The 144,179-nt window shown below is 36.3% G+C and overlaps 1 non-coding gene across 1 annotated transcript; it reads left to right on the top strand.

The window, feature by feature from the left end:
* Window positions 1-56,237: 56,237 nt before the first annotated feature.
* LOC111753961 (5S ribosomal RNA) lies at window positions 56,238-56,356 on the top strand. The gene has a single exon (XR_002788727.1). It is a non-coding gene; the product is annotated as a 5S ribosomal RNA (ribosomal RNA).
* The last annotated feature ends 87,823 nt before the right edge of the window (window positions 56,357-144,179 follow it).

Here is a 144,179-nt window from a genome sequence, read left to right as displayed (position 1 = left end):
GTCCTATTGTGGTATTTCAGACTTCCCAAACATTGTGAACAAAAGGCATTAATCAGCATTGCTGACTTTGTTGGTAATTTCTTTACTGTTTTAACATTTAATAGGATATTTGTTGTCAGTTTTTGATGGAAGCTCTTCAAGTTAAAAAGTTCCCTTCTACATATTTCCAGATTTCTTAGACATTTTTCACAATACTTTTAGAAAATTTATTAATTTTTTGACAATTTTTAAGAATAGTATATGAGGTGAGATCAAAATATACAGTGAACGCTTATTTTTTAAAAAATTCGCTAAAGGGCACGTGGCCATTAATCAACCCTCGAAATACTCTCCCTCTCACTTATCCCTTCGTTCCTTCCACTTTATGAAGCAGTTTGAAAATCGTCCTTTTGTAAGTTGTTTTTTTACAAGGTATGATAAAAAATACTATGAGTGCTGCTGCAGAACACCATCCAGTCTAAAAGTAGGTTCGTAAAAACATTATCATGTGTTGTTATCCTGGTACCCTGTGACTTCTGGTGCTTCTCTAAAGTAAAAATGATAATAAAAGAAAAATTTTTTTCTTGTCTTTTTTGAGAGGGAGTCTCGCTATGCAGCTCAGGCTGGCCTTGAGCTCACTTTGTAGCCTAGGCTGGTCTCCCACTCACAAGGATCCTCCAGCCTCAGCCTCCTGAGTGCTGGGATTATAGGCGAGAGCCACCACGGCCGGCTCAAGTAAAATGTTTTGAATCCATTCAGGACATCAACACAGCACAAACAAACAAAACAATAGAAGAGGGCTCCCAGAACTTCTTCAAAAAGTGGCAAGAACGATGTGATAAGCATGTTAAAAATCAGGGGGTGTGTTTTTTTTTTTTTTTTTTTTTTTTTTTTTTTTTTAATTTTTATTTAAGGAGAAAAGAAAAGAAAAAAAAAAACAGTGAAGGGTACAAGTTATACAGATTTACAGAAGAAAAAAATGCGCAGTAGGAAATCACTAGTTAATAGATTACATATTGCCATCTTAGAAATAATTGTTCAAGTCACAGAATTAAAGTTTGTAGAGTGGACATTCCAGCAATGATACTGCAAACAGTTCTGTTCAATGATCCATTAGAACTCTGTGATATCATTTTCTGTCTTATACATTTAAACATACATGCAGTTATATAGTTTAGAGCATTTTCTTTTCCTCTCTTTTGTACAGTGACTATTACACATTTTGGGTTTCATTGCTCCCACTGTTCTTATTGCTTTTTGTTTCGCTGTTATGCCCTCTTTTTCTTTTTCTCAATCTCCACTCCATTATATACTTTTTTATTGTTATCCATTTAATTAAAGGGAAAAATATAGCAGGATATAATATAGTAACCCACTTTGACTTTCTATTTTCTCGATTTGAAGCCCTGTATTACTCTCACCATCTTGTTTTTGACTGAGGTTCCTCTATTCTGTTTTGCTGAATAGTATCAGGTTCGAAAGTTTAGGCATCAGCTGAGAAGATAATGAGATTCATTATAACGCCCATTCTCGTTGACTTCTATCTACTTTTGAAGACCTACAATATCTCCAATGTTTTGGTTTTGTCGGTTTTATCCTTTACGGTTTTGTTCAATAGTATTACAACTAATGATATAGGCAATTCTATTAGAAATAGCGGGAGGCATTAGGGTAACCATTGTTGATCACCTTATATTATGTTTTTATATTATCTATTATATCCACCCTTTTGACTTGACCGATTCTGTTCTGTTATGTCACATTTGGTTTTACTCTCTTCCAAAAAAGCAATAAGAACAGAGCTCAACAGAAATGAGACAGAGAAGATTGGATGATAGGAACAGCTATTTTTGAGAAAATGACATCTTAATAGGTAATGCTGATTCAGTACCATCTTGTTTTGAAGTCTCATCTAGCTTTTGTTCTTCTGTCTCCAATGGTCTAACCAGGTTGTATCTTATTGGACTTTGTTATGTACGTTAGTATAAGCAAAAACCTTTTAAAGACAAGGGGGTGTGTTTTGAGAGGAATTAATTGCAGTTTCTTTTTTAACATAATAAATTTTTAAAGAGTTAAATATTCACCATATAAATTGATCAAATTTTGAATGAGATTTTAAAGTAGTAGTTTTGTTACATACATATAGAATAGATTGTCATACCATAGAATATTTCAAATACAAAAATTTACCCATTAAAATATAAAACATAGTTCTTTTTCTATATTCCCGGAGTTCAGAGCTAGGGTAATTAATCATCATTACTACCTAACCCTAAAACACCAGTTACCACAAAAGATATCTAATGTCTATCAGCATTTGAGCCCATTATCCTCTCCTTCTAGTCCTGGACAGCCAGCAATCTGTTTTGTATCTGTATAGATCTGCCTATTATGGACATATCATAGAAATAGAACCATGGGTTTCTAATTGTGACAGCTTCTTTCACTTAACATATTTGTAAGTTATATTCATCTGTTGCCCACATCAGTATTTAATTCTTTTCCACTGCCGAAGATATATTATATGGATACATCACAGTTTTTAATCTAATCATCAGTTGGTGAATATCTTTGTTTTTCCACTTCTTGCTCAGTATGAGTAAAATGCTGCTATGAACACTCATATGCAGGTTTTTGTGTGGAAATATACTTTAAAAAGTTTTTATCTTAAAGAGAAAAAATAAAATTTCATAACATGATAATAGAGTAACAATGGTTATTAAATCGCATATTGTTACTTTTAAAGGAGTTACTCAGAGTACAACATATAGGCATGAAAAGATTGTCCAAACAATATTAGCACAAACCTTTGTTTTCAATGAACTAAGAAAAATTAGTAGTACAAATATATTAACTATCATACATATATACAGTTTGTTGCCTTTCCCACTTTTTTTCCGTTTCCCCATCACAGATTCTCTTCCCTATTGAACAGTTTCTATTTCACAATATGATCATGTATTTTGGATCTTATTTACTCTTTCATCTTCTCAAAATAGGGAGACAATATGGTGTTTACATATGTGAGTCTGGTTTATTTCACTTATGAGTATGGTCTTGAGTTGCTAGGAAATATGCTTTAAATTCTTTTGGTGTATATCTAGTAGAATTACTATACACTGTGTTTATCTAGTAGGCCATGTATTAAGACTGTGATTAGTATTTTTAAGAAATGCCAAACTATTTTCCAAACTGTGTTGCTGTTTTTAGTTATAAGCAGCAATTTATTAGGAGATTTATTACTCCACATCCCTGCTAACACTATTGTTTGTCATTTTATATTAGACATTGTTTTTATTTGCTTTGTGTTCAACTATAATAAACATATTTTATGTGGTTATTGGCCAATATATATGTTTTTTGGAAGAACAAATATTCAGATCATTTGTCCATCTTATAATTGGGATTTTGTGTTTTTATTGAATTTGCAACAATATATATTCTGGATATATTATGAGATACATGATTTGCTAATATTTTCTCTTGTCTTGTATGTTGTCTTTCATTTTCTTGATGGTGACTTAGAAGCACAAACTATTTTAATTTGGATGAAGTTAGATTTTTCTTTTTTCTTTGTTCTTGGTTGTGTTTAACTGCTGCTTTTAGTATCATAATGAAGAAACAATTGCCTTATCCAATGGAATGAGGATCTACTCATATATGTTCTCATAGGCTTTGTAGTTTCAGTTGATTCATTTAGGAATTTGATTCATTTTGAGCTAATATTTGCATGTGACATTTGTTAGGAAAGTAATTATATTCCATTTCTTTGAATGTGGCTGTCTAGTGGTGCCAGCATTGGTTTTTGAAAAAAAAAACCTCCTAATTTTCCCCTAGTGAATTGTCTTAGCACCATTGGTAAAAATGACTTCACTACAATGTATGATTTTTTTTTCCTTAAAATTTCAGTTACGTTACGTTGATGTATAATTATCGTTTTTCAGTACCATATTATCTAGATTACTGTAGCTTTATAATAAAATGTGAAACCAGGATGTGTGAATCATTCAACTTTGTTCTATTTATCAGTATTGTTTTGGGTATACAAATTGTTTTGTATTTTCATATTAATTTTATGATCAGTTTGTGAATTACATAAAAACCAAGTGCAATAAAGGCAAATGCTTATGCCACTGAGCTAAATCCCCAGCTCAAACTGGGATATATTAAAGATCATGTTGAGTCTGTTGATCAGTTTGAGAATAATTGTAATTTTAATAATATTAAGTTTTTAAATCTATGAACATAGGATATCTTTTCATTAACTTAGCTCTTTAATTTCTTTCAATGGTATTTTGTTGTTTTTAGTATACAAATTTTTTACTTCTTTTGCCAAGTTTATTCCAAAGTATTTTGATACTATAAATGAAACTGTGTTCTTAAGTTTATTTTGTATATTTAGGGCCATGGATTTAGCTCAGCTGTGTAAGCACCTGCCTGGCAAACATGAGGTTGTGAGTGAGATCTCCAATAACAGAAAGAAAGAAAGAAAGAAAGAAAGAAAGAAAGAAAGAAAGAAAAGAAGAAAGAAAGAAATTAAGAAGAAAGAAAAAAGAAAAAAAATGTTTGTAATTTTATTGCCAGTGTATAGTAAGATGGTTTTTTTTTTTTTTTTTTTTTTTTTTGGTATGGTATACAGATCTTGTACACTAGTTTGATGAAATCATTTATAAGTTGTAATATTATTTTTACTGGATTCCTCAAGTGTTACAAGTAAAAAGTACACTTATACTTTATATGTGTCTTATTGATAGTCTTTTATTTCTTTCTGTAAATTTGAGTTACTGTTTATTATGTTTGTATTTCAGCCTGAAGGACACATTATAGTGTTTCTTTCAGTTTGACTAAAGATGACTTATTTGCTTTGATTATTCTGGAACTGTCTTAATTTCTCCTGTGTTTTGAAAGATATATTTTTAAATATGCTTCTCATTGGCACATACTATTTTACTAAATATTTTGTTTAAATGTGATATCTTCATACATACATATAACATTTTTGGTCAATATTGTTACAAACAACTGAATTAGATAAAAATGTTATAGACAATCAGATGGTGCTAGGCCCTCAAAAGAGTCAGTGTATAAGGCCAAATACTTGCAACCTTGGAGGAGAAAACACCTCCTGCTGTGAGCTGGACCTCAAGACAATATCAAGCACATACACCCTCATCCTAAGTACTGATATTCTAAATAGGTCTCTATTACCCTGAGGAAGACAGGAGGCACCATTCCAACCCTCTACAGGAAGAGCCACTGCTTTGTATGCATGCCTGCTTGCTATGTGACTCACTTCCCCTTTTGGCCCCAATTTAGTAAATTTTACCAGAGCAATTAATCTTACTGGTTGACCATTTTTATGTCCCACCTCAAGTCTGCCTGCTTTATGAGTTCCATGTTTTCACCACCTTAGACCTACCTTACTTTGTGGTTTTTGTTGTGTAAAAGTCCCTAGAAAACAGTTTTTGACAGTTCATACAGGACCCCCTTTAGTCTCTCTTGGACAGAAGCTTTCTTTCTCTCAAATATATTATGCTCTTTGAGTGTATCTCAGTGGCACAAGGACTTCTTGGCAAGTGCAAAGTCCTGAGTTTTAGAGAACACAAACTAGTACTGGCTATTCACCTATATCAATATATTGTTTATTTGATATAGTATATAATTATTTTTATAGTTAATGCAATATACAGGAACAGAAGCCAAGTAGACAATACAAAATCTAAACAAACAGAACAATGTTTACATTCATGTTTATTTTTCAAATTTATAGTATTACATGTTTGCAATGCATAATTACACTGATTGTGGGAAATTGGTGTATAACACACCGCAAATCTTTTTCACCTTCCCATTCACTTTCATGATTTTAACATCAGATTCATTTATTTATAAACTCTTATAAAATTAAGTATCATACATACAGATTAACAACAAGATTAAAGGGCCAAAACATATAAAATAAGTCAATTATACTAAACCAAGGTACATTTTTAGATATATTGTCCATGCTAGATTAGAATAAACTTTTCTCTCTTTTTTCCTATTATTTATTTTTTATAATGCACTTTATTTGCTGAATTTCTCACATAAGAGAAATCATGTGATATTTAAGCTTGTGTGTTTGATTTACTTCATTTACTATTATGATCCCAAAGTACATCTATTTTCCTACAAATGAGTCAAGCTTACCTTCCTTTATGGCAGAGTAGTACTCCATTGTATGTAAATACTACAATTTCTTTATCTATTCATCTGTTAATAAATATATAGTGTGCTTTCAAGATTCAGCTATTATGAGGTGTGCTGCTGTATGGGTACATCACTGTGGTGTGATGTCCTTAGCTCTTTTGGGAGGGTACCTAGAGAGGGAATACCTGGGTCAAATGGAATTTCTATTTTTAGCTCTCTGAGGAATTTCCATGGAATTTCCATAGTGGTTGTACCAGTTTACTCTCCCCTCAGCAAACAAGACTTTTGCCTTTCCCCCTGCAGACATCTTTTCATTTGTTATTTTTTAAATTGATGATAACCGTTTTTTCTGGAGTGAGATGGAATCTCACTGTTTTAGTTTGCATTTCTCGAAATTACAATGATGTTGAACATCTTTTAAAGTATTCATTGGCCATTTGTACTTCATCTGAGAAGTGTCTATTTGTTTTAGATGCCCATTTTTAGATTGGTCTTTATATTTAGAAATTCTAATTTTAGAGTATTTTATATATTCTAGATATCAACCCTTTGTGGAGTAACTGGCAAAATTTTTTCCCATTCTGTAGGTTGTCTCTTCTGTCTGTTGGTGGTTTCCTTTTTATATAAAAGGTTTTTAATTTGATATGATCCCATTTTTCCCACATATTTTTGTGTACTCAGTGTTCTGTTCAGAAAGTCATTGCTTACCCCTATGTCTTCAAGTGTTTTACCTATTTTGTCCACCAGAAAATTAAGTGCTTTTGATATAAGTTTAGGTTCTTGATTCATTTTGTTTTTAGTTTAGTGCATGGTAAGTGATATGCTTCTGGGTTCAATCTCCAGCATGTCAATAGCCGGTTTTCCCTGTACCATTTGTCAAAGATGCTATCTTTCTTTTAGCAAAAGGATTTAGCCCCTTTGTCTAAAATAAGGTAGTTGAGTGTGCTTGGAGTTACTTCTGCATTTTCTATTCTGTTTCACTGATCCAAAAGTCTGTTTTACTTTTTTCCAATACCATACTGTTCTTATTATTGTAGCTTTGTGGTATAACTTGAAGTCTGGGATTGCAAAGTCTCCAACCTTGCTGTTATTGCCTAGAACTGTGTTTGCTATTTTAGGTCTCTTCCATGTGAAACTTAGGATTGACTTTTTTTTCATTCTTTAAAAATGCCATTGCTGTTTTGACTGGAATTGCATTACATCTGTATAACAGTTTTGGATGTACAACTATTTTGGCAGGATTTGTTCTGCCTATGTTGGAAGAAATAATATCTTTATATTTTCTGATATCCTCTTTGATTTCCTTTCTCACAGTACAGTACTATATTTTTTTATTATAGAGTTCTTTCACTTTCTTGGTTAGATTAATTTCTAAATGCTTCATTTTGTTGCTATTGTGGAAGGTATTATTTCCCTAATTTCTCTCTCAGTGAGTTTGTTATTGGTTTATGGGAGTGCTTTTTATTTCTGAATGTTGACTTTGTATCCTGCTAAGCTACTGAATTTGGTTATCAGTTCTAGGAGATTCTGGTAAGTTTTTGGTGTCTTCTATATGCTTCTAACTTATTTGGATCACACCCATCCCCTGTGTTATCCACTTTTATAAACCTCTCCATTATCCCCCTATTGCCTTCCTTTTGTCTAATAATAGTCAGAAGGAAGGATTTTCTGGATACAGAATTTTGGCTGTCATTCTTCAGTCCACAGCTTTTAATGTTTTACCATTCTCTTGTTCACCATGATTTTTGAGGAGAAATTTTCTGTTAATTGTTTTTAGAATTCCTTGTGTGAGATATGTTCCTTCTCAGTTGCTGTGTTTTATATAAGATATCCTCACTTAATAACCTACCTGTTTAATAACTCCTTAGCCTTTTTTGTACAGTTCCTTACCTTGTTTATGGAGTTGCAATGTCTGTTTTTGTATAGTATACCATATTTATAGACTACTGGAATATTTGCTGATTTTACTGTAAAGTCAGTATTATAATTTTATTTTGTTATATGTTATAATACTGTATTACATATGAGTTATGCAAATAAAAGAAAAATCATCAATTAGTAGTTACTTTTGACCAGTTCTTTGTTCTGAATATTGTAATGTGCATACTATATAAAATTTCTTATTTAGTTACCAAGTTATTTAATAACCTAGTAACAGAACTGGAACTTGGTTGTTAAGTGGGAATGTCTGTACTTTGTTGTAGTTGGAGTTCTTTCTGTATCTGTGTGTTCTGAATCTACATATTCAACCAGCCAAGAACTAAAATATTTAAAAAATTGCAAGTTTTGAACACTTGCTGATTTTTTTCTTGTTATTATACCCTAAATGTAGTGCTACAATTATTTATGTAGTATTTGCATTTTCTTAGATATTGTGAGTAATCTAGTAATCAATAGTGTACGTGACGGTGTGCTTTGGTTCTGTGAAATATTGTGCCACTTACTTAAGGGATTTGAACACCTATATATATTGGTATTTCATCCTAGAAACAATCTCTTGAGGATACTAAGGGGTGACTGTATTTGAACTATGTTCTCAAATGTCTGAATGTGCATCTATAATTTTCAGTATGAATAATTCTGAATGTATCTATATTAAGGTAATATTCTTACCTATGAATCAATATAATCAAGTAGATAAAATTCTGTAATGAAAATTATAGAACTCTGAAAAAAGAGACTGAAGACAAAAATATTCCTTGTACCTGGATAAGTAGAATTAATATTAAAATGGCCATAATAGGGGCTGGGGGTTTAGCTCAGCGGCATAAGCACCTGCCTTGCAAGCAGGCGGTCGTGAGTTCGATCCCCGGTACCGATAAAAATGAAAAAGACAAAAAAATAAAAAAAATAAAAATAAAAAAATAAAAAAATAAAATGGCCATAATACCCAAAGCATGTTATTCCTACTAAATAGAAATAAAACTTCGCACAGACCTAGACAAAAGTATCCTCGAATTTATATGGTGCAGTAAGAGACCCAGAATAACCAAAGCAATCCTGAGCAAAAAGAGCAAAGTGGAGATATCGCATTTTATGAACACAAATGATACTACAAAGCAATAGCAACCAGGTTTAGCTCAGCGGCATAAGCACCTGCCTTGAAAGCAGGCAGTTGTGAGTTCGATCCCCGGTACCGATAAAAACGAAAAAGACAAAAAAAAAAAAAAAAAAAAAAAAAAAAAAAAAAAAAAACCCTAACAAAGCAATAGCAACCAATATAGCATGATTGTAGCACAGAAATAGATATGTAGAACAATGGAAAATAATCAGAGACACATAAACAACCCCAAGCACCATCATCTGGTTTTTGATATAGGGGCCAAAACACATGCTGGAGAAAAACAGCCTCTTGAGGAAATGGTGCTGGAGAAACTGGTCAACTATGTTTACAAGAATGAAAGAGGCCAATATCTCTCACCCTATACTAAAATCAAATCAAAATAGATCAAATACTTAGATATAAACACAAAAACTTTGAAACTGATAGAAGACAAAATAAAAGAAACACCTGAAATCATAGGCACAAACAAGCACTTCCTAAATAGAATTCCAGTAGCCTGTGAAATAATTCCAATAATCAATACCTGGAATTGTATCAGATTTGAAAGGGTCTACACAGCAACGGAAACCATCAACAGAGTGAAGAGAAAACATTCAGAATAGAAAAACATTTTGGACCAGCTAGTCTTCTGATAGAGCAGTAATATCTAGATTATAAAAACCCCAAATGAATGACTCAGTCAAAAATTAGGCAAATGAACTGGACAGACATTTCTCAAAAAAAGTATGAATGGCCAATAAGTACATAAAAAAAACTGTTCAGCATCTTTAGTCATTAGGGAAATGCAAATCAAAACAAATCTAAGATTTTATCTTACTCAGAATGGCTATATTGTACTTTCTATCTAGATGTCCCCTCAAAGCCTCATGTGGTCATAGGTTGCGCTTTTCAGAGGTGGATAGATCTACTGTGTGTGCTGCTGAGATCAAGGATTTAGGGTTGGGATAGATTTACTGTGTGATGGTAGGATTAATGGCATGAGTGCTACGCACCCTAAGGATGAGCAACCTGGATAAAATATAAAAGACGGAAGAGGGCTGATGCTTGCAGCTTGCTGCTTCTTGTTCACGTCCTTGCTGTGTTCTGCCTTTCCTACGGTTTCTGTTCTGTGATGCCTCGTTTCCATGTTACACTGCCCAGTACCCAGTCAACTATGAATTTAAACTTCTACAAACTGTGAGCCAACTACACTTTTCCTCCTTCAAATTTGGGTGTTGAGTATTTTGTCTCAGCAATGAGAAAATTAACTAAGATAGTTATCATGAAGAAACACAGACATACACACACACACCAGTAAATGCTAAGTAGGATCTAGGAAAAAGAAACCCTTCTACATTGTTGGTAGAAATGTAAAATAATATACTAGCTGTGGAAATCAGTACGGAGATTCCTCAAATCTATAAACAGAAATTCCATTTGGCTTAACTGCAACCTTTCTAGATATCTTAATGAAAGAGTTACAGACATTGTATTACAGTAATACATGCATACCCATGTTTATAGCAGCACGATTCATAATTGGATAAATGTTGGAAATGGTCTATATGTCCATCCACATATGAGTGCATCAAGAAAACGCAGTAATTTTACATAATGGAGAACTGTGGTGCCATAAGAAGATACTTGAATCATTTGTAGAAAACTGGATGCACCTTGAAATCATAATGTGAAATGAAATAAATCAAACATAAAATGTAAAATGTCATATGACTTCTCTTGTATGTGAAACCCAAATGTAAATAATTTAAAAAGCAAAATGAAAGTGGTGATAGGAATCAGAGAGATAGAAAGAGGTGATAAAAGAAATTATTCTGTGTAATGTACACGTACCTATCCCACACAAGGAATGTAAGCATATGTACCAAAAACATATACTAATAAAAAGAAAAACATCATATCTGAATATCAGTTTAAGACATTGTCCTATAAATAAATTAAATGAGATTAGAAGATAGACATTTTTACATCCAGTTTTGTTTCTTGGGAACTTGCTTTTTTGCGTGTCATCTTATTTAGCTTTAATTTTGTGCACTTACTGCTATTAGGTGAGCTCTATGGAAAAATGGCATCAGCTTGAATGAAACATGAGATATTACTATATCTCTATATTCTTAATTTATGTAATAATTTGCTTGGCATGTATTTAAAAGTCTATCAAAATTCTCAGAAGTTTTATACTTTTGCTAGAATCATTTGCTCTGTTTGTTCCCCAGCTATAGTTTTATATTGAAACATATTAATTTATTTTTGAAATTGGATTTATTATTATTCTAGGTAAATTTGCAGGCTTTATATGTATAGCATGGAGTGGGCTTTGGAAAATTTGTTTTAGGAAATGATTCTGTCTAGGTCCTTTATTTTAGAAAGCATTCTGATGGAAGAGTGGGGATTGAAATGTCAAACATGTCAGAATATCTAGACAATCTGGGCCTCCAGCTGAGGGGAAAGATGTCATGAGTTGGATCGCAGTGAGGGGTATGAGAAACAAATATTCAGGATGAGCATTATCAAGCCAGTGATTTTTGAATGTTAGAGTGAATCAGAGTCTCCTGGAGAGCTGACTGAAACACAGACGGCTAGGCCCTAGCCCCGGAGTTTCTGATTTAGTAGGTCTTGAATAAGCTCCAAAATTTTCAGGTGATTTGTATGCTCCTGGTTGTTGACCTCTCTGTGAGGGCACTATACTAGATTACAATGTTCCTGGCTTGTTGTAGCCAAAAATTAGCTATAAGAACTTTGTACCTCTTCCTTTATGAACTCACTCAACTACACTAAACCATATTTATATCTCCATATATATTGGTGTGTAAGCACACATTGGTAATGCCACTAATTTTACTGTTTGTGCCTTAAGTCACTGATTGTCTTGCTCATGTTTTTGAATTCCAGGCTCTTAAGCCAAATTTGATAAATTATGCTATTATTTTTTATTTTCCACAAAATGATTCACCCAAATAATTGTAGAATTTAGGTAGGCAAAAGTTAGTTTATATGATTCTCCTTGTTATCATATACAGTGGTACGTCTGCTTATGAACTCAATTCTCTCTACCATTCTGACAACAAACTTAATTGGACAAGAACTGAATCACATTTTCTCCATAAAAGTCAACATAACCACTGAATTTGATTCAGTTCTTGTCCAACTCAATTTTTCAACCAGAAACAGAAAAATTGAAGTTTGTGAACTGAAATACTACTTAATAAGTGTTGCACATTTCACTCTATATTACTCTTGCATTGGCTACTGGGAAACTCAAAACTGTTTTGTGAAAATTGCTGTAACTACTACTGATCTACATTTCCTTCTGCAAATTTTTCTAACCTCTGTTTACTACACAATAATAGCCTATTCTGATTTTAATAATTCATGTTTTACCTATATATGTATCATCTTTAATTATAGTATGTCCCAAATTTTACCAAATGTAAAAACAAATAAGTGAGGACAAATAACTCTCAAGTACCTATAAGAAGGGGAAGAGCAGGAGATATTAATATTTTGGCTAAGTGGCCTTCTGTACATTTGTACACAGACACTGAGCCCAGACTTTCTCTCACACCTTCACTGGGGAAGAATAAATGTCATCGTGGCATGCTCTATTTACTCGAGTGAATTTAATGTGTCTGTTTGTATAGTAAATTGTACTTATTATATATGACTTCTCCAGTCTTTTGCCTAGGGAAGAAAATGGGCATGAAATAGCTCTCTTGGTTGTGAATATTTAAAAATACATACATTATACCTGGGCCTGATTATTCCAGATATATGTTATTCCTTCTACATACTGACCTGAAGTGTAGGAGACAAGAGTTAAGGGAGTGTAAGAAGAGCACATTTGAGAAAATATAATACTCTTATTTTTCATGGAAGTGTTGCACATAATCAGAGACAATGAAAAAATGCATTATTCAAAGAGGGCTTTCCATAATACCCTGTAAAACATTGGATGCTCTTTAAAATTGACTTATTGATGTCGAGGGAATGAGCATAATGAACACAGCACAGAGATGATCAAGAAATGTAGCCTATGTAAAAAAAATCTAATTGCTACTTGCTGAACCTTTCACACAAGATATGTTGTCCCAGTAGGCAGGCTTATGGAAAGAGCATCGCAATAAGCTACCTAATGCCACTTATACCAGAAGCTAAATGAGACTCGCAGGATGTAGCATAAGACATACAGCTATATATTCACTCCAGACTTCTAGAACTTCATCATCATTATTTTTGGACACAGAAATTTGATGTTCAGAGTATGGCCATTCAAGATTCTTGAAAACAAAAGTTCATTAAGGATAGATTCTCCATGTCTAGTGTCAGTAGCCCTGAAACTGCTTCGCCAGCTGTACTTGGCAAAGTACCCTGGTTGTGCCATACTACTACAGTTCAATGAATATGTATTAAGTAAGCACCTATTGTGTTGAAAGTTCCATGTTAGTGCCTCAGGGGACATAATGTTTCACAAGTGCAATTGGTCTGGTTCAATTATAAGTACAATTGATGTCAAAATATGATATTAAAAAGTACAAGAATAAACAATATTATGGGATTCTAAAGGAAAACCTGATGATAATGGCATGGGAGACTCAAAAGGTATTAAAAGAGAGGGAAAAACATGGAGTTATTAAGCAGAAAATAGGGGTTGGTAGAGTAAGGTGGGGGTAGTGATAGGGGCCTTCTAAATAAAAGAGTAACAAGTTATGTAGAAGTCTAGATCGTTCCTCAAAAGAATGTTTTGATCTCCATGATGAATGTATTAATTGTGAATTATGAATGTATACTAATAGTTTTTTAAAAGTTAAAAAAAATGTTTTGAAATTTTGATTTTGTTGATTACATAATTTTCCCCTTAAATTCTCAAAACCTCACTTTGTTGAATGCAGTGTTTCAAAAATACAGTATGTGTACTATTACCAAATTATATAACATTTGTATAGAGTACATGGGCCAATATTTATATTTTTAATAGTCATATGTTTAGCTTAATATGTAGTTGAACATACTGCAACTCATATATCAACCCCATAATTTAATGGATATTGTGGTTTACTGGGTGTGTAAAGTAAATGAGTGACTTTATTTGAAGAAAGTTATTGACCAAAAAATACAGTGTTTGGAAATTATTTGTCCTGATTATGAGCACATGTTAAATTGAAAATATTGAAGAAACTATAAAATTTATGAGTGTGAAAATTAATGAAAAATTGAGCTCCAAATAAAAGGTGTTACATATTTCTGGCCATGAAAATAACTAATTTTTAGAGAGGCTTATGGTATTGGAAATAGAGTGATGAAGAAAAGTGCAATTTGCCGTCATACTGTCCCTTAACTCTCCTGATGCCAGACTCATTACTGAGAAGGAACGATGCTACCTGATAATGAACTATTCTCTATTCAAGGCAGCAAGTCAAATATTCGTTTCTCATTAATAATTCAATGTGACAAATTTATTACCTTGAAGGTGCCGCAAGTCAATTAGACAATGGGAAATTGTGTCCTCCTTAAGCCCACTTAATTGGCTTCCCAGGGTGATATTCATCAAAATCTCGACTTTTAATGTAAACTTTATTACATGAGTTGCGCTTCAGGGTTGACACTGAGCACACTTCACCAACCTTCAGAGTTTGGGGCCTCTAAACCTTGCAAGAGGTTGGACAATCATTGCTGACATTTTGCTGTAGAATATCAGGGCTTAGCAAAGTAGTAGTTTCAGGACTAGTGATGCTAGACATGGAGAATCTATCCTTACGATTTCTTTTAAATGTGTACAATTTTTTTTTAATTTTTTTATTTTTTATTTTTTATTTTTATTTATTTAAAGAAAAGGAAACGAAAAAAAATACATGGAGATTAAAAAAAAGGGTAGAAATAATACTAAATTACAGACAAACAAAAGGTAAGAAATTGCCAGTTGATGAGTTACAAATTGTCCTCTTCGAAATGGCTGTTCAGGTTATAGAATTAAAGTATTTAGAATGACATTCAAAAAAGTGACCCTACGTTTTAAACCATTCTGCTTTATGGCCGAACAAAAGCTCCGTAATATGATTATCAGTCCCACCTATTTGTTTTACATCTCTAAGAGGATAAGGTTAACCATATCAAAACAGAACAGAACATTTAAAAAAAATAAAAAACAATTTAAAGAAATACAGATTTCAAAGCAAGTCCACTGGAGATCTACCTTATCTAACTGTCTCTAGCTTCTTACAAATAGTTGTCCCTAACTTCACCCACTTTCTATACTTATTGCATATTATAGAACAAATCAAATCATTACAGGATGATGGAGTCTTTTTAGGTTCTCAAGTTCCAGATTAGGGAAGACATTTCCAACTACCATCGCATCTCTCATTCTCTCTGTGATAGCCGTCCCCACCTCTGCATATGCTGAAGTTGAGCTGAAGAAACCAGTCCAGAGTCATTTTAATCAGCAAGCAATAGATTGCTAGAATTTATATTATAATGCTACAAAATAAGCCTCGGGTTTTTCAGGTCTCTTCCTCAGAGTATTTGTTCCTATCCTCTCTGTATTATAGGGAAAACCAAGTCATAACAAGACAGCGAAACAATTTCCTAGATAAGCATGCAATGGATAAGACTTATAAAACTATAATATAAATGATCTTCCGTAGCTACTATGTTTTCTCTTGTTATTTTCAATAGATTTGTCGACAACACTGGCTTATTATAGTTAAACATACTATCACCTATTTTTATAAAAACTTATCTTTGACTGCATTGTAGTATTTGAGAGCTGTTACTGATTCATACCAGTATGGATATCCTTTACATCCTGTCATGCTCAGAGTAGTTTCCTCTACTTTTAGGGTTGATTCTAACACACATACCGATTTCAAATAGGATCAGTCAAGGCCAACCAATAGTCTTATGATTCAGATACAATTAAGATCAGTCATAGTAACACAATGTAAGTAATACAGGATTTCAGCTAAAGTCAATAGGAAAATAAGGATAGTTACCATGGTATAACCTGCTATTTTTGGTTTTAGAGGTCTGTGTCCTCAAATCTGATATGAGTGGACAGACCAGAACAAATTTAATTCAATCTAAATATGGCACTAGGACTACTGTGTCTTTTAAATCGTTATACACCATTAGCAATGACCTCTGCTTTTTTTTTTTAATATAGTTTCAGAGCTGTCTCTACCAAAGACTAGCTTACCGTCTCTGCCTCATGTCTGCTACTCCACTTTTCTGCTATAATTTGTCCACCTTATTCCCTCATTCCATGGTCTGCCCCGTACACTGAGGCCTCTCTGCCACTGTAGCTGTAATCCTGATATCTCTTCCTCTCTTTCTCTGTAATGTCCTTCAGCGCTCTCTGTAGGGTTGGATTGGTGGCCACGAACTCCCACAGTTCCTCCTTGTCTTGAAAGTATCTTATTTCTTCATTAATTTTTAGAGAGAGTTTTGACGGATATATGAACTTAGGTTGCATATTTTTTTCCTTCAGGACTTGGAATATTTCTCCCCACTCCCTTCTAGACTTAAGAGTTTGTGTTGATAAGTCTGCTGTTATTTTGATAGATTTCCCGTTATAGGTAACCTGCATCTTTTCTCTGGCTGCTTTTAATATTCTGTTTTTTTGGTGGATTTCTGGGATCTCGATTATTATATGTCTAGGCGTAGATCTGTTTTGGTTGTAGGTAGCTGGCGTTCTGTATGCTTCTTTTATCTGGATATCATTTCTTTTTGCTATACGTGGGAAATTTTGCTTTAATATCTCTGTGAATATTTTTTGTATTTCATTTTTGGATGTTCCTGCTTCCTCACTCACATTCTTTATTCTTAGGTTATGCATCTTTTTATCATCTTCCAGTTTTAGAATTGCTTCTTTCTGGTTCCTTGTTATTTTTAAGAGGCTTTTTCTTTCACGTTCATAAGCCCTAAATCTCTCTTCAAGTTTCAGAAGGTTGTCTTTAGTTTCTGTCAAGGCATTTTGCCAATATTCAATGGAGTTTTTAGTTTCCTGATATTCTCTTTGGATCTGTTTCATGTATTCTAAGTTATGCTTAAATTCTTCTTCAGATGCTTCTCTTTCTTTTCTGATTTCCTCAGTTCTTCCATCTGTGTTCTCTTGGGCGGGGCTTGTCATTTCTTTAATTAATCTCTTTATATCTTGCCTCACTTGGATCAGGAGTACATCTTTAAATTCCTCTATGAGATCATGTAAATACTTTTTAATTTCGGCTGATGCTGTGTCGAGCAATGGATGGTTACTGTGTTTGTTCTCTTCAGTGTTTAGTTCTCTTGGGTTTAATTTCTCCTGTTGAACAGCTGGAGATTTTTTTTTTATTTTTATCTCTTTTCATGTTTCTGGTTTCTTTCAGACTGTCCTGGAGTTCTCTGGCCCTCTCCGAATTGCTTAGGGCCTTTCAGAAGCGTGCTGGCTTGAGTTTTTGCTGTCCTCCCCAATTTGCTGTTATCTGGGGTAGGCTGGGATGCAGGGGCGGTACAGTCTAGTCTCTAGCCTCTGTGTCAGTTAGTTTATAAATTAGGCTGTACTTTCTGGTTGTCACTGAGTTGTGACCATTCTGCATCCGCCCATTGGGCCCCAAGCAGAGGCCTGGTCTAGCCCCAGTAGCTCCTGCCAGTTCTCCCTGAATCAGAAGCAGCTGGGTAATGGCACAGGATTCTGCCCAGGTCCCAGCCGTTCTCTTCCAAACCTCTCTGTGATAGGAGCTCTAGAAAAGCAGATCTGCCCAAAACCAAGATGGCTCCCACTAAGTTCTCCGTGCGGAGCTGAAGCCACCAAGCAATCAGACTCTGCCAGGACTCAAGATGTCTTCCACCAGCCCTCCCTACAGGGGGACCTGGTGATGTTACCAAGCTGCGGTTTCTGCCGCCAGGCTAATATGTCTGCACCAGATTCTGTGTTATTGATTTCCCCGTGGTGGTGGGCCAGCTGTTCTCTGGTCAAACCCAGCAGCCGCGGGGTTTTCTGTACTCACCAGAGTCCGGTGCAAGTCCCCACTCCGGGACCACCGCACACCAAGCCGTCCACTTTTCCCCACCTCGCGGCTCAGCGCTGACTGGTCAGATTTCTGTGCACCATTTAGATTCGAAACGCCAGAGCTCTGTACATCTGCTCTGGTGCAGCGGTGCAGAACTGGCTGCCGCCTGGAGTCTCGATCTGGGTCTCAGTTTCCGCAGTCCCCAAAAGCAACTCAGCTTTTCGTGCTGGGTCCACGAGTCTGTTCGTTGATTTAAGGGCGCGGGATTTGCAGCCTCCGGTCTCAGCACGACTTTAAATCCTCCAGCTGTACTGTCTTGGTTAATAAGAATCGCTATCGATTTGTCTGGTCCTCTCCATGCTGTCTTTTTTTTTAGCTTTGAGTTTGAATTCTCTGGAGAGATTCTTCGCTCGATCCCCTAGCTCGCCGCCATTTTCAGACTCCCTCACTGCAGAATTCTGGCACAGACCCCAGCTCAGGCCCCGACGAGGCCTGGGCCACTGAAGAAAGAGAGCACTAGTCTTCAGACAGCATCTCTAGTGGCAAAATCTGTGTACAATTTTGGCTTTTGCATGTCTTGATTTTTAAAATTTTGATAAGGAAAGATAATTCTTTGCATATATTTAACTTTGTTGACTCTCACAATCTTCAAAATCTTGAGGTTAAGCTAGTTTAATGTTTTCCAAACTCTGGTATATGTGACACTAATATATTCAATTATTTTTTGTAATACATAGATGAACGTTTTTATCTCAACATTTACGGATTGATTTTATATAGATTATAAAACTACAACTAGCACAAACACCTATGATTTTATACATATTATGGCATGAAATGGGACTAAAGTATTTATTTGGATAACAGTTAAAGAAAATAATGAATAACAGTACAGTTGTCATATAACACATGGAAACTCAGTACTGTCAATTTGTGAGTATAGAAAAAACTGTGGAGGTGGGTATTGATGGCTCATTTGGAAAGGCTGCAATCCTTAAGCCAGATTTCCGTTACACATCAGATAGAATTAATTGATATGAAGAACACCAGAATTCTTAGTGGAACGGACTCTCCCTCATTATCCTGCCTGAGGTTACTATCTCATCCTAAGATCCTTGCAAGGAAAATGCATTCAAACTGAAGAATATTAGATTGCATAATAATCTACCAACAGATACCTAAGTGCTAGTTTAATCTTATCAAACCAATGTTCCCTAAGATCTCGAGTAAGAGGGAACATAGGATAATCAAGTCTTGGTATTGAGATGGGGAAGGAAAAGTCTGGTGAATAAATTTCTGCCACTATTCTACCTGTATGTTTGGATAGAGTGTCTCAAAAACTATACTTTGTTTCAGGAATGCATTCTATTGCATAGGGATTGTAATACACATACACACACACACACACACACACACACACACACTGTACTAACTCAACTTGAGGTAACATACAAATTAGGGACAGATTATTTCTGTGGCAAAATGATCCAGTTTACTAAATAAGCAAATGCTGGCTATTTTAAATTTAGAGCTTCCTTAGCACATTTAAGCATTTTTGTTAGATAATAAATCCTTGAGAAAGAGACCAAAAGGCAGAGTCCAACTTTAGAACAAAAGTGTCAGGATCAGATGTCCATAAGAGACCTGGTTTCAATGGTGGCTTTTGTATGCTCTGATAAACTATAGGGAGAAGGGAACTGTTTTGATTTGATAAAGACTATCTCTGCAAAACTCAGAGGATGCTTTACCTCAAAGGTCAGAATTAAGACAATGTTGTCCATCTTTGTAACTTCTATTTAACATTGTAAAGGCCACTCTAGCCAGGACAATGAGGCACAAAAAAGAAAGAAATGTTATCCAGATTGGAAAGGAAGAATTAAGTGTTCTCTATTGAATGATAATATGATTTGGGGGTGAAATAAAAATGTTCTAAAATTAAGTAGTAGTAACGCATGCCCAATCACATGAATATATTTCAAATCTCTGAAATGTACAGTTTAAAATGGTGAATTTTAGCTGTGTGTGGTGAGGCACAGAGTACTCTTGGGGACTGGGGCAACAGGATCACTGATTTGAGCCCAGCCTGGGCAACTCAGTGACTTGGCAAGTCTCTGATTCAAAAACAAAAAGGGCTGGAGATGTAGTGCGACGAAGAGGTGATGTCTTATTATTCAATGAGTGAGGAATAAATACTTAAGATAAAAACAAAATGATGTAGTTTATAGTAATGTATTATATCTCAAAGCTGTTTTAAAGTTTATATGTACAAGCATATAAATGTAGCCTCTCTGTGAGATATTGCAGGCAAATCACTCAAATTTTCTTCATTATAGTTTCTTGTCACAAAAGGAGAAGATGATACATGTCATTCCCAGTCAATATGGGTAGGAGGAAGATCAATGGTGATAAAAGATGTAAAGCATAGTGAATCCATGAGCTTGTCATATGCTTGTGATTTCTCTCCCTCACTTATGCATGAGTGCCTCTAGCACCTACAACTCCTGAATCTGGAAGGCTTGCCTGTGGTTAGGGCTGAGATCATGAGGTCAGAAAAGCCAACCATTGTCAAAATTTCCTTGTCTTCTTATCACCTGAACAACACCACCCTCACATGCACATGCGTGCTTCTGTCTCGGCATCATTTTCTCTGTTACCATAGCGGAAAGCCCTGCTTCTTCCTTCACAAAGGAGAAATGTCAGCAACTGCACTAAAATGCATGACAAGGTTTTAAGAAACATGATTTTAGGATAACGAATGTTTTCAGTTGAAAGCACAATAATGAGGCCAGCAATGTGGCTACATGACTAATCTCCCTTTTCTTCTCAGAGCATCACTGGTTCACAGTGTTGTTTTAAGACAAATAATGGGCACCAAACACACACCCTCCAAATTGTGTGTTGTTGATTCTGCCTTTCTGATTGAAGTCAAGAAGACTGGGTTGTGGGTGAAACTTGGCACTCCTAACAGAAGCATAGTGAAATGCAGTTGAAGCGTGTGTCTATAAATACATACACACATGCAAACTTGTGCTCATGTGTCTTCCGTTACTTTATTTGATTGTGTCACTTGTGTATAACCCTGTAGGGTATAAATCAGTTTAACATTAATTAAAATGTATGAAGCCTCATAAAATGCCATTAAAATGCCAGGCTTCAGTTGCCATCCCTTTAGAGAAGGTATATAAAAATATAAATGTTTCCCTTGCTCATCTTTGTTATTCATTCATACACACACAAAAACCTCACATATTCCTTTCCACCAGTCTTGACTTGAATCTCTACAATTGCTCCTTGTTGCTCTTTGGAACAACTGCAAATGCCTTAGGCTGGTTTTAATAGCCTGTTCTAAACTAGCTAGACCTTATATCCTAAATCTGCCTCCTTTTTCTCCCTAAAAAGATCCATTGCTTCAGATGTGCATCCTCATTGCTTCCTATTCACTTCATGTATATTCTTCCTTCACTACTCCTTGTTGGTTACCTTCCTTCCTGTTTTATGCATCTTTCTTTTCTTCCATGGTGCCCTTGCAACTATGTCTGCCCATATTAATATGTTTCAATGAGCTCCTGGTAGGACTTATATTCTCTGACAAGTATTTATCTCTGTCTTTGTCTTTGTCTGTCTCTCTCTTTCTGTCTCTTTCTCTGTCTCTCTCTCTCTGTCTCTCTCTCTCTCTGTCTCTCTCTCTCTCTCTCTCTCTCTCTCTCTCTCTCTCTCTCTCTCTCTCTCTCTCTCTCTCTCTCCCCCCCCTCTCCCTCTCCCCTCTCCATCCCCCTTTTGGTACCAGGAATCAAACTCAAATCTCACACTTTCCAGGAAAGCACTGTGGTGTTGAACTGTATCTCTGGCTCCTGACAAGTACTCCCAATCATGCTGTTGCAAATCAACTATGAAATGTCTTTTAAATTCATAAAAATAAGAAAAGTATTTCTGGGAAATATATTATCTCTCTATATATGCATATAGTTAGGTATTCAATATAAGTGGGTTAATACTACATTAGCCATTCAGATGTATGTGATTTCTTGGGTGGAAGACAAAAGTTTGAATTATTATGCTCCTTTACACTATTGTCTGATTATTTTAAGCATGTAGAAAGTCATGCATACATTTATTCAAAAAGTATTTAATGAACACTTACTTTGTTCCAAGAGTAAGGAACATTATTTATTTTGTTTTGCAGGGGGAATAAGGATGAGAACTGCATGATAGGTTTACATGACAAAATTTAGCTCCTGATTATGTATTGTTAGATTTCTGTCTTAAGTATTTCTTGGATTATATTTTGTTTCCGTAATCCCAACTGAATCTTCATAAAGATAGTGATGTCCATTTTAATTCTTTGCAGTATTAACACAGAAATGGGGCCACTGTAGGTCCTTTAAAAGTACCAAAGATCAATTAACACAAAATTCATGAGAGACAAAATACTGGGAAAATTAAAGGGTGTATGGGAATCCAAAGAAGCTAACATTCACATTTGTCCATGGAAAATTATAAACTGCTTAATTATTACCACTCCAAGTTTTGTTTATTTCATATCTTAGTGTCTAATGTTACATTAATCAATGAAAAGGTTGTTAGTATAAGTGTATAAGGATGCTTAATTACTTATCACTTATGTATTTAAAACTTGATAGATTAAGAAGATGAGCTACATTTAGAAAATACAATAGTTGTAGGCAGGAAAGGACTTTAAAATAAAGTACATAGTTTTATAGTAATTTGAATTAGGGTACAAGATAAAATCAGATAATTTTAGAGGCTGAAGGAACTTTAAAAAATATCTGATCCTTTAGGACACTTTTTTCCCCCTCTCTTTATTACAACAAATTTATACATTTTGGGTCTTATTACTCCCATAGTTCTTATTACTTTTTATTTGAAGAGAATAAAATCAAACATGACAAAATAAAGCTGTTAGTCAAAACCAAGGATAGACATAGCACATGATGTAAAAACAGAGTACAAGGTTATCAACAATGGTTACTATAGTGCCTTTTGCTTCCTTAAGAAGAATTGTCTACCTCATTAGGTATTATAAAGTTGAGTAAAACAGTAGAGAACAAGACCAATAAAATCAAAACATTGTAAACATTACAGGACTTCAAAAGAGGATAATAGTCAAACCAGAATGGGCATCATGGTGAATCTTATTGCCTTCAAAGTAGTTGCCTATACCCTGAAACTTGATACTATCATACAGAATGGAAAAGAGTCTGATCAGTCAAAACAAGATAGTGGGAATATTACAGGACTTCAGATCAAATTAATAGGAAATCAAAAAAGTTACTATAATATACCCTGCTAATTTTTTTTGATTTTTTCCCCTTAGGTAAAAAAGTAATAAAAAAATTAAATAAATTTTTAATGAGTAAGGGAGAGATTGAGATAAAAGAGGGCATAACAACATAACAATACAGGACAAAGCATGACAGTTTCAGCAACCTACTGCTTCACCACCAAATAACCCGACTTAATAGTAGTTACCATAGTGTCTTTTTCCTTGAAATAGTTGAATATAACTTTGTATACTATAGCACCAAACATATCAAGACAGTGTAAAACCATTCAAGAGGATGAAAGCATTGTAGGGTATTTAGAACCAGCTAACAGAAAACGAACAATGGTTTCTATATTATCTCTTTGCCTATAACAATTTTTGTTTATACTCTCACATATAATAAAATCCAGCAAGATACATGATAAAACCAATGGAGAGAGAAGAGCCATAGTTTGGTGGGGCTTTAAAACAAGATGGTATTAAATCAGCACTAGCTATTATGATGTCTTGTTTTCTTCAAAATAGCTGTTCATTTCATCACAGGCAATAATATCAAGCAACCCAGAATAAAGCCATTCCAATTAATGAGTGAAAATTTTATAAGGCTTCAAGGCCACATAACGGGGAATCATGATTACCACATACTTTTATATATTTGAATCATTTCCTACACTAGGGTAACTATTCGGTATTCACACATGCGAGTTTGATTTATTTCACTTACGAGTATGGTTTTTTTTTTTTTATTTAAAGAAAAGGAAACGAAAAAAAAATACATGGAGATTAAAGAATAAAAGGGTAGAAAAATAATACTAAATTACAGACAAACAAAAGGTAAGAAATTGCCAGTTGATAAGTTACAAATTGTCTTCTTCGAAATGGCTGTTTAGGTTATAGAATTAAAGTATTTAGAATGACATTCAAAAAAGTGACCCTACAAACCATTCTGCTCTATGGCCGAACAAAAGCTCCGTAATATGATTATCAGTCCCACCTATTTGTTTTACATCTCTAAGAGGATAAGGTTAACCATATCAAAACAGAACAGAACATTTTAAAAAAAAATAAAAAACAATTTAAAGAAATACAGATTTCAAAGCAAGTCCACTGGAGATCTACCTTATCTAACTGTCTCTAGCTTCTTACAGATAGTTGTCCCTAACTTCACCCACTTTCTATACTTATTGCATATTATAGAACTAATCAAATCATTACAGGATGATGGAGTCTTTTTAGGTCCTCAAGTTCCAAATTAGGGAAGACATTTCCAACTACCATCGCGTCTCTCATTCTCTTTGTGATAGCCGTCCCCACCTCTGCATATGCTGAAGTTGAGCTGAAGAAACCAGTCCAGAGTCATTTTAATCAGCAAGCAATAGATTGCTAGAATTTATATTATAATGCTACAAAATAAGCCTCGGGTTTTTCAGGTCTCTTCCTCAGAGTATTTTGTTCCTATCCTCTCTGTATTATAGGGAAAACCAATTCATAACAAGACAGCAAAACAATTTCCTAGATAAACATGCAATGGATAAGACTTACAAAACTATAATATAAATGATCTTCCGTAGCTACTATGTTTTCTCTTGTTATTTTCAATAGATTTGTCGACAACACTGGCTTATTATAGTTAAATATACTATCACCTATTTTTATAAAAACTTATCTTTGACTGCATTGTAGTATTTGAGAGCTGTTACTGATTCATACCAGTATGGATATCCTTTACATCCTGTCATGCTCAGAGTAGTTTCCTCTACTTTTAGGGTTGATTATAACACGCATACGGATTTCAAATAGGATCAGTCAAGGCCAACCAATAGTCTTATGATTCAGATACAATTAAGATCAGTCATAGTAAGACAATGTAAGTAATACAGGATTTCAGCTTAAGTCAATAGGAAAGTAAGGATGGTTACCATGGTATAACCTGCTATTTTTGGTTCTAGAGGTCTGTGTCCTCAAATCTGATATGAGTGGACAGACCAGAACAAATTTAATTCAATCTAAATATGGCACTAGGACTACTGTGTCTTTTAAATCATTATACACCATTAGCAATGACCTCTGCTTTTTTTTTTTTTTTAAATATAGTTTCAGAGCTGTCTCTACCAAAGACTAGCTTACCGTCTCTGCCTCATGTCTGCTACTCCACTTTTCTGCTATAATTTGTCCACCTTATTCCCTCATTCCATGGTCTGCCCCATACACTGAGGCCTCTCTGCCACTGTAGCTGTAATCCTGATATTTCTTCCTCTCTTTCTCTGTAATGTCCTTCAGCGCTCTCTGTAGGGTTGGATTGGTGGCCACGAACTCCCACAGTTCCTCCTTGTCTTGAAAGTATCTTATTTCTTCATTAATTTTTAGGGAGAGTTTTGATGGATATATGAACTTAGGTTGCATATTTTTTTCCTTCAGGACTCGGAATATTTCTCCCCACTCCCTTCTTGACTTAAGAGTTTGTGTTGATAAGTCTGCCGTTATTTTGATAGATTTCCCGTTATAGGTAACCTGCATCTTTTCTCTGGCTGCTTTTAATATTCTGTTTTTTTGGTGGATTTCTGGGATCTCGATTATTATATGCCTAGGCGTAGATCTGTTTTGGTTGTAGGTAGCTGGCGTTCTGTATGCTTCTTTTATCTGGATATCATTTCTTTTTGCTATACATGGGAAATTTTGCTTTAATATCTCTGTGAATATTTTTTGTATTTCATTTTTGGATGTTCCTGCTTCCTCACTCACATTCTTTATTCTTAGGTTATGCATCTTTTTATCATCTTCCAGTTTTAGAATTGCTTCTTTCTGGTTCCTTGTTATTTTTAAGAGGCTTTTTCTTTCACGTTCATAAGCCCTAAATCTCTCTTCAAGTTTCAGAAGGTTGTCTTTAGTTTCTGTCAAGGCATTTTGCCAATATTCAATGGAGTTTTTAGTTTCCTGATTTTCTCTTTGGATCTGTTTCATGTATTCTAAGTTATGCTTAAATTCTTCAGATGCTTCTCTTTCTTTTCTGATTTCCTCAGTTCTTCCATCTGTGTTCTCTTGGGCAGGGCTTGTCATTTCTTTAATTAATCTCTTTATATCTTGCCTCACTTGGATCAGGAGTACATCTTTAAATTCCTCTATGAGATCATGTAAATACTTTTTAATTTCGGCTGATGCTGAGTCGAGCAATGGATGGTTACTGTGCTTGTTCTCTTCAGTGTTTAGTTCTCTTGGGTTTAATTTCTCCTGTTGAACAGCTGGAGATTTTTTTTTTTTATTTTTATCCCTTGTCATGTTTCTGGTTTCTTTCAGACTTTCCTGGAGTTCTCTGGCCCTCTCCGAATTGCTTAGGGCCTTTCAGAAGCATGCTGGCTTGAGTTTTTGCTGTCCTCCCCAATTTGCTGTTATCTGGGGTAGGCTGGGATGCAGGGGCGGTACAGTCTAGTCTCTAGCCTCTGAGTCAGTTAGTTCATAAATTAGGCTGTACTTTCTGGTTGTCACTGAGTTGTGACCATTCTGCATCCGCCCATTGGGCCCCAAGCAGAGGCCTGATCTAGCCCCAGTAGCTCCTGCCAGTTCTCCCTGAATCAGAAGCAGCTGGGTAATGGCACAGGATTCTGCCCAGGTCCCAGCCGTTCTCTTCCAAACCTCTCTGTGATAGGAGCTCTAGAAAAGCAGATCTGCCCAAAACCAAGATGGCTCCCACTAAGTTCTCCGTGCGGAGCTGAAGCCAGCAAGCAATCAGACTCTGCCAGGACTCAAGATGTCTTCCACCAGCCCTCCCTACAGGGGGTCCTGGTGATGTCACCAAGCTGAGATTTCTGCCGCCAGGCTAATATGTCTGCACCAGATTCTGTGTTATTGATTTCCCCGTGGTGGCGGGCCAGCTGTTCTCTGGCCAAACCCAGCCGCCGCGTGGTTTTCTATACTCACCAGAGTCCGGTGCAAGTCCCCGCTCTGGGACCGCCACACACCAAGCCGTCCACTTTTCCCCACCTCGCGGCTCAGCGCTGACTGGTCAGATTTCTGTGCACCATTTAGATTCGAAACGCCAGAGCTCTGTACATCTGCTCTGGTGCAGCGGTGCAGAACTGGCTGCCGCCTGGAGTCTCGATCTGGGTCTCAGTTTCCACAGTCCCCAAAAGCAACTCAGCTTTTCGTGTTGAGTCCACGAGTCTGTTCGTTGATTTAAGGGCGCGGGATTTGCAGCCTCCGGTCTCAGCACGACTTTAAATCCTCCAGCTGTACTGTCTTGGTTGATAAGAATCGCTATGGATTTGTCTGGTCCTCTCCATGCTGTCTTTTTTTTTTTTTTTTTTTTAAGCTTTGAGTTTGAATTCTCTGGAGAGATTCTTCGCTGGATCCCCTAGCACGCCGCCATTTTCTCTCTCCCCAGTGTTTATTTCTAACTCTTCTTTTCTGAGAATGCTGAGTGTTTGCAGTCTGGCTTCTGCTTTCAGAGCTCCCCACACACCTGGACTCCCACGAGTATGGTTTCAAGCTGCGCCCATTTATTGATAAATATCTCAATGTGATCTTTATTTATAGCTGAGTAGTACTCCATTGTATAGAAATACCATGACTTTTTTATCCATTCCTCAGTTGACGGACACTTGGGTTGTTTCCAAGATCTGGCGATTACAAATTGGGTGCTGCTGTAAACACAGGTGTGCATATATCACTGAGGTATGATGCTTTCAGTTCTTCTGGGAATATGCCTAGAAGTGGAATAGCTGGAACAAATGGGACTTCCAATCCCAGCTTTTTGAGAAATCCCCAGACTGACCTCCACAAAGGTTGTACCAGTCTACACTCCCACCAGCAGTGTAGGAGAGTTCCTTTTTCCCCACAGCCTCTCCAGCATTTGTTGTTGTTGGTTTTCTTGATCCTGGCCATTCTTTCAGGAGTGAGATGGAATTTCAGTGTGGTTTTAATTTGCATTTCCCTGTATGCTTTGATCCTGTCACTTGAACCACTGTCTCTAAGATGATAGTGTGTAATCTGTTAACTGGTGATATCCTACTGTTTTTATTATTTTTTTTTTGTAGTTCTGTATTACTTGTACCCTTACACTGTTTTGTTTTGCTCTGTTTTTTTTCTCTTTTTCCTTTTAAATAAAATTAAAACAAAAACAAAAAAAAATATCTGGTCCAAAGTACTTATTTTACAGATGAGAAAACTGAGGTCCAGTCAGGATAAAGACTTACTCAAGCTCAGTCTGTAGACCGAATGAAAGTTCTCAGCTTTTTTGGATGCGCATGGACTGTGCCAGCACCCTGGTTTTATTTCTTAAGTAGGAATAATAGGAACATGGAAAGATAGAATGAAAGCATGCCTGGTATCTGAGAAATAATCTATGAAATGATAAATTTGGCAATTCATTGACATAATTTGTAAGTGAAGAATAAATTGCTTATAATTTTTGGCATGACACAAAATGAAGAAAGATAATAAATAATCCTTTAGCTCTTTGGAGAACGTATCTGGAGGATATCTAGATCACAAGGACTTTCTAATTTCAGTTCTTTGAGAAAACCCCATGTTGATTTCCATAATGGTTGTACTACTTTACATTCCTACCAACAATTTAAGAGGGTTCTTTTTTTCAAAGTAGCCACATAGCATCTGTTATCTTTTGACTTCTTGATGCTTGTCATTCTTTGTGGCCTAAGAAGTGGCCTAATTTTAGTGTTGTGTTAATTTGTATTTCTTTAATGTCCAGGTGTTGAACATTTTTTATACATTTTTGGCCATTTGTACAGCAATCCATGCATACCAATGTTTATAGCAGCACAATTCATAATAGCTAAATCCTGGAAGCAGCCTCTATACCCATCAATAGAAGCCTGGTATAATGGAATACTACTTGCCTATAAACAAGGACAAACTCAAGACATTTGCAGAAAGATTGACTTGGAAAATGTAATAAATGGTAAGTAAAATAACTCAGACAATAAAGCTTAAATATGTATTGTACCTCTCATTTGAGGAAGGTAAAGTACAAGCAAAGAACATCGTAAAGCATAAATAGAAGATAAGAGGATAAATCTCTTGCAAATAGGAAGAGGTCCAGGAGACAGAGGCCGGGAAGGAAAAGGGGAGAGGAAGAGGAAAATAATAGATTAAAAATATGCCATGTACAGGCACTTAATATCCTCAATGAATGTTAATATGTGTCATAAGCATGAGCTAACATTAGTAATATTCACAAGAATTAAAATGGGGACTGGGAATTTAGGGGAGGGAAGCAAGTGAGAGAGAAACGGAAGGGAATTTTAATAACGCTGTATTACATGGACCCTCTATCCACTGTGATTGTAAACTGATTGTAAGCTGCAAACATGTTTGAATAAATACATGAATAATTCTGAAGGAATCCTGAAAGGATTGATGTGTACATGGTCTCCTATAGAGGACAAAGGGTTAGTTCCACACTCCTCACCTAGTCACACTTAATCATGGATTGTTTCCTAAGCTTCTGACATGATTATCAAAGAAGAGTTCTGAATAAGAAAGGATATCATTCTCATAGTTTTCAGCCGAGATGCACTTAAGTCCATTGGTTTACAACATCCCTCCTTGAGACAAACATAACTTCATAAAACTATTACCTTGCTTATCAGATCACTTTTAAATTATATCCTATATCACATTTATATTATATTCTACAATTTTGCTATAACAGTATTTAGATTAGGGTTATAAATTACTTGAGTTCAAGAAAGCATTTCTGAGTGTCAAAGTGTGTTCCTTGCAGTACTATTTCTGGAACATGACCAGTGAAAAGGGCATCCTTGATCAGTAACATTTTAGAAAACTATGTTATACTAAGATGCTGAAAAATTAAAATAATTGATTAAAAGATAATTAACAAAAATAATTACTTAGAAAGATAGTTATCAGCAATATTGTCATTCCGTACTGAGCTTGTTACCCTAGTAACCAAGCACCAACCACAGTTATAACTTAACTGACCGCGTTGTTCTGCTGTTCTGTAATGCATCACCCCCCCTTAGTGACCTGTGTGCTATGTCAGCTTTTGTTCCCCTTGTAAGAGACAAATGATGCTGTGTCAACCATTTCTCCCTTTATGAGAGACAAATGTTCCTGGAATTGGCAGACCAAGGGCTATGAGTTGGCTAACCACCACCGTGAAATGCCTCTGACCTCAAGCAAAGGGGAACAAGGGCCCACCTTGTTTCTGTTTCTCATCACTATGTACTTAATGATCAATGAGCTAATCATAAAGGAACTATAAAAATCAGTCAAAACTCTAACTCAGTTGCACAGCTTTGCAAATTCCATCTGCACTGTGTCGCTGGGCCAGCTAAATAAAAGCACTTCTTTTAAAAAGACCTCTTGCCCCATTTATCATCTCAGGGGCCTTGTTTTTTGGGTGGGTTACAACAACTACAGAGTACTTTACTTCCTTTCTAGACTTTCTCAACCTTTGTGAATACACTTTAGGGCTTGCAGAAGCAATGCGATAAAAATGTTTAACTCCATTTAGTGTCACTATCAATTATTTGGTTACATTTTGTACATAATGATCACATTGCTCATGGGGAATTGGTACATGTGTGTAACACATCTCAATTCTTCTTTAAATCACCTTCCCCTCCACCCTCCCCACTCTCTACTTCTTGGTACTTTGTCCATCTATCTCTTTACTTCCTATGATCTATACTTAATTTTAATTTTTCTCTTTAAAATTTGAGAGTCTCATATAGGAGAAACAGTATGCTATTTAAGCTTGTGAATCTGGTTTATTTTGCTTAACTTTATGGTCACAAAGTGCATCCATATTCCCACAAATGATTTGAGTCTATTCTTTATGGCAGAGTAGTACTCCACTGTATATAAACGCCACATTTTCTTTATCCATTTGTCTGTTAATGGACATATACACTGCTTCCAAGATTCATCTATTATGAACTGTGCAGCTATAATCATGGGTGTGCGTGTATCACTGTAATATGTACTTCTTTAACTCTTTTGGGAAGATAACTACAAGGGAAGTATCTGTCTCAAATGGAATTTCTATTGTTAGACTTGAGGAATCTTTATGCAGAGTCCCATAATGGCTCACTAGTTTATAGAGTCCCACCATAATGTAGAAGTGTTCGTTTCTCCCCACAGCCTCTCTAGCATTTGGTATTTTTTGATTGCTTGATGATAGCCATTTTTTGGTGTAAGATGGAATATAAGTGTTTTTAAAATTTGCATTTCTCTAATGACCAGTAATGTGGAACATTTCTTCATGTATTTATTGTCCATTTTATTTTTTCTTGTGAGAAGTATCTATTCATTTCAGTTGCTCATTTTTTACTGGGTATTTTAATTTGTGAGGGTCCGTCTTTTTAGTTCTTTTATATATTCTAGATATTAGTCCTGTGTTTGAGGAATAGCTGACAAAAGTTTTTTGGCCATTCTGTAGGTTGTCCCTTCTCTCTCTTGCTTGTTTCCTTTGCTGTGAAGAAGCTTTTTCATTTTGATATGATCTCATTTGTTGATTTTTGATGCTATGTCTCATGCAATTGTGGTTCTGTATAAAAAGCTCTTCTTGTACCCAAGTCTTCAAGAGTTTGACTTGCTTAATCTTTCAGCAGATTAAGTATTTTTGTCTTAACATTTAGATCTCTGATCTTTGTTTAGTGCATAGTGACATATATGAATCTAGACCGGGGATGTAGCTCAAAGGCACAAGCACCTGCCTGGCAAGAGCGAGGTCATGAGTTTGATTCCTGGTAATATATATATAATATATATATATATATATATATATATATATATATATATATTTCTAGATTATATATATATTCCTAGATAATATATATATATATATATATATATATATATATATAGAATATATATATATTCCTAGATTCAATCTTCTGCATATGGGTAGCCAGTTTTCTCCGCACACCTATTAAAGCTAGCATCCTTCTTCCAGTATACGTTTCTTTCTTTTAAATTGTTCATTGGTACATATTAGGTATACATAATGATCACATTCATCATAGGGTATTTGTACCTGTACATGTTATATCCTGATTCTTTTTTTCTATTCTATTACTTTCCCTTCATCTCCTCTTCCCCTCCTTATATATAAAAGCTTTGTTTCCATTTTTTCCTTCTTCTGTCTTTTCTTTCTTTCTTTTCCTTCCTTTTTCCCTCCCCCTCCCTATTTCCCTTTTCCATTTAAAAGTTTTCTTCCTGTTTCATAATATCTACTATAAGTTTTGGTCCTTATTTACTTGTATATTTCTGGCATCTTAGTCAAAAATGAGATAGCTGAATGTGCCTGAGTGTGTTGCTGTATCCTCTATTCTGTTCTGTGATCTGCAAGTCAAGACTTTTTTATGCCAGTACCATGCTGCTTTTATCACTGTAGCTTTGTAATTTAACTTGCTATGTGAGATTGTGATGTCTCACTTTTGAATAATGCTATCATCTAGCACACAAGAGATTTTTACAGACTGAAAAATTGATTTAGTCATTCTCCTTATTTACCAATTTAGAAAACCATGGTAAAAGTGACTTACCCAAAATTGCTAGGCTCTTTAATGACAGAGCTAGTAATACATCAATATTTTGTTGCTAGACATAGTACACTTCATGAAGGATGTGATGCTCAGGGTAATGAAAGGACAAAGTGCTAGTGTATTCCTGTTCCACCTTTTTACTTCTCTTTTGATGTGCCATAGATTGATTTCTCATGATATCTTTCTTTAAAGCAGTTACAATGGTTTCTTCTCAGGGAATGTCTCTGGTAGTTTAATTTTTCTCATCAATGTTATAGGCAATAAAGTCCTGCCTGTGTAGCTTATTCAATTCTTCATGTGGCTTGATCATTCTTACCAGTTAGCTCTCAGCCTAAATACCACTTCCTCAGTGAAACTTCCCTGACAACTGTATGTTGCTCCTCCTCCCCCACAACATTCTCTTTTGGATCACTATGTTTTTTTTTTTTTTATGCCACTGGACAATTGTAAAGGCTTCAGCTGTTTCACTTAGCATGTTTCGTTACCCTCTGCCTGACCCTTAGTAGGTATTCAATAAATATGTTGTGAATTAATATGTAAATATAATAGGAAACTATAATTCTGTGTTGAAATGATGCATTAGATAAAAGTACTTCTGCTCAATTACCTTGACCTGTGAGTTCTTTGAACTTTTGGCTATGTGGAGGATCCATTGGGAATTTGGGAGGATTCCTGATACATCAATGTAAAACATTATGCCCGCAAATTTTGTCCTTGGAAACCTTGTTTCTCTGCAAGTTAGATAGCATTATTTATCTCCCTCATTGTGGTAAAAATGTGACTAAATAACTTCTGAGTAGAAACTTTTTTGAGTTCTTTAGTGGGGAGATTTAATGGAAACATTTGTCAGCAAGGTTACAAATGAAAGTCAAGTTTTAGCACATAATAGAGAGGCAATTTGATCATACTATATTAGATTACTGTTGAAAATATCTACTTTCTCATCTCAATTCCATGAGCTGAGTATATTTCCCACCCCTTGAATCTGAGTTAACCATGTAACTTGCCTTGGCCAATGGGATGTTAACAGACATGATGTAAGCAGAGACATGACACATGCATGTGTGGTTGTAGTTGTTCTCTTGTGTTTCTGTTATTACCATAAGAAGAGCTGCGTGTTCAGCCTGGATCCCAGAATCAAGATACGAAAGTAGATTTGAGCCTGATCTTTATCAAAAAGCCAAGGTGAGCTGAATTTGCAATTTGAATTAGAATTGGCTGGTTAAACCAGGTCTGGATCACTCAACTCCATGCTAATCCATGGATTTATGAATTAAAATGAAATAATGTTTGTTAAGGTACCAAGTTGCAAATATTTTTGTTTAATTATTTTTGCCAGCAATAACTGATAGATATAAACTTCTGGATAAACTGTTGATTTTATCAGAGTATTTTTGATTCATTATGCTCTCTTTAGGACAATGCTTGCTAATTAATGTCTTTCCAGTCTAGGGATAGACTTGCTTTTGTTGGAAGTCTTGATAAGACAAATCAAAGTTTATCAGATTAGCTACTGCTGATGACTTGGGTGGATTGGAGCTAAATTGATCTGGATAATAAAGGTAAAGCAAGTTGACAGAGGATAGGAACAAGAAAGTTGAAGAAATTGGCAAACTGGCAGCTGGTTGTTGGAGAGAAACTTGGGGGAGAAAGGCCTATTGAAGATTTAGATTAATTGTTGGGTCTTTGATGCAAACCTTTAACTCTTCTTTACTACAAAATCTAAAGCAAAATGTACACTTTTATTGCTTTTACTTTTGATCTGGTATACTTTGGAATCATGTTTTGAGGTTTATATGGGCAGTAGCAGAGGTGACCCAGAGGCTTATGGCACAATATCTAATTATACCTGCTAAATCATTGAAACATTGGGGTTTACAGATAAAATGTGGATAGGGGAACTGCTCACATGGAGAAAATTTTTTAAAATCTAGTAACAATATTATAAGTACTAGGCTCTCCAAAAGACTCAGTTTTTTCTTTCGTTGTCCAGCCTTCTCCCCAGCCTCATATTATTTCTTTCTTTGACTCTTCTTTCTTTATTTTGCTCAGATTTGGGAGATACCATGAAGACTCTTTTTTGCTGGTTTGTAAATTTTAATTACCTGGTACCTGGTAGTGTGGTACCTGGAAGTGTGGTGTTAGAGACCCATTCTTGTGGATTCAGGCATTGTTTGTTTTAAAATGCAATTGACAGCTATATAGTGCATACTAGATAAACATTTGTCAAGTGGATAAATACTTTCGCTGCTTATAAGAGAAGTGCATTACAATTCTGGTAAAATGCTTTAGGCATCTTAATGGTGTAGGACACAAATGAATATTTTGATTTATTTATTTTTAAATTATGAAATATTTTAAACAGAAAAATATAAAGAGCAATTTAATGAACACCTGTGGCTCATAACTCCAAGTTAGTAATGGTGATGTCTTACTCTTTTGTAAGAAATAAGATGTTATGGCATTGTAGCCATCTTTTTTCTCCTCTCCACTGTAATTACATTATTTTCTCTTCTAAGAGGTAGGCTGTGTCCTGTAGTTGATGTATATGTTTCTCATATATTAGAGAATTTTCAATACATAATTATAATGTATCATATAATATTAAATTGTATTCAAAAGTCATATACAGTATTATTATTGCTTTAAAATTTTATATATTCACATTGATGCATCTGTTTCTTTATCATTCATTCTACCTGCTGCCTTGTATTAAACTGTAATTTGTTCATTTTCTCTTGATGAATATCTAGATTGTTGCCTATTGCAATACTGTTACAACATCCTTGAACATGTTAGTCATGTGTGCAAACATTTTCTAGGATAAATGACTACAAGTAAAACTACTGTGCATTAAATAATAAACAATTTCAAATTCACTAAACATTGTCAAATTTTTTGAACAACATTTCCTCAAGTATATTCCCACCACTATGTAAAACTTCTTTCCTCTACTTTGTTTATAATGTGTTGCATTGTCAGACATTGTGCTTTGTTAGTGGTAGAAATGGAACCTTTCTGCTTGAATTTGCATTATTTCATGAATGTAGACATGACATATACTTTTATGTGTGTATTGGGCATTTTTATTTTGTCATCTGTGAAATGCCTACTCAGATCTTTTACCTGTTTTCCTACTGTACTGTTCTAAAGATTTCCAAGAATTCATTGCTTGCATCTTTTTATGCATTCTAAATCTACTCAGTGGTTCATTTACAAATGTGTTTATAATGTACAGTATTTTATAATACAGAACTTTTCAGTGTTCACATGATGAAACCCACCTATCATTTTGTTGGTGGCTTGTGTGTTTGCATTTTTTTTCAGAGGCCTGAGAACAGTGAATGCCTGTGGGAAAGAGGACTGAAGAGGTTAGATGATAATGCATGGGACCATATAGCTTCTTTATTTCCTTTTTCCTTCTTTCTTCTCCTCTCATTTCTCCTTTTTGCAAATCCTGAAATTGATGCCTTTAACAAACAAATCGGCTGCTTTCTTCTGTGAATTTTTCCAGTTGTTCATCTAAATAGCTTTGATTCTCTTCTATTGGGCTGTTTTCTTCAAAATGCATGTATCTGTTTAGTGTCTATAGTAGAGACAGTTGATCTGTACCTTTAAAAATTGAAAAAAAGAATAAATAGACCTTAGGATTGAAACAATTGCATACTTGGGCTCAGTGAATTACTTCATGTAAAAAAGTAATGAGCAGTAGATCTCATTTCTTGTACCTTTATTTATTTGCTTTTATTATTTTGTGAAGGAAAACTTTGCAAGCAACCATTTTCTAAACTTTTATTGCTTTAAATCACTACTGTGGAAATGCAATGTCACCTCCATCAACCTCTTCATGATCTGTCTAATAAATGTGCTCTAACTTGGGTAGTGGTCAGGGTAAGACTAGGCCAGCATTGTGTGAAGCCTTCTTGGACCCCTCCTTCTCCCTCCTCCCCCACTTTCTACCAAACACTGAAGCCTGAATTATTTAGTTACTCAAATCAATCTATTTTTCTCTATTCAGTGGTTGGACAATAAAAGTAAAATTTACTGCAGCAAGTGAATAATAAAAAACAAATTAGCTGAAAACAAACAAAAAGCTGCTTACGTGGCAATCTTTTGTGTTAATCAAAACCTTGAGGACAGGTTGGAGATCAATATTTGACTACAAGATGAAAAGAAGCAAAGCTTTCATTGAGGGCAGGAGAAGTGGGGGATCTGGACAAAAAAAAAAACCTAAGGGCAGTGATCATCAAAAATGGCCAGTGGCAAAATTTCCTCAGGTCCTTTGGTGGTTTCAGGGGCCTTCCTCTGAGTTTGAGGAATGACAGTGTTTTCTATGCATATATCAAAGTTCAACTGGATTGTCTCATCTGGGAAAGAAGACCATCTGTCAGTATCCTCCAAATAATCTACATAATTGACTTTCAAACCAGCCTCAAAGAAATGGGCATTTATCACCCTAATTGTGACAGGTGGAGTGTATGTCACTGCCATTTTATCAAGATAATGGTAAATGGCACCCCAGCTTCTTCTTTTCTGTCTTCTCCAGGATTTGTTTCTTTCAATTTGTATATGCAGCTACATTCCCCTTTGAAACTAAATTCAGAAAAATGTCAACACGGCTACCTAGACCTAGAGCAATGGAAAAATTGATTACTGTGGTGTCGGCCATAAGCCATCTGCCACCTTCTCCCTCGTCCTAGATATTTAATACATGGTAATTAGAAGGAGAATCTATGAATCTACATACTAATGCTGGAATCTCAAGAAGCTTCATCTGTGAGCCTAGATCTCCTGGGTAGGCATAACATGGCTTAAATCTCCCTTTGGGTTTTGGTGTTGCGTCAGAGAAAAGACATCCCCACAACTAGCTTCTTTGCAGACTCCAGCCCAGACTAACTGGGCCACATTGGCCCTACTCTACAAATGCAATATGGTAAGGATGGTGCCCTTGATCTGCAGACAAAAGCTGATGTAGGGAGGCATTTATACTTGCTTCATTTGGCATGGATGTGTCTCCCCAGTGGCTTTTATTCAGTGTGGTATGGCATAGTGATGTCTTTGAAGTTTTCTCAGTTCCATGGCAAAATTGTGATCATGATGCAAAATATATTTGTGTCACAATTGAGGGCTCATACTTTGAGAGCGATATGTACTGTCATGCACAACCTTTTTGAGGAAGTCACAGTAGGCATAGCATGACAAATTTGCATCAAGAAAAGACTGAAGAACAGAAAAAAATTTTTGTGGGGAAAAAAGTTTGACTCAAATGACTTAGGGTTAAAAGGCAGCCAAAGAAATGCATGACTGTGTATATTTTTCTATAAACAGTGAGATACTGAAGCACTGTTTTGGGGATTGTATTGCAATTTTTTTCTAACTTGTTTAATATTGTTTTAAGCTTTTAATCCATTCAACTTCGCTTCCCTAAATATTTGTGTGTTGGCCCAAATGCAAACTGACACATGAAGTTTAAGGAAAGGCAAAACTAATCGATGGTAATAGCAGAAAACAGTGATTACCTCTGAGCATTCATTTACATGAAAAGGACTGAAAAGGTACAAGAGAAACTTGGGGGGTGGGCAGACAATGGGCTTGTTGTGTATCTTGTCTTGAGTGATTCTCACAAGGATGTATACATTTGTCAAAATTGTTGAACTGAAAAATTAAAATCTGTGCACTTTACTGTGTTAATTATCTTTGTGCTAATAAAACACACAAATGCATAAAAAGAAGCATTTGATCACAGATATACTGAGAAGCACTGCTGTTCTGGTTAATTCAATGTTCAGCTACTTGAGTCTGGGGCTATTTCTCATGTGTTTGTCAGGCGTTCCATAGAAATCTTCCTTTACATAAAAAACTCACTTCAAACAAAAGGGCAGCTCCCTTCATATTTTGTTACATAAGTCCTTGTTGTTTTGAGTGATATATTTCCTAAGTTCTTGGTTTATTATTCGGTTTTTAAGTGTGCCACTGTGTGAAACTGTTTTCCTCCAAAAATCTTTGCTTCTATTAGTTGTCAGCAGTGTGTAGTGCCCTCAGGGTCTTGTGAGTCTCTTTGTCACCGCTAGTTTCTCCCAGCAGAAGGTCCATCTAAAGGCTGGGCCTGTGACTGAGTTCTCATAGCACCTGAACAGCCAGAACAGTCTGGCATGCAAGGAGAGCAGGTCAAATAATGATCATTATATGAGCAGAAAGCTAGATGTTTAAATAACTAAGTCAGAGGACAGTCTCTGCTGTCTTGAAGTTCACGAAAACATATTTGAGAAGGTGGCCATTTACATGTTTGCTCTGATGCAGCTTTGTAAGAAGCTGCATCTTCCCCAGTGCATTGCTATTACTACCCCATTGTCCACTTCTCCAACTTGTCACTGACCTCTTTATCATAAGTAAAAGTAGAGCAGACAACAAAGGTAGGACACTTCCTCCAGGTGGCCTTAGAAGAGATGTATCTATGCATTGTAGTTTTTAGTTTTCTTTCATTGATATATAAGTTATCACGAAAATGCAGTTAATGTATATATAGAGATCAGAGAATATGAAATACAAGAAATGAAAGCAGTTTTGAACTTCACACATTTCCACTCAGTGAATAGGAGTGATGTGGTATTTAGGTGTTGGGCTGGAGACAGTAGGCTGAGGGGCTGCACAGTAGACAGCATTAAAGATAAATTTTAGTGATATTATGAAGATTTCTTCTTGATCACGTGCAAGAGGCACATTTAGAATAAAGAAAATACCTTCCAAGGTGTGGTGCTCACTGTGGAACACATTGGTTTTGGAAAGGACCAGTGCCTTGGCAAAGGACCCACACTGAGTTAATGAAAGTTATTTAAATACTTAAAAAGCCTCAAATGTCTCTAATGGGGGATGTTCACAGGTGACCAATTGAAGGAAACAACTAGCTCCTGTTACATACTCTTTCAGTACACAAGCCTCTGAATAGAATAAATACTTGTCATATAACTGAGTTGGCGAATACATAAGTGTTTTCTAATGGCAAGAAATTTTGGTAAAAATGTAAGACTACCGATCACTCAAGCAGCCCCTTTATGGAAACCTAGCATTTTGAAGGATAGTTTGCTCTTAAAGGCTATTATGAACTTATCCTGCTCATGATTGTTCTGGCTCTCAGCTCCATAAAACCTGCAATAACTGCTGTTTTATGACTTACACCTGGTCATAACACAAAAGATTGATTGGAGCTCCCATCCTACAAGGAGGAAAGACAGCATTTTCAAATATATGACTTCCCAATAGGTTTTTCGTGAGATGAGCCAAGAATGCTTCTTCACGATTCATGCAGGCAAATGTGGTCAGTGCCCAAGTCTGTAAATAACATACTCAATCTTTAAAGCTTGCACTCTGACCCTGTTGAGTTTGTGGTATCCTTATTAGAGCTAATAATGTGTTAGAAAAATGAACTATGCTTTTAAAAATTAGATCAAAATCTTGTAGGGAAAAATACTGCTCCCTCTTTATATTTTCATTTTCCTATCTCCTCTCTCCACTCTCCACCCAGTTCAGAAAAAATTCTCTTAAATCAGCCTGATATTTTCATGGCTAGCATAAGCTGTTGACAGTTTTATGCAACTAATAAAGGAGATTAAAACATAAACTCTGTAACTTTCTGTATTTTGAAATCTAATGCAAAAAACCCCTCTTGGTGGGAAATGTTAAATGATGCCTTGTCGGAAGATGCTGGAAATATGAAAGGATAAAAATGACTTTCATATATCTAAATGACATTTGAAAGAACAAAAATCAGGGGCTGTTAATGTAGCTGGATGTTGGGACTCAGGTAATATGACCTGTAATTCATTATGACTGACAGCTGCGAGAAGAACTCAGAGTAGGGCTGACCAAAATATCATCTCTTGGAAAAAAATCAGCTTCAAATCTGATCCTTCACACATCAACCTGATTTCTCCGAGGGGACTCTTTTCCAGCTAAATGTTGAATTTAATTTCATACATCACATTTCTTTGGAAAGATTTAGTACTTTAATTATATTTTTTATGTGTCACAGAACTGTAAACATAAATTATCCTTTTGTTTTCTTTATCTATAAAAGGGGTTAGAGAAACAATAATTAAGGGTGTATGTGATTCTTCTTTGAGACTTTCAATCTCTGTGTGGAAGGGACATAATTCTCTGTATTTGTGGCTCAGAAGCCTTCTGGTCATACCTCCAGGACATCTCAGCAATGACCGCAAAAGTCTAAAAGTCATTTAATCAGCTATTTGTTTTGCCTATCGAGATAATGATTGTTTTGACATTTTTCTTTTTCTTTCTGAAATGCTTTGAGCTCAGCATTTCTTTCAATATTGTAGAGATGTTGCGTGGCTGCAGCATGGGCAAGAGGAAAATCATTACAATGTATACTTAATATCTGAAATATTTTAATTGAAATATTGTGATTTAGACTCCCCAAATTCTTTTGCCGCCAATGTTGAAATCAATAGTGTTGGGTTATATAGTATAGGAAGAATTAATGATAAAATAGAACTATCTGAGCATTTCTTTGCATGTCAATACCCCATGAAGAAGTGGGGAGAGATATTTTAAAATCAATTTGCCATTTAAAAAACTCCTCTGAAGATATCCTGTCAACAGTTGTTTCTCCTAAACACATTTGGTGTTACTGAAAATGGTGACGCTTGCCTGAAAACTGTGCTACACAAAGACCAGCCCCTTCCCAACCTGTGTCTGGCTTGTAGAACATGCCAACAATGCTTAGTATAATGGGTCACATCTGTCAAGGAGTATTACAAATTGTAGCTGTGATTGTCAGTAATTAGTAACTCTCAAATGATTCCAGCTGCTATTTCCCTGAGTATTTGCTTTGGTAACGTCTTATAGAAAATCCAGCTCAGAATCAAGAGTACTCAGGTTCAAAGGACCCTAGCAGTGGTGAAATAGGATCACTTTTTTCTATTCTAAAAAATCCTTTCCTTTTCTTATCACTCTTACTAAGTTTACAAGAGGGTCTTTCATCCAGAACCAGTGTGGAATGTGCTTCAGCTTGTTGAGGAGAGATTTGGCTGTTGACTTTGTTTCAGAGCAAAATTCTCCCTAGAATCTTGTGAAAAGTAAATATGTCTGTTTTCTGTGTGGGAGGATGATTTGAGGATGAATGTGAGCCTGCAACTGGAGCCTTCACACTGGGAAGTTGACCTTTTGCTTGCAAAGGAGATTTGCTTTTCAGTTGGCTCACGGGTACATCTGCAAATGCTGGCGTGCTGGGTTGTGTTTACAGATCAGAATCCATTACTTCCTGAGACCTAAGGTACAGAGTATGGAAAGTGTAGGTTTAAAAGAAATCATTAGTTTGTGTTTTAGTTTAGTCTTTCCTGAATTTATTTGGGTGAATTTTCAGTGGAAATTCACCGTCTCATAAATGACTGTTTAATTTGAATAAAGTAAAAGTAGGACCCCAGCTTATACTAAACAATAAAAAATTAGGTAATTTAAAACTGATGCGTCAAAATGAAATTATAAAATAACAAAAAATAAAACAAATTTATTGGATTTTCATACTCTTGTACCAGCAACATCTGAGCATAAGAGAAAAAGGACAAATTGGGAAGGAAAAGATTGGTGTTACAAAAATAACCATATCAGATCCCGTTTGAATATTAAAAATTCATAGTAAACAAATATGGAAAACAGGAAATAGGAAAATGTTTGCAGCACATATTAAATATAATATTTAACACAATTCTTACAAATGAATCAGAACATAAAAACACAAGTAGCAAAATATACAGAGGACATAAATAAGTAGTTTACAAAAGAAATAAAAAGAATAACCAATAAACACAAAAGAAAATATTTTCAGACAGACATGCAAACTACATTCATCTATCACAATGGCAAATTTTAAAATACTGATAATAACTTGTGTTAACAAAAGTTTAGGAAAACTGAGCTTCATTATACTAACGTTGTAATGTAAATAGGTAAATCTCTTTATGGGGTAACAAAATATGTATCCAAATCTCCAGATATATGCAATTTCACTTGAAGGAAGTTACCCTAAGGAAACAAAGATGTGCAGAAAGCAGTGGCCATGAGAAATGTTTATTGAACCACTGTTTTACCTGTTGGGAAAATATAAGAAAAAGACAGTGGGAGAGTGATTAGCTAGATTATGCATTCTGACAGGCTGAGAAATTATGCAATCATATAAAATCATATTATAATTGAATATTTATTGACTTAGAAAAGCAACCGTAATGTATACTGTTTTTAAAGTTTTAAAAAATATTCAAATGTATGAGAACTGCATAGAGAGACAGAAACAGAGACAGAGACAGAGATACAAACAGACTTAGAAAACTGTAAGTAATTATTACAAAGTAATTGTTTTGGGGCTGGGGTTTAGCTCAGCAGCATAAGCACCTGCCTTGCAAGCAGGCAGTTGTGAGTTCGATCCCCAGTACCGATAAAAAAAATTACAAAATAATTGTCTTGATGTTATGAGATTATAAAAACGTTCTCCTTTTACTTTGAAATACATTAGTTTTGAAATTAGGAAATAGAAACACCAAAATTAACTGTAAAAAAAGATAAAATTCTATTACAAAGAAATATCAATCTAGTAACAGCGAAGTATTAGCAATAATCAACTTGCCTTTAGAGTCTCACTGCCAATTTCATGTATCTTTATTTCACTTATCAAGTTATACAGATTTCCAGAGTCCACTCTGCATATCCATCCATTCATTCAACCATTCATTCCTCCATTTAGCAAACATTTGTTACATTCATACAGTGTACCAAGCTAATTTGTCGGTGGCTAATGCTCTAGTCTGTAAAGATTGCTTGTTGTCTTGTTTATACCACCAGTCTTGGAGGCTTTCTTTCAGACTCTATTAGGTGACTGACTAGGTGATACTGAAGTGCTACTTGAACTTAAAGAGAATCTTAAATCTCTTTTCTGAAAAGAGCATGGAATATTGCAGTCAATTTTTATACAGTTGTGCCTCCCAAATGACACCAGTTTCTTCTGTCCACACACAACCAAACTGGGCAGCATGTATCTAGTTAGGTTCTACCTTGCAAGGTCTGGGCTCCTTGTTTTAGAATCAGCCCCCTTGCCTGATTCTCCATCATCAAGTGCTTCTGGGTATTAGTAATGCATATCAGTTCTAATTTCTTGGTCCTGACTTCCTGCTCCTGAGGTTTTCCTGCTTCCTACTATGTGCCCTGTTCTGCCTTCTGGCATTTATATCCTTCTACTCTATGATCTGCTCTTTTGATTCTGATCATCACACTGGTTCTGATCCAAACATCTGCTCAAATTTCCTTAATACTCATGTAAGTTTTCTATCATTGCTGTAACAAATTCCCACAAATTTAGGGGTTTAGAACAATAGAAATCTATTTGATAGTTCTGGAAGTCAGAAGGCTGCAATGCATCTTACTGGGCTAAAATCAAGGTGCACATAAGGCTGAAATCTTTTTCTGCAGATTCTAGGAGAGAATATGTTTGCCACTTTAAGCAATACCAGGTGACTTGTGTCCCCCTTCCTCCATCTTCCAACAACACTGCATCTATCTGGCTGTTTTTCTGTTGCTGCAACTTCCTCTGAACATAGCCAGCAAAGGTTCTCTGCTTTTGAGAACCCATAGTTGATTGAACTGTAGCTCCTCAAAAGACGTAGCTACAATTCTAAGCCTTGGAACCTGTGAATGTTGCACTTTTCCACAAATGGTTTCTGTAGTTGAAATTGGATCTTCAGATGAGAAGATCATCCTGGATTATCTTGCTGAGCTCTAAATCTGACTACAATTTTCTTTACCAAAGAAAGGCAGATGAAAATTTGAGAGATAAAAGAAGAGAAGACACAGGGAATAAGAGGCACTGTGATCATAGAAGAGATTGGAGTAATATAGCTACAAATCAAAGGATACCTGGAGACACTACAAGCTGAAAAATGTAACTAAGGTGTCTTCTCAGAGCCTCTGGAGGCAATTTAGCTCTACTGACAGCTTGACTTCAGACTTGGAGCCTCCAGAATGTGAAAATATGCATTCTTGTTGTTTTAAAGCTACCCAGTTTGTGATCATTTGTTATTGCAGCCACAAAAGGATTACAGTCCTCCCAGATATCTAGGAAAATCTTTCTATCTCAAATTCTTTAACTTTGATCATGTCTGAAAAATTCTTATCATATATTCACATGTTCCAGTAATTAGGAGGCCATTATTCTTCATACTATAGTTAACTGTTCACCAATAAAAAATCATCTTTGCTCTTGACTTCCAAGAGAACAGCAAATTCTCAGGTTGTGACTGGAGACGTTTACATTTTATATTTTACTTCAATTCTTGCTTATTTTCCAGGTTCTATTTCCTGGATGTTAATATCAAATAGCAAGTAAAACAGAAATGTACAGTCTGGCAGATCTGTGTTGAAACTCTATTTATTTTCTGTGTTTTCTTGAGTAATTTATTTAACTTCAATTAACCCATTTCCCTATTTGTAGAATCTGTGGGTAATCATATGTCCTCCGTAGTAACGCTGAGGACTAAATGAGATGGCATATATAACATGCCTGGCACTTAGTAGTCATTCAATTGGTGTTGCTTTTCTTTTCCTGTCATTCTATATTTTATGACCCTTGTAATAAGCTATAATCTTGAAAAAGATGGTGTTGTAGAGGAGATATTTTTGTATAAGAACTTTCTAAATTTCCTTCAAGTCTCACTGGATAAACAACTTACATTTTTTATGTTCGAATTCCCCAGATTTATTAAAATATGACTGGAATTAAAATTAGTATGTATGAGTGAGGTGTGGCATAATAGTAGAGTGCTTGCTTAATGTGTACAAGGTCTTAAGTTCCATGTCTGGCACCACGAAAGTCATATATACCACTGAATAAATAGCTTTCAAATCTGATTATGTGTAAGATTCCCCTTGATGTTGCTGCATTTTATTTTGTACCAGATTATATCCACATAACACTGATGTTTCTGATTGAAAAGTGAAACTTATTATGAAATTGATTGCTGGACATAATATCAAACAAATTTTTATTATGTACCTACTATGTGTTAGGTGTTGTAGGTGCTATGGAACGAGACTGACACGATGCCTATGTTTGCTGAGTGGGGAAGATCGGCCAGTGACTAGATGATTCTATTGTAGTGTGATCGGTGTCATGATGAATGTGGTATCGGAGGGGTGGCTCTTAAGAAATGGCATAGCAGGAATAAAGGCTTTTTGGAGTAAGTGCTATATAAGTCGGGATCTGAAGGGTTAATAGAAATTAGTTATATAGAGTCCCTGTTACTCTCCACAGAAACAAAAGAAAAAATAAAATCTCATTTGTAATTACATTGACTTAAATATTAATCTTACTTAAAAATTGTGAGTATGGGCCAGGGATTTAGTTCAGCGGCATAAGCGACTGCCTGGCAAGTGCTAGGTCATGAGTTCGATCCCCGAAACAAAAAAAAAAAAAAAAAAAAAAATTGTGCATATATAAATATAGACTTCCTTGTGTTTCTTTTAAAATCTTTTTGGATATAGTTGCACTACTGACATGGGAATAAATGGTCCTTTGAAAAGCTTCTCTCAGGTCATTTAAAGGAAAAGGGCTTTTATCAACATTTTGCACACAGGACTCCAATGAGTAGGCAGTTAATTAGGCAAGATGTAAACACCGTATCACAAATGCCCTTAAATATAAATTCTCGATTTATGAATTAGAGTGGCTGTAGACAGGGATATGGTCATGGTAGAGTGTTTGGTAGTGAATGGCATCAAAAATAGTTGATGGTCTCTGGGAACAATAATGGTAACAGAAATCTATCATACATTTATTTATTTGCCATTACTGTTCAAAGCATTTTTTGTATTTTACTTCATTTAATCCTTCCAACAAGTCTGTGAAATAGGAAATACTACTATCCTTGCTTTATAGACGGGAAAACTGAAGTACAAAGGTTAAATAACAATGTCTAAATATAGATAGGTAACAAGTAACAGAGCTGGGACACAAGAAATGACAAGTTGACCTGAAAGCTTGTCCTTTTACTCCCTAAAGTGAGTATTCTGCTACCTCTTTGTGAAAAGAAGGGCTGTGTGAGAATATAAATACAGAAATGACATTTTCTGGTTTATGCTTATATTCTTTGATCAATTTGTATGCCTATATGTTGTAATTTGAGCAACTACTCTGAAGATAACAACATGTAATACATTAACCTTGTTAATTTATCTTGTTTTGAAATTCATTGTTTTTACTGTTTTCCTCTTTAAAATAAAAAAAAAGAAATGATGTTTGAGAGCAGAAAACAATCAAATGCTGTGACTGTATGACCATACATCCTTTAAGTGCCAACAGATTGGTTGAGTGAGTCCTTGCTCAACCTGGGGATGGCACAGGGCTGGGTTACTTCATCAAGGAAGCTTACAGCAAAAGAAATCTTAAGCATCGCTTATTAAGACAGCAATATAATTATAAAACTGTTGCTAGCTATTATTTTGAGCTCCTACTGTGTACCAGTAAATGCCTAATCTAATTCAATACTTAAAACAACCTATGAGGTAGGTACTATTATGCAGATTCCTCAGTATGTCTCAGGGATTAGTTCTAGGACTCCTCATAGAAATACCAGGATCTGCACATGGTCAAGCTCTTTATATAACATGGTATAGTATTTGAAGATAATCTCCTTGTATGATTTAAATCATCTATAGATGCCTTACAACACAAAATACAGTGTAAATGCCATGTAAACAATAGCTGTACCATGTTATTTAGAGAATAATGGCAAGAACATAGCAACAGCACATGTTCAGTAGAGAGGCAATTTTTTAATGCTTTCCATGTGCAGTTGGTTGAAATCTATGGATGTGAAACTTGTAAATACACAGAGCTGACTGTATTTCCACTTTTAGATGCAGAAACTGAGACACAGAGAAAGATTCACAGCTCAGAAATATTGAAGCCAGGTTTTGAATCAAGGCAGTCTGACTCTTAAATATATTGAATTCCTCCTGAAACTTCTGTCTCTCGTAGTTTAACAATTTTTCCCTCTTTGCCGAATTATTTCCATTAGCCTTGAGCGTACTGTAATCATTTGTATTATTTTTAAAAAGTCAATTTTTGGATTTTGCCTTTCCCATGCCACTGAAATTGTTCTTCTCCAGGTTACCAAAGACCTCTTCACTGCTAATGCAAAGGTCAATTGTCAGTTCTCATCTTACTTGACCTTAACACTATTTCACATAGCAACATCACACCGAGTTCTTCATATCTGTCTGGTGGTTCCAGTTACCTTTTGCTGATTCTCCTTTATATCCTGCAAGGTCTTCTTTGTCAGAATCCTAGATCATTTTTCACATCTATTCACTATCACTCTGTCAGTGACATTATCCTGTCTTGTAACATTATGCTGTTGAATCCCAAATATACATCTGTAGTCCAAATTTCTCTTCCAAACTCACTTTTGTATATACAACTGCCTATTTGTAGTTCACTTTTATGTCTAATAGGAATTTTAAACTTAACATGTCCCAAACTAACATATTGCTGTTTTCTCCACAATTAGATCCTCTCATTATCTGATCCATCGCAATTAGTCACCATCCTGTCTAGGCCAAAATCTTTATTCTGTCTAGGCCAAATCATTATCTTTGACTCTTCCCATTTCCTCAGCCCATTCCTACCCTGCCTCAGTCTAAAATGAAACTTAATGGTTTGACCTTCAAAAATATTTAGAATCTAGCTACTTTAATCAATTGTACAGCAATTACCATGACATGCTTGAATTATTGCAATGACATCTTAACTAGTCTACTTGATTCCACCCTTAGCTAACATTGAATATTCTGAGTTATCTTAAAATGCAAATCAAATCATGCCACTTTGTTATCAAACCTCTCCAAAGGTGCACCTTACTATAACCTAAAGTTAATGGCTATGTAATGGCCCCAGTGGTTTTAAATCACTATTATATGTTTGAATCACCTGGGGGTAAAAAAAAAAAAAAAAAAAAACCTTAAAATTAACAACATCGGAGTCCCACAACCAAATTGAATTTAAATCCTTGGGTGAGATTATATTAAGTATACTCTAGGATACATAGTTCTAAAAAAATTCTTCAGGTGATTCTGAGACTGAAGAAAGGTTGAGAATTCTTGGCCTCATTGTCCTTTTCTCCTAGTTATGTCCTCACTTAGTCTACTGCAGTCACGTTGAGCTCTGCTGGAAGAAACCAGGCATGGTCTTCCCTCGAAGGCTTGGCAGTAGGGCCTCCTGCTCCCTGTATGTCCACTCCTAGTCCCTGGAATGGCTCACTCTCTCCTTCTTATGGTCCCTCTAATGTGACTTCTCTATGAGGTCTTCCGTGGTTCCTTATTTAAAAATGCCCCCAATTTTTCTGCTTTATTCTCACCTATAATTCTTATCATCTGAAGTTATATTATTTTTTTTTAGTGTCTATTTTCCTTAGCTAGAGTGTAAGCTCTCTGAGGGTGGGCATAGATTTGCTATGCTTATCACAGTTTTCGCAAAGTATGGTGCATAGTATGTATTCAAGAAATAACTGCTGAGTAAATTATTTAACAAAGTAACACATAATGAAATGAAGTTAGAGTAAAAGACAGACAAGCAAAATGAAGAGTTGAAGAAAACTACCGTGTGTTTGCTGAGTACAAAAAGTGCCCATAAGCCAAATATAGCAGGCACACTTATGGAAATTAAGATTCATTTTCAAGCTAGCAGAGGGGAGCTTAACTTCTTTTTGTTTCTTTTTCAATCTGGTGAAGCTTATGGAACTCTTCTCAGAATGTTTTTTAGTGAATAAGAGGTAATCCATGAGATTTAAAAGGAAGCTAAAAATTACTTTTAAACAAATTTAGAAAAATTTTAAAACTTTGCAAAATAGTAGTAGTATACATGTCTCTGCATTCACATGTTAAATTGGAGTTTGGTTAACATTTTTCTGTAAGGTCTAGATAAGAAAATATTTTTGGCTCTGAGGACAATGTCGTCTATTGGAACTACTCAGTTCTGCCATTTTAACATGCAAATAGTTGCAAACCATACATATGTGAATTAGTTTGGCTATCTTCCAAAAAGAAATTTACTTACAAAAGCAAGTGACAGTCACATTTTGCCAAATAATATTTATTCATGACTCTAATGTCTACCACAAATTTGATGTTACAATGAACATAAATGATATTTTGAGATATCCACAACACCTGTAATATGATATGTAAATTTCTGTGATTTTCATTGACAATAGTCATAGATACTGCCAATATTAACTATGACTTGTACATTCACAGTTGAAGGAAGTGCTAAATTATAGTTGGTGTCCGTAAAAGGTGTAATTTTTCATATTCAAATTTATAGTTCCCCTGAATTCTATGTACCCCAAAATAAGACTCTTCTGAGCTAGGACTATCGATAAGCAGTTTAAAGTATATTTATTAGTAATCGAATGGACAGTTAATACTTGCATGACAAGTCTTTCCGAGTTTGGAATATGTGCAGATCCTGTTCACAGAGTTTTGTGGTTATGATGTGGGACAATTGCAAGAATTGACCTACCTCCACAATCTCATAGCTCTTAGTAAAGTGTGTCAGGATCAATTACTCAACAGAAACAAGTGTAGAAGGCACAGAGTGGGTTAAATACAGTTCTTTGGAGCACAGCAAAGAACTAGCAGACAAGGGTCTTCTAACATTCTTAAATTCCAATTAAGTTGCATCAACTTATTGCATTGCCAAGATCGAAAGGTTTTGACAGGACTGGCTTTTTCGTAAATGTACATATAATGCAAACGAAATGACTAAGAGAAGCAGTGCAAGGCACATGACTTGCCCAGAGAAGGGTGGCTTCCTTCTCTATGATTCATACATTATTTAAAAGCCTCTATTAACTCAGAATTTCTTAGAAAAATTTAAACATCCCAGCAATAACTTTTAAGCACCACAATTTTCACTAGCGTTGCTTTGTATCCAATTCTGCTTTATAATGCAGTTCCAGTGTAATTATAGCTACTACACTGATTGGGACAGAGAATCTATGCAGATTTCTAAAGAGATCTAAATAAGAAGTTTTTCAGAATTCAGAAGCTTAGTTCCTTTAAAGTAGTACTTAAAGGAAAAAGCCTGAGATTTTGAATTTATGGCAGTAATAGAAAAGTTGCTAGGTACTTTTCATGAAGGAGTTTAAAGTGAATGTAATACTGCATATATTGACTTCATATTTCAATGCATACCCAGATTTATTGATTAGATAAGGAGTGACTCAAGTCAAAATTGATTGGATAGAAATCATAGTCAGCTTATTTATCATGTGGAGAAAATTTACATATCTATTAGGCATAGGGGTATTACTTTATTGACTCTGAATTAAGACTTAGCTGAGTGTCAGGTTTTCGTCTACATCTGGTAAATTTCTTTTGGGAAAATTCTTGTTTGCATATGGGCAAGAAAGCATGAACAGAATGATTTGGTAGTTTAAATGTATGGAACTACTTTGAAAAATCAAATGTTGTAAAACCTTTTTACAATACTGGTGATACTAACATTGTTGACCAGTGACATTCTTTGCATTCTACTTATAAACAAAGTAAAGGATATATAAATTAACAAGAAGACACAGTCTCTTTCATACATAAATATAGTATGCCAGTTAGAAATCAGTTTCTATTTAACAAGGTAGAACATTAAAGTAAGTAATTCAGGAACATTCAAAGGCACTCTTCTAAACAACTCTGCTTAAAAGAACTTTGTTAGGTTCACAGTAACTTAGCTAACACTTATGAAGCATTTACAATATGCTAAGATTATACTATGAATTTTCATAGGTGGTTTTCAAATCATTTGAAAAACCATATTAAGTAGCTGTTGGTATTGTTTTCATTTTACCTTTGAGAAAAGTGATGTTCAGAGAAATGAAGGAAGTTGCCAGAAATTTTTCAGCTGATATATGGAGCTGGAATTAAAACTGGCTCCAATGGGCTCTTCAATCTGTGGTATCTTGAATGGTTTATTATTCCTGAACAATGAGGAGGAACTAGGAGAGAGAAGAAACAGATAATAGCATTTAAATGACAATCCTAAGTATTGTATCTTTCACAGATTAAGTACTGAGGGTATAGCTTCCTAACTATAGACCAAGTGGCATTAGGTTTTGAAAGACAAGGAGTTAATGCAATTTGCTGTTGCCTGGTTATTCTCCTTAGCACAATAATTGCGTTTCAAAAGAAAGAACTGCTCATAGTGTTAGGGGTCTTCTACTGGTCAAATGCCCTTTTAATACTCTTTATACTGGCAAAGGTAACATTACAAATGAAATACAGGGGAAGGATAATTCAAACTCCTTGGATAGTGGCATTTTGTAAACTTCAAAGCCATAGTACAAATTTCTCTCAAACTTCTAGAAATTCATCTTCATAGCATAGAGTAGGTGGGAAAGGGCTTGCAAAGCCTTTTCAACCTGACAGCTCCAAACTTAAGTTGTTTTCTGATTCCTCAGCCATGACTGGTCAGTACTGGTCATTTTTCACTTCAGAAACTAAGTATTCTTGTGAAGAATAGGGGTCCAAGGAACTGATCTTTAATGCTACATTCGGGGCAGAGAAGACAAAACAAAGTGACTAGAGTATACATCAAGACTTTTTTAGTCATTTTATATAAAAAATAACATTTGATGACATAATATTGTAGGAATTTCTGTGATTTTAAATATATCCTTTTGGCAAATTATCAGCATCTCTCTCCTGCTGTGTACAAATTTATTTACTTCACTGAAACAACCATCTCCTTAACTCTTCTGATTCAAAGAAGTCTATCTCCATAAATTTTGAGGTAGGAAGAGTATCCTGTTTGATCCCAAATATTATTGTATTATATATCTATTTACTTAGCATGAAATTTCCACCATTTCATTTATTCATTATTTTTCCATTTATTATGTCTGTTCTTCCTTGTATCTGACTACCATTCTGTCCAAAATATATTTCTCTGTTCTGTGCTAAGCATTCTACTGGCTTATAGAAATTCAGTGGTGATTAAAATAATAGGGTCTTTACCTTTGAGTGTACAGCCTATACGCAAGGGAAAGAGTCAACACAGAAGTAACTCACTTTGCATTGTGCCAAATGCTAATATGAATAAAGATACAACAGGAAACTGTGACAGAAGATATCAGGAAGGGATCTGTGGAGCATGTTCAAGTGTCAGTTCCCTCTTCCAGAGGGAACTGTGTTTAAAATTCAAATAGTCCTTTAGACAAAGGCAAAGAAAAACTTAAGTATGCATAGGCCCAATAATAGAATCAACAGGATAATTATGAATACAATTAACAAGATTTCTACCAAGAGGAGCTAGTAATGGTTTCCCATGAGGAGGATAAAGATAAGGTCCAGGGAATTTTAGAGTCTGACATGTCATTGATTTGTTGTCTAATATCTTGAAGAGCTATTGAGATATTATCAAAAGGATTAGGAATATACACATAATATTCAGGTTTTACAATTTATAAGTACCTACTGCATCACCAACTTTGGAGGATGGTCTGTCCTATATTTTATTTTTTCATTTAGGAGAGAGAAAGGTGCTGCATCATTTAAGGCCTGTTGAGTATAGGTAAGTAAGGCCTCAATATGCGTCGTATAACCTTTTCTCTGGAGAAGATCTGGTGATCCTAGCAAAAGGAATCTAAAAGGAATATAGTATATTTGTTATTGGCATTATCTGTATGATTACTTGGGGTTTGTCTCCAGACCAGACTTAAAGCTGTCTGCCTACCCAAGATGAAAATGGCTTGTGTCTATCTAGAGCCTTTAGAAAGAATCTTTGCAGGGTATCCCTGACTGCTGATCAACAACTACGACCCCCTTCAGCCTGAAGAAGTCTGATCCACCATCGCCTATTACTCCTTCATGGCAATTCTAACTACTTCTTTGGAGGGGGAATGTTACAAGCAGCTGAGTTAGAAATATTATAGGTGGTCAGACAGGCTGAGACCTTAAAGAAGCCAGTGCAAAAAATCAGATAATGTTGCAACATTGGAGGAGACAGAGACCTCTGCTGCAGGCCAGATCTCAAGACAAAAGACAAAACAAATGAAACCATATCCTAAGTATAAACATCAGGGATTGATATTCTAAATAGGTAAGGATCACTTGGAGGAAGCTAGGAGTCACCACCATCCCAATCCTGTACTGGAAGAGTCACTGCTCATGAAACATGTCCCCTTGCTAGGTGACTGGCTTGCCCATTTGTTCCTCATTTGTTGAGTTGTACCTGAACAGCTAATCTTATTGGTTGGTCATAGTTTTGCCCTACCTCATTACCACTTATCTTGTGAGTTCCCACTTTTCTCTGTCTTGGACCCGTCTCACCTTGTAATTCTGCTCTATAAAAGTATCTAGAAAAGACAGATCTTTGGCAACCCACTCAGGACCACTTCTGTCTCTCTCCTAGAGAGAAGCTTTCTTTTTCTCAATAAATATATTCTTCTCTTAAAAAATAAAATAAAATTCAAATCGATTATGTAGCAGTAGTAATACACTAACTCACTAGGCTGCTCATATTCTCAGACGATATGACTCTGAGGGTATGGGTCATGGAACAGGTATTTTTGAGTGATGTGTGGCTCAGTAAACAGAGAAACAACTGATATTCTGTGTGCTAGGCTCTCGAGTAGGTATGAGATCATCTTTTTTTTTTTTTTTCACTGCAATCTCAGCACTAACAGGTTAGCATAAACTCCATTCTAGAAATAAAAAAAAAAAACAGATTCTAAGAGGTTGATCAAGTCAATATACAAGGTTAGTCAGTGGCAAAGCTTAGGAGTAGGAGGGTTAGGCACTGTGGGGAGACTAGATAAAATCTAAGGCTTAACAAAAGGGAAACAGTGGTGAACAAAGGAGGAAAGGATATAGAGTCAGTGATCAAGACTGAAGTAAAAACCTAGCCTTCTCTTTAAGTTACAATGCACCTGTAAGAAGGTGACAAACTCTTGAGGACAGCAGTTTATTATAAGTATTACCAGTACTCAGATCTGTACTGTATATTATTCCTAAGGAAGATAAACAAGAGTCATTAATGGGAGGGAGGAGTCAGGATGCTTTGAAATGCCATGGGGAGAGAATTTCAAAACCACCAGAAACAGGGATTTCCTTTAAATACAACATTTGATTTCCTTTATATATAATGTTTGATTCCTTTTGCTTGGATAAAAAGATTTTAGATTTTCTGAAGTTAAGTACAAAATAATGATTACTGAACTGTCTGGAAGGTCAATAGGTACATTAACAGCATTAAGTTATGAATCACTATGGGTTATATGAATTTAGCAAATATTTTATCTGTGAATACTATTTCAGGTTGAAATACATAATGCCAATTGTCTCCAGTTCCATTTCTCATCACTAAAATGTGACAGTGATTAAATGCAAAATATTATAGTATGTAAGTACAAATTTAAGACAACAATGGTTTCTTGTCAGATAATATGCAACTGTCAAATTTCATGGAATTTGTTATTTTACTTGCAAATGCAGCAGTATTTACAATGGACTAGTGTAGTGCTATATAACCCAATACAAGGTGAGGGAAAGATTATGAAAGCAGGATAGAAAAAAATGTGAACATGGAGCATTGACTGTAAGGAGTCACAAAAGAACATACAAAAAGGGAAGAAAATAGTTTCAAGGTCTGTGTTCCTTAGATATTTTTGAATAACCTCCATAATCTCAATTTCATTTATTAATCAAGGCAAAGACCAGGTAACCAAGTTGTTCAAATTTGTTTCTGGTTTAACATCCACAAACTCAATTCTAATTTCTTAACTGTATTATATTTCTTAAATATTTCATTCTTTTGTGAACCACAAACTCCATGAAGCCAGCAAAATGCCCATGTGTGTCAATGTTGTATCTCTGTTATGTAACAGTGCATAGCACATAGTGCATGCTTAATAAATACTTGGTGTTTGAGTGAATAGTTGTTCATTTGTGTGCTTTAGAAACTGTTGTGATGTTTCTTCTTTACTAAGAAGCTACCTCTAGATTTTGTATCTCTCCTTACCTGATTTTTTAAAATTATTTGTTATACTTTATTACCTCAGAGAATTTCTAGAGAAAGCAGGTTTTTAAAAAAAATTTTAAAGAGAATAAAACCAAACCAGACAAAACAGTACAAAGCTAATCAGAAAAATGAAAGTGATGTCTATGGCCATACCACCCTGAACGCGCCGGATCTCGTCTGATCTCGGAAGCTAAGCAGGGTCGGGCCTGGTTAGTACTTGGATGGGAGACCGCCTGGGAATACCGGCTGCTGTAGGCTTTTAAAAAAATGGGGGCTGGGGACTTAGCTCAGTGGCATAAGCACCTGTCTTGCAAGCAGGTGGTCGTGAGTTCGATCCCTGGTACTGATTAAAAAAAAAAAAAAAGTGATACAGGATTTCTCAACAAGATAATAGGAAATCAATAATAGTTACCATAATGTCTCTGGTTTTCTTCAAAATAACTCCACATCATCAGACATAATAAAATCAAACAAAACAAAACAGAATAAAACCAAGCAAAACAAAAGAATGAAAGCATTACAGGGCTTCAAAACCAGATAATAACAAGGAAATTAACAAGGGCTACCATAATACATCCTGTTATCTTCAAAATAGCTGTCCAAACCATCAGACACATTAAAATCAAACAGAACAGAACAGTGAAACCGAACCTAACTATGAAAATTCTATACAGATTCAAAGCAAGATAATAGAAAATTACAATGGTTACAATCTTCTCTTTTTAGACATTTCCTTTCCTATGATTTTCAAAATATTTGTGATAAATTTTGGATCCCACCTACTCCTTCAGATTTTTTGTTAGGAGATAACATGATGTTCACCTATATGAGTCAAAACCATTTCAACCAATAGCATTATTTCAAGTTGCATCCATTTACCTACAAGAGACTTTGAGGTTATTCTTTTTTATATCTGAGTAGCTTTCCATTTTATGAAAATACCATATCATTCTTATCCATTCTTTGGTTGATGGGCAAGCTACCCTGCTTTTTGATGGTTTCCTGTTACATGAAACATTATCTTCTTTCCTTTGAATTTTGATCTATGGATTTCCTTTTGAATTGAATGTGTTTCTTGTGTACAGCATAATGAAGAACTTGTTTCTTGATCCACTTGCCCTATGTTTCTTTTACTGGTGACTTGAGGCCATCTGTTTTAATGGTTGCAACCAGCATGCATTGGCTTGTCTCTGCCATGCTATTCTCCTGCTCTTGGCCCCCATTTTTCCCTTCATTCAATTGTCTGCTTTGTTTGGTGATCCCACTCTGCTTTTATTCTTGGAATCATGATAATCTTTATCTTTCTCTAGAATATTGTCTTAGTTACTTTTTAGTCATCGCTGAGACAAAATATGAACAAAGTTGGGAAAGAAAAGTTTATTTATTACAGGTTTTGGAGGTTTCAGTACATACTCAGTTGGTTCCAAGGCAGGGTGACATGGCAGAGCTGCAGTTCACTGGGGCTGCAAACAGCAAGGCAGAAATTGGCAAGAGAGTGATACATGCCTTCTTCCTGCCATTACGTTACCTCTTGGCTCCAACCCTAGGCCTGTGTAGTACCCACAACCCTAATCCAAGCGCTAGACAATGAACCAATCATAAATGCACAATGCAAATGTATGAGGCCTGGAGCCCACCAACATAAACCATGACAAATATCTTTCAGCACTCTCTGTATGGTTGGTTTGCTGGTGATGATTTCCTTTAGTGTTCTTTATCATGGAAGTATCTTATTTTTCCATCAATTTTGAAAGATAGTTTCTCAAGATGCATTATTCTGGGTTGGAAGTTGTTGTCTTTCAGGATTTGGAACACTTCACTCCAAACTCTTCTCGACTTGATGGTCTGTGTAAAGAAGTCTGGCATAATTCTGATGGGTTTTCCTTTGTAGGTGATCAGTTTCTTTTCTCTAACAGCTTTTAGTATTCTGTTTTTGTGCTGAACTTCTGGGATCTTGATTACTATATGTCTGGTTGTAGATTTATTTTGTTGATAGCTAGTTGGAGTTCTTGCATATCTATATACCAGGTCCTTTCCCATGTTTGGGAAGTTTTCTGCTATTACTTCTGTAAATACTTTTTATATCTTTTGTGTTGGTTTTCTGTTTTTTTTTTTTTTCTGACACTTATCACTCTTTTTTTTTTTTTTTTTGTCTTTTTTGTTTTTATCGGTACCAGGGATCGAACTCACGACTGCCTGCTTGCAAGGCAGGCACTTATGCTGCTGAGCTAAATCCCCAGCCCCTTACACCTATCACCCACTCTTAAATTATGTTTTCTTTTTGTCATCTTGAATCCATTGAATTATTTCCTGGATCCTTGTTATTTTTAAGAGATATTTTCTTTCAAAATCACTAACTGCTGTCCTGTCTTGATGGTCTGAAAGTCTATCTACAGTCTCTTTCAAGTGGTTTTGCCAGCTTTCAATGGAGTTTTTAATTTCCTGGACATCTCTTTGAATCTGTTTCATGCATTGTAACTCCTTCTTATATTATTCATTCAAGATTTCCATCATTTTACTATGTTCCTCTTTTTTTTTTTTAATCTATATCTTACTTAGATATGCTCTGCAATTTGTGATTTCTTCTTTAAACTGAGATATTATTTCTGATTGGATTACTTTTACAGCCTTATGAAGTTGTTTCTTTACTTCTTTTGCTATCCTTTCAGAGATTTCAGATGTTCAACTTCCAATTTATTCCATGTCTATGTCTCCTGGACTTGTTCTGTGTGGGTTGGAGGTCTGAGATTGTCTTTTGCTCTTGACATTTTGTCTTGACATTTTTCTGGGTTCTTCCCAACAAGATGGTTGTTGGGTCTCAGGCACTTCCCACTTTGGCTGCCTCTCCGCAGTCTAGGAGAAGGGGCCAGGCATCTGGGTTTCTCCAAAAATCAGGTTTCCAAGAAGGCACGGGGTACAGGGAAGGCTTCTTCAGATCTATGCAGCTATACTGAGGCTTCTCTGATGGCCATGGGTGCGTGATAGTGAGGCTGCTGCTTCTCTCAGTCTGTATGGCTACATCAGAACTTTCCTATGGTGGCAGGTATACAGGGACATGCTTGTCTGATTTTCCTAGCCCATGTTGGCTGTCTGCAGGAAACAAGTGTCTCTGATGGTGGCCTGAGGATGCATGGGCATATCTGGCTACTTCTCCCTGTCTGTGATGGTTATCTGAGGGAAGCAAGCATCTGGATGGTGGCAGATATGCAAGGGCAGCTCTGGATGTTCTTCTTAGCCCATGCTGGCTGCCCATAAGAGGCAAGCCTTCTAATGAGAGTGGGCACTCAGGGGCTGGTCTGGCTGTTTCTCTCTGCTCATTCTGGCTGCCTGCAGGAGGTAAGCCTTCTGATAGCAGTGAGTGCCCCGGGCAGGTCCATATTTTTTTCACTGACCACACTGCTTACCTGTAAGAGATAAGCCTTTTGATGGCAGCCAAGAGAGCAGGTTTTAACCAATAAGATTAATAGGTTCAGTCAGTGCATTAATTTAGGTCTAAACAAAAAAAAAGGACCATTTAAGGGAGGGACTGGTTATAGAGGTATATATACACGTATATGTAGTCATATACCTATAAAGATTAGTTTGCAACCTGGATTAAGAGTATGCTGAAAACAGCTCTATGGATGCATACTTCTGTTAAGAGCTCAGACTATCTAAAGGCTGGAAAGAATCTTATACTTTGTTCAACTCCCATTCATTAGTTAGCTGTTGTATCAAAAAGGGCTATTGCTTTTTACTTCAACGTCTCTTTTCTTCTTTCTTCTTAGGCATAGATGTGTCCATCTAAAAAATACCTGTTTTTATCTAGCATAAAAGATTCTATTTTCATGTCTTCCTTGAAGTAAGGTCATGAAATTAACTTGTAGGCAGTGATATGTAAGCAAAGTTGTCATGTGATACATCCAGGGAGGCATCTAATAGGTACCGTGTGATATCTCTACAGAGGCTTCTTAAAAGGACATGTTTAAGAGGGGTTCCAATTTATTTTCCTGCCTTTCCTCCTTCTTCAGACCTACACTAAGAATATGAGGGTAAGAACTACAGAGGACCATGAGGTACCCTTCAGGTTGGAAGATATGTGACAGGGTGATACAACAGAAATATAGGAGTCTAGGTCTGTAATGACACCATAGAGCTATCTTGCAGTTTTGGATAATCTGCTTCTGAATCTTTCATGAAGGAATAGTAAAACTGTAAATTATTTAGCCATTGTTGTTTTATTTTCTGATTGTTTGCTTTATTTCTACCACATATAACTGAATATCATGCTAATTGATCCAGTTACATTGTTTTTGTTGCATCTGGGACAAATGGCCATTTAACAATGACATGGACACGTGTAGTGTTGGAGAATTTACACTACAAGTGTTCTATTCATCATTTAAAGCTATTACTATTGCAAATTTTGCTTTATTGAGTGTGAATATATCTTTATTTATATCTCTCATGGTCCTATAATTTGTTTTAGGAGGTCACAAAAAATTTTATAATTATTTTTTGATTTTGTGAAAAATAAAATTTCATAACAAAATATGACAATAGCAGTAGTAATACATAGTACATGATTATTTTTAAGTACCCAGAGTACAAGACATAGACCAAATACATTCTTATAAAGAAGAAAGAGATAACATCAAACTTTCTTTCCAATGAACTAAGATAATCCAGTAGTATACATGAAACAAATTATCATGATATATTAATGTATTTTTGAAGTGATGGAATAGTGATGGAATTTGGGGAAGTATTTGTATGTCTCTGTACTTCCTTTTTTTCCAATGTCAGGTTTGAAGGTGTGCACATTTTCCTCTGACTCAACTCATTGCTAGTCTACTTCCAATTCTTTCAATTTTCACAAGATATGGCTTATTTATTTCAATAAACTTAAACTAGTTTCCTGTATAAATTCTTGTATAAGCCCTTAAGGAAAAGAACTCCAAGGCATGAGATTTAGTGATATTCTCCTTTGCGCTGTTTATTTACTACATCCAATTGAATCAAGGAAAAGGTACTTTCCACTTACTGTATACTAAATTAGCAGCTTGTGGCTTACATAATGAACGTCATTATTTTGGGTGGGCTGAAATCAGGATTAAAATGAACATGATCATTTAATCCTGTACTAAATAATTATAATGATTTAATTCATTATTAGCCACACAATACATAGCTTTTGTTTTACATAATAAGGAGCCACATTTTTGGAAATTACCTGTACCTTGCTCTACTTACAGAAATCTCCTTTCCTAAATGTTTTATGACAAGGTAACCAACTCAGACTGTGCAGTTCTCATCTCCATGACTGCTTAGCACTTGTCAATCACTTGCAATGGAAACATACTCTCTGAGTCTACTGAGAGACCACTCTCTATAGGCATTAAGTTTCAAAATGCATGTTTAGAGGTTATATTTCTCTTCATCATCTTTCTAGAACACTGGAAAAACTTTTGAGTCCTACTCGTCAAATTCAATAAATCAATATTGTTCCTTATCTCAGGTGTCACCGCTGCTGTTTGTGACACTACTGATTAACCCAATTTCAAAATTCTTTCTTCTTTTCATTACTGACATGGTCATTTCACTGATTCTTCTTCTTTTTGGCTATTTCTCAATTTTCCCTGCTGAGAAGACTTTCTGTAATAAGCTTTTAACTATTATTACTCTTTAGATCTCAGATCATGACCCTCTACTTTTCTCACTTTATCCTCTTCCCCTGGACAATCCATCCACTTCTGTTGAATCAGCATAGGCTGATTAAAATCACATCTATCTGTGTCTCTGAACCTCTCTTTTTTAGGTCTGATGCAGTTTAGATCAAGAATGACCTCAAAAACCCTTATGTGCTCAGATGTAAAGCTTTTGAAGGTGACTGGATCATGGGAGTGCTATAGCTAAATGTGCTCTTAGGTGGAGCCTGATCAGAAGTGGGTTACTGGGAGTGTGTCTACAAGGTCATCTCTCTCTTACTGAAGTGTTGCTTCTCTCTCTGCTTCTTGGCTGTCATGATGTGAGCAGGCCCTTCCACCACACTGTTTCTGCTTTTGAGACTGCCAAACATGGGCTGAAACTTCTGAAGCTGGGAGTCAAAGTAAGTCTTTTCTTCTTCAAATGGGAAGTTTTGGGTATTTTGTCTCAGCAACAAGAAAATCACTAAAACAGATTTTGATACCAGAGAAATGGAATCCTTGCTGCGACTATACCTAGCTCAATGATGTAGAAGCCTTCAAACTGGTTTGTGGGAGGAATTTGAAAGGTTTGGAGTGATGGCTAGTTGAAGCCTTAGAATGCTGTAAACTAAGCGTAGGAACATTCTACCTGGAGCTGAGAAGAGTAGAATGCTGGTGGAAAGGTATATAGTGAAGTCCAGGCTCTGGGGATTTCAGTTAGGGACAAAGATAACAATGGCTGCTGGATTCAAGGCCATATTTGTTATGCTCTGGCAGAAAATTTGTCTTCATTTTTCTCATGCCCTAATACATCGTGGAAGACTAATATTAAGGGGACTGAACTAATTAATCTGGCAGAGAAAATTTCAACGCAATACTTAGGTGGTAGCATGGGTATTGCAAAATCTTTTAGCAAGCTTTGCAGTGAGAATTAGGAGTAAAAAACTGAAACATTTTCAATTTTGCAAAATATAAGAACCTTTAAAGTGGGAGCAGGGAAGAATGAGATCATTGAAAAATTTACATTAAAAAGAAGCCAAATAGTTTGCATCAAAACAATCAAGGCCCCACCCTTCACCAGCTCAAAACTATAAAGTGAAAAATTTTACTTTGTGAGGAGAGTCCCAGAGCAACTTGCTTGAAAAGGGCTGCCTAGAAAACTAGTTCCATAGGCTTTGGTCCACGAGTGCTCAGCCATCTATGCACTTGGAGGGCTCTGCAGCTATGATCCAAAGGGGCTTGGAAGCTTGATCTGGCAGCAGAATTTGGTGCCATCTACCTGGCACTGGTTTTACAGACTTCCATATTGTGAGATTTGTGGGATCAGGGTGGCTTCCACTAATATTTCAAAAGAAGGCCTGGGAGGTTAAGAAATATGCCCTTGAAAAGGAAATGTGTGAAGCTGCGAGAGTGAAAATGAAACTACAGTGGAGTTCCCAGAAAGTTTGAGATGCCACGAATATGAAATATATGCTGAGGAACATTTCAAGCAGTGAGCAAAACCAATTAAGAGGTCAGGAGGGCTGCAACAGGCCATGATGAAGAGGTAAGGTAATTTAAGCCATTTGGAGTTTACATCTCATGGCAACTTGCCTTGGATGTTGAACATGAAGTTACATGATTTAGTGTATGGCCTCCTTGGTTTTGATCTTGCTTTGATCTCATTTTTTTTTTTTTTTTTTTTTTTTTGTTCTCCTCTTCAGCCCTCTTGGAATGGGCTGTTTACCATGTGATATTGGATGTGAGAAGTATTTAACTTTCTTTTTGAGTTTTATTGAGAGGCATTGACTCTTGGAGATGGACTAAATGATGTTTTATAAAGAGATGTAAATACACGTCTTTTGGGGGACAAGGGAAGAATGTTATAGTTTAGATCAAAAATGTTCCTGAAAACTCACATATGCTCGGACATAAGGTTTTTAGAAGGTGAGAGAATCAGGTGTGTGCTATAGCTAAACATGCTATTAGGAGGTGGGGGTCTGGTCAGAATGGGCAGGTTACTGAGGGTGTGACATAGAAAACTATGTTTCCCTCCCCAACTTCTCCTTTCTCTGTTTCCTGGCTGTCATGATATAAGCAGCTTTGCAGTGCTGCAGGTCCTTCTTCCATACCATTTCTTCTTTTGAGCCTGCCAAATGTGAACTGAGACTTTGGAAACTGAGCAAAAATAAACCTCTCCTCCTTGAAATTTTGAATGTCAGATATTGTATCTTAGTGATGAGAAAGTGACTAAGACAAGCTCCAAACCAATATTTTCAACTGATATATAGTTAATGCTAGCTTTTTATTTTTAAATTTATTTTTAACAGCTATGTGTAACATAAAAATCACACATACTATCAGGGCACCATACAATGTTTCAAACACATGTATGCATGGTGTAATATATAAATAAGTTTAAGCATGTTTTGTTTTATTGAGACAAGTTTTCATTATGTAATTGAGGCTAGCCTCTAACCTGTGGTGATTCTCCTGCCTCAGTCTGTCGTGTGCTGACATTAAGGCATGCACGACCATGCCTACCAGTTGAAGCATATTTTTCTTGAGCTATTGTCATTTCTTTACAGTGAAAACTTTCCAAATTCTTTGTTCTAGTTTTTAAAGTTACTGTATAATGCACATTATTGTTACTGTTAATCCCTGTACTATACAATAGTATACCATAACTTCTATTTTTATCTTACTATAACATAGTACCTATTAATCAAACCCCACCACCCATAACCACAATTCTACTCTCAAATTCTATGAATTCAGACAATATTGATATCTCGCAGCAATCACAAACTGTATGTCTTCAAAAGTTATCATCTTCCCCTCCAATTTAGATACTAAACCCAAAAATCCAAAAAATCTATCACTTTCCTATCTTTCCATAGTTATGATTTCTGATAAATGTGTCGTGTAAGTATTATTATCTCTATTTAGGGATGTGAAAACTAAAGGTAGGTTAGTGAATTGGCCTTCTAGCAAATCGCTAAGCTCCTAAAAGGCAAATTCTCATGTATGTCAGTCTGACTCTGAAGTTGGAATTCCTAACTATTCTAACTTGCTATTTTAGGGAATTTTATTATAGGATATTTTGTCTTTATCTTGAAATTCAGAGAGCAAGGCCATGAGGGGAGAGACCATTAAGGAGGAAAATGTTGTGGAAATGATTTGTTTTGGAGAAAAGGAAGGATCCCTGAGTAACAGTGACAAACACAGTTTCAAGAAGTTCACAGAGGAAGTGGAAGGGAAAAGTTGGTAGTGCTAGGGCAGGGCATAAAAGGCGTGAGACCAAATTCTCTTTCTTAGGGTCTTCTTGAAAGACAGTTGATCACTGTGAGCCTCAGTTAAGGGTGTAGGCACATAGTCCTCATTTTGGAAAGGGCAAAACTTTTGGTAAGACCGAATCGTGATTCTCACATAACTTGCACTGAAATCAAAAGGGCCTATTAAAAAATACACACAGCTGGTAAACATGATGATATCTGTAATATATACAAACTTGTATTATTTTCAAACATAAGCAAAGGTAAATTTTTCACAGCAAGTTCAGCCATGAAATTATAAGAAAATTTAAGGAAAGTTATTTTTATTTTCTTATTAATTTTATTGCTACATTTTAGATACACATCATGATCCCATTTACCGTAAGAAATAGTACCCCTACATACTATATCCTAATTCTTCTTTGTTCTCCAAACCCCTTGCCTCCTTTCAACCACTTTTCCTTCTTTAATTACAAAAGCATTGTGCAAACGTTTTTTTTCCCTCAAAATATTTTTCCATTTGGGTTTAAATAAAGATCTTTCTGATGGCAGGGTTTTTTAAATCTTTTCCTCCCCAAATTTCTTCAACATTGTTTTTACTTTGAACTAAAAATTACCTTTAGAAGTGAAACTCATATATAATACACACAAATTATTGAGATGGCACATTAATTACAATATTCTATCGGTGTCTATTGTTTTATCAGTTGATCAAATCAATATATTTCAACAATATTGTATGTCACAGTGATCCTAATTTGCTTTTGACTTGTATTGGAACACTGGGGATTCCTTGCCTCATTCCCCTACCAGGTGAAACATGTTAAAAATAACAGAAGTGATTATCAAGAAGACATATTTTAGAGGGCATTAATGCTATGACTTGGGGGGATACTTTTGTGGGTCCCCACAAAAACTATGGTAACAGTTATTCTGACATAGGTCCACTGTTTGTCTTACCCTTTTTCCAGGAAAATAATTTATTCTATGCCTAATTGAGTTCCTATGTATAAGGTTTAACTTCTTCTTAACCTACATAATATGTATAAAATATACCATCAATATGACACCAGTAAGTCCTATGTTTTAACACAAGGTACTCCGACATAAAACACATTTTAGGTGCTTTAAGAACTAAATGGCCTTTGTTATCAGCATCTAGATTAAAAGTTGACTCAAAGGAATTTAAGTTTTAAAAATGGATTATCTTGGTTAACACTTCAATTTTATAAATCTCTTAATCATATCGAAAAATGCTTTAATGTGGCTTATGCTTTCATTGTAAACTAATTAGAAAAATACCAAATACTTAACCCTACATAGGTACCAATTTATTTTGGGGGTGACTAAAGCCATTTAGTCTCTATACATTGATAAAAGAAAAGACTGATAATTTTATGTATCTTAATTTCAAAATGACATGCTTTTTATCTTTACACAAGTTACTTAATATTTGGGTTTTACATTTCAAATAATAACATTATCCTATTTTCATATATCATTACTACTATATGAATTTATGGGTTAATGATCAGAAAATGCTTTCTTGGATGAATCTGTTTATTCATTTCAGAGACACACAATATACATCATGAATTTTGAATTTTCATATGCTGTCTTTAAATCATTTTGCCCCTTCTCATTTTTTTTATAAAATTATAAAACCTGTCAGAATGGTTCATACCAGTTTTCACTTATATCCTAAGATTCTATCTTCAAGTGAGCCACTAAGAGAAACTTTGTGGGAAATGGGTATTTTGGATGTTAGGGTGAGGCATCAATTTGCCTGGTTTGGGGATCCACCGTGGGGGTTGACGACTCACATTTCTGGGTGTGTCTAGGTGGGTGCTCATGCCCATGGAGTCTATTTATGGTCCCTAAATCCTTCCTCTGTGATACTGTTCCTCTGCTCTATTTCCTGGAGGCCATGAACTAAATAATTTTACTCCTCAATGCCTTTCCAGTTCACATTCCTGCTTTGGATCCAGCTGATCATAGACTGAACCCCTTGAAACATAAGCCAAATATAAAACTCTCCTCCTATAAATTGGGGTGTCAGGTATGGTGTCTAGCAATGGGAAAGCTGATGAATATAGGTTTGCTCTTCATCACATGAACCATAAAAGCTTAAAATCAATCATAAATAATTATTAAAAATATTTTAAAAATTCTTTTTTTCTTTGACAAATAAATTTGTATGCTCGTCAAGTATAATATGTTTTGCAAAATTCTTATGTGGTTTAATGTCTAAATTAATTAACATATATTGTATTAATGAGATTTCTTCTTGCAAGGACAAAATAGTTTGTATCCACAATTTAAAGGAGAGGTTATTTTTCTTTATGATTTCAGAGGCATCAAGGCAGAAACACCATAGTGGAAAGATACAGTAAAGCAGAACTTCTCACTTCTGGGCCCTACTTGCTAAAAGCAATTCAGATAGGAACATCAGCAGATTAGGCAAATTGCCTTCTGAAATCCCTACCTCTGAACAAGTAAGAATTTGGGGGACATTTTTTATGCAACTCATCATGCATTATACTGCTTTGTTGTCTTAGTTTCTTTTCACTCATTGCTGAGACAAAATATGTGACATGCAAAGTTCAAGGGGAAAAGGTTTATTTAGCTCACAGTTTATAGAGGTTTCAGTTCAATAAACCGTAACAGTGCCTTTCAGCCCCTTTTTTCTTATCCAGGCTACCTAGGATGGGTAACACTCACACCCTTAATCCTAATGATGTTGAGACTAGCATTGCACTATGAATCAAACTCAGCTTTAGATCCAGCCACCCTGAAAAAGCCCAAATTATGAGTGCATAGGGTTTTGGGGGGCACTTATATAGAAACCATAATATTCTGACCATGGCCCTCATGCACATCCTCTTATGCAAAAGGCATTTAGTCCATCTCTAGGAGTTACCAAAGTCTTAACAATTTCAGCATTGCTGAAGTTCAAGTACAAAGTCTCTTCTGAGATTTAGGGCAAATTCTTGGCTGCAAGCCTCTGTATAAGTGAAAAGAAAATTAAGCACTTCCAATATTAAATGGCACAACATAAAGATATCCATTTCAAAAGTTACAAACAGGAGGTTAGCAAGGAATTTGAACCAAGTAATGCCAAAATTTTGCAAGGCACACATTAAACCCCACAGATTCACTTCCAGTATGCCCAGAAATCTGTGGCAATTTGTGAATTCCAAAGGACTTGGGTGACATGGTACTTATGGTGGTTGTAGCTTCCATTGCTTCTGTCTTGATCTGACTCTGCTCCCTCCTTGCAATTTTCCTCAGAGAAACCATATTCCTTGATTCTCCAAACTTCTGAAGTCTCCATTGTACCTTTGGATCTCACTCACAGCTTTGTACACTGCTCTCTCAGTGACACATTGCCTGGCCTTCCAGGCCTTTTTCTTAAATCTGGGTGGAAGCCTTCCTTACCTCACAACTCTTATAAGATGCATGCATCTAAAACCAGAACAAGACCTGGGCAATACCAACGTCTGCTGCTTGCTGGAGCACTAACCAGGTTTTTCGTTGCCTTGGCCATAGAAATCTAGTGCCTATGCACCAAATCCTGAGGAAGAACTTCCCTAGGCCACCACCATTCTGGGACATGGTCCTCTGAAGCTCTTTTGTCATAGCAAATTCTTTCACTTTTGCCAATCTGAGGCTGCAAAGACTGGAATACTGCAGGTTTTGTGATTCTTTTGGGCTATCTTTTCTATTCTCCTGTTTCTTCTCAGCAAACAAGATCCCCTGTGCTCTATGTTTTTAGGCCACAGAGTTACTGGAACTCACTTTCTGGCCAAACTCAAACATTTTAAAACATTCTGCTGGACTCCTTACTCTTGATTCTCAATGTAAATCTGGCTAAAAAGCCTGAACAGTAGCCATGCCACTGATTCAACATTAGTCTGCCTTGACAATTCTTCTGCCAGATTAATTACTTTGCCACCTTTAATCTCAGACTTAGGGAAAGACTGGACATGAAATGCAGTCAAACATTCTGCCAACACATAATACACATTGTCTGGAGTCCAACAACCAGTGCAGTCCTTCTTCCCAGAAGAAATCTGCTGAGTGTTTACCAACAGAATTTCTATCAGCATTCTGATCTCTTACCAGAATCTTCCATCAAGTACAGTGCAAAGGGCTTTAGCTCTACTTTTTCAGCTGGAATCTTAGAGCCTTTCCTAACTCTTCCTTTTCCCACAAGCCAATTCCAAAGGCTCTTGAGCCACATGACCAGGAAATGTTTTAGCAACAACTCCAATTCTCTGGTACCAAATTCTGTCTTAGTTTGTTTTCCTGGTTGCCAAGACCAAATACCTGACACCCAAATTTAAAGGGGTAAAGGTTTATTTAACTTACAGCTTGTAGATGTTTCAGTCCATAATCAACTAGCTCTAAGGCAGCGTAGCTTGGCAATGGGGGATCACAGAGGAGCACCAGTTCATGGCAGGCAAAAGAAAGGAAGCACAAGGAGGCAATGAATCTTAATAGTGTCTTTCTAAACCTTTTATCTTATCCAGTCTCCATATGATGGGTAGTATTCATATTCTTAATCTTAGTGTCAATGAGCCTAGTATTGCACCATGAATCAATCCCAGCTTCACACATTCTATTTCCAGCCAACTCTGAAAAATTTGACCTATGACCACATGAGTTTTGCAGGGGAACATCTTGACATAAGCCATATTTTATCATTTCTTTTTTATGCCAACAATATAAAAGCTACTCTGTTAACAATTTTCAAGTGTTTAGTACATTGCTCTTAACCTTAGTTATCACAATGAACAACATTTTAGATCTGTTGAACTTATTTGTCCTAATTGAAATTTTGTATTCTTTGACCCTTGAAAATCTTAACTACTCCCCAACTCATTATGGATCTGGCATGAATACACTTATCTTAACATTGCTATAACCTTCTTTATTTTAAACTTATATTAGTACATTTTTCTGCATACTGATAAATTACTGATTTGGCTAATCCTTACCCACTGAATTGCTTGATTTATTGACAGAGTAAGCTGGATGTTTTGACATTTTATAGATGTGGCCAAAGGCACACACTGAACAAACAAAATGAATAGGGAAAATGCTTGTGACAGTTTGGCCTGAAGGCACTGTCAAGCTTTCCTGGCATTCAACAAGATCCCTTTTCCAGGGAACCAAAGGGCATGGCAAGATCAATTATCAGATCAGGTAAGCATCAAATGTCAATAATCATGGAAAAATGTAGGAACTGGTGGCAAACTTGAATCAGATCTTAAGGACAAGGTGACATCATACATATTTGTGAGTAACATTTCTGCACTTATCACATGTAAACTAAATAATCATTTGAGTTAAAGATTTTAAAAAGCTCCTCAGTCAATTGCTTCCAAATGATTGAATTACTGAGAAAAGTCACTAAATGGGGAGGAGACTTATAGAAATTAAAATTCAAACCAGCAAGAATTGGCCTGATTTAATTATTGCTGGCCAGATTTTAGTTGAAGTGTTAGAATCCTTTTGAGAAACCATCCTTTAAAGGGATATAATCAGACTGGAGTCCTTTTATAAGTAGGTTACTGATGTGGTGACATAAAGAACTAAGAATGTATACTTAGGAGTGACAAAGTGTTTAAATAGGGCTGTGTTTTCAAACAGGGATTAAATTTGTTCTATATGGCTATTTATGACTAATAGGATCATATTTCAGCTGGACATAAGACAGAATTTTCTATCAATTGGAGCAGTTCTCACAAAAATGAGCAACCTAGATAATGTTTTGGATTTTTTTGTTTTGTTTTTTTTTTTTGTTGTTTTTTTGTTATCACAGGTCTTTGGATATAACATAGATAATGGATGGTAGATAATGGCAAGAAAGCTGAAGGGAGGAGTCCTAGGGTGCATGGATGCTTGGAATAAGTCAGTTTTTGCTGCAGTACTGAATCTGTATTATTAGTTATTGAACATTTAAATTAAAAACAAAACCAAGCATTGAAAGTACTGATATAGTTTTGCAACTTTTAATTGCTTTTAACCAAGTGAGACCTGGTAAGGTTTTAGGAACCAGTGTCTAATTTTCTTTCTATGAGTCTGAAACCTATTGGAAATATAACCTCCAAATTATAGATTATGCCACTTACCAGTTTAGTGACTATCTTGTCATCAGTTCAAACCGGTGAAGTTTCCTTGAGATTGGGTAGCCCAAAGAAGAGACACAGAGTCCTGGAAATGTCTAAATTTAACTTTATTCTCAGCTGATCACTCAGTTGTGTGTATTTGTGTGGCATTCCTTAGGCTCCTAACCTGCCTGTCCTTGACAGCAGTCCTTTGTTTAGTCTTCCTTGAGCTATTCCTGCAGTCTACATTTATATCAGACTACACAATAGTGGGTATGTGCCAGTAATGACCTTGGTTATAAAAATCTTTACACCAGTTGGAATCAACTTTGTTTGTATCAGTTATTTACACTGAGAGGAGCTGATTCACTTGCACTGAAATCTTGCTAACTTGAACTTGTCCATCAGATATCACTCCTCACCCAACAGCCTCAACCAAAGTGTAGCCATCTTAGGCTTTGTTTTTCCCTACAGTGACCTCAGGAAAATCCCTTAACTTTCTGTGTCTGAGTTTCTTCATTTGTAAAATGGGAATACTAAAACCCACCTGAAGTGTATACTATGTAAGCAGTGCTTATAATAAATGCTTTATAACACTACGCTATTGGCTCTTAATTAAGAGATGGATACATGAGACACTCAGAAGGTAAAATATTACTCTTTGTATTGATCAAGCTGAAAAGCAGACTGTGGCTTTAGATTTGCAGCCAAGTGTGTGTGTAATGATTCAGTCTGACTAATTGATCCATCTAGTCATTCTCCTAGCTGGACAGTTACAGGTCTTTTTTGTAAGAGCTGGTCTCTTTCATGTCTGGGAGTGATGCAAACATTCTAGAGAGGCTAGATGGTTTAGGTTAAGATATTTAGGAGGTGACAAATTGAAAATGTTCATTCTTTGTTTTCTTGAAAATTAATAAATAAAATAATTTGCTCCCCTTCCAAAGGCCAGGAGTAAATGGAGTTAGAGAGGTTATTCTTTTGGAGCAATCTTCCCATGGAGATATAAAGCAACAAATGAAATTTCACTCTCCAATGATGACCTAAAGAAAAGGAGGAAAATCAACCACCATTTCAGACATTATAATTTCATACACCCAAAATTAAAAGAACAGAATCTCAGAATGAAACAAAGTGCTTTAATAAATTTAGTTTTATGCCACATTGCCCTTATTTTTCACAGGCATGCAAAATTTCATTAGGCTTTGGCATAAGTCCCTGGAACTAGTCTTGGGAAGCCCCTGAATTAGATGATTTTGAAGATCATGTGAACCATGAGATGTTATAATTCTATGATAGAATTTCATTTGTACCTCGTCCACAGAAGAGAACCAAGGGCCTGAACCTGGGTCAAGGGATAGGCAGACCCTGAAAATGTGTCTGTGGAAGGGTTGGCAGTCAGACCCAGAGAAGAGTGTTTCTTCTCCCTGGAATCTTAGTCGTATTTCCTAAAGGTCAATATGGTGGCAAAATTATCTAAAAGGGCCACAGGGTTGTTGTGAGGAGAACTTGATGTTGATTTGAACCTCTGTACTCAACTTTGAGCTTTGGGATTTGTATTCCATCCTATTTACCACGAGAGTTGGGAAGAAAAGAAAGAAACATCAATTTCAGCATCTTTCTCTGTAATAACATTTCAAATGTATTCATTTCTTTGTCTTAATATTTTAATACTGGCTTATAGTTCTCCTCATCCCACATATGGTCTCATTCTCCCACTTCATGAACTAATGAAGCTGTGTTGCAGCAAATTGAAATGGAAAACCAGATATCCAGGTGATTTATCATTAATGTGAAATTCTATCCTAACCTGAAAGTCAAGGAATACGAATCCCAAGCTATTTCAAAATTCATATTATAAGACAGACAATCAGATGCCCCCAAACCACAGTATCTTGTACTCTATTAATCGTACACTGACAAAGCTCTTTGGTTGCATTTGTATTTCCAAATAAGTACAAACATATGTCACCATTTTTTATTGATTCTGGACTTTCCTAGGAAGGAAACACTGTTAAATTATAATAAATGGTGTCAACTAAAACAAATAGCGCAAAACCCATTAAGAAGGCTTTTATTGCAGAACTTGGTTTGACTTGTTGATGTCAGTTGAAGTCATGTCAAAATAATGTCTTTGGAAACCAAATAAAATTATGTTTGCAGATTTGTCTGCAGCAAGCATTTCTAGAGCATAAAAATCCGTAGGAATCAATATGGTTTTATTCAGTATGCAAATGTACTGAAAAGCATTACAGCAAAATTCCATTGCTGAATTATATGGTAGTGTTAGTGAATTAATAAATAATAATAGATGATAAATAATACAGTGACTGAATTAGATAATACATTTATGAAGAAGTAGAGGGAGGTAAAGATTAAGGGGGATAGTCTTGGGAGAAGATCAATTTTCAGATAGGATAAAATAACATTTTATATTCAGAAAATTAATGGAGCTTAGTCCTGTAACTCACATTGTCCAGTTAAACTGAATTTCACAGCAGTCTTTAAAAAAGGATGGAGAAACAAAATGCTTAGTTTTGAAGTGGTAACCACTTGAGTTCTAATATTAGCCTGCATCTATAATTTGCATAACTGTGTTTGCCTTCCAGGTAATTGGGAATTTAATTGCTATCAGAATAAAATTTAAGTCTTATTTCCAAATGATGTCGGTTCAGTGTGTTCCAATGTGCATTTGTGAGAGTCACAGTAATTAAGCAAATAGGAGGGCTGCAGTTGGAACTGGGATTCAGCATAAGACAAAAAAGAGCTTTTATTCAGCAACCCCAGGTCATCTTCTGCACTGCCCTCTTACTCCTCACCTCACTGTTGTTTCTAAGCTAAAGCTCACTTTTTGGTCCTTTCTCAGTTTCCTCTTCATGCGAAATTTTATCCATCCTGTTTTTTTAATCCCTCTAAACTCATTCTCATTAAGTTAAAGGAGCTTATGTGATAAATTAATTAATGTCTTTATTCCTTATCTCTCTCAGTTAATTTTTATTTTTTAAAGTAAAAAATCAAATATCAACTGCTGTCAGCTATTACCTACAGTTTCCTAAAATGAAGGGCACTTTAGTGCATCCCCATAAAAGGCAGGAAGGACATAATTTCAGAATAATGGACAATGCTTTCTAGAAGCATAAGAAACATTTAGCTGGGTGACAAATTTATTGCACTGACCTTATTTTTCAAATTTTGTGAAAAATGTGAAACTTCATCACAGCCTAGAACTACTTTGTAAAACTGGTGTTTGAAAACTGATTCTAAACCAGTAGCATAGCCATAATGTTAAGAAAGGAATGTGATGGTTGTTATTACTGATTTGTGTGGTAGTGTGAAGTGTAGTAATGCAACCAAGCAGGATGAAGAGGCTACGAGGTTCATTTTAGAAATCATAGAATAACAACAGGTTCTGGGATAAAGTGGAAATATATGGAATACAGGAGTGACAAATAATGTCTGATCTATAGGAAGATGTCAGCTTGGTATAGGGTGTCACAAGAGCTTTGCAAAACATGGCTACTAAAGAGGAAATGCTTGTAGGTTCTTCCCTGGTTCTCAAAATCTTTTTGATGTACAAGGTTAGAATTGTAGGGCTATTTGTGGCAGGGCTGGCTTTTTGCTATCTATATCACACTGTGAAGCCAGCTTTCTTGTTACAATGATTGGATATTGCAATTTCTCTTCTTCTGTAAGGTACTAATTTATTCCATTCCAGATTAGCAACACAGTATTTCTTTTATTGATTTGCATTTTGCAAAGAATTCTGCAAATGAAGTCTTGGGAGAGCAAAGTCCCTAAAGTATATATATGCTGTGTGTACATAAATATATTTGTATGTGCAATGCAGATCATCCTGTTTGTTTCTTTCATTTTCCTTTGCAAAAAAGGAACTTGAAGTGGTAAATTAAAGCTTGAACTAAACATTAACAGGATTCTGTCTTCAAGGATTGTCAGCATTATGAGGAAAAATCCAACAGAACAATGCCTTGTTGTTAGTTGTGAGTGAAACCTAGAGACCATCAGAGGGAGTACTTTAGCTACTGTGAAAGGGCTCAGAGGGAGACAGATAACAAATGTACAATAAACAATCCAATGTCAGAAATGATTGCTATTGCAAAATGAGACTGAAAGCCTGTTTTAACAGTTTCTATGGATCATGTTATAACTCTAGGCATGACCAAATATTAGCTGGATAATTCTTTGAATCTGGCTAAGGTGGAATCTTTCAAGGACAAAGAGGATTTGCTCACTAACCGGTAAGAGAGGTACTGGTCATGCATGCTTAAATGTGCTAATAGTTCTGGTCTTTAATGATACTGGCTTAATGAAGATGATGTTATGCATTTTTAATTGTTCTCTTCTGATTTGACATTAGCCATGCCTTTCTGACTAATATGAAGATTTGTTGGCCAAGGATGACATTAGCTGAAACTTGATCTTTGAATTGTCAGTTCCACCCACATTTCCTTTATTTTCCCTAGTGCCTTGTAACTCTATTGACCAGCTCCACTTCAGGCCCAGATAACCCCTTACTCCATTCCTAAATCAATGTTTACAATGGCACAAAATATGCCAGCAATCTCAGACCTCTTTAATGGACTTGGAACACTATGGCAGGACTGAGCTTTATGCATTTAATTTACCCCCTGAATTACAGTGCTTTCCTTGCCTCTCTCTAGGCAACTTCTGGTCTCCCACTTGACCACATGTCCAGTAATATAGCTTTGTCCCTCTGTAGGGCTCAGTCCCCACCCTGAACCTTGCCTACTTCCTGCCAATCTTCTCTCCACTAAGTCTTCTGCAGTTCACTTCTGACACCTTTCCAGCTCCAACATGTGGGCACATGATGATGATAATGGGTAATATGCTTGATTTCTGAGTTGGAATTTTTCTAGAATTTTTTTGTTGCTAAATTGACTTCTGTCCTGTGACTATTGTTTGAGGCTATGGACACTGTTCTGAATATCACAACTGTCGGGGGTGATATTCTGCCTCTGCATTCTGGTCAAGTTCCCTCCATGTTCATACTAGTTAATGGGTCTACATGGCCTTGTTTCATCGCTGTTAATACTCTGTGACTGAATACATCTATGATTTATCTTTGCAGATGACGTGATGGGTACCATAAAAAGCACTATCTCTAAAATCTATACTATTAATACCTGAAATTTCTTGTTATTAGAGATTAAGCGTTTTGAGATGGGTGATGTCTGTAAAAATGCAGTTTCTTAGGCATCTTCGAATGTGCCAGGCTGAACTGTGTAAACCCACATATAATGTCTTGGCACAATAATTTATTTCTTACATATAACAATTCTGGGAGGCTTTTCAGGTTAGCAAGTTTTTTTTTTTTTTTTGCTTTCTATGGTCATTTAGAGATTCAGATTTTTCTCATTTCAGATCTCTCAGTTCCCTAGTATCTCAGTGTCATCTACACTTGGTTGGTGAAAGATCAAAACAATCCTAGAGGATCACACTCTTTAATCTCAAAAATTTTGACCTATAGGTGGTGCCTTATAATTTTCTCACAGGGCATTGGTCCTAATTCAATCACATGGTTACATCTAATTTCATGCTGGACAATGCAGTTTTGTTACTTTACCAAAGGAGGAAAAAAAAGAGAAAATAGATTTTTGAGGATAGCTGACAGTCTCTGTCATAATAAAGACGACACACTAACTCGTTGTTGGCCTTTGATATTTTAACACAGTTTAGTTTGTCAAATTGCTAATATGTTGGAAAACAAATTGCAAAATAACAGAATATGGGCTAGGTCAGGGGATCAAAAGAGAAGCGAGGAGAAGAATTCATTGCCAGTATGTGGATCATTGGTGGGAAAGGTAAAGTTTCTTTAAAGAGACAAGACTCTTCAAAAGTCATAGGTCAATATGACAGTACTGGGAGGAAGAGAGAAGGAGATAGAAACAAAGTAAAGATGAAAAGGATGTCTCAGTTTTGTTTCAGGCTATGTTTGATTCTATCCTGGAAATTTAGGCAAAATGAGTGCCTTCAACATGTGAACAATTCAAGCTTGTGCTTACCTCAGTCAATCATCTGTCGTTGTGAGGAAGAGGGAGCAAAATATAGCTAAAGCCCAGGTTCTCAGTGTGTTCCACCAGACTCTTGCTTTTGATAAGATTTTTTTTTGGTCAGCTCCAAATCAGGAGAATTTAATTCTAATCAATGTCATCATTCTTTGGTCTTTGCTTTGGTCAAAATGAAACAAGAGTTTTCTTACAGCTGTCCATTAGATGTCAAGCTGCTTGCTGGGAGTCTTATTATATATGAAGCAAAATCTTTTCATACCAGAATGAGTTTGGTTTCATGTTGGACTGGCTGCCTTACACAAACTAGGACTGACCTCAAGTTCATTTAATCCTCCCTTCCCCCACAGCCCTGCAGAATGAGAGATTGACCCAGTCTAGTGACCAAATGACACATCCTTAGCCAGCTGGGATGAAATGAATTGATTCAGCAGAAAATGGGGAGGTGACTGGGAGGGTAGAGGTTGCCAAGCAATGAGTCTCAGATATTGTCTGCAGAGCTGTTAATAGGGCTGAATCTGATTTGTGTTTAGCCTGCAAACACTTTGCAAAGGTAGACAGGAAACAAAGGTCTAGAGATGCAGAGGCATAGAAATCACAGGTTTTGTCTTTGTAGCTACTGTCCTAGATATATTCACTAGATGGCAAAAGAATCATTAAAGGTGGAGAGTCATGAGTAGTCATCTATTCTGGATGAATAGATTTCTAAGTATCTTAGGGCTTTATTAGTATAGACAGTTATCTGTGTAATGTAACATGAAGAGTTTTCAAATCTATTCTTTTCTTAATGTGCCTGAAACCTCATCATTAAAGATCTTTTCTAAGAACTTTCTAAAACAATTTAGATAAACTAAGTTTACTTAACAGTTGTGTAGCCTGCATTATACTATAGTTCTAAAGTCCTTATACACAACAGCACTCTTATTCCTTATAACAACCTTCTAAGTTAGGTACTAATTTTAGTACTTCTATTTTACAGATAAAGAAACAGAGAGAGAAAGTGGCCCAAGAATACAGTTAATGAGCAGCAGAGACAGGATTATAACCCCAGGCAATCACTCTTAACCCTTATACATACTATGTTGCAGTTGAGGAGTGTGTAGCCTATTCTAGTAGAAATTCATTTACAAAAGCCAGCATAATGGCTTCTGCCAGTAATCTCAGCTACTAAAGAGACTGAGGCAGAAGGATGGCAAGTTTGAGGCTAGCTTGGGCAATTTAGCAAGATCTTGTCTCAGAATATTTTTTTAAGCAGCTGAAAATGTAGCTTATTGATCCCTGGGTTTAATCCCCAGTAGTACAAAAAATAGAACTCAGCTAATTAATTATACTGTCATACTTTCCACTTAGTAGAGAAGAGCAGAACTCAATGTTTGAAGAGAAAGGGCATAAGAGGTCTGTGCAAAACTGTTGGGGGAACAAGGATATCAGGATGAATTTATTGTTAAAGAGCTAGAACTCCCACCCAGCACCTGTTTTCCCTTAACATGAATCATTTAAGGAATAGTGCTTTCATGGCTTCTAGTTTGCATAAAGTTGATTCCAGCAATTAGCATTTTTAACCTTATCTATTTAAAAAATATTTAGCATACCCAGAGGCAGCATAGGCTGACTATGAAAGCAGGTAGATTCCCATTCATTCAGGGAATGAACACTGATATGGACAGACTGAGAAGCCATGGGAATCCATCTTCAAATTAAGTGTTGGTTTGATATTCAGAGTCAGTGTGCCTTGTTGTCCACAGTAGCTCCTTGAAGGCTGCTGTGCTAGGATCATTCCCCTTGCCTGACTTCCCCATGGATAATTTGGTACTGGACATTGCTCGCTGATCACGTAAAGCTTGTATTGGCTTTTTCCTGCCCTGTGTCTCCCTTGCACTGTACTCTGTAGGTGACTGGCTGTCAGCTCTACTGCCCAAAGGCCACTGCTGTCTCTCCAGATTGTTTTCACCTGGTGTCATGTAGCTTATGGCTTTCAGTCTACAGCTGGTTCCTTTATACACACCTGTCTGTGTCTCTTCACATCTTTAATTCTTGTATTATACTTCTGTCTCACTAGATATTCCAAAGGATTACTTGATGGAAAAGGGGGGGGGCGTGAGTGATAATTTTGGTGGTATTTTCTTATTAGTCCTATTCCTGGGATTTTTTCACCAGGTATATACTATAACTAGGTCATCCATGTAGCAGAAACCCAAGCACCTACTATGCACAGGATGCAGGTAAACCACTCCAGGCTTCAGGCAAATTGAGCTGACCTCACTAGACCATTACATTCTCTGGTAGAGAAAGAAAAATATATCTTGACTGACAAACAGGCTTTTCATTCCCTGTGCATAGCTAGGGATTCAGCTCCTACACTTTGGCTCTGAGCTCGTTGTCTTCATAATTAATGCTTTTTAAAAAGAGCAGATTTGGAAAGAACATGGGAATAAGAGGCCAAGTCTCCAGAGGGAGCCTTAGAAGTGGACTCGGTGCTCTCCTCCACCCCCATTAATCCCCCATAGTCATATGTGGGGAATACAAATGCCCTTCTTAGGCCCTCTGGTTCAATTTCACCATAAGACAATTGACCTATCGCCACTGAGAGGAGCAAAGCCTCAAACAAAGCAGCTGCCGAAAGGACTTTCTCAAGCTGAAAATGAATTATTAATATGACTCTGAAAGGGAACGACGTCAGAAACCAGGCACTTTATTATTTACATTAATGAACTGGAAGATGATGCAGTGAGCAAAATACCAAGTTTGGAGAATGCTACAGTTTGAAGTGCAACAATGAGTGAAAACAATGAAATCCACGAATGTAAATGCAGAATAATAAATCTCCGAACAAAGAGTAGAATACTTTTCCGAAGAGGAGAGGGCTAGAGCGGGGCGGCAAATCATTACTGCAATTCCCTGCCGTCAGTTTGCTTGAGAATGAAGCTCAGCCTTAGGAAGGCAAGAAAAAATGCCTAGGTTGCCTGCTGGACAGACTCAATACCATGCGCCTATCAAAGACAGCAGCATTATCTTTATTAGAGATGTGTGCCCAATACAATATGCCATTCAGTTCTTATCTGGGTTGAGCAGTAAAGTAAATTATTCTAATACAATATCATATTCTGCTCCTTAGAGTGATTCTGAATCTTCACAGCTTGATTGGCAGACAATTGTGTATGTGTGGGCTTTCTGTAGATTTCCTTTAAAGTTGGTTGCTTTCCTTTTGTACTTACAGAGCTCTGTTTCCCATTAGCATCCTGCTTCCCCTCTGTCAGGAATGCTCTTTTGTTTAACCCTCTTTTTCTTCATTCTATCTGTGTCTTGTAAATATTTCTCCCTGTTAGCCTCAGAATGGCATTGCCAGAAGTGATGCCTTCCTTCACAGGAAACAGAAAATTCTCCTAAAATGAAAGATGAGGAAACATTTTGCTTTTGTAATTAGACTGTTCCCTAGACTAGTGTTTCTATGTTTTTTTTTTTTTTTTTGACTTGTACTTGGTTCTGCAATATTGCTTCATTTTTAGAAATGTAGTCACTTAGATTTATACCTTTTACATTGCTTCCAATTTTGGCCTTTTTCTGCCTTGCAGCATTTGTGACCTCTTGGTTATTGATTGTTTATCAGCCTTCTGGCCCACTGCTTGCCCTCACTTTCCTTGTTGTGGTTTGCGCTGATTAGAGCTTGACTACTTTGTCTAGACCCAGTGACTTCTCTGATTGCTAAAACCTGCATAATCACTTTCCCATTTACTTACTTCTCTACCCTGATCTCTCTGCTTTGACTTGTGGTAATTGATACATTGAAGTGATGCTGTTAATATATGAATCTTATTGTATGTAATGACTTGTGTTTTCTTATATAACTGTACAATTTCTTTCCAGTAAAGGCTTTATCACAATTTGGAGGAAAGACAGGAAGATGGCTGAGGAGAGAAAGACAGAGATAGAGATAGAGAAAGAGAGAGAGAGAGAGAGAGAGAGAGAGAGAGAGAGAGAGAGAGAGAGAGAGTATGTGTGTGTGTGTGTGTGTGTGTATGTGACTATTTGGAAACAATTTCAATACTTTGTTTAATATCTATTGCAGCAAAGAAAATGATGACAATTATATTGTTTTGCAATGATAGTCTTGGGCAGTGGATCTCTTAATTTTGTAGCCTGAGTCAGGAAAGCCTTCTGCAATATTTGAGAAAGAGATTTGATCTATTAGCAATAGTTATGGCATAAATGATCTTTGGCATTTTACAGTTTAAAAAATTGTTTTCAAATATATTATCCTATTTAATACTTTCATTTGATTGAATTATACAGAATTGCCTGTACAGTATTTGTGCATTTTGACCTACAAAACTGAAGGGACTATTTCACATAACTTACTCAGATAGTTTACGGATGAGCAAATTGAGGCTTATCAAACTTAAGTGGCGTCTCCAAGGTCACTTTCAAATAAAATAATAGAACTGATTTTTAAATTCTCGCCTCACTCTCCTTTTCTCCCTTGCTTGGTATATTCATTTCAACTTTAAGATTCTTTGAGAAGCACTAGTCACAAGTTCTAGAGCTCAAGTACAAATTTTTATCTACAGTAGCTCATTCGAATAACTAATTATGAAGTACTCTTGAATATTTTAAGAACAGTCTCAAAAACTTCAAATTGACAAAGAAAAAAAAAATCCTGCAAATACTGATGACCCAACTGTGAGTTCTCTGCACTGGAATATGACAGTATCTGCATACCAATCTCAGCTTGTTCCTTGACCCCTACATTTTAAAATTATTCATTGTCTTTTATTATTGTAGTATTTTTTTTACTCCCTATTTCCGTGTAGTTGTCTTGAGTTTAAGCTCTTCAGTTTCTTTTTTTCTTTAGTGGTCTCATTTAGACCAAGATCCGATTGTACCACTGATCTCAGCTCAATTCAGTTCATTTCACTGAATAACTCTGTGGAACAGAAAACTGCAGCGTGGAATGAGACATCCCAGCAGGGGCCACAGATACTTGCTGTCTAAGAGCTTCCTGTTTTCTAACCTGCCTGGAAGCCTCAGGAAGAGGCTGACAGATGCCCCACCCTGCCACGCTGCTAATGTTGTCCCCAGGGAAGATGCTTCAGACCTGAACATCCTCCTCTCTCTGCTGGGCCACAATAGTATCTTGAAGTGGTGCTTCACTTAATTAAGTCAAACTGGTGAGCTCCGTGCATATTAATGAACACTCTAATGAGCATTAATTTTTGATTTTCTTCATTAACAAGTATTATAAACTATGACAAATTTTGGTTTGACTTTGTTCCAAAATGAGGATGAGTAGTTGTTTAAAGTTGTAAATCCCAAAGCTTCCCTTGGGACTCAGAGGGCTGCTCATTAATATTTCTAAAGCTTACAATGTCAAATAAGACAAATTTATGACTGGATGTGGCTCTCATTGTCCTTGCTTCTGCCTGCCTTCCCTATGTCTTTTTTTCCTAAATGGACTGTTTCTCTCATACACACAGTTGCCCCCTGCCCTGTCACATACGCACACACAACTTACTCCAAAACCACTTTTCACTTCAGACTGTTGGAAAAAATGCTCACATCTTGGGAGTTACTAGACCTAATAATTGCCTGCAAATTTCAGATAATGAAACTTCCAGCTTCAAAACACAAATACTTGGCAGGAATAAATAGATAGAGAGATGTTTCTTTTAATTGAGAATTGGAAACTTCATTAGAATTTTTTTTATGAAGCCACATTTTGTTCTACTGCTGGTTGCTAAATAAGGAAAGTGCAAGAAATGATGTGTGTTAAACACACATCAAACCCGGAAGGAAGTTTAATCATGATAAGAGGGGAATGAAAACGTCTTTTGGTTCCAAACCTGTTTCCTATTGGGCCTGCCAACATGCCCACGGTCTACTCATTAGATTTCCTCTTTCGGGTTTTCTGTTTTAATAGAGCTAATGTTTTATATTACTTAGGAGTGGTAACCCATTAGTTACCTGGTAACAAGGTTTGATTATTTCATTACATTCATTGCCACTCTGCAGGCTGTGGAATTAAGGGCCTGGGATATAGAATAAATATACATTGCCAGAAGCACAAAGTTAATCTTCTTTCCCCATTTGATGAGATGCTGTGGGTAACCATGGTGCACTCACTCTGCAGAAGGAGGTATCTAGGTTTGGGTGGAAACTGAATATAACTTTTTCTTGCTTTCCAAATCTTTATGAATCTGTCATAGATCTTTCTATGCAAAATTTTTGATCTACCAAAATTAGGATGAGGGCTAGACTTAGAATGAAGAGATCAAAAATATAGACTTTGGACACAGTGCTGGGTTCAAATCTTGGCTCAACCAACTCCTAGTTGTGCAATTTTGAAGTCAGTTAACCTTTGTAAATCTATTTCCTTACCTTGGAAACGGGAATATCCATAGCATCTATCTCACAGGGTTGTTGTATGGATAATACTAATTGATTTGTGCAAAGTGATCAGCATAATATCTCACTGGTAGTAAATACTCAAAACTGGTGGGTGTCATTTTCTTTGTAAAATGGTCTTCATAATTTGATGTATGGAATATGCAAGATGCTAGAATCATGTCTCTATCTCCACCTCTGTGTTATTATTATTTTGTTCTTTGCCTTTCACAGTCTTCCTTCACCAGCCACTGTGTGCTCAGGTCTGGTTCCCTTCTCATAGTGTTCTTGTATATGATTCATCCTGCTCAGAGAAGCCCTAATGATTTGAGAGCACATCTGCCTTACTGATCAAATAAGAGATTTTGAATCAACAACAAAATTTATTTTGGATTAACTGGAACATTATTTCTTCTTTCACTGCTGTCCATAATAAAAGCTGTCCTTTCAATATGTTAACTTCTTTCCTGCTTGTAATGTGGAAATAATAAATGAGACAGTAACTAGGTAGTGAGGAAGATGGCAGTGAAGTGGGCATAGATTTTGTGGGGCTTCTCTCTGTTGCTATAAAACCCAAGAGTAAATTTTAGCATCACTACAAGGCATGCAGCTACATTGAGTGTGACAGGCAGATTCAGTCAATTGGCACCTACTTACATTTTATACGTCCAGATCTGTGCCAGGTACCTTGGCGCTACTAAGATTTGTGAGATACTTCAAGTTGCACAGAATTGGGCTTGGAAGTTGCAATTGTGACTATACAATTATTAGATGAAAAAGAAAGCTTTATAGAGTAAATGAAACCAGACCTAAGCCTTGAAGGACAGATTTGGAAGCCAAAGAAGCTGGAAGACGTTTTATTTGTGTGTATATTGGAGAGAATAAGGGGACATAGATGTAATAAAAAGTCCAGGAACAGGAATAAATAGAATGTGTGCAGACGATAGTGAGCAGAAAGTGCTTAGTGGAAAGTATGACTCTAAGGCATAAATATTGTCAGGTTTCAAAGGATTTTGAAAGATAGGTGGAGAACTTTGACAATAGGTAGAGGGGAACCATTGAAGATAAGGAAATAAAGATGTGTTTGGGATTGAAGAAGAGAGCCAATTGGAGGTAGGGACGGGGGGGGTGTTGCAATAGTTTAGGGGAGTGATAGTGAAACTCTTAGAGCTTTCAATGACACAAACTGCCTGATGTACCACATGTGCCATAGGTTTGCCACCACTGGTATAGGGCTTAGATTCAAGTAATTTTTAACAGTACTAACATAGGTATCATTTGGGAGCTTGTTAGAAACACAGAATTGTTCAGGTTCAATTCCAGATCTGTTGTCAAAGTTACCTACTGCTGCATAACAAATTACCTCAAACTTTGGTAATTTAAAGCAACAGATATTGTTCCATAGTTTCTGTGATCAGGAATCTAGGAATGCTTTATCTGGGTAGCTTTGACTCAGAGGTGGTTTTCTCATGAGGTTTTATTCATGGTTTTGACCAGATCTGTAGTTATCTCAAGGCTTGACTGGGGTTGAAGGGCTTGTTTCCAAATTTGCTCATGTGATTGTTGGCAGGACACTTCGATTTTCATCAATTGTTGGCTGGAGGCCTCAATTTATCACCAGGTTGGCCTCCTTATAAGCTGTGTGACTTCTCAGCTTCCCCCAAACTGAGAAATATGAAAGGGAGAGATGACAGCCAGATAGACACAAACAGAAAGAAAGAGAGCAACCAAAATAATAGCCATGACACTTCCTATCAGCTCATAAAGTCTTTTTCTCTCTTTCTTTTCTTTCTTTCTTTCTTTCTTTCTTTCTTTCTTTCTTTCTTTCTTTCTTTCTTTCTTTCTTCTTTCTCTTTCTTTCCTTGGCCATGCAAAGCAAACCTGATACAATGTGGGAGTTAAAAAAGAGAATAACAAGAGATAGGGTCATAGAGACCATTTTGTAGGCTGGTTATCATACCTACCAATTTAGCATCTTTATTTTAACACACTCTCCAAGTAACACATAAGCATATTTGGTTAAATTTTGAAAAGGTTGGTCTAGAACAATGTTCTCAGATAGGAAATAGTGAAGAGCTACACACGAAAGGATAAATTGGTAAGATTTGGCAGATATGGACGATAAAGTAGAGAGAGAACTCAAAGTTAAGAATCACATCTGTAGGGAGATTGAAAATTGATAGATTTAGATGAGAGGGGGCTGGAATCTTACTTCGATGTGCTGAGTTTGAGGTGATAAGATGTCTGGATTTGAAAATTAGAGAATGTGGTGCTGGCATTCAGGGAAATGGATTAGCAAGTTAGCAGCAGCAGTGAAGTCATGTAAGAGTATAAAAAGTTCAAGGCAAATAGGACAGTTGAAATAATAGAAAGAAAAGAGATATTAAAATTCATAAGATGAAATAGTGGAAAGCAGAGAAAGTAGAAATGATGGGCCAAAATGGAGCACAGATAGTCAGGAGATGAGACTAGGTAAATCTAGCATGCTGGGAAACAGGAATCATTTTCACTTTAAAATTCATTTAATTTTTAACAAACGATTATTGTAGAAGCAGCTCCTACAGTATTCAAATGGTAAAAATGTTACACATTCTTTAATTGCTGCCTTTTATGCAGATACAATTTCTTATGTAACCATCCAGGTATAATCTATCTATCTACTTGTCTATCTATGTGTCTATGGTTAAATAGTACTTACTAAGTGTCAGACACTGTTTCAGAACTTTTACACATGTCAAATCACTTCATTACTAAGAACTAGGTGTTATCCTTTCCTCCACTTTGTGCATAAGAAGACTGAGGCACAAAGAAGTCCAAGTTATTAGGGAGAAGGAAACTTCAGAGACCGTGCTTTCAACAGAATGCTCTGCTGCGTCTTACATGCACACAAAGACAGATTCTTATCCCTCAATTTTTAGCATGTTCTACAATTTAAACACTGTATTGTTGCTTTTTTTTACTTACATGTATATTTTAGAGAACAATTTCTACTACAAATGCATACAGATGTCCACTGTAACTGATCTTTGATATATATGGTTTGGCATCTGCAGATTGAACCAATCATAGTATGCATATACTATACTACTTTATTTAAGAGATGTGAGCATGCCTAGATTTTGGCATCCACAAGGAATCTTGGAATCAGCACCCCCCAGAATATTGAGATTACAATGGCATTTAGATCTGCCATAATTTATAAAATAGTTTTGTATTGATAAACATTTAAGTCATTTCCAATATGTTGCTGTACTTGAATTAGTATAATTATACATTTGCCAGTCACTATACATGGGCATATCTATGAAATAAATTCCTAAAAGTGAAATTTCTTAGTCCAAATGTAAGGTGCATTTCAGATTTGCCTAGATATGGCCAAACTGCTCTCTGAACAGGTTGTTCAAATTTACACTCCCCTCAACAATTTATGAGTGATGATTTCTTCACACCCTCACAGCACAATGTGTTAGGAAACCTTTTTATCATCACCAAATCTGACAGGTAAAAAATCACACCAGTGAGACTTTAATTTGCTTTTTTCTTATTATAGATGAAATTGAACAAGTATAAAGTGTTTAATTTGGCATTTCATTTACAATAAATGATCTATTTATTATCGTTTAACCATCTTCTATTTGACTACTGATTTTTTAAAGACAATAGTCTTTCTATGTTGCCCAGACTGGCCTCAAATTCTTGGGATCAAGCAATCCTTCTGCTTCAGCCTCCAGAGCAGATGGGATTCCAGGGCTGTACCATCAAGCCCAGGCTGATCTTTTAAAATTGATTTGCAAAAATGGTCATGGTGGCACACACTTGTAGTTTTAGCTACTTAGTAGGCTGATCTAGGGAGCTCTTTCTGGACCTTGTCACAGTCCGGCAAGTTTGTATTTATAATCCCATGGAAGAGTTATTGGAATTCTAGTGAGTTAATTCCAATCTACCACTTTCAGTGCAACCCATGGAGTGAATAAAGACACTAAAGCATATTGTAGTTGTGAGGAGCCAAGTGGGTACTAATTCAATTAGGGTGATGTTTAACTGGAACAAAGGCTTTGGCATGGGGCCAAACTTGGGTTTATTAATTTGTGAAGAAGGGAGTCACTTGATGAGTGATTGTGAGAATGGTGAGACATACGTGAGTACTGTGAACTAGGCTAGGTAAGAGGCCTGAAATCTCCTCTGAAATGTGCAGAGAGAAGGATCTGGAGAAAGACTAATCTGCGTAACACAGCTGAGGTAGTAGCTAATGTTTGGAATCAGTGCTTCAGCTTTGATGTGTAATCTAATATGCCCTGGGAAGTCATAGCTTCTTATCTCTAGGCTGGCTCACAGCTGACAGGATAGCATGGAGCCTGATTCTTCTTTATGCTCAGCTTACACATATTCTTTGGAAGCTATGGGGGCAGGGAAACACTGCCCTGTTGCCTTGCTTCAACGACTTTGTATCAGAACCTTTGGCCAGAATGATTTGCCTTGCTTAAAGCCAATGAAAGGATAAGAAATAATTCTAGCCAGCTCTGTACATATCAATACGTGGAAATAGTGCTAGGTTTAGCCAAAATGCAGATAATTGCTTGTTTTAAGGAAAGTCATCTAGTTGGGTTTCCACAAAGTGAGGCAGGAGTACCATTTGAACCCAGGAGTTCAAGATCAGCCTGGTTAAAATAGTAATAACTTGTCTCAAAAAAGTGATTTATAGGACCTTTTTTATATTAAAAAGTTTTATTGATTAACATTGTACATGCTTTCTCAGTTCATGAGTTTTTCTAATGTCAAGGAAATGTCCATGAAGGAATTTTTATTTTTGTGAAGTTAATTTATCTGACTTACCTTTTTTGTTTTCTGAGTTTTATGTCATACTTTCAAAGGAATTTTCTGCAATGTAACATTATTTTTTAAATGATCCTATTCTTTTAATGTTTTCCATGGCTTCGTCTTAATAGGTTTTATGCTAAAATTTCAATTCATCTGAAATTTATTTGTCCTTATATGTGAGTCTCAGATATACTCTTTTTCTGGACTTCTGTTCAATGGTATTGATAGTATTTAACTAACTATCTCTTTTCCTATGTACTCTACCTTTAGCATACCATAAATCCTTCTATGTATTTGGTTTTTCTTCGGAATTTTCTAGTCTGTTCAATAAAGAATCAATCAGTCACATTTTGAAAAGACTTTTCAACCTGTAGAAGAATTCTTAGAGGAGCCATATATAATAAAGTCGTCTTTTGTATTTTCAGGTATTTGTTTATATGTCATTAAATACTCGGTAGAGAGATTGGAGGGGAAAGGGAGGAGGCAGTGAAGCTTAAGACCAATTTGTTAGGAACAAGTACATATTGACAGTACATCTGAAATTTTCATGTAGATTAGTGGGTTGATTAACAGAAAAAGTAAGGAATAACCTGTTTATCTAAAACATGGAAATATCACAAAGCCACTTACAGGATGTTATTTCATGATATGTACAGTGAATAAGAGCACTGGCTCTGAAGTTAGTTTGCTAGAGATTAAAATGCTGCCTGTGAGTACTATCAGTAGTAATACCTTGAAGAAATGCTGTGTCTATTCTCAAGGGCCTCATTGTGACAACTTGCTTATACTTCCAAAGCTCCTTGGAACATAGCTCGATAGATTTGCTTGCTCTAAGTCCGGTTTCCTTTGGCTACATAAGCTCCTGGTAGCTTGGAGCTCTCACTATTACTACTGCACAGTTGCTTAGAACTCCTGTAGGAGTATACAAACTACTGCCAGAAGGTCAAATCCAGCCTCCAGATTGTTTTTGTACTCACACTTTTCAAAGAATTGTAAAAAAATAAAACAAAAACAAGCCAAACAACAAGTAAAATAGTATGTAGCAGAAGCAATATGTGACCTGCAAAGCCTAAATGTTTATTCTCTTTTTGCAGAAAGTCTTTGCAGCCCCTGTTCTGAGTTTGGATTTGTTCTTTGTCTTACAAAAATAACACTCAGTTTGCTGATGACAAAATAAACTGCCTGGAATTACAGGGCATTTACATGGTATAGAAACAGAGTCTGGTTGGCTCACTCCTCACCATGTAGCTGGCCTTACCCTTGTTTTCAGGTATCAGCTGATGGAAATTTACAAACTCATGAGAGAATTTCCCTTGAAGAACATTGAAGCAGGATTCATGGTTGGAAATCTAAGGGATTATCCAAATCAGACCTTTCAGTCTGTGACCAATCCCTGCTGCAGGCTTGTTTAGAATAAATCAGAATAACTAGACATCACTTTATTTTTAAAACATCTATTTTTCTTTTTGTTGGTTTTCTTGTAAGCTCATAATGAGTTACTTCTTTCCTTCAGCATTTTCCAACTCCTTCCACAGTGTACTCTCCGTAGCACATTCTCTGGGGCCTGGAAATGTTTTTTCTTGCATAGACGGCATTGTTGAATCATATAATAAAGTTTTAATGACTTACGATGTGTTTATAGTATTTAGTGACCTTGGAGGTAATTTAACACAAGTGCATTGCATATACAATGAAACCCAGGCTCTCACCTTACATACAAGTAACTGCTGCAAGTTCTTAGGAAAGGCTATTTTTTGCTTACAAATGAGAAGATAAACAATGGAGTATCCATTACACTTTAGAAGGTACTTGGTTCATTCTTTCACATCCCTAGAGACCTAAAAGATATTTTTATTTTCCTAGGTAAAGAATATCACAGTGGTATTTAATAAACAGAAATGAGCTTCAGGATGACAGTTTAAGTGGATAAAGATTCTACTTTTATCAAAATCATGAAAATATCCCCTGTTGAATTCGGAGAACCCTCTACATTTTGAGCAAGCTTCTTGGGGCTTCCAATCTCTGAGCATATACTTGAAGCTTTTCAGACAGCACTAGGCATTGCTATACCTGCACAGCAAGATCAACTTTCTTTCTTTCTTTCTTTTTTTCTTTCTTTCTTTCTTTCTTTCTTTCTTTCTTTCTTTCTTTCTTTCTCTCCTTCTTTCTTTCTTTTTCTTTCTTCCTCTCTGTCTCTCTGTCTCTCTCTGTCTCTGTCTCTCTCTCTGTCTCTCTCTCTCTCTCTCTCTCTCTCTCTCTCTCTCACACACACACACACACACACACACACACACACACCAGGATTCAAACTCAGGACCTTGTGCTTGTCAGGCTGGTGCTTATGCTGCTGACCTACATCCCCAGCTTATATTTATTAAAATAACCAAATAAACAGTTACTTAGAATGACACATTGAGATACTGGGCATAAACCAACCTAAATTAAGTATTTTAATGTGTTTTCTAGGGTTCAGGCCTTGGGAAGGAGTACTTAAAAAATAAGAATAATTATTCTTGTGTTTTCTATAAATGGGAAGTCAGATATAATCTTGAATAGATGAAGCATCCCTCTAATTTTCTTGCTTACAGCTTCTACAGGTTAATTCATTCCAAATTTCATGCATTAGAAGTCCAAATTAGAGTGCAGGTGTCTTGTGTAAGCCAGGCTCACTCTTTGGATTGTGTTTATGCTATGGTCATTTGCAGGTACACCCATACACTCAGATACCACTTAAAGAATCACGTCTCTTAAATATTTATAAAGGAATGAAAGAGAGACAGTTTGATGCAGTTAGAGAAAGAGGCTTCAAAGTGTGAAGGGAAGCAAAACTTTTTTTCTCAAAAAGTAAACAGCTACTTCTGGTCACTGGACACCTCTACTTGCTACTTTTCTGACTTTTTCATCAATCCAGTGCCACCTAAACAATCTTTTGGCCTGTGGCTCACAGGGCCCCTCTCTTTAGCAATCCTATAGTTCAAGCGAGAGCCATGAAAGTTGGTTAAAGGCTTCCCTGTAGCTCCTGCTGCAACTGATCATTGGCTCCCCTGTGCTTCATTTCCCCTGTTCATTAATTTGCACTTGGTGAGTTGAAATCCATCCTCTTTCCAACTCACTGCTCTGAAAGGCAACAGTGTCTTTAACCAAGTAGCAGGAAATTACTGAATAACCTGACATGTATGCAGTAGATGCCAAACAAGAGCTGAGCTAGAAGCACTTTTTGGTGACCCAGTCAGTAATATATTTTGAGAGAGTAAAGGGCTCTGAAAGACGAAGTCTTTGAACATATATATAGAGGATGATGGTATTCCAGTGGTGAGACTTCAGTTGTGATACTAGTATTTTTGTTTCAGAGCTTTGGTCTATTGCAGATAAAATGTACCAAGTGATTGCTATCTTTTTGGATTTTCTGCACCCAGGCAATATGATGACAAGAAAAACTTCGAAGTAAAAATCCTGCTAAGATCGCCTTTCAGTGGCTCATTCTCCCATTCATTTATACCCTTGAGAAACTCACTTAAACTCCCCCACATCATTCCATTGGACCTCTACCTGGATCTATTTCATGTTGCATGCTTTCTTAGTATCCCTAGCACTGAATTCACTTAACTCTGTCATGAGTCCTGTTCTCTGCAGCCTCCAATCTACTCAGTCAAAAAGAATAATTAAGGTAGCAGATACACAAAACTATACTGAACTTTTTTAGTTTTAAGAGAAAAAAAGACAAAATAGCAATAAAACAGAGTTGCAAAACATGTTACTAGGAGAATTACAATAATTAATACATTGCATATTGTTGTCTTCATAGCAGTTATTCAGAGTAAAAGATATAGACCTTATATTTTGTCAAACAATATTAAAACAAATCTTTCTTTTCAATGAACAATGAGAATCTGGATGTATAACTATTTTAAGTATCTTGTGTATAAATATGTTTTTTCTTTTTCCCTTTCTTCCTTTGACCTTTCCTCAATCACAGTTTGTCCTTTCCTTTGATCAGTTTCTTCCCAATTCACAAAATCTATTGTACATTTTGGACCTTAAAAACCATAACTTTTTTATCCATTACTCAATTGATGGCCATTTGGGTTGTTTCCAAGATTTAACTATTACAAATTGTGTTGCTATTAAACATGGGTACACATATATTGCTGTGGTATGATGTTTTTGATTCTTTCGAGGAGATACCCAGAAAGGGAATAGCTGGCTCAAATGGGGCCTCTATTCTGGGTGTTTTGAGGTATCTCCATACTGATTTCCATAGTGGTTGCACCTGTCTGCACTTCTATCAACAGTATAGGAGGGTTTCTTTTTTCCCCACAGCCTCTCCACCATTTGTGATTGATTGCTTTCTTGATGAAAGCCATTCTTTCTGGGGTGAGATGGCATCTCAGTATTGTGTAAATCTGCATATCTCAAATGGCCAATGACACTTTTTCATATATTTATATGCCACTTGTATTTCTTCATCTGAGAAGTGCATATTCATCTCAAATGTCCAGTTTGGAATTGTGTTTTTGGATTTAGGGGGCCTGATTAAAAAAAAAAACATTCTTTATATGTTCTAGATAGAAGTCCTTTGAGGGACACCTGGCTAAAAATTTTTCCCACTTTGTGGGTTGTCTTTTCACTCTGTTGGTGATTTCTCTTATGCACAAAAGCTTTTTAGTAATATGAGATCCCAGTTGTTGATTCTGTACGTTATTTCTCTTGTGGTCTGGGTTTAGTTCATGAAGTCTCTGCCTATACCTACATCTTCAAGATTTATAGCTACTTTCTCTTCCAGTAGATTTAGTGTTTCTGTTTTATTATGTAGATCTTTGATCCATTTTGATTTTAGTTTAGTGCATGTTGATGGACATGGGTCTATTTTTACTTTTCTGCATGTGGCAAGCCAGTTTTATTAGCTTATTAAAGCCACTTATTAAAGAGGCTGTCTTACTTGAAGTGTACATGTTTGGCCTCTTTGTTAAAGATATGGTGACTGAGTGCATTTGAATTTGTGTCTGCATCTTCTAAACTTTTCCAGTGATCCTTAAATCTGCTCTTTTGTTTTCCCAGTACCATGTTGATTTTATCACAGTAGCTTTGCAGTATAATTTCAAGTCAGGGATTATGATGACCCCTGGTTTGCCTTTGTTGCCCAGAATTGCTTTCTCTATTCTAGGCCTCTTTATTTACAAATGAATTTTGGCAATGCTTTCTCTAGTTCGTTGAGGTATGCTAATGGTATTTTAGCAGAATTGTATTAAATCTATATAACAATTTTGCAGTATGACCATTTTCAATATATTGGCTCTTTCTACCCATGAGCAAGGGATATATTTCCATTTTCTGATACCCTCTTTGATATTGCTTTTCAGAGAACTGTAATTTTTAGTGTATAGATTTTTTACTTCCTTTATTAGATTGATTCCTAAATATTTCATTGTTTTGCATGCTATAGCGAAGGTGTGATTTCCCTAATTTCAATTTTAGTGAGTTTATCAAGAGCAAGACAAGGATGTCCACTATCAATGCCCCTATGTAATATAGCTTTGGAAACATTAACCACAGCAAATAGACAAGAGTAGCTTCATGGTGTGTAATTCACTAAGAAATTATCATTATCATTATCTGTGGGTGACATGATGCTGAAATAGAAGATGCCAAAGCTTCACTAAAAGACTTACAGAATCAATATCAAAATTCAGTAGTATAGTTGGATACAAAGGTCAAAATATCAATTGAATTTCTGATAGTTTTTAAATATGGTAATTTGACTTTCTATTTCTAGTGGGATACATTTTAATTTAAAATTAATTAAATTAAATTAAATTAAATTAAAATTAATACAAATTAATTTAAAAAGTCTTAGAAAAAGTTTCACTGGCCTTATTATTGGTGATACGTGGAGGACATATATTACTGCGATATGATGTTTTTGGCTCTTCTGGGAAGATATCCAGAAGGGGAATGGCTGGCTCAAATATGGCCTTTACTCTGAGTGTTTTGAGGAATCTGCATACTTATTTCCATAGTGGTTGCACTAGTCTGCATTCCCATCAACAGTGGAGGAGGTTTCTTTTCCCCACAGCCCCTCCACCATTTGTGATTGTTTGCTTTCTTGATGAAAGCCATTCTTTCTGGGTGAAATGGTATCTCAGTGTTGTATAAATTTACATCTCTTGAATGGCCAATGATGTTGAACATTTTTTTCAAGTATTTATTTGTAATTTGTTTTTCTTCATCTGAGAAGTGTGCATTCATCTTAGGTGACCATTTTTGGATTGTGTCTTTGATTTTTTTTTTGGGGGGGTCTTTTTTTTCAATTGTTTGTATGTTCTAGATATAAATCTTTTGTCAAGAGATGACTGGCTATAGTTTTTCCCTGTCTGTGGGTTGTCTTTTTACTCTGTTGGTGATTTCTTTTGTTGTGCAAAAGATTTTAAATAAGATCCCATTTGCTGATTCTTTGTAATAATTACCTTGCCGTCTGTATTTTGTTCATGAAGTCTCTGCCTACAACTATATCTTTGAAATTTGTACTTATATTCTGTTCCAGTAAATTTAGTGTTTTTAATTTTATGTTTAGATCTTTGATTCATTTTGATTTTAGCTTAGTGCATAGTGGTAGAAATGCATCTAGTTTTAGTCTTCAGCATGTGGAGAGCCAGTTTTTACAGCACCATTTATTAAAGATGCTATCTTTCTTCCAGTGAACCTTTGGCTCTTTTGTCAACGATAAGGTGGCTGAGTGTGTTTGAGCTTGTGTCTGTATCTCCGGTTTTGTTCCACTGATCCTCAGACCAGTTTTTTAGTGTGTGTACCATGCTGATTTTTTCACAGTAGCTTTGTAGTATAACTTCCAATCTGGTATTGCGATGCCCCTGACTTGCCTTTGTTACCCAAATTGCTTTTGCTATTTTAGGTCTCTTCTGGTTCCAAATAAATTTTAAGAGATTTCTTTTCTAGATCTTTGAAGTATGCTAACAGTGTTTTCATCAGGATTGCATAAAATCTGTATATCAGTTAGATTGTATGGCCATTTTTATTATGTTGGTTGTTTCTATCCAAGTGCAGGGGATATTTTTCCATTTTCTGATATACTCTTTGATCTCTTTTTTTAGGGTACTATAATTTTCACTGTGCAGATGTTTTACATTTTTCTTGGGATTGACTCTTAATTATTTCAGTTTTTTAGATGCAATTGTGAAGAGTATGCTTTCCATAACGTCTCTCTTTGTGAGTATGTTGCCTGTGTACAGGAACGCTATTGATTTTTGAGTGTTGACTATATATCTTGCTCACTACTGAATTTGGATTTTAAATCTAAAAGTTTTTAAGTGGAATTTTTGAGTCATCTATGTAGAGTGTCATTCCATCTGCAAATAATGATTAATTTTTTCTTTCCTATTTTTGTTCCTCTCATTTTTTTCTAGTGTGTAATTTCTCAGGCTAATGTTTCCAGAACAATATTGAATAGGATTGTTGATAGTGGACATCCTTGTCTCATTCCTGAATTTAGAGTGAAAGCTTTCACTTTTTGACCATTTAATATGACACAGACTGTTGGTTTGTCATAGAGTGCCTTCATAAAATTATTGTAAAGACCATCTGTTGCAATTTTCTGTAGGATTTTTTTTAATCATGTATGGGTGTTGGACTTTGTCAAATGCTTTTTTGGCATCAATTGAGATGATCATGTGATTTTTGTCTTTGGTTATGTTAATAGGCTGTATTATATTTATTGATTTGCATATGTTCAACTAGCCCTGCATCCCAGTAATGAATAAACTTCTTGATGATTTGCTGCATTCTGTTTGCCAGTATTTTATTATGGATTTTTACACCTATGTTTATTAGGAAGATTGGCCTGTAGTTTTCTTTTTGGTTGGGTTCTTCTCTGGTTTGGGAATCAGGGTAGTATTTCTTTCCTGGAGTGATTTTGGAAATATCTGCTTCCATGTAAATTTCCTTAAAGAGTTTCAACACTAGTGTCACTAGTGATTCTCTAAATTTCTTGTAAAATTCAGCAGCAAATCCATCAAAGCCTGTTTTCTTTGTTGGTAAATTTTTAATTATATTTTTAATTTCATTGACTGAAACTAGAGTTGTAGAATTTTTGTATCTTCTTGATTTAGTTTTGAAAGCCATGCTAAACCCATGGTCCTCTGAACAAAGCAGTCTCCTTATAACTTAAATACATATGATTGCAAAAGAGCCTAAATATTGGATCATTGTCTCTGAACTGTTTTGATGAATTTCAAGCATCTGTCAAACCAGTGGAAGAATAATTTTGTATGGTGTTGATACTATTTGGCATTTCTTCTTTTAGATTCCTTGGAAATAATCACTTTTCTAGTCCTGTGCAACAATACTATGCACATTTTTCATGCACTTTGATGTGTCTTAAATGGTTCCGAATTCTATGATGCTGGAATAAAACACAGAGGTAAAATCACTTTAGAACTGAGGGTAAAGGGCCATGCTTTGGTAAATGCAATGGAAAAAACCCAATTCTAGAAATGGAAGGCTCCATTCTATATGAGAATTGCACTAGTATTGAATTTTTATTGCTCCTGGAGGATAGATGAGTTATTACAAAGAGAAGAGAGATTAGCATCCATTCCATGTCTACATTAAGTTAGAAAGCCTCCTAATTTTGCTTCCTCAATAAGTTTTCTCTCTTACAAAAGCTTAGTTAAGATATTCATTGCCTTAATTGTGGACAATGTCACCAGAAAACTCATTATTTCCTGTACACATTCTTCAGTTACTGCAGTCCTTTCTGTGCAGCACATAATAGACATTGCAAAGTGTTTATTCAACCCAATGGAATGCTACAAATTCAGTTTTCCTGAAGGTGGCTGTGATTGGGTACATTCTTACTTAAACTCATTCTCTCACTCTCTGTTATTTGCTGAAGTAGATATAAACTCTATAAACTACTTTCCCTAGGCTTTTTAACTTTTTTCCCACTGTGCTCCAAGTTTGACCTGAGGCTCCTACCACAGTCAAATTTTTGTTCTTTCTCGCTGAGCAATGTTTACTGGGTATCCATCCCTAGCCTACGTGGAGTTCTTCCAGTTATGTCCTTCAAGCTGCATCCTGATTGCTTTTTTTTAGACTTACCTCAAATGCTTTAGCTACCATATACAAAATAAGCACTTCTTTGCAGCATTTCTTATTGTTCCTCTCTTGTAGAGAACGTTTTGGACAGCTCCCCTGGAATATAAAACAAGTACCTCCACTTTCCATAAACCTGACCCTGTCTCAATATACTGATATGTACAGAGCTGGCTAAGCTATTTTCACTTCCCTTCAATTGACTGTAAGCAATGTAAATGGGGCTAGCTGAGGTACTGATGTGCAATATTTGCAGCCAAGCAACAATCCTGTTTCCTTGCCTGTGACTCCCTTTAAATGGTTTAGTTCAAGGGAATATTAACACGGTTTCAACCTCAAGATAACAGGCTATAAATTTCCAGGGCAGAAAAAGGTTGCATATAAGAATTGAAACACCAGCCCCTTAAATGTTAAATGCTACTTCAATTATGTTATGCAGATTGGTCTTTCTTTATATCCTTCCCACATATTGCAGAGATGCTTTCTGGACTCCTAGCTAGTTCAGCTCATGTTACTCATATAATTCTGGCCATTCTCAACAACACTCATCCTCAAGCCACTACCTTCTTCACGGAATAATGAATTCTGGATTAAGCCCTAGGTCTAGTCTTTTGCTCTGTGAACCCTCTTCTTAAACGTAAATATATCTTGATGTCTTTATTCTTACTGTGGGTTACACTGGAGGTGGTAGACTGGAACTAACTCACCAGAATTCCAATAATGTTTCCATGAGATTAGAAATATAAGCTTCCTGGGCTACAATGAGAAAGATAAAAGGGCCTTTGTACTCTTTTTCCTGCATTATTTTACTATATGGTATTTATCACCATGTGAAATGCACCACTAGAAATTATATGTTCCATGATGGCAGAGGCCATTGAAGTTTTATTTACTTTTATATTCTCACTGTTAAATTGGTTCTTAGTAAATAATTCTGAATGAATGAGTGAATGAATAAAATTTATCCTTAAACCATACTGAAACCTCAACTGAAACTTCCATCTTCCTCTTCTCTGAACTTTTGGCATTTTTATATTGCTTTTTACATGTTGTGCCTTGTGCTGCATATAACTATACACACCTGTAGCGCTATGAGCCAAAATGCTTTAGTTTTGAAATTTAAAAAAAATAAGATATAGACAATGGGATACTATCACATATACATTACTTTGACTAACTTTTAAAATACCAATAAAACCAGAGTTGATGAAAATACAGAATTAGAATGGCCAACCTTTGGTGATTAGAGGGTTAAAACGATAAAACCACTCCTAGAAAACTGTCTGGAAATTTCTGAACTAAACATAAAAACCTTATGATTTATTCCATTATTAGTTATATACTCAAGAGACATGAAAATATGTATACACATAAAGACTTGTACACAATTGTTCATAGCAGTGGTAATCATGCATAGTTAGAAAATGGAAACAGTGTCGTCCACCAACAAGAACACAAATAAGTGAACTGGTGTGCATTCAATGGTATAGCACTCAATTGTATATAACACTTGACATGAAACCACATGGGTAGGTTCTTAAACAGAAGAATGTATACCTTATGAGACCACTTAAACACTATAGAACAGAAGAATAATTGCAGAATAGTGTTCCTTCTGGAGATGGATGTGGTTTTCACTGAGAAAGAGCATGAGAAAACTCTCTGGGAGTAATGTAATATTATAAATATATTTTTATTTTTAATTGAGACATAGTAATTATACACATTTATGGGGTAGAGTGTGATATTTCAATACTTGTATTATACTATGTAATAGTCAGACTGGGAAAATCGGCTTTCCATGACTTCAAAAGCTTAGGATTTCTTGCTGCTAGGAATAGCCAAAACTCACTTCACTAGCTACTTTGAAACATTCAATTAATTGTTACCAACTATATTTGTCCTATTGTGCTAGATGCTTTAAATATTAATGGCAGTTTGGGTAGATGAAGTGCATTCTTTTTTAAACCCTATAAAAGATACATCTAAGACTTGTTTATTACATTTTAAGCAGCAATCAAAGAGAAAATTTGAATATTATAAACAAATAAAACATTAAATACTAGTTGGTGATATGTTTTCTACAATCATGTAATATATAATTGAAGACTATTAATGTATGCAATTACTTTGAAATGCATCAAAATTAAGATGGGCAGATCAATGGATAGAGGAATGGATAAGTGTATGTATGATAAAGCAAAATGGTAAAATTTTAATGGTAGAATTTAGATGTTGAGTATATGTTATTTAATCTCAACATTCCTGTACTTTTTTCAAAATATAACTTGGAAAAGAATACCACCTAACTTTGAATCTTCTCTGGCACTTACTGTAAATCACTAGGCAAACCAAAGAATCTGACCTTCAGTTTTTCTCTTTGAAAGGTGATCATACATTAGAGCTACATTCCTTTGTCACCTTTTCCCAAGTGATACTCAGGACCAAAAGGATCAATTTTGGTATAAAGCCAGTATTTCTGATTGGGCTAGCTAGTTGGTAGTGTTTTGTATTAAATATTCATATAGGGTAATTTTAAAACAATGAATCAGAACAGCATTTCCAAAACTTCCTTGATCATGAGAATGATTCCATCACAGACTTAATTAAATAGAAGTTTTCCCTTCAATAAATCTGCAATCTATCAGGAGAGATAAATAAGTAAAAGTGAATTCACAAAGCAATATAATGGTTATAGTAAAAAAGAAATTATGGTGCACTGTGGAAGTATAGAGTAAGGTACTGAATCCATGTTGGGGATAGTGATCAGGGCAAGCTTCAGGTAATAAAACCGGAGAGTTAAGAGTTAGATGACTGCCATGGTTTATGTCCATGGATCGCAGGCCTCATGCATTTACATTGTGCATTTGCGATTGGTTCATCGTCTAGTGCTTGGATTGATGGTGTCAGTGCTATACCCACATAGGGATGAAGACAGCATACAATGTAATGGCAGGAAGAAGGCGTGTTTCTCTCTTTTGCCGGTTTCCGCCTTGCTGTTTGCAGCTGCCATGAACTGTGACCCCACCATGCCAGCCTGCCTTGGAGCCAACTGAGTATGGACTGAAACTTCCAAAAACTGTGATAAATAAACCTTTCTTTACCAAGTTTGGGCATCAGGTATTTTGTCTCAGTGACAAGTAAAAAGTAACTAAGACAATTACTAATAGAATAATCCTGACAAGGGTACATAGTAATGGAGAGAAAATAGTATGCTTTAGGCAGAAGTACAGGGAGGCCAAATGAAACAATAAAGATAAAATGCTTAGCTATTGTTGAAATAAAAACTCAATGTATCTCTCTTTCTTCTCTAGTATATTTGATGATTGTGGGCTGTTGATAGACACCATCTATATCCTTTAGGAACTTCCATTCCAAACCCAGAATCCTCCATTGTAAATTCAAATGATTGTTTTAATTTGTATTAAAAAGTCATTGCTCTGTTATCTGTGCAACTGAGTAAGTTAGGGTTAGGCCACTTCTTAAACAATCTTCAGAGGTTTATGGTATCATAGCAGACTTATTTATTACTATCTATATCTGTTCCTCGAAACATGGTTAATACTTTTACAATTTTTCTTGTTACATATTTGCAGTACATAATGTTTACATTCATCATGGACAGTTGGTACCAGTGCATAACACATTTTAATTCTTTTTTATTACCTTTTCCTCCCCTTCATCCGTCCCCTTCCCCAATTTTGGGTTCCCTTCCCTTTTGCAACAGATTTATCTGTTTTCTATTTGCAAAAGCATTTATCCACTAACATTTTGGAGTAAATTATATATGTTTTTCTTTTAGGGTATGATTTCAAAATTTTATGGTGAAATTGGCAACCCACTGAACAAACCACGGTTGTCAAACTATGTGTGGGAATGCTGAAGCTGGACCCTTCACATTAATTTACCAAGATCTACTATTTACAACAGTCAGTGTTTTTACTATATGCCAGCACTGTGCAAGGTGCTATGGTCAACATGGTTGAGTAAGACACAATACCTAAAGTAAAACAATATAAATTCTCAAAAAACCTTCAGTTTGCTTGAAGAGCTAGGCAAGTGAATAATGGCCACCTAGACTGATAAAAGTGTTATTAATGGAAGAACACATACCAGAGAGATTTCAGAAGACCTTTAAATAGTACTTGGTACCCTGAAGAGTTTTAAGCTTCCTCTCAAATGTAGAGGTGACACTTGGAGACATGTTTCTGCTAGTTATTTTTCACTGAGCCAACCACCCACTTTCTCTTGGTGACCCCAGTGACCAATAGCCCAAATCTATGAGATGACTGGCTGGAGTTCAGGGGTCAGTCGATGACTGTGGAAGAAAGCAGTGCTAATTGGCCCACATGGGCTTCAAATAGCCAACCACAACCTTAGCACTGTGCTCCTTCGTTCTGCGTGCTCTGGCTACCAACGTGACTTCTCAAATGTACATTTAGAATCCAGGTATCTTTGGTCAGCTTTTTGCTTGCTGGGTATTATAAGACTGCGTGAGAATATTCTTTGCCTTCAGTTTTCAAAAGAAGAAATCAAGGCATGAAGAAAATCAGATTGAGGTGAAACTGCTGACAATTTTATGAGGAATTTTCTAGCTTATTTGATCAGTTTTACATTTTTGTGTGATCTGTGCACCTCTAGGGTGGGTAATAGACTTTGCTTCTCCTACCAACATTTGACCTTCTAAGCTGTGGAAGGTTGCTCATTGAAAATTTTAAGGTTAGCTCTGAAAATGAATCTTCCAAACACCAGTAGGTGAAAAGTCTCCTTTTCAGCCCTTTCTCTCTCTTTCATCTTTACACTTCTGCCAAGTTCAAACTACTCAGTTGCTCCAAAATTCCTCTCCTGCACTCCCCAGTCCTTAACAAGCTGTTGATGTTCCAGGAAATGTCTTTTACTATGAAAGACACATCATGGAAGCTAAACAGCTGGAGTTCTCTGACAGCCAATCAGCCAGGCCTTGGGGTATCAGTGTGATGAGCAACTCAGCTAGAAAGTGTCTATTCTCTAGCTGAGCAAATGTCATCTCCACCAGGAAGCCGCAAAAGGATGGCGAGAGACTGCACTGAAGTGTCTGTGAGGCTGAGTTCCAAGGGGAAAAAAATCTATAAATACAAATATGCTGCAATGTGGGAATGCCTGATTCAAGGATAAATATATGAATGCATCTCTCTTTGGAATGTTCAGGAACAGCATTTATATATTTCATACTTTAAATGAAAGTATTATAAATGGTATGTCTTAATAACTTCTTACCTTGATATTAATTTGTATATTCTCTTAAAATATATTCTTGCAAGAATTGGATAAAATTGTGTAACTACTTAAATAAAATTTATTGTCTTTTGTACTCTAGGAAAGTGGCTACCTACCAAAGAAGGGTAGGATTGCGGAATTTGGCTGTCAATTGGAATTAATTTGCTTTAATTCTTACCTACATTCATTAAAGCTGTCTGTCAACATCCTTCTCAGCAGAGATTTTTCAGACAAGTTAAAAAAAAGAAAAAGTGTATGCATGCGTGCAGTTGGATATAGATATTTAGAGAACTTTTATATTATCACTATTATCAGTAAAAATGCACACATGCATGTGTATACATACACACAATCACCAACTTATTCTACTATTATCTTACAAAAGAAAAGGAAATTTAAAAACAAGTAAATAGGAAGGCAAGAGTATTCAAAGAAAAACAACGCTTTCAGTCAACAAAAGTAATTAAGTTTTATTCTTACCTTGGATAAATGCTATCGTGAACTAGGAATCACTGATTGACAGTTACAGGAAATGGGGTAGGGGAGAATCAGGGCCCTTCCCAAGTTGAACTGTCCCCACTAACTAGACAAAAGCATCTTATTACAGAATTTTAACAAGGTTCTGAGCATTTCTGAAAGTAAAGCTTGGACTTGGTAGTCTGTTGTGCTTCTCTGAAAAAGTAACAGGATGATTAATGGGAGTTGAAAATGTGCTTAATCAGAAAAATGTCAGTGTATTACAAAATGAAACTATACTTCTATCTTGGAAGAGAGAGGGATAATGAAGTTAAGTGTCCCTACGTTATTCTCTTTCCCTAAAATTCTACTGAAATGATTTGACATTAATCCAGATGATGCCTTATGTTAGGAAAGCTTTCTATGAAGATTTCATTATTTTCATCCCATTATTTGATTATTCTAGACTTCATGTTCTGTCATGCACCAATCTAAATTGCCACATAATGTTGACTGCTATGATAAATTGGCATTTTTCTCTTGACCCTGAGGTAGAGTTATTATATTACAGTATATGGTGTCACCTTTATGACCTTATGATGTTTATTCTTGTGCATGCTCATATCATATGGTTCACACTCTTCCTGGTTTCCTCTGTGATGCAGACTTTTGGTACTTTACATATTTTCTTCTGGCTTATTTCTTATGTTTTTACAACTTTGAACTCTTTACTACTTTGTATTTTTTTCAACATCTTTCATTGTTCTTAGTTCCTTGTCTCATAACAACATGTACATGTAATTTTCAACTGAAAATTCAATAAACATACGTACCACATCTCATATTTGCAAGGAATTGTGGTGGGCCCTGTAGCGTACTCAGAAATGAATGAATGTCAGTTTTTGCCTCTACGAAACTTTGAGTTGAGTGGAAGATGAGGATAAAATAATAACTCCAATATCTACTAGCAGTATTTGTAAAAAATATATGCTATAGTATAATAGTTTTCCAAAGGAGAAATATGAATAAGAAGAGCTTTTATCTAGCTGGGTAACAATGACAGGTTCAGAGAGGAGAGTACTCGAGATGGACCTTGAAGGTATATAAGGATTTGACAGGCACAGATGGGGCTAAGAGAAGAGCATGAGCAAGCTTTAGAATGATTCTTATAAATTAATCAAAAGTAGTGAGTTGATGAATAATTTTGAAAATCTGTATGTAGTTGAATTTACATCTAATGCCTATGGAATCTTAGGCAGGTTACTTAGCATATCTGTCTTGGTTACCTTACTTGCAAATAATAAGATAATGTTTTTAAAGCAGTGTAAAATATATAATAAGCATGAAATAAAGTATTTCCATTATTATTTAGAAAGCAAAATCTAGCAATGGGTTGAGATGAGTTTCAGTTGCTCTCTTGGGACTCTCGGTACTTAGGGAGGTCCTATGTGCAAATTTGCAAAATGACCACTGTGGAAGTCCCATGCAGGCAGGACTTACACTTGAACAATTACCAGGAAGAAGGGACAAATATATGCATTTCAAGTCACATACAGCTAGCTCATAGGGAAGTTTGAAGCTGACCTGAAACATAAATTTCCAAGTTTAGGGACAAGATGTTCAGTACTGTTGTCACCTTTGGGAGCACAGAGCACAGGCGTAAATAGGTGTGGCGGACTTGTGCTTTTTCATTTTTCAGCTGATACAAAGAAAGCCTGATTACTTAGAGCGGGTGCCTAGCAATAGGCAGCAGCTATGAGTTTACTCAACAATTTCTGGGAAGGAACATTTTTCTTACAGGGTTATATTTAAATCAAGGAAGATGGTTTATGAAAGAGGAACTTAAAAAAAATTTGTCCTGCAGTTGGTCCTGCTTAAGAAGCCCAGACATGTTAAACTCACCTAAAAGATCAAGTACTCTACATTATTGGTATAGTTACAAAAAGTTTCCTTAACATTGAAGGTACTTTCCTTGTGCTTTTATGCTTTGTTAACACATTATAGAGCATTGATTGAAAGAACAACACTAAAGTGTTTGCGGCTATTGATCATTGAAGATCCATTAGAAAAATACATCAGTCTCTGGAATCAGTGAAAAAGTAGAATTTGCCTTATTTATATTCTTTTTTTCTCCTATATATTTCTCTAATGGGCCTGGCACTGTAATAGGCAGTGGAAACAAATGGAAATTCCCTGTCCTCAAGAATTGGACACTCCCTGTCCTCAAGGCTTTTCCCTTTGGAAATTTTTAGTTTTTGATTTTTGAGAAATATTCATAATAATTATAACAGCACAATTCATAATGACTAAATCTTGGGAGTGGTCTATATGTCTATCAACAGGTAAATGCATAAAAATGTGATATTTATACACTACTCTTCCATAAAGGAAGATAAATTTGAGTCACCTGTAGGAAAATCAATTCACCCTGACACTAGAATATTAAATGAAATAAATCAGACTTCCAAACTTAAATACTGCATGGTTTCCTTTATGTGAGAAACATAAAATATAAATAAAGAGCAAAATAAAAGATAACCAGAAATAATGAGATGGAAGGGGATCAAGAGATGGAAGAAAGGGGAACAAGGGGAGCAGAAAGGGAAGATAAATGAATGAATATGTGTTATGCACATAACCAGCTCCTCAGGACGAATGTAATCATGCTTGCAGTAGTGAGCATAGACTATAAAAATTTAAAAACAGTAAAAATAAAGAAATATTTCCCTTTTGATTTGGGAAGAAACCACAAGGGTGTGGTGAGTCCAGGAAAAGAGGTATGTATGAAATACAGTACAGATACCATGGTAGTCTTACTGGAGTTGTGTTTTCTTCACTCCTATGGTTTCATGTCTCTCCCAGTTCTTGTTTGGTAAATAGCAAGCAGTCACAAAAGACTTTTGAATTTACAACAGTAAGGAAATTTTGCATAACAATGCTGGAATCCGAAGAGTGTATAAAATCCACCTACTGAGGCCAGTCATGACAGCCAGAGTCTGCAACATCATGACATCTAATTTTCTGTACTCTGTGTGATGAATGAGATGATTCTTTGGTGATTCTCTCTCTCTCTCTCTCTCTCTCTCTCTCTCTCTCTCTCTGTCTCTCTCTCTCTCTCTCTCTCTCTCTCTCTCTTCTCTCCATTTGGTAGTCATTTGCCTACTGTGTAAGGCTTTGTGTTCATCTGAGTCTTTAAGAGTCATCTCATATGCTATGAAAGTCTGGATTCACTGCATAAATGAGGCAGCTCTAGGACCACATCTCCCTGGCTGCCATTTTTATTAAGGACCAGGAGTGCTAACTGTCTTCCACTTCAAAAAAGACACAAAATTGAGCTAGGTACGGTGGCACACACCTATAATCCCAGCAGTCAGGACGTTGAGGCAGGAGGATTGTGACTTGTTAGAGACCGGCCTAGCCCATATAGTGAGTACAGAACCAATCTGAACTACCTAGTAAAAAAAACAAACAAGCAACAGTTAGTCCTGATGTGTGCAATAGATGATGTAATATGTGTGAGACAAGAGAAAGGCCTGGGGAAGGAAATGAGAATAGCTGGAAATGCCATGAACAGAAGTAATAATTTTGGGAAACCGACGTATGGGCCATTTGAGGAAGTATTTCTTGATATTCAAATAGGGTCTTTGAATCATTTTGCATGGTTGGGTTGAAATAATGAGGAGTATTCATTCTATTTATATCCCAAGTACAAATCAGAAAGAACATTGCTCAACTTGTTTTGTTTTAGTTTATATTTTACTTTTGTCTTTAAAGGTACTTCTTGTACTGTACTATGCAAACTGAACATTGCCAAAACTACAAAGTAAAACATTCACATCTCTCTTCTTCAATGGCTTCATGTCCTGATTCCTTTTTATCCCATTAATAGTCTACTGTTTCCTTTTTCATTCCCTTATAGATTCCTGCAGCCACTAAGATTTATTTTATACCATGCCTGTCAAATCCTGCTTCTGGAAAGCATAGAGAAATGTTCCATTGTAAAGGGCAAAGGACTGCTGGTCGTTCTAAAACCACAATACAGAAAGGAACTTGACTTAAAGAATACATTTTCACCTCTAATTTATGTAATCTGCTAGTTAGAAGTTGAGATGGAGATAAAGTGAGATAAGATGGAAACATTTTATTTTCTTCCTGATGTGCCTTGAATTTGGATCTCCAAAAGTATGTGGTTTCTCTCTGCTTAGCACCATGGTAAATAATATAGGTTTTGAAATCAGAGTTACATGATTTATATTAAGACTTATCGTTTACTAGCTATATAATGTTAAGCAAGTTCTATAAGTATGTTTTGATTTTTATAAGATGTAGATGGAAGTATAACTCATCACGTTGTTGTAAGAATTAAGTGAAGTAATGAAGGTTAGGCTCTCAGGACAGAGTGATCATTTAAGTATTTAGCATTGCAAGTACAATCTTGTTTGTGACTCCTTTGTTTGGAAAACTTCCATAATTCTCTATTGTCCTAGAGAATCACGTTTCAAACTCTTATTTTGGCATTTAGGACACCATAAGACTGGACTGTAAGTTAAAATGCTCCAAGAATGCTTCTATCATTCTCAGTCCATTCATTCTTTAACCTATAGAATCAGATACAATTAAGAAAAAAAGGCCCCTCTTGAAGAGCAATGAGGTATGTTTGAGCAGACTTAAACTAGTTCTGTTTTGTAGGAAAACATACAAAGAATCCAGAATACAATTTCCTCTTCACTTTGGATTATGCAGGGAGGGATCACAAGGACCAGGAGGGAGAGTGCTGATAAGCCACAAATGAGTAACTGATTGTAGTTATAATTAAGAAACTGTTGCCCAAAGACAATACACTACACAAAGCAACTGTAAGAACCTTGAACTAGGACTCGATTGCCCTGACTTTCAATCTGGTAGAATTTTGCCCCAGTTTTTATTTGCTGTGCCATGCTGCCTTTTGCTACCTATGGTGAGATAGATGTGAAGCTGAAAATCAAAATTCACTTGTAGCCATTACAAATTAGTAGTAATTAATTTCTCAGGGCCAATTGAAATCCCATGTGATATCCTAAGGAAAGGAATTACTTAAATAGATAAGTGTAGATGAGCAATATGACATACTGCAGAGGGAGCAACGCCAGATGGTATGCGGCAACGGGAGGCAGCATAAGAGCACTGGGCATCTGGAGAGAAGCACGGAACCAGAAAGGGTATGAAGGCATGCCCCAAGCAAGATTCTTTGCTTTCTCATCCTTATCTGCGTATTGTAGTTGCCTTTCAAGTGAAGGTAGGGTGGGTGAAATGGCTGAGATCCAAGGTTAACTTGAAATCTGTTGCAGAGAGGTCACCTAAAGTTGACCTTCATTTGTTGGCTGATAATCGAATACTGCATTCAAACAAATTACTCTTTGCAGTTAAAATATCTGCAAATGAGTCCTTTTGTAAACCATGCTAATAAATAATACTTGCATTTGGGTTCACTACTGAAGCATTTATGGTGCACTATTAAAAATAGCTTAGATCTTCAACCAGCTTCTAGAATTGGCATTGATGAATACATTTGAATGCTCAGAGCCCCCGTCCTGGCATATCACCAGAGCTTAGCCTGGCCCCAATATTATGGTTATTTTATGCTCTGCCACTTCAGAACTTTTGCTATTTCTAAGCACCATGGAAATCATTGAAAATATGGTTATATTAACATTTGTATTTATATTTATATCCACATTATATTTATATCCAGTGACAAAGGGAACATTTCCAGATCTCCATGGACTTGGGAAACAAATTTAGTAAGGTAGAGTTGGCCTATTGGGAAGAACATTAAACATTTACTAGCTGTTACACCTTGTTTAATTCACTCCCATCAAACTGATTTCCCCTCCATAAAACAGGGAATTATTTTCCTATCACACAAGATTGTAGTATTGATTCATGAGAAAGTACATAGAAGCACACAATGACGTATAAGGTACTGAAGTAATTCACTGCAAGAACCATAGCTCAGAGAAGGTAACTTGCTATATGAATGTCAGATAGTAGTGTTGTTAGTAGAGTACAGTGGTTTAGAACGTGGACTCTGAAATCAAAATACATGACTTCACGTTACAGATCTACCACTTACCAGTAGTTTGATCTTGGTCACGGTGAAATCAGAGGCTTTGTTTCCTTATAAATATCTTGGCATGTGTCAGGACCCATTTCCACAGGATAGGTTTAAAGAGTAAATAATGAACATTAACTGCTTGGGACACAACTGTTTTTATGACTAAAGTAACAAAACAGGAAAAGTTCCTTACACTGTGGCATCAGTGATTAACTTTCACACATACAGTGACATTTCATTGCTAAACAACTTTGTGAGGGTGACAGGACAAGTATTACCACCATTTTATAAAATGGATAATCATTCCTTTGAAAACCTTCAGCAAGTAGGTGATAAACTTTTTATTAGGGCCCACAATTCACTTCTGAAGGCCTAAGTGAATTCTGAGACTGGACAATAGCATTCCAGCAAGGGAAAATTTTTGGGCTAGAGACCTCCTTGCACTGCCTCCTCTACTGACTACGTTTAGGCCTGACTTACCATGTGAAACATTATTGCTATGACCTCAGTCTTTGTGACTCTCCTTTCTGTGTTAAATTCCTAATCTACAAGGTGATGGTGCTAAGAAGTGGGACCTCTGGGAAGTGATTCAGTCATGAGAATGGAGCCCTCATGTGTGGGATTAGTACCTCTATATGAGACATCAGAGAGTTGCCTTGCCCCATCTACATGAGGACTCATTCATCTATGAGGCAAGAAGGCCTATCTAGACCCTGAATCTTCTGATGCCTTGATAACAGATTTCTCAGCCACCAGAACTGTGAGAAGTAAGTTTCTTTTCTTTTTTTTTAATAATATGCTCAGTGTATGCTATTAGCAGCCTGAATGGTGTAAGACAATTATCAACTTATCAAACAGGTCATAGACAGAAATAGCTGAGATTTCTTCAATTTTTCTCTATTTTTACTCATGAATTTAAGCCCCCTCACTTCTGCTCCTATGCATGGTGTAATGATAGGGATACATTCTTACAAATGTATTGTTAGGTGAGCTTGTAATTAGGTGAGCACATCATAGACTGTGATGACACAAGCTTAAATGTGTAGCTTACTACACATATAGTATATATGATATGTATCATTCTATGTGTAGTCTGTCCTTCAACAAAACATCATTAGGTTGCACGTGCTTAACCTAATAAATTTATTTTACTGTGTGTTACATTGCAGCTTCTTTTGATTATTAAGAATGTCACTGTCTATGTACTCTAAAGCTTTTTCCATTCTAGTCTCTTCTATGAGGCTTTCCTTTAAAAAATCTTCTCTGTTAATCATATCAGATATCTGTCATTTTGGGACCCACTCTGTATTAATGAAAATAGATTGGATTCTTTCTAATTGTTCTCTGAACACCTCCCAACTTTTAGGAGGGTAATTGATTTCAATCAACTTCTTTAGTGCACTCTCTACAGTCTTTGAAGCTTGTAATTTTCAAGTTCAATATTTGTGTGCTCATACCCTCAGGAGTGCTTCAGGTAGATCCTGTTATAACCAAGATATTCTAACTAGTCACAAGTGTGGTGCATATTTATTACGGAACTTTTTTATTTCTTAGCATGACTGAACCTTGCTTTAAAGATTATTCCTTATAGACTACCTAAATGATCTGAAAGGAAAAATTACAAAAGGACTTTAAAATTTAAAATATAAACAGACAATGTAGTTCTAACAAATTGTGTAATGAAACAATCTGCATCGATTTAAGGATATATTAGACTTGGGCAAAACAAATAACATTAGATGTTTGCTGGCGACCATTTATTAAAGGGAAAGCAGTTTAGAAATGGGAGAGGCTCACTGGGAAGATAGTATTTCATTTAAAGTTCATTTTTATTTAATTTATAGAAATACTAATAAAAATAAGTACATTTTGATAAATTTCCACATGATATGTAGCATTTTCTGCTCATGAAACTTTTTATGTATATATTTTTTTGATTCACCTAAGTCCAGACTCAAAAACTTAGGTGGTTTATTCTATTTCTGTAAGGTGACAACTTTTACTCTATCTTTAATTCTACCTCTAAGAACTTAAAGCTCCTTATTAAATTTTTTGGGGAAATAGGTGCTGAAACTGAGAACATAGACACTGTCATCAATATATTTCTACATGAACTACAACAATTAGGTTCTTATTCCTCCACTAGCTATTCTTCCACTATTTGCTATTGGAAAATCCTAATTGGGCTGCTTACCTCTCTTCTCTGTCCACATCAACCTATCACACACACAATTGTCAGAATACATTCTCCACATATTTGTGTTATTTCATGATTAGATCTTTGATGATTCTGTTATCACTGGCCTAGAATGTCTCATTAACCACAGTCTGAGTTTTGAAATTCTGAATTCTGCTTGCTATTATATTTCCCTGTATAATTTTCTCAATCAGAAATAACTAATGTAATTCCTGGATCATTCCATACATGTGCAAACTTTCCTATGTTCCCGGTTTTGCAGCTTCCTCAAACAACAGTATCCTTCTCACCTTCTATCTCTGTATTTGAATATTGTAAGCCTGCATTTTTTAGGGTAAAAATAGGCCCTTGTTCAAAAAAGAGAGGGAGAGACCATAGAATAGAGTGGCTTTAAAGTTTACAAGTTCACTTGCTTTTATGTAATATTTTTATCTTGAATGATTCAGAATGAAAGTGGCTCTGTTTTGCATAGTCATTCAGGAAATTATGTTCCTATAATTGTTTGACCAATAAGTTATTGTTTTTACAATTCTGTAAGGTATGTTTTTCATCTGAGTGGGCAGGATTGTATACCTCATGCATCGATCTTGCTAGAAGAAGAGGAAAGAGTGATTAAGATATGTCCAGTCTTTTAGGTTCTGAGTCCGGAAATGACACATGGAAATTCTAATGATATTCCCATTTGAAATTTGTCACACATTCACATAGCTGCAAGAGAGGCTAGGAACTGTGGTCTAGTCTTATGTATGGAAGATGATTTTTGGTACTTACGTAGAATTTTATGCCAAAGGATTGAAAAATGGTTCATGTGCCATCTTCCTTTTTAGATTTTTGTTGGCCTTTCTGCTGAAAGCAATTTCTCCATCCTCTGACTATTCTAGTACAAGGCTTCTCAAACTATAATAATAATCATCTATAGATCTTTTAAACTATAGAATCTGACTCTGCATTGGGGCATTTTTAATAAGCTCCTAGGTAATATTGATGTAGTAGTATATAGAACACAAATAGAGTGCTCTAGCCCATTTTTGTTCTGTTGTGAAATCTAACAGTTTCTACTGAATATTAACTATTCACATGCATATTTTAACCTCCTTACTTAGATAGTTAACTCTTATAGCAGATACCGACCTCATTTGCATCTGTTAATCTTACCCTGCCTCCTTCCAGTACCAAAAATAGAGTCTTTCCTACTTAGTAGTAGTCAATGACTACTTGAATAAATGATGAGTGGCTTCAACCTACTCAGAATGTGGAGCATAAATTTAAGAAGGGTAACAATCTTTGTGCTGGATTTTCAACTAGCCTTAACACAATTACTTATTTGAAAATGGTCTTTTGAAAAGTATACTCTTGCATAGCGCAGCCAGACGGAGGGAAAATCTGCCAGAGAGCTGAGCTAAGTAGAATTCAGCAAATGGAAACCACATTTAATCAAGGACTTTCCCTCTCCATGCGGTGTGACTGTTTCAAAGAAAATGCTAATCCCTATGTTTGGAATTCATTTTCAGACAGTGTGTCTGTTTAACAAGAGTGATTTTGTGCTCACAAAGCTTTATGAGCCAATTTGATCAATTTTGTTGAAGAGGTGGCTTTTTTCTTACCCACCTGGAAGCATTCAATGATCCTCCATTTGGAAAGTCTCAAGTCGGGTACCAATTAAAGCTGGATGAGTATGATTCTTCTCAACTTGGCACAATTTTAGCCTGTTCTTTTCTCAGCCCTGACATATGTAGTCGTGTTCTGTGCCTTGGAGCTTGGAGCAGAAGTGAGAGGAGATAAAGTGGGCTGAGGATAAAACAGAAGCTACTATACTTTGTAATCTATCTTGAGTCACGCAGAGGAAAGAAGGCCGGAATCCTCCTACCTCACTCCTGCCTGTGTGATGAAACTCACAACTGGAATTACTTTCTACTTGAAATTTGTCATAAATGAGACAAGGCTGACATTTTTGTTTTGAACTCTGTGTGGAAAAATATTCACAAGCATATGAATCATGTTATCAAGATTTTAGAGGTTCTTAGCCTATTTAAATAATTTTTTAGTTTCTATTGGTCAACTGATGCCATTAATTAGTAAACTTACCACAAACCACAAACTCACTTTTCATGTGCAGACTTTTTCCTTGGTAATACTGTGTTAGACTTTATTACTTGACACTGGAATTGAGCAAAAGCTATTCACATGAGCCATTAATACACACTGACCCCTTTGTTTCTTTACTTTGACCATATATAGGGTTTATGTATTATCTGGACAGTATTTAGTATGTAATGATCATACATGTCTGTGTTTGATTTTGTAAGTATTGCACAGATTTTGGCAATTTCATTTGCTCAGTGAGAACTTAGAACATCGCAGTTCAATAATAAAATATTGTCAATGGAGCTGGGACGAAGGTGAGGTAAGCCAGGCCCTAAGAGAACAAAGTTTAAGGAGGCACTGACTTGCACATAAAGACCTTGCCCTTGCAGAATCCTGAGATTGTGCCTCATTTAATTTTGTGCCTAAGGTGTCTTTCTTATTGTATTCTAGTCAAAGTTCTGATTTTCAAGGCAGAAAATCCAAAGTTCCAATATTTGAGGTCATTTAGAGAATGGGGTAGTTTAACCTACATTTGTGTGCACATGTGTATGTGTGTGGTTGATATCAGAGATCCTACAAATGCAGAAGGAGACAATAAAAATTCAGTAATCATGATTTTATTAACCATGTGGATATAAGACTGACATTCTGTTCATTTGCCTTCTTGCTGCAGCTAAACAAAGTCTTGCCATAGATTTTTTAAAAGAACATGCATTAATCATTGGTTTTGAATATCTCTTTCAATTTACCTCTTGACATTTGTTTTGGCTTGTGTTTAAATGTCTCTGCAAAGTCTTGTGTGGTGATAGGGGAGGATTTTTCAGAGACAGCTAGATCTAGAATGTTTGGCTCTGGAATTGATTCATGGTACAATGCCAGAATCAAGGGCACTATGATTAAGGGTGTGAGTGCTATCTGCTCTGCATAGTGTAGATAAAATAAAAGAGACAGAAAGACACTGTTAAAGTCTCTTGGTTGTTTTCCTATCTTCTGTCTGTCATGAACTATTCTTCTCCGTGAAGCCCCCCTGTCTTGGTGTCGGCTGATTATGGATTGAAACCTCTACAAACTGTGGGCTAGATAAACCTTTCCTCCTTTAACTTTGGGTATTGGGTATTTTGTCTCAGCAATGAGAAAAGTGACTAAGACAACATTACTCCTTGGTCTCAAAGGCCCCTGGTTTTTCAGACCATGTATATGTGGACAAAATGGCACATCTATATGTAGATAAATGTATCATTCCTATCCAGCTCACAAGGTATATGCAAATGTCACCTAATTAGCTGTGAAGTGCATTTTGGCATTTGTCGGAAGTTAAAGCCACTTCCTTAGTGGAACTCAAACTCTGTATTTATCCTTATTAAGGCCTTGTCTAAATGATGAATATACACTGCCTCCTTGCTATCTACTGCTTGGAAATAAATCACTTTACGATTGATTTGCTAAAGTCGTTGTTCACTCAAAGGATCCTCCTGCTGAAGAGGTCACATTGTCCTTCTTTACAAACAAATGCTGATAAACAGAATATACTGCACTGACCATAAAAAGAATAGGGAAAGAAATCTGGGCCAAGGGGACGAGTGTCCCTTTGCATAGTCCAGAAAATACAGTTTTCCTAGGTCATAATATTATATTCTAGGAAGAAAAGGCCCCCAAAACATTTTTGAGTATAGGAGTTGAACAGATGGGATGTAGGCATTGTTTTTCTGCTGCATAACTATGAATGTTGATTCTTTAGTCAGGAATTACAAATTCCTCAAGGAAATTGCCAGTTAGCATAAATAAGGGAAACTCTGGCTGGATATAAGAGATTCACAAGTGACTGGGAAACCAAGGAGATGGAAAATCCATTTCCTTTCCATTCTAACTGCCGTTCGTTACTAGGGAACGTAGAGCATAGCTTGTTAAATCTTCTGATTCTTCAAAAGAAACAAGTAACATTATTTTGTTTAAAATATGATAGTTCTCATTTTTAAATGTTGAAAGATTAGAGGGCAAAAGAGAAAGGAAAGGAGATTAAATAGAACTAAATCATGTTATGTATATGTACCAACTCACCACAATGAATGTAATCATTACTGTCATGGCTTATGTCTAAATGTCCCTGCAAAACCTCATACAGTCATGGATGGGGATTTTTAAGAGGTGGCTGGATTTAGAAAGTGTGATGCTGGGATTGGTTCATGGTGCAGTGCTAGGATTAAGGGCACTAGGATTAAGGGTGTGAGTGCTACCCACTCTTAAGTAACCTGGATAAAATACAAGGGATAGGAAAAGTTGTCATTATCCCTCATTGATTTGCCATCTTCTGTCTACCATTAACTTTTTCCTCTGCAATGTGCCTCTGCCATGCCACCCTGGCTTGCAGCCACCCTTTTATGAACTGAAATCTCTGCAAACTGTGAGTTAAATAAACCTTATTTCCTTTAACTTATGGGTGTTGTATATTTTTCTCAGCTGTGAGCAAATAAATAAGACAATTATGTACTGCAAATGTACTTATAAAATAAAGCTTAAAAAATATTTGAAGTCACCTTATGAGACAAATAAAATGACTCAAGGACAGAGTGGCCTATGTCTTGAAGCCTGTAAATTCTTTCCAGTTATGGTTCCTTGCTCAGGACCATAATTGCAGTTTCACTTGGTACCTTCTGATAGTACAGACAGTCATGTTTAGATTATACATTCACAAGACACCAAGATGTTAAAAGTTTATTTTAAATCATAGAATTTGCAGTGATCTTGCACATAGATGTCTGAGCCTGCCAACAGTTTTATTCTTCCCTCCGCATCCCTACATCACAAATTGTGGACACGTGAATTCCATTACCCAAATGTAACTGATTAGTCCTGCCTTTACCTGTAGAATGAGGCCCTAAGAGCTCTATTTAACCTCTGCACTAAAATGTGAAATTATTCCATGTGGACATTTAAACACATCCCAAGGATGTGCCTCATATGCTTCTTGGGAAGTCATTCTGTCCCTGTCTTACAGTATATTTACTTACGTGAAACATAGCCCCTGCCTCGCTCTGTGGTTCTCATGCTGTCACTCGTCTGCTCTCATTCTACCCATGAGTTCAGTAGACTTTCCTCAGTGTGTTGGACGGTGTCACAGTATCCTCTGTGGCTGGCTTGCTCCATCTTTTTTCACCATGCTCTCCCATCTAATCTCCGCACCCCTGCCTCTCATTTTCCTCAAGAATGCTAAATGCTTTCCTCTTATTACAGGTAGAACACTTTTCTGTAATCTTATAACTTAACATTTAGGTTGGGAAAGTTGTGGACTGACCTTTGTGAACCTGAAAAAGCAAACTCATTCTGTTTGTTAATTTGCAAGAGAATACAGGGCGAAAAGTTTCATTTTTTTAATACCTAGGTTTGTTTCAGCTTTCTTGTTGGAAATCATATTAGTAATAATGTAATACTATATTCATACCTGGAAGCAGCCCTGATTCCCAATCCAGTTGTAAGGTTTCAGAAAGGGGATTTGAGACACAACATTCCATATTTGTTTTAATTCTGTAGTTTCCAGGGAGACAGGACCCCAGGACTACTTCGGCTCAGGCATGATATTGACCCCAGGACTACTTCGGCTCAGGCATGATATTTACACAGAGCTCTGCTCTGCTTTGAGACTGTCATAATATTGCTTAATTTAAATTTCATCTCTACCCCTCCACATCCAAAATAACCCTGTCACTCCATTTTCTTGTTTATTTGGCACATGGTTTCTCAGGCATGCAGTCTTTCTTATTCGAGCAAGTTAATAAACCTCACTTTGTCAGACTACACGGTGTACCTGGTGGCCTTCATCAGATGTGTCCTATTACTGTGTGCTCCAAACATTTCTTAAAGTATTTCTCTCAACACATGCAGTTTTCTAAGTGGACTTACATTTTATTATAATGTGACATCTAAAAAGGCAGAGTATTGCACCTGTTTTATTTACTACTATAGAATAGTGCTTGGACCATGTTGAAAAAAATAAATGAATTAATTCTGTTAGGTTTCAGAATATGAATTTTAAGGGATACAAACTTTAGACCTTAGTTCCTTAGTTCCAGGAAAACATATTTCAGCATTTAAGTAGGATATAATTTTGAATGAATTACTTAACCCCTTTACCTGTTTTTTTCTAGTATAATATGGGGATAAAGCTTCTTACCACACGTGGTTGTGAAAATTAAATACAGTGATTTATGTAAAGAGTTTATTGTGGAATCTGGCCAATGGAAAATGATCTGTAAACATGAATTAGTAATTTTTATTAGTATTCCTCTTGATCTTAACCTTTCCAGATGCCAGACCGTTGCACACTGTTGCAGATCTGCTCTTCTTCAGTATAGTAACATGTATGTCTTTGTTTTGTTATAACTCTCTGTGGGTCTTATTTACCCATGTATCATTATAGTTAAATACATTTATGTGTAACTGACAGGGAGTAGGCCTCTATCTGATTTAACAGTACTCCTGAGAAGTAAGATGACACTAAATATACAGAGCTGGGCCTGAATGAGTACAGTATGCACAGTGATTGCTAGGTGATTATGACACAACATTAAAAGCTTCTTTTCTGACAGACTGTAGCACATATCAACTAAAAAAGGGGGCAAGGATGTGGCAAATGACAGGTTCTGAAAAAGTGGGTGTAGATCAAGTTGGTCACTTAATTTCCCTTTTTCTTGGGCATTGCCACTTGAGTCTAGCCTAGTGATATGGAGGAGTGGGTGAATTATGTGCAGCTAGTCTATAACCAGAGATCACTAAACTGAGCTGTATTACAGTTCTGCCGCCCTGGAGATTTGGTGGGGTCCTGTGATCCTTTATCTTTTCATCCCACTCGGGACTGGACCAAAGGCAGTAGAAGGTACACTTTCCCTGTTCTGGGGACTTAGCTCTGTCTCCCTGAGCGACTTTTCACTGTGGGGTGCTCAATGGGGCTGTGTTAGAGGAATCCTGACCTACAGTGCTTCCTTCCTCCCACTCGCCTCCTTTTCTCTCTCTCTCCTTTCTAGTTCTTTCCTTAGTTCCAGGTATAAACTGCCCATCCCAAATTCATTCTAGTTTTTCTTGTTTTCATCTTAGTGCACATAACTTGAGTTTTTTATTGTGTGTGTAGCAAAAACCATATATCATATTATTTTTAAAAATTCTAGAACTGAATAGCTGATTGAAATGATTTACAGGTAGCAGTTTTCATCAAGTTGTTGCTTTAATTCACATATCTACAACCTAAGTAGGATTTTGGTTATTTTTAATGGACTTCATTTTTTAGAGTAGTTTTGATTTCACAGAAAAATTGAAAGGGAAGTGCAGAGATTTCTCATATGCTCTTTCTTTTTATCTATGCATTGTCTTCCCATTATCAACATCCCCCACCAGAATAGTACATACGTGACAGCTGATGAACCTAATTGAGATATCATTATCACTAAAAGTTTATTGTTTATATTAGAATTCATTCTTGTGTTATATAGTCTGTGGATTTTGATATATATGACATGTATCCATAATTCTAGCATAGTACAGATACATTTAATGCTCTTAAAATGCTCTGGTCTTCATTTGTCGATCTCCACCCTTACTGGCAACCACTGATACTTTTAATGTCTTCATAATTTTGTCTTATCATATAGTTTCCTTTGTCATATAGTTGGAATCATATAATATATAGCTTTTTGAAACTGCATCATTTTACTCATTAATATGCATTTAAAATTCTCCCACATCTTTTCTTGGCTCGATAGCCTATTTCTTTTTAGGCCTGAGTCATATTTCATTCTCTGGATATATCACTGTTTATTTTCCATTCAATTAATAAAAAGGTATCTTAGATGTTTACAAGTTAGGAGAATTATGAACATAGCTACTTAAAACATCCATGTGTGTAACTTTTATGGGGATATGTTTTCTACTCCTTTGGGAATACACCAAGAAGCAAAAATTGCTGGATCTTATTGGAAGAGTATATATCTAGTTTTTGTGGCTCTATTATTTTGCATTTCCATCAACAAAAAATGAGACTCCCTGTTATTCCCTATCCTCACCAGCGTTGGATATTGTCAGTGTTCTGGATGTTAGCTATTCTATCGTGTATAGCGGTAGACCAATGTTGTTTCTTTATGCTTAAATTTATTTTTTATTTTATGCAAAAATCAAACCGAATTCATAGTCAAATAATAAAAGAATAATAATAGTTACTACACTGTGCACGGTTTTCTTCAAGTTACTTACTCGTAGTGCTAGACATAAACCAAAAAGATTCTTATAAACAAGAAAAAAAATACAAAATTATCTTTTCAATAAACTAAGATAATTTACTAATTTGCATTTCACTGATGATTTATCATGTGAAGCAGCTTTTCTCATACCCTTTCCATCTGCATATCTTCTTTGGTAAGATATCTGTTAAGAGCTTTGGCCAACTTTTAATTGGGTGATTTTCTTACTGTTGAGTCTTAGTAATTCTTCATGTGTTTTGAAAAATAATAGTTCTTTACCTGGTATATCTTGGCGAAAGACTTTTTCTTAATTTTAATTTTTATTAATACACGTTTGTATGACATGATGGTTACGTTCACCATGGGGAGATAACACAGCTTAATCCTTTGTTCATTCCCTTCCATCTCACATTGCTCCATTCTTGGTCCTTTTTCTATTGGCAAAAGATCTGCTTCCTTATTTCCTATTATTTTCCTTTTTTATTTATATTTTAGTTTTCTCATATAAGCAAAACTATGTGATATTTAAGTTTGTGTGTCTGACTTATTTTACTTAACATTGTGTTCTCAAGTTGCATCAGTTTTCTTACAAATAACCCAAATTTATTCTTCTTTATGCCAGGAAAGTACTCTATTGTGTATAAATACCACATTTTCTTTATCTGCTCATATGTTGATGCACATATAGGCCCCTTCCAAGATAAATATGGCCATGCATGTATTATTGTGCTATTATATTTTTAACTCTTTCAGGAAAATACCGAGAAGGGGGATGGATAGCTTGGTCCCCCTTTTACATTGGTCCAATGTAAGTTCTATTTTAAAATTTAAAAATGTTTTTTATGAATATGCATACTTATTTCCAAAATATTTGTACTAGTTGTATGCATTTAAATAAATGTAAAACAAATCTTCAGTTCTATTTATTTATGAAAGATCTATCTTTCAATGATGCAGCATATACATTTAAATTTATACATTTCCTTTTATCATTTCCCTCTTTTTTGTTAAACTGTGTAATCCTTTTTTAGCTCATGCATCTCTTGACTTATCCTGACAATAGCAGTCGAGAGCAGGAACATTCAAGTACAGATAGTCTGTTTCTTTTCTTCACAAGACTACACCCTACTTTCTGTCTTTTAGGTTTTGTCAGTATTTACCATACTTTATATTTGCATAACATGAATAGCCTTCTTTCCAAGATTCAGTGCAGTTTGATATTGCCCATGACTTGAGTCCAGAGAATTAGCCTACGCAAGTTTACTTACAATGTTGTCACTCTAAAATAAGTACTTTGAAGATAAAATACAAATGTGTTCCAGAAGAAGTTAAGGAAAATGTGTGAAGTACATAAAAGAAGAAAGCTTCTCTATATTTTCATCAATATGACCTTTCATAACAATGAAAAAACAAAAGTAGTTGAATGTATTAGAGACCAAATTTTTCTATAGGTCAGACTCAGGAGCTCAGAATCAATGTCCTGTTTGAAAAGCTACTAGGAAGTATCTTGCATATTTCACTTCAAATTCTGTTTCTGCTAACATCTTGCTCTTAAATGTTAATGAAGGACTGAAACTAAAATGTATTCAAAAGACAAACCTCCTGATCTTGATAAGTCCTATGCTTATAAGAGCTGCCAATTTAGCTAACAGTTTCTGAAGTCCAGGTGACTCTTTCCAATACGGATTTGACAGCACTGTAAATGGTGAGTCCTCATCAGCATTTTTACTCTGTTCTTTAATGATTCAAATTCCTTATATATTTTTCAGGGTTTATGAAAGTTTACAGGACAACCATGATTGCAGGAATAGATTGTTATAGGGCTTTTAGTGAAATTTTGGATCAGGAGATTGATGCATATTTGAAAATGAAGCATTGGTTTGGAAAATGAGTTTGGCAGCCATAAGTCTTATCAATGGCTCCTTTACCAGAAATGTTTTTCGTAAATTATGGGAAGAGTACTTACTTTGAGATCCAACCTATTAACAAAAGTTTTAATTTCACATCACAGAATTGTTAAGTGTTGGTGTAATGTTGCACAGCAAATGCATAAAACTTACTCATTTTACATATCTGAAAGTTTATATTTGTTGGAGTAACCCCAACTCTTATCTTGACCCCCAACAACTGCTAATTGTATTTGTCTTTCTATAAATTTGAATCTATTTGATTCTACATGTGAGTGGAATCATGCATGTCTGTTTTGCTGGATCTGGTTTATCTCATTCATATAATGTCCTTCAAGTTCATCTTTGTGGTCTCAAATATGATTTCTTTACTTTTTAAAGGCCATATAGTATTCCATTTAATGTATGCCTATAGTGGATTGATAACTGGTGGTCAACTTTTGTAATGCCAGCTGAAGTGAATCAGCATGGTGCTGAGTGTGGATGCTGAAGACTTTTGCCAAGATAAAAAGGAGAACCGGAGAGGAAGAAGTAGTGACGTTGGTTCCCTTGTAGCTGTTGGTTCTCCTGGAGGAGCTTGTCATGCTTTTTTTCTATGAACTTGGCTTTTTATCTCTGTCAGAGGAGCTTGGGACCTTGTCGATGAGAATGGCTGGAGTTCACTTTCGGGGAGCTCTGGTCTGTACCTTACTGCTTTCTGGCTCCATAGGGGAAGATGGTGTGCTGCTTAATCTGCAGGAGAAGCTAGTCACACTGGCTTCCTGATGTGAACTTGGCTGTTCTCGTTGTTGGAGGAGCTTGAGACCTCTCTGTTGCTGAGGATGACTCTGGTACTTTTAGGGGGAGCTCTAGTTCTTACTTTGAGCTTTGCTTCCAGGCTCCAGTGCAAAACCCTAACCTACTGGCACAGACCCTTCATCCTGCTGGCACAAACTTTCTAGCTTTCACCGCTGACCTTTGAGCATTCCCCATGCAGATCTGTGAACAGATTTGCGTGAATCATTGTCATGGGATCTAGACCTGCAGCTGGACTTGTGGGGGGCATTGTCATGGGCTCTAGCTCTTCAGCTGGACTCATGCAGGACATTGCTGTGGGATCCAGGCCCTCAGCCGCATTCCTTGGGTCTTAGTGTGTGGACAGATTTCCTGCACTTCTTGTATTTAACTATGTGGGTGACTATCATAAAATAATTCCATAAATTGTGTGTCCTATATATAATTGTTTTCTTTGCAAACCCTAACTACAACAATGGCCCATATTTTTTCCCATTTTTAGGGTGCTTCTGGATCTTGACTATTGTGAAGACTCCTACAGTGGAAGCGTAGGTAACACTTCAAGATTCTGATTTCAATTCCTTCGGATATATACCCAGAGGTATAATTACTAGATCATATAGTTGTTCTAATTTCAGTTTTCAGAGTAGATTCCATACTGTTTTCCATAACAGTTGTACCAATTTGTATTCTTTCCACAGTGTAAAAGAATTCCAATCTTGCTATATCCTTGCCAATCCATACATTTTGTTTTTCATTAACAGTTTCCCTAACATTTGTGATGTAATATCTCATTGTGGTTTTCAGTTGTATTTTCCTAATGATTAGTTACACTGAAGATCCTTCCATATATCTGTTGCCCATTTTGTATCTTTTTGTGGAAAGATCTTTTCAACTTCTTTGCTCATTTTTAAATTGGGTTTTTCATTTATGCTGTTGACATGGTGGAATTTCTTATGTTTTGGATCTGTGATGTAAAAGTACTCCCATCAAAGCTAATTTAAGCTATTGATTGAAGGCCAATGAATGCAAAATACCAGTGTTGGGAAGAGATGGGCACAACTGGCTCTTGTCAACCAGTTTGTGCTGATTCAGCATCTTATTCATTTGAAATGTGACACTTTATAACTTTTAGTCTTGATCTCATTCTTTCCATTTCCCATAAAACACAGACATAATGACTCATATATCAAAATTAAAAGAGAAAATATCCTTCTAATACTCAAAAACATGACAAAGAGGCGAAAGTGGTTTTTAGAGGCTATACACACACAGCATGAAGCAAGGTTGTATCAAGGATGTGTGACAGCCACTAATTTTCAAAGTGATTAGGGCAGGATGAGTAGGAAAGGCTATGGTTTTGTGGTTCTGTCATTCTCTCTGTGAGCTGACAAGAGCCTCTCTAAAAGAAAATCTTCAGCTATGATGATAGGCGATTCCCTGAGATGCCTGGCATAATTGTCAGAGTTCTCTCTTCATTAGCTGTGGTAAAGCCAACAGGAAACAGTAGTATAGAAAATATAAACAAGTACATCACTCACTCATTCACTCACTCACTCTTGTACTTACCTTATTTCCTTGTCCTTACACATTGTGCTAAAAGTGTTGCCCCACTTTAATCTATCAGTCAAGCAGCCAACAGAAGCCTGCAACAAATTGAATATGTTTATTCTAGCTTGGAAGATGAGAATAAATGAAAAGAGCTGTGCCTGCTTGCAGGTGTTCCAGGTGGGGGACGTAGATAGACAGCTATATCTGAGTTTGGTCAAAACTAGTTAACCTGTGTGACATTTGGCCCTAGCACCCTCAATTTTCTTACAAATCTTAGGTTTACTCTTTAGCCTCTACCCAGTTACCTCATGATCTCGTCTTTCTTATCATTGTTTCTCAAGCTAGAATTCAACAGAGCTCACTTGTAAAAACTTGGGAAAACCCTGAGCAGTGAACTAGGCTGTCATTGACTACTAATATACAGACATAGACATAGACATAGACATAGACATAGACATAGACATAGACATAGACATTAGACATAGACATAGACATAGACATGGACATGGACATGGACATGGACATGGGCATAGACCTATAGATCTATCTCTCTATAGATCTATATCTTTATCTGTGTCTATATATGTTCATCCTAAAGACACAAGGGCAAGTTTTCTGTGGTACGCTGGTAAAAGTTTAATAAATGACTGTCCAGGACAAAAACATGTGTGCCTGCATGTTGTGTATTTTTGTATTTTGCTTGTGTAAAAGATGGGTAACATACTATTTTTTTAAAAAATCTAAGCATTACTCCTTTTTAAACAATGAAATTATTCTCGTAGGATATTTTTCTTGCTTTTTGCCATGTTCTTATATGTAGATAAGTTGTACTTTTGATTGATAAATGAATGTGACCCCTACGTAAATATGGCTATATTTTCACCTATATCAAATGAGAAATGAAAGTAAAGCAACAAAAATGCATGTGAGGACTTTATTTACTCATCAGGGATGTGAGTTATTCCTTTGCTGAATGAGATATTTGCTACATACTGTGAAAATAAGTCTTTTAAGTTTTTGTGTTAGTCACAGTGTAATGGCTACAGATACAGCATTTCTAAGTGTACTCTACATTATTAAATATAATCTCAATTACCTTGTAAAGTTTAGATTGTCAACAAAACACTCTATCAACGCTTGAATTTTAGCAAGTTCCAATATCTGTGCTGTTAGCACTTCCCCTCGGCTGTTGTGCCACTATAATAGTGATGACAGTGAATGAGGAGTCAGAAAAGATGTGCAGTTGCACATCTACAGGGCACTTCCACCACACAGAAATGATAGACACAGATGACTTCAAGGATAATAGATAACAGTAAAATGTGTACAATAATTCCAAAGTGATGTACTTTGAGTATCACCTTTAGAATTAATATAATTTAATTGTAGGTATGCATAATTTAACTTTTAATAATAGTTGTGTTTAACAAATGGCTCATAAAATTTCTGAAGATTTCAGTTAGCTCTTGTGAGCTGGAATGCATTATCTTCTGGTGCATTGGCAAACAACCCAACTTTTGAAGGATCTGTGATGGGCTAGACATTGTATATGTAACCTCCAACATCTCTTAGTTTTCAGCAGTCTTAATGGTAGCAGTATATAATCTCTGGCTCCTGCTCCACCTGCTTCTTGCAGATTCCCAGTCCGCTATTGCATTTCTCAAATTCTTCTGGGAGGCACTCTTGAGTCTCTACTTGTCATAAGCAAGTTTGCTTACCATGGGCTGTTGGTAATTTGTTGGATACTAACTAGATATTCATCCTGACTACTGTCTCCCACTAAGACAGGTTTATGTTTATGGAGTGCTGCTGCTTTCAGACTACTCTCTAAAGTATTGTACTGACTCTGAGGCCCCTTTATTGGGCACTGACCACAAAGCACAGGTGTGTTCATGTTGCAAGAGCACCTTGATAATTTGTCCCAAAGTAGGAAAAAAAATGTGCCTCTTTCATTTGTACTATGTTTTATTGTATTGGAGGAGTGATGATAATCTTAAATACTAAAAATAATGCTTTAACTTTGCAAAAGCAATATTTTTTGATTTGTAGTAAATTTGAGATTTATTTTAGGAAGTTGGCATATACCTCACACTCAGGTCTCCTGATTGTTATAATCTCATGTTACTATGGTTCATCTGTCGCAATTAGTGAATCATTATTAATGCATTGTTATTAAGTGAAAATCTATACTGTTTTCAAATTTTCTGCTTGCCTAATGCCTTTTTTCTGTTCCAGGATCCCATCCAGAGTATCATAATCCATTTAATATTCATGTATGTTTAAGCTTTTGTTGGCTGTTACAGTTTTAAAACTTTCCTTCTTTTTGATGAACTTGAGGAATACTGGGCAGGCATTTTGTAGAATATCCATCAGTTGGGATTTTCCTAATGTTTCCCTCATAATTAGAAGTTGGGGTTTTGAGTAAGAAGAGTACAGAGGTAAAATACCATTCTCTTCACATGATATAAAGGGTACATATGTATATTAATATAACTTATCTCAGATGATGGTGAATTTGATAACTCAATTGCAATAATCAAGTTTCACCAGTGTAATAACTGAAACCTGATTTGTGAAATGTAATGTTTCTACTCTTTCTATAACATATTCTTTGGAAGAAGTCACAAGGCACAGCTCATATTTAAGGAATGAGGAGTGTCTTGAGGGTGCAGTAACTACATCAATTATTTGGTATCTTCTTCATGAGATATTTTTTTCCCCATTAGTTTATTCCATCATTTCTATCAGCATGGACCTATGGATATTTACTTTAAACTTTGGGTTATCCTTGTTAGTTATGGATTCTGTGTTTGTAGATTTGCCAACTTGCTAAATTATTTATAATTCCTTGTATTTATTTTTATTTCTATAACATAATACTTAAGGCTGGGTAATTTATAAAAAAATAGCTGGAGAAAGAAGGAGAGAGGAACAGAGAGACAGAGGGAGAGAAAGAAAGAGAGGGAGAGAGGGAGAGTGGGGAAGAGTGGGGAAAAGAGGGAGAGGGAGAAGGAAAGGGAGAGAGAGAGAGAGAGAGAGAGAGAGAGAGAGAGAGAGAGAGAGAGAGACTGTATGAATGAATTTGGCTTACAATTCTGGAGTATTCAGAGCCTGGTGCCTGCCTCTGCTTGGTTCTGATGAGGGTCTCATGGTAGATGGTAACATGGTCACATCATGTGTAAGAGGGCAAGATCGCAGGGTGAGACAGGAAGCCAGGTGGGAGGGAGTGGTTCGTCTTACTCTTCCATAATAACTTGCTCTTCTCGAACAACTGGTAGGAATTAGCTCATTTCATGAGATCAACACAAATCTCTTCCAAAGGCAATATCCTCAATGACCTAACCGTCTTTCACTAGGCTCTACCTCCTAAAGGTTCCACCACATCTTAATACCACCATAATGGGATCAAGTTTTTAAAACACGGATGTTTTGGAGGACAAACTCAAATTGTTTCCAAGACACAGTTCTCTGTTGCATGTTCATTTGAAGACATATGTAGAGTGGCAAAATTTTGAGTAGCTTATTGTACATGTTCCAAGCTACAGTGGAACAGGATGATGGTTTGTCTTCTTGGTCCATCTCCAACACTGTGAACAGGTATCCTTTCATGGACTATATAATGTCACTTTCCCTCTATTATTGTTTTTTGTTGGTGAATCTATATTAAGTTAAAATGGGTTGAAACTGTTGTGTCCAACTCTATTTTCACACAGACCCTTCTAGTCACTCCTCTTGCTTATCTGTACCTTCCATTCCAACAAGAAGAAACTTGGACCCTATCATGTGATATCCACTTCATCATTCACTTCTGGCACATATGTATAGTAGAATTAGAATTGTTAATCCACGTGCCTGTGGGAAACACCTTTCTCAAGTGTGCAGTTTGGTGCTTATGTATAGTTCCTTTTTCCTTTAACCTTACACTTTTTACTCATGTCCATTGTTACTTAGCTCAGCACATTTTAATCTCTTGCAGCTTTTAGTAATACTCTTTAATGTTCTTGCCTATTTTCCTTCTCTTTATTCTGAAATAAGCCATGTAGAATTGGGCTAGGAAATAAATCCAAATGACAAGCATCCCACTGTTCTTAGTATACCTGATGATTAAGCTGCTTAACCCCCAATCAAGGTCAATGTGCTTTATACCTTTTTTACCATAAGTCTCTTCCAGGAGATTTCTCAGTTCACAAAGAAACAGGCTTACCTAGGCCTGTTCAAAGATTATGCCAAATAGACCCCCAAATGTCTGGGGCCCAATTAAATATAAGCTCAGATGCCTATCCTATATGCTTTATCTCATTTAATTTAATTTAATATTCACATAAATAATTTGTAAAATTTATTATGTTCTTAATGTTGCCAAACATTTTTCTAAGTATATATGTTAACTACACCTCAAAATCCTAAGGGGTATGGCATATTAGTGTTCTTCCATTTTACAGATGAAAAACAGATTCAGAAAGGTTCTTCACCAATCATTAGTCATTTTGGAAATAGAAACATACTCCAATTCCACCAGTGTGTATGTGATGCTTATTACCAGCAGCTATTGTGTTAGGCATGAGTGGGAAATAGAGAAATAAGTGAGGGCTAATTATACAATTCAAGGAACTTTTATTCTGCTGGGGGGACAGTAATGCATATCTAAAATGTAATTTAAGATAATATGAAAAATAAGTAAAATTATCTGATTTATTACAAGCCCAACCTGTTCATTTTTGAGACATATCTTCTGTGCTGTTTGATAGATGCTTACATTACAATGATTCTACTGTGAGTACCAGTAAGCCAGGCCTCTAGGGAATACCATGAAACTGAGAGGAAAGCCAGTCTGGCTGCAAATCAGCTGCAAATAACCCATATTCTAGAGCACTGTGAGTTGGTTCTGGGTCCCTGTAAGAGTTGGTCTTCCTAGTATAGCAGGAGGCCTTATTTGGTAACTTTTTTTGCCTGGCTCCTGCTTAACACTGAGTGACAGCTAAGTTTCACCTTATTTCCTTTGGCAGATCCCCCCAATCCTTTCGTAAGTTGGTATTTCCTGACTTCCTTACCAACCACTCTCCCTCTTCCCACTGAATTAGAAGATGGGTGGGAGGTAGCTTCAGAAAGAGAAGACTTTTCCCTGTGTACTCATTCTTTGCAGCAATCTAGCCATTTGGGCTTTAATTGGCTTCAGAGGGCCTCTCGGTGCTTTGTCCTTTGTGCATCAGGAACTTAATTACTTAATAAACCAAATGGGAGTCTTTTAAAAGTGCATTGTTAGCTCTTCTCTTTTTTAGGAGTATAATTTAGATGAGGCCGAGGTATTCTACTCGCTACAAGAACCGACCAAAGGCAAACCTGTGGTACTGAAGAAATTTGTTTAGAATGCTTCGGTTTTTGGAGTCGTCTTGCATTATAGCTTCTGACAGCAGACTCCTAGGGCCCCTCCCAATGGCTGCTCCCTTAATTTTACTTTTTGCATGCATCTCCGCAAAGCTCTCACCATTTTTAGTGCTTTCTTTCATTAACGTATTTGCTCTATGGTTAATTTCTGGGAGACTGTCTTCAGTTCACCTGATAAAGCAGTTACAGAAATGTTACCAGCCAAAATTTACAGTGTAAGCCAGCATCTACAGACATTCTGTGAAATGCTTTGTATTCATTTATTAAGTTTTTCTTAGTAATGAATATTATGAGATTGGCAGTTCTTGCATTCATGATATAGATGAAGAAACCAAGGTCTAGAAAAGTTAGTTTGTGTATGACCACATAGCTAATAATAATGGAGCTGGGATTTGAATTCAAGATATTTGATATAGGAACCCATTGCCTACAACCCATTAGATTGTAATGACAACTATGTTTTGTAATGATTGACAATGCCGTAGTTGCTGAATCATGTTTACTCAATTTCCTAACCTTTTTCTAGAGTACCAACTTTGTAATTTAATTTTACATATATCCACTGAGCACCTACTATTAACTAGATGTTATTTTCATTCTGACAGTAACATTTAATGTTTTAATTCTTAGGAGTGACTAAAGTAGACCTCAAGAAAAGGTTAAGGAGCAATTAAGTGTTAAGTTGCATGACACTGGTGCACTGGTATTTCAGCAGGTGCAGTACGCTTGGATAGATAGAGATGAAGGCAGCAGAAGCCATTTCAGTTTCAAGAGAAACTCTGTAAATGATGGAATTAAGAAAAAATGAGAAAGAAGTAGTACAAAGATGCATAAGACAGACACGGAGATCTTCAAGTCTCTTTGTAACTAGAATTAGAATCTCACAAACTTATGACCACAGCTCTTTCTGCTACACCTGTCAAAGCAAATGTCTAGCAGGAAAGGCGCACTGTTCAGTAATAAAAGTTAATCTTTTTCATGCATGGTTTTGCAATGTCTGTGATAATTTCTTTTAACCCTCGGAGTAGGCTTATGCGGCTTGAGCTGTTAGTTTCCCCATTTCGTAGATGAGAAAACAAAGGCTCAGAAATGCTAAGAAAATTACCTAAGGTCATATAGTTAGGTATTAAATAGATGGTAAACCCAGATAGTCTGACTCCAAAGAATATGGATTAACTAGTGGGCAACTTGTAACACTCAGCTAAACTGAATCAGTGTGGTCATTTGAGGGTTGTTGCCAACAACATAAAAGGAGACCTGGAGGGGAAGAGGGTGTGCTGCTCATTCTCCTGGAGAAACTTGTGACACTGGTTTTCCTGATAGGAAGCCAGCCATTCTCATCAGAGGAACTTGGGTCCTTTCTGTCACTGAGGATGGCTGAAGTTCTCTTCCAGGGAGCTCTGATCTGTACCTTGAGCATTGCTTCCTGGCTTCGGTGCAGATCCCTCAGCCTGCTGGCACAGCTCCTTCATCCCACTGGTGCAGACTTTCTACTTTCCACCCCTGACTTTTGGGCCTTCCCAGAGCAAATCCTTGATACAGACTTGAATGAAATATTGCTGTGGGCTCTACACCTCCAGCTGGACTTCTAAAAGACATCGCCATAGGCTTTAGATCTTCAGCTGCACTCACATAGGACACTGCTGTAGGACCCAGGCCCTCAGCTTGATTCTTTAGACCTCTAGTGTGTGAACAGATTTCTAAAAGTTTTGTATTTGACTCTTTGAGTGCATATTATAAAATAATCCTGTAAATTATGTGCTCTATATTGAATCTTTTCCCTTGTAAACCCTGACTATAACTGTGATTTTAATCATAAAGATAAATCTCTGTTTGCACAGTATCACTACTGGCTATTCCCTCAGAAGTCATCTGATTTGTTCTGCTGTAAAATATACTTCAAAAAAGTGTTTTGTTACTTTTAGGTCTCTGTGACCTAGACTTGAAATTGACCAAACATCATTTTGTTTCTTTGTTTTTTTTGCCCCTATTGCTAAATCTTGATTTGAGCCCAATGTCTTCTCTACTATTGAAAAACATAGCACAGGAAGACAAAACCCATGAAAAGCAAGACCTTCTCCTCAAGTCTAGTGTAGGGCTACCCTTAATTGTCTTTGTTAGGCTTTTTTCCATGGGCCTAATCATGATCCTGTTGGACCATATAATTGACAAGGACCCCTCCCATCATTTGCTTGAACAGATATTTTAGTTCCTAGAATGAGAAAAATAGAAACAGTAATTCCCTAAACCTATGAATAGATAGATGTAAAATCCCTTCCTTATTTATTCAACAAGAAGTTGTGCTATCTACCTAGATGGGTGGATTGGCTTCTTGGAGGCCATTTTGACTTTCAGGCTTAATGGGAGATTCTGGGTCCTAGACTTAGGATAGACAATCTTGAGCTCTCTCTTGAGATTAGAGGGGAAAAACCATATTGTACCACAATTTGCCACCCTGCTTACCCATCAAGGTTAACAGTCTAGCCTTTGGTCACACAGTACTATTGTTCTTTCTTTTATGAAAAACCTCATGAAAAGTCCAAAAAAATCCAACCTCCATATCGAAGAAGATTGATGAGGTTGCTTTTTCAATTCTTGCCACCTAGGTCCACTGAGATAGGAGTTTAGGCCCTTACAACTTTTGTGAATATTTCCTTCATGTTTTTTTTTCCTTTTCTAAGCTTCTGAAATTGTACAGTGAGTGACTTTGATTAAATTGCACAAACTAGGGCACAAAAACTTACCTATAGTTTCTATTTCTCATTTTATATTATACAAAACCATGTTGGAATATCCTTTACAGAGAGGATTTAATAATGTATACATTGATCCTAATTGGGGTCAATAAAATTCAGCATTAAAATCCTCAAGTGTATCTTCCCCAAAGAAAATTTAAGATTCTATGTAATAGTGACACACTACTCCCAAAATAAGAAAATAAATCAAAGCAATCTCCTTTTCCTTGTTTGCACAGAAATAGATTTTATTTAGTAGGCAGTAGGTGGCATTATAAGTTCTTGTGTTGTGAAACAGCAGGATCAGAATTATTTTACAAGAGGTTGATCTGGCGACAGCATATCTACTCCTCATGTAGTATTTGTCACATTGTGCTACAATTGCCTGTTTGCCTGTTGTTCTCCCCCAGCAGATTGCAAACTCCTTGTGGCATACTTAATCATCCCCACCTCCAGTGCCTCATAAAGAGCTAGTGGAGTGAGGAGAAGCTGAAGGCAGAAAGACCAAGCAGGGACAGGGCTGAGTTATTGAGGTGGTCCAGCTGTGTAGGCAGCCTGGAGGAGAACAGAATCTGTAAAATAATTAGATAGTACACATGCCAGGATAACATGGATGAAAAGGGGGAGAATTTAAGAGGATGTTGAGAATCTCAAAAGTGAAAAACCAGAAAAGAGGCAGTACTGTTGAATTTGGAGGGGAAATACATAATACTTCTCTATTCCCATCTTGAGTTCACAATTAATGAGTAGCATTGAGAAATGAAAGACAATAAAAACAGAACAAAATGCAGTTAGTGCTTTGTGAATGCTGTGGGTTTCCCCACAAAGTAACTGGCTCACTAGAACAACTGTAGTCTTTGCCTCCAGGAATACAGCTGATGCTGTAAGATTCCTACATGGCTGAGAAATACTCAGTGTTTCTCAAACACTCTACCAGTGTGGGCAGAAATGACAGAGAAAGCCACAGAATAGATGATGACCAAATTTGTGTGCAGAGTGCCAGAGAGTAAACATTGTAGGCTTTGCATGTCATTTGTTGGTTTCCGTCACAACTACTTGCTTTTCCTACCATGATGCAAAAGCATCCATAGACAGTAGATGATAGAACAAGTGTGTCTGTGTTTCAATAAGACTTTAAGAAAAATAAATGATAGGCTGCATTTGTTTCATGGGCTAGAGTTTGCTGACCCTTGACATAAAAGGAATTCAGTTGGACAATTTCTTCATTAGTGTCTATAGTAAGTTAGATCATGCCTTATTTTTTAAAAAAAGAATGACACATTCCAGAGAGGGCAAGCATGCCACAGTAGTGGAACTCCTGCAGTTCTGCTGGCAGCCTGGGAAATGCCAATTCCCTTCTAATAGATATCACTGAAAGAATTAAGGTAACTTGGAAGAAAAGGTTAATGGAGAGATCCTTATCTTTGGAGATGTTGAATTTGAGGTGACAGTAGGGTTCCCAAACAGAGGTCACCTATCACCACAGTTATGGGGAAATCTGGCTTGTACAGGCTTGTGAGAATCAGTTATGCATATGTTTTCCATGACCTCATAGTTGTGTCTTGCAATTGACTGTGGTGGGGATATTAATATCATAGACATTGACAAAATCTGGAATTCAGAGTCCTCCTGCCTTTAATATCCATGAGTCTATGGTCAAATACTGACCAGCGTATCACTGCATGTAGCATGTATGAATGTGGATCTGAAATATAGTGCAGATGGGACCCAGCAGGCAAGTCATGTACTTGCAGGAGAAAGCTGAAGTTTTAGTGTGGGTGATCCTACCCAGCATAGATTAGAAAGAGCAAGGTAAACAAAGCCAAATACATGTGGTGCATTCACAGTTTGGGATTAGTATAATAGACAGCAGAAGCTGGGAGAAGAGGTGGAAGGAGTAACAGAAGAATGAAGGAAAAGCAACATCACACAGTAAGGGGCCATCACTTACTACCTATGAAATTAGGTTCTTCGGCAAATACATCAAAATAAGGATCACTTATTTCTTATTAATTGCAAATAAAATTGCTCCTAATGAGCAATTTGAATGCAAGAGACAGAAGAGAGGAAACCTGTGGACCTTCAAAATGGACCGCAAGTTTTGTCCCTTTAAGGATTTCTTCTTGGTCCCTGCATGCTGTTTCTGTGAATATTGTGAGGGGCAAAATTTGGAGCGGCTGATATAACACTAACTAGTACTAATGATTTAAAGGTCCTGAATTTGGCATTATTCTTTAATTCATAAGGAAGCTAGCTGCTATTGTGGTTTAAAAGTCTTGAAATGCATATCTGGCTGAGAAATGTAACAGTGGGAATTATCCCTAAAGAAAAAAGAGCAGCTTGTTAGTTAATCTTATGTATTAGACTGTGGTAGTTTCAGTGGCCTGTTTATTTTGAGGGGAGGCAGAACTGATCCTAGGATGGACCTTGTCCCTTTCCCGTGGGATTCTTAAATTCATGAAAATTCTGCTAGTTTTGTACTCTAAATCATTAAAGTGCTTCTCCTGATGCTGGAGCTTATGGTGACCTCTGTCCAAGACCTCTAAAAGGCTCTAGGAACTTGAAATAAATTCTTTTGCTCACCATAAACCCACACTCAATCTATGGGCAGTGGATAAAGCCATATTTAAGGCTCTAAGCACCAATGATAGTGAGGCTCCACAAAATCTTTGGTCTCTTAGCATAGTTCTTTGATTTCCCAATTGCCAATATTTGTGTTTATTTTAAAATTTTCTGATCCGTGTTGGAGGTTTGTGAGGCTAATCTGCCTACCATGTGTGTCCTGTTTGGCTCTAACCAGGTGAGAATAAGCAGAAAGAATTAGATGTAGAACAATATCTATCCTTTAGTACTTGTTAGTGATAATAACTGGCATTTGTTTATGATGTGGTAGACATTATATTTGTATTATGTTACTTAATACTTATATCAACATGATGAAGAGAATATTATTAACATTTCCATTTTATAGATTAGTAAATTACGGAGCAGAATTACCGAACAATCTACCCATAGTTCATGCAGTAAAGAGCAGAGTCAGGATAAAAACTTCAGTAGTCTAAATCTGTACATTTTACCATCTCCCTGCCTATAGCTAACTAACGAGATGTCCTGTTAACTAGCAACCAGAGGATATGGTTTAGACGTGAGGTAGTCTGGTGCTTTTTAATATACAAAATAAAAATGACCTGTACTTAGAAGGTGGAGAATGGAGGACATCTTCTACAAGTTTAGAGTCCCTCATACATGAATTTACAGAATGAAGACCGGGAGCTGAGAAGAAGCAATATAAATAAATAAATAAATAAAAACAAGGTGGTGGTGGTGATGGGGAAATAGAAATATATTATGCTCTCAAATAAGTGCGTTACTGGTTACTGTGGCCCCATTAATAGATGTTCTTCCTATGATAAAGAGGACCAAACGTGCAATCCTCATACTACCCTCCTACACATAGGGGCAACAGTCTCTCCTCTCCATGGACATTTGGAGCAGGTTACAAATTATCTTTGAGGCCATAGTATTGTGGTTATTTTTTTTTCAAATCCATGATGATAACATGTGAAAAGGGGCTAGTATATAGTGAATACCTGATATATGTTAGTTCCTGCTAGTCTAAACCACTTGAATAATCCCAGGCAGCTCGTCCACATGCATAAGGTAAAACATTTCTCTACTGGGCATTTGTTTCTCCCCACAGCCCATTAGATGCTCTGATTTTCAATTTGTCAATTTTACTTACTCTGATTCTCTGTCCTGTTCCTTATGGTGGAAGAATTAAATAATGAACAAAAATAGTACTATAATGTCAAGCATATGTCATAAAGAAAACATGGCAATAGAATAGTGACTTATTGACTGGGCAACATTAGTATACAGGTCATTGGGGAAGACCTATCTGAGTAGGGGGCATTTGAGCCGAAACCTAAATGATAGAAAATACTCAACCAAAAGAGAATATGAGAGAAAGCCATCCTAGAGAACTTGGAACCAGGTACAAAGGCTCCAAGAATGAAAGAGTTGGAAAATCTGAGGCATAAAAGATAACCAGTGTGAATGGAAGTGATGCAAGGCAGGCAGTTATTATATAATTCAGAGGCACAGGGACAGGTCTACTCTGGATCACTAAGACTCATGGGTCAAGAGACACAGTTTGAATTTGATTCCAAGACAATTGGGTTACTACACTGACCCTTGAAATTTTCCATGGGCCATCCTTGTTTTGTGGCATTTTTCTTCTTCCTTTGATGAATGATGGCCAATTTTCACTGTGCCCAAGGACTGATTAGGGCTCTAATGGTTTAGAGCCATTATTTCTCTGAGCCATTATTTCACTATACCTCCTCAATCTCATTTCTCCCTGTCCAGACTCTGGGTGAGAATTCTTTGTTGTTCTCAACACAGGACAAGTCCAGAATTTGAAGGTCAAGTCAGAAAGGGCTTTTGCCTGAAGTGAAAGGCAGTATGAGTCTTTCTGGGATAGGTAATTTCAATTTTCTGCATCAGCCCCCCTCAGACAGATGCATGGAGATGTAGCAGCAAGGGAGAAAAGGTTTTGTCTTAGCCCATTTTGTAGTACTATAGCAGAATACTACAGATTTGGTAATTTATAAAGAATGGAGAGTTATTGCTTCACAGTTATGGGGCCTGAAAGTCCAGGATCATAGTGTTGACATCTGGAGGGTCCACTTGCTGTGTCACTCCATAAAAGAATAGGAAAAGACAAGAATGCAAAAAGGAACAAAAAAAAGGACTTGTCTTAGTTACTTTTCTCTTGTTGCTGAGACAAGATACCTTACAAAATTAGTGAAGGAAAGGTGTTGTTAGCTTACAGTTTGTGGGGATTTCAGTCCATACTCAGTTGGCGCCAAGGCGGGTTGGCATGGCTAATGGACAACCATTCATGGCAGCCACAATCAAGAACAAACAGGGCAAAAAGGGAAAAACACACCTTCTTCCCTCCTTTATATTGTATGCCAGTTACTCACTCCTGGGTGGGTACAGCACTCATTCCACCAATCCCAGTGCTAGACAACAAAGACATCATAAATGCTATATTCAGTCACTTCCCTGAGACATTTAAACACCCTTGGGCCCTAAAAGACTCATATACATCCTTTATGCAAAGACATTTAATGCACTTCTAGGTGTTACCAAAGTACTAACAGTTTCAACAATGCTAGAAATTTGGAATCCGAAGTCCCCACTGAGATCTAAAGCATACTCTTAGCTGTGAGCCCCTGTACAAATGAAAACAAAGTTAAACAATTCCAACATTCAATGGTGCAAAATAAACATTACCAATCCAAAAGGTCCAAACTGTGATACAAAGCATTGGGACCAACAGAAGTCCAAAATCCAGCAGGGCAAACATTAAGTTCTGGAGTTACACACACAGCATCTGAAGCAAACTGGTTTTGAGCTCTAAAAGACTTGAGTGACTCCCCATCTATGGCATTTTCAGTCGTTATAGCTCTCAGGGCTTTCTCTTAGACCCACTTTTCTCCTTCCTTGCAGGTTTTCTTAGACAATTCACACTACTGGCTATTCTAAATTTTTGGGTTCTCCATCACACTCACACCTTCATATAATACCCTCTGAAGAGCACACTTCCTGGCCTCCCGGGCCTTTTGAAATCTGGGTGGAAGCCTTTTTAACCTCAGAACTCAGGCATTCTGCCTGTTCCTAAAACCATGTGGATGTGCGAAGGTCCACTGCCAGCTGAAGCAGTGACCAGGATTTCCTCTCTTGGCTGTAGGGGTTGAGTGCCTGGATCACTGAGCACTCTGAATCTGACTGTGAGGAACAGATTCTCTATGCGTCCTCCATTTTGGAATGTGGCACACCTGTTGCCATTTTGGAACATAGTGTGGCTGCTGCCATTCTGGAATATGGTGCTCTTCAGCTTTCTCCTCCAAGCAAAATCTTTCAGTTTTGCAGTTTTAAGGTTGCAAAGGGTAGAGACCCACTGCCTCTGCCCGTGATGCCTGCAGGCCCTCTTTTCTACTCTCCTGTTTTTCTTAGTAATGTAGGTCTCCTCAGCTCTATCTTTGTAGTCCACAGCTTTACTGGCACTGCCTTTTTGGCTAAACTCACAATGTTTTAAATCATCATGCTGGGCTCTGTGCTCTTGATTCACAACATAAATCTAGCTAAAACCCTCCACCAATAGCCATGCCACCACCTCCACATTCAACTGCCTTGAAATTTCTTCTGTCAGATTAATTAGTCCACCACCCTTAATCTCAGTCTCAGCAAAGTCTGTGGACACAAGCAAAATGCAGACAAACTTTCTGCCAAGCAATAAAACACATCATTTGGAGTGCAGCACCCAGTGCAGTCCTACTTTCCAGCAGACACATCCCAAGCCTAATCTTTACCTGCAGGATTACTATTAATCTTTTGGTCTCCTGAGCTTTGACTAAAATCTCCCATATATAATGGTCTGAGGTGTTCCAGTTCTACTCCTTCAGCTGACATCTGAACCTTTACAAACTCTTCCCACAGGCCATTTCCAAAGGCTTTTGAAATGACCCTATTCCTTTTGTACCAAATTTTGTCTTGGTTACTTTTTCTCTTTGCTGATACAAACTACCCGACACCCCAAATTAGGAGAAGGAAGGTTTAGTTAGCTCATAGTTTGTGGATGTTTCAGTCCATACACAGTTGGCTCCAAGGCAGGATGGTGTGGCTAAAAGACAGTCATTCATGGCAGCCACAAGTGAGAAGAACAAACAGGGTAAAAAAGGGGAGAAATACTCCTCCTTCCCTCTCTTATATTGTATGCCAGTTACCTCCCTCTGGGCAGATGCAGCACTCATGCCACCAATTCCAGTGCTACACAACAAACCAATCACAAATGCTAGATTCAGCTGCCTCCATGACTACATTAGGCTTTGGGGGGACTTTTTTTATTTAAAGAAAAAAAAAGAAAGAAAAACCAAAACAAAACAGAAAAAGGGTAGAGGTAATACGCAATTTTGAAGAAAAATATTAATGCTAAGAAATTACTAGCTGATAAGTGACATATTGTCCTCTTAGAAATAGTTGTTAAAATAAAAGCATAAAAAGTGAACAGATAGTCAAACATTCGCAGTGCAAATTGTTCTGTTCAATGATCTAATGAAAACTTAGTAATGTAATATGGTCATCTGTCTTACACACTTAAACATACATCTAGTTATATCCTTTAGAGCACTTTCCCTCCCTTTCAGTTTCACAATATCTATTATACATTTTGGATCTTATTACTCTTTCAGCTTTTTTTATTATTTTTTTACACTAGAGAGACAATGTGATATTTACAAATGTGGGTCTTATTTATTTCACTTATGAGGATAGTCTCAAGTGGCCTCCATTTACCTATGAAGTCCTCAAGATCATTCTTTTTTATATCTGAGTAATATTCTATTGTATAAAATACCACATCTTTTTCATCTTCTCTGCAATTGATGGGGATTTTGGTTGTTTCCAAGGTTTAGCTATTACAAATTGTGCTGCTATATTCATGGGTGTACACACATCAATGTGACATGATCTTTTCATGTTTGAGGGGAAAATACCCAGGAGGGGAAAAGCTGAATTGAATGGAACTTCCAATCCTAGTTTTTTGAGGAATCTCCATATGGATTTTCACAGTGGCTGGGGAGACATTTAAACAAACTACAACAGGACTTGAATTCACTTTTATAACTAATTATTCTTGAAATAATGACATTTATTCACTCATGAAGGCAAAGCTAATTCACCTGTTAAAGGTCCCTATCTCAATATTGTTGCATTGAAATTAAATTTCCAATTCACAATCTTTGGGCCTTACATCCAAACCTCATAGCATGTTCCTAGCAGGGAACTATCTGGGATGGAATTCATGAGAAATTTCTGCAGGATTACTGATTTCAACATGTGCTTCATGAGAAGATCCATGAGGATGATGGAAGCTTTTGGTGTTTGATAAGGAATTTTGGAAAAATGTGAGTTTTTTTCTTATTACCAGCTTGATCCCAAGGACAGAGTCTATGTGTTGTGACTTTGAAGCCTTTAAAAGGTGGTGAAGTGTGTCATTATCTGATTTCACCATTAGGAAACAAACATTCCAAGAATTAAGTCATATGAAAGTTTGAGCCTAGATTTATATGGAAGAAGTTCATCTTTATTTTCTTGTTTTTTAAACAATTGTTTTGTTACTTTGATTTCTTTTATGGAGAGCTAAATAGTGGGCCCAAGATTTCAAGTTCTTCCATAGATCTGTTTCACCATCATGTATAAGTAATGTGGAGGTCTAGTCCAATGGTGTCAAACATTTTAGAGCTTTCAGTGATACAAAAAGCCTGCTGTAGTATGTATGTCATAGGTTCACCACCACTGTTCTAGTCTGTTAGTCTGAGTTTGGTTATTGCAAACCACTCTCCAAAGCCTGGGAGAGTCCACAGAGCCAATGACGTGTAAGGTAGAGTATCAGACCTTAACTTGTTCTGATCATACTGATGTGCAAACACCCTCAAAAGGTCTGGCTAGAAAATAATCTACTGACCTCCTCCAAGATGTCTTAACTGTAAAATCACTTAACTGTTTGTACTTTATTTTCAAACTGCTTAATAAACAGCAAACAACTCTAATCTCTCTTACCCACTTTGCCAGCTGTAGATTCAAAATGGCAAGGGGAGCTGATTAAAAAGAGGTAGCATTTTAAAAGCCTGGAGCCAATTGACCTTACCTGTGTTTCTTCATGCTTTTATATGTCATTGTTGAAGGTGCAGGTAAGTGATTTGCTGGCCTTGGCTCTGGAGAGGTTTTATATATTGTTCCTATGGTCATAATTCTCACCCATTTTCCTTTCATCTGTCTCAGGTAGAGTAATAATTACTGCTTTGCCCTCCTGCTTTGGGGAGTATTATTATTTGGTTCACTGAAAAGCCCAGTCTGTCTGTCCTTCCTACTTCCTGCCTTTTTTCCTTTTATATCTCTTTGTTTAGAACAAAGAAATCAATTTTTGAATTGACTTCAAATTGCATTTGAATTTGGAAAATTAAAACAGATGAACAGCAAAATATCATTATTTTTAGAGCTCATAAGACAAAGCCTGGCTGACTTGGGGTTTTGACTATTGGTTCTCATAACAAATGGCTCCTTTAAGATGGCACCAAAGTCAATACTAATGGTTATTATGATTAAGTACAGCTCCCTTGGTGTCCGTTTCCTGCTCTTTGGCTTCCCTCCCCTCTCTCCAATGCACACACAGGATTTCTATAAAATCAAATGTCCCTGAAATACATAAAGGCCAAGGAGAGAAAGTTTGTAGCTGGCACCTCCACCTCTGTTTCTGTCTTTCTTTTATCTAACCACTCAGTGTCTTGGCTCCATCAGAGCCCTGACTGTAGCTGCTCTTTACTCTAGCCTGTGCACACTTTTAAAAGTCTTCTACACAAAAGGCATTTCAACACTCTCCTCCCATCATTCATCTTCCTGAAACTACCTAACCTGGATCTTTCTCTCTGTCACATCAGTGCTAAGTCAGGTCACTGACAAGACCAAACACTCACCCTAAAAGTTCCAGGTGGTTTTCAATATTATGATTCTTAGATAATGTTAATCTAAGAGCACGAGTGATGGTATGGTCTTTTGGCAACTATAGTGCGAATCCTATAGAAAAAGCAGCAGTGCTATTTGGGTATCCTGAATAATACTAAATAATTCAAATTCATACAGTACTCTATATTTTACCAAGTAGCTTCCCATTAAATGCACCATTATTATCCTCCAAAGAACATTGTGATGTAGGTGATATTAATCTGTACCAAAACTGAAGAAACTTAAGATCAGAGCATTTCAGCCATTTGTCTGATATCACACAGCTGGTAAATCGCTCTGCTGAAACTGACTTGAAATTCTCTATATTTTCTCCCGAGCATTGCCTTTACTGTAGAATTCTATATTCTAACTATGGAAATAAAGCCAAAGTATGAGTGAACAAATACATTTTAAAATGCCAAAGTACAAATAATGCTATGAAAGCAAGTTGAGGTAAGGATCTGCAGATGAGTGGAATCTTCTGTGATGGGTTTCTTGGAGGAATTAACCTTTCGAGTGAGGTCTGAAGAGGATGATATTGTAATGGGGGACATGAGTAAGAGACCAGATGAGGTAGAGGATGTGCAAAAGGCCTTGAGGCACATTATTAGTGTACAAATGACTGCCTGGACATTTTTGTTGTATGACCTCGGGAGCTATGTTCTATGTGCACAGATGATCTTAGCACTTGAATCAGAAATTCTTATACTATCATGCTATCCATGTCTACATACTCCCTTAAATACTCCCTTAAATAATGAGCTTGGCTTTCTGGCTTGCCATATGTAAGAACGCCCTTACAACCCAGGTTTATTCTTCAAGAGAATGTTACAAAGTTTGCTGTTCAATCTTGGCATTTCTCTCAAACTATACCTATGGTCTTGCCTGTTTTTTTTTTTTTTTTAACAAATACTGGGTTTAAAGTTGGAGAATAAGGATGGCAGAAGTTAGTCCATTCTCCTTGGTAGAAACCAACTTCACAGGAGGTCACACAGACAGGGGTTTCCGGATAGTGACCAAGTGCAATTTTATATTTGAAGAACCAGTTATGTGTTCCGTGTTTGTAGGAAGTGAGAATTTGGGCCTCTTTTGTTACTAAAATGACATGATTTGCCCCAAGATAAACAACGTCTTGATAATGCAGAAATGTTGAGGTAAGTTGTCTACCTGACTCACCACTATTGCTCACTTCTCAATGTTTCTAAATCAAATAATAATTTAATTAAGCCTTGCCATGTGTACCTCCCTGTGCTACATCTTGTGACAAATGCAGAATTCACATTGTAGTCCTTGCCTTTGTGGAGGCTGAGGACTCTATAAGCAGACAAAATATAAACATGCTTAAAAATTAGAGGAAAAAGAAAATCCAATATTTCTTGGAATGCATGGCATTGCCAAAATTCAGAAAGGTGAGAGCACTTCTGGAAAACTGTCAAATAGGACTAGGAGCTTGAAAAGGATTAGAAATTGGAACTGTGGACCAAACATAACACACAGACAAGGACATTCCAACAAGCCTGAATTGGTACACCCTACATTATTACATCCTGCATGTAGTTGGCCTTTAGGAGTGAGCTCTATGTTGCTGCAAGTGCAGATGGACTCACAGATACCAGTGGTTCAGGGAGTGATGCACAGCTGCTGTTGTGCTGATAATGTGTAAGGTAAGACGTGTGAAAACCCCTGCTTTCCTTTTCATTCACTCTCCCTATGCTCTACCCTACATTTTGAGAGCAGTGTTTCTCCCTTGAAGGTTGGCCTTAAAATTTATTTGTGCTCACATTCACTCAGATACAAAGACTAGGGATGATGAGTGTGTATCCTGGAGCAATGATGTGCTTGGGATTCAAGTAGACCACATTCATTACTTTGGATGTCTGTTAAGGATAGCTATGAAATTTACCCCTCAAAAATAGCTTTGGTGGAATTGGAATCAATGTAATTCAGATGAGAGGGGCAGCACCTCGGAGGAAATGTTGACCATAAGGGAAGAGACTTAGAGCACAATTAAGAACACTATCCAGCAGCTTTAGCTCTAGCTACTGACACTATGGAGATGCATAAGAAGCAAGAGACATGTTCATGTCCTCAAAAACCATCTGGCACAGTTGCAAAGACACAGTGCACAAATGGAAATAACACCAGGTATCAGGCTCAATAAACATATTCCACGTTGCTCCACAGGAAATATAGGGAGGCAGATGGGGACTAGGTCAGAGGGTGGACTTTTACACATTACAGCTGTGTAGGAGTAGAAGGGGTTGCCTTGTGGGGTGCTGTACTTCCTCCCCCTAGGGACGTTCCAAGGTGGGCTGCCTTCCTGTCTGAGTTGCTGCAGTCCAAAGAGAGTTTAGACTGCAGATCCTGCTCTCTTGCAGATTCTTGAGTTTATAGCTGCATGCCTTTTACCTGATCTCATGCTTTGTGAGGCATGTAAGCCACCCGTGGTCACAGCACAAGCTTGACCAGCAG

The sequence above is a fragment of the Cavia porcellus genome, unplaced genomic scaffold (genome assembly GCF_034190915.1).
Source record: "Cavia porcellus strain 051 isolate PalLab524CR breed Dunkin Hartley unplaced genomic scaffold, mCavPor4.1 scaffold_3, whole genome shotgun sequence".
NCBI classification, from domain to species: Eukaryota; Metazoa; Chordata; class Mammalia; order Rodentia; family Caviidae; genus Cavia; species Cavia porcellus.
The sequence above is the reverse complement of the archived record's forward strand: the minus strand, read 5'-3'. Positions and strand labels throughout refer to the sequence as shown.